The following is a 129,318-nucleotide window of genomic DNA, read 5'->3' as shown; positions in this document are numbered from 1 at the left end:
TAGTACCCACTGGCACACGTGAGACTGGGTCTGGGAATAAGCCTGGTGGGGGAATCAGAGAAACTCCCCAGTGGGACATAACTCCCACTGGTGAGCATGTGATTCATGCCTGGGTGCTGGTCAGGCCAGGCAAGGTAGCTCCATCTTTTGGGCAAGTGTGTGGGTTGGGTCTGGAAGGGGTGGAGATTGGGCAAGGCCTGGCCAACCTTAGACCGCTGGCATGTGGAAGAGACAGACTGGATAGCGAGTCATGCCAGGCTAGGCTATCACACCTACTGGTTTGCATGAGCCAGGGATGGGAGCAGACAGCAGGGCTAGGCTGCAGCACCCACTAGTGACAGTTGGGACTGGGAATTGGTAGGTCAGGCCAGGATACAGCATCCAAAGGCAAAGGCAAGAAGGGGGATAGATTATGCCTAGCTGGATCAGAGCAACCACCGGCACACACAAGATCTATGGTGGGGAAAAGGCCTGGTTGGGGAGCTAAGGAGATGGCTCAGCTAGGTTGTGGTTCCAACTGGTGAGCAAGAGGGCTGGAATGAGAACAGCAATCTGGGCTGGACATGACTGCAATGTCCCTCAGCATGGGTGTGGACTGGGTCTGGGGTGTACCAGACTGGGCTAGGCTCCAGCACTCACTGGTGCTCACAAGTGCCAGAGTCAGGGTAGAACAGGCTGGGCTATGTCTCAGCACATGGGTCTGGGGATGACCCAGCAAGGCTGAGCTCTACCACCCAATAGTAAGAACCAGAATGGGTATGGGTCAGTCAGATAAGACCACTGTACTTGGCAGGACAGGAAGAATATTTCTCTGTCAGAACACAGTTCCTGCAGGTGAGTGCAAAAAACAAGGCTTGGAGCAGCCCAATCCAAGCCAGGTTATGGTACCTGCCAGTACACATATGGTCAGGTGTGGGGGCAGGCCAGGATGAGCCAGTTCATAACACCCACTGGCAGATGTGATAACCAGGATTAGGCATGAGACAGACCAGGTTGGACTACAATGCCAGCCAGTACACATTAGGTCAGAACTAGGGACTGGCTGGGTTGGGTTGGGCTAGGCTGTAGTACCCACCAGCATGAGCTGGAACTGGGAGTAGGCTGGGCTGAGCTAGGCTACCACACCCACCAGCAAATACTGTGATGAGGCAAGCCATGCCAGACTGGAGCATACCACCAGCACACTCTCCACAGGTTGGGGAGTAAGCCCAGCAGAGGAGCTGTAGAGGGCTCCCCTGCTGGACCACTGCTCCCACTGGTGATCATGAGTGCTGGAACTCGGGGCAGACCAGGCCTGACAGGGCTACAACACCCTTTGGCCTGCATTTGAGCTGGTTTCAGAGGAGAGCCTACTTTCCCCAGATACAGAAAGAAAAAAGGAGAGTGGAGGCAGTTTTCTCATCCCTCTCCATCCTAATTGGTGGTCCACATGGGTATACATCCTGCTCAACTATGTAAACATCAAAAATAAAATGAATTATATATTTTAAAAAGATTTACTTATTTATTTTGCTTGAAAGTCAAAATTACAGAGAGAGAGAGACAGAGAGAGAACTTCCATCTGCTGGTTCACTACCAAAATGTCCAGAGCTGGGCTGGCCAGGAGCTTCTTCCAAATCTCTCACATGAGTGCAGGGACGATACTCTGTTGTTTTCCCAGGCTGTTGGCAGGGAGCTGGGAACTGACACTCGTACTGGATGCTGGCACTGCAGGTAGAGGATTAGCATGAAACACCACCACACTGCCCTCAAATAAACATAATCTTAATGAAATTGCTATTGTATATGTGATCTGTCATTGACCAGAATGTCAGTATAAACACATGATTGTGTATCCTATTGTTTCAATTTTGCTGAAGAACCCCGTCAGGCTTTGATACCAGGAGTGAATGGTTCCAGATGAATAGGATTTGAAAGGTAATTTTTCTGATTGATTTTGGGGCTTCTGAGGTTGATTCCATAATCTGACTACATTTAATAATGCTAATGCCTCTATTTCAAGTAGCAAAGAACATACTGTTAGCCTGTGATATGAACTGTTCATAGAAATATACAAACTATGTGGATCAGATACTCCTGGTCAACCAGTTTTAAGAAACAAGGAAAGGGCCTGGCGTATTAGCCTAGTGGCTGAAGTCCTCGCTTACATGCACCGGGATCCCATATGGGCGCCAGTTTATGTCCAGGTGGCCCCACTTTCCATCCAGCTCCCTGCTTGGAGCCTGGGAAAGCAGTAGAAAATGGCCCAAAGCCTTGGGACTTTGTACTCGTGTGGGAGACCCATAAGAAGCTCCTGATTCCTGGATTCAGACCAGCTCAGCTCCAGTCATTGAGGCCACTTGAGGAGTGAACCAGCAGATGGAGGAAAACCTTCCTCTCTCTCTTCTCCTCTCTGTATATCTGACTTTCCAATAAAAAATAAATACATCTTTTTGCTTTCAAGCAAATAAATAAACTTGCCTTCATGCAAATTGTAAGATCAATAACCCTTTCCATACTATTTTTGATTCAACCCATGGATTTTGATATTTTTGTTTTTATTTTCATTTCTTCTAAATAGTTTCTTTTATCAAATTCTGCACTGACTCATAGATCACACAATAGAATCATTTTACCCAAGAGGCTTTTGTGTTTTGTTTTTCATTTCTTCATTAACACATTAGTTATTCAGTAGCATGTTATTTAACTCCATGGTGCTGTGAACTTTTTTTAAAGTTTTGTTTGATTTTATTACAAAGTCAGATATACAGAAATGAGGACAGACAGAGAGGAAGCTCTTCCGTCTGACGATTCACTCTCCAAGTGACCGCATTGGCCAGTGCTGCGCCGGTCCGAAGCCAAGAGCCAGGAACTTCCTGTAGATCTCCCAAGCGGGTGCAGGGTCCCAAGGCTTTAGACCATCCTCAACTGCTTTCCCAGGCCACAAGCAGGGAGCTGGATGGGAAGTAGAGCTGCCGGGACTAGAACCCGGGCCCATATGGGATCCCGGCGCGTTCAAGGCGAGGACTTTAGCCACAGGCCATAGCGCCAGGCCCAAATTTTTTGTTTTAACTTCATTCCTATTGTTGACTTTGTTTCATAGCTTCTCATTTAAGGGAATGTATAGTGACAGCATAATAGAGACTATCATATCTAAATGTGAAGATATAATGCAATAAGCATCTCTACTTCCAAATCAAAGATGGACTCCCAATGAAACTGTTGGATATATCTTGACAATAGAGTGCTGGACTGTCTGGGATTGTCTGTACCTATAATGTCAGGATACATTTAAATAGCAAAATGATGAACCTATGACTGCATATGAAGGACTATACTATCATAATAATATGGGGGAAATAAGTTGAGAAGAGGGAATATAGGGAGGGATAAGGGAAATCCTAGACCTTATGGAATTGCATCGTAAAATTCAAAAGAATTTTTTAAAAAGCAGGGAGAGAAGTAATTGTATATTTTTGGCAAGCTGTGGAGTAAATGATGTTAGTTGGGATCTCCTAATGTTTCTGGACAAAATTCTGAAGGAAATGAATGATCTCAGGAATTCAGATCCCCAGTTCAAGTGTTCCCTAAGGAACAAAATTACTGCTTACAGCTACAAGATGAAAATTGCTGGAAATCAGATGCAAGATCTTTTTTCTGCAGTTCTCCATGTTACAATGTCAGATGAGGGCCCAGCCTCAGAGGGGTGTTAAAGGAAAGCACTAGTGAGAAAGCAATTGGATCCTGTACGTTGAAGTGGGAATGTATATTTAGGGTGATCCTGATGAAACCTGAGACATTAAGCACATCAGTTCTGATGAACCTTTTTTGCCTATGAAAGTGGCCATCCCATTCCAGTGGTATCAGCCTTTCTACCTGTGTTTGAGGGATTAACTCAGCGTGGGCCTTTGGGATTGTGGAGGTCCTGCCATCATCCACAGACACTGTCTTTTTTTTTTTTTCTTTTTTTTTTTTGAGAGACAGCTCATGGCCTGCTACAGGGCCTTGTTTAGAAACTAAATGCTTGACTAAACCACCAGGTTGCCATGTGATCTGAGCTGTCTATCATGAACTGGATTTTAACTGAATCAACAAGCTGCTAAGTTGGCAGTACTCCATCATCAAATGGAACATCAAGCCCAAGCAGGTCCAAACATGTAAGCTACATGAAGAAGTGGCTGAAATACTCCACTTCTGTTGTATTTCTCTCATCTAACCTATACCTGGGGTCTGATGGGAAATTCTCTATAATCAAAAAAGACTGAGGCCTGATATATGAGTGATCCTGCATGATATGCAGGCACAGCTTGAAAGTGCACAGCTACAGCACACTGCTGGGACATCCAAGAACAGTGATAATAAAGTGAACTTCAGGCAGTGCACCTCGATGTGTGGAAAGAAAAGTGGTCAAATGTGCAATGGTATTCCACTTCATAGGTTCTAGTCAATGCTTTGGGTGGATAGTTAGATACTTGGAAGGAATAGATAGGAGTGTTTGGTGATGAAGAAATTTGGGGGGAAAGATATGTGGCTAGACTTCTCTGAAAGATCAAAATATGTGAAGATATCTACATCCCATATGATACTCAACAATGACCTGAGCAGAGGAAGATTCATTTGTTTGAAAGGCAAAGATAACTACCATTTGCTGGCCCAATCCCAGATGCCCACAACACCTGGGATTGGGCCAGACCAAAGCCATTAGCATGGGAACTCATTCTGGGTCTTCCTATGGGTGTCAGGGATCTGTGTTCTTGAGCTATCACCTGGTGTTTCGTAGCGTGTGCATTATCAGGAAGCTCGATTGGAAACAGAGCCAGGACTCAAAACCAGGGACTCTAATATGGGATTTAGATGTTTCTTTTTTTTTTTTTTTTTTTGATTTAGATGTTTCAAGTTGCATCTTAACCACTGTGCCAAGTGCCACATCAGCAGAGGTAGATGTTAATAAGTCCATAGGATCGTTTGATCTTTGTATACCAGCTAACCTCTTTCCCCACTAAACTTATGGTTCTCAGGTCTCCAGACCCAGTTACACCACTAGCTTCCCTGGGTCTCAGCTTTATCTGAACTTAATCATTGTCACAGCATAACTCATAACTGTCTTGGCAAATACATTGTGAAAACATGGGGAGGGAGGGAAACCTGCGAATTTATGAACACAACATTTATTTCTGGAAAATGGAAGGTATTGAGTCAGGATATTCCTTCTTAACCACTGTAAAACAGATGTGGTGATTAGTTTCATGTGTCAACTTGAGTGGATCATAACAAACATACCATCTATTTAGAATGAAATTTTAAAAAGACCGAAGTGGTGAGATAAAGTAGGGTCGATCCCATGGGTTTTATTTTCCATTTTCTTCTTTCCTATTATCAGGGAAGGTCCCCTTCCTGCCACCCCTCTCACCACACTTTCACCTGCTTCTGTGTGGCTTCTTACAAAGGGAAGAGAAAAGCAGCAGAAATGGAAAGTTTTGGGAATAGTAAGCCCAGTTGGTAGTATGCTAAGGTACGAGCACTGGACACCCATCTGGACAAGCACTTCTATTTCCAGAGGACTGTTTCTGTGTCTGTGTAGAGGACATAGATCATGCTGGCTATTGTGTGGACATCTCTATTGTTCGGCAATAGCTTATTCTCTTCCTCCAGATACACAGAATACTATCCTCATCCTTCTTAGTTGACCTTTCAGAAGGACAGAGTCATGTGACTAGTATGACTCATGAAGTGTCAGCAGAGGCAACAAATCATTTGTGGGCTAAGGCTACGAAAAGCTATTCGTGACTCTCAAGTCTTTCTTGTTCTGTACTAGTGTTATTGTGGATGCGGCCTTGTATTGAGATGTAAGAGCTTGGGATCAAAACAGCCCATTGTCTTGGAGGCACCACATGGGAGGGTGGACACCCTGGAGAGCCACTCAGATTCACAATAAAATTTTATGAGGATAAAACGCACCTTTATTGTACTAAGCAACTAAGATTTCTGGACTTAATCATTGTCACAGCATAACTCAGCCTGTCTCGGCAAATACATTGTGATAATGGGCCTGATATTTATGAGCACAGCCTTTATTTCTGGGAAATGGAAGGTATTGAGTCAAGACATTTTAAAAAACCCGTGTGTAGCTTGGTACTAGTAATAAAAATATCCCAGCTCCATGTAAAATGAATAAAGTAGCTGATAACAGAGCCTCTGGGCATTTTTAAACTAAACAATTGGGCTTTGTGTATTGTCCACACTGCTTTTTGGAGAGTATATAAAGTTAGCATAGGAAATAACCATTTCTTTTTTCCTGGAAATCCAAATTGCCTCTTTTCACAGGCAAACGTACGAACTCTCTTAAGCACACAGTCTGGTAGAGCAAGAGAGAGGGGAAAGGAGGAAGGAAGAGTTAATGTTGTCATGTGGTCTTCAGCTTAAATGCCTGCTCCACCATCACCAGTTGTGGTCAGGTAATTAAGTTTCTCAGAAATAAAAATGCCTATTTTGCAAGACTATTTTGGGTACCCTAAAATACTGGATAAATGAAAACTCTGATAGTTTTTGACATGCCGCAGGACATAAATAACCATCTATGATCAATTCCTGTTGATTGATATGTAAAGAAAACAAACACCTAAGGGGGAAAAGCATCACTGTCAAAACATTTTTTTGAATTTCTCTCTCTGAACACTTAAATAAAATGTTGCCTAACTGTACCTGAATTTCAAAAAGTGAAAGAATCACTTATTTTGCAATTGCAAATGAGAATGGCTTTTCAGAAAATTTTTCATAAACATTTCTAAGTCCAGAATCTGGCTTTCACATGGTTGGACTATAAGTTTACTTTTTATGATTCTTATTATGATTTATTAAATTTCCATCACAGCAATTACCTGTGCAGGAGTGGATGTTTGGTCTATCAGTTAAGACACCCTCCTCCCACCCTCTAGCTTATGACTCCAGCTTCCTGTCAATGCAGACCTGGGAAGCAATAACTGAATGTTTTGACGTTTGCTTATTAATCACATGGGAAACCTGGGTTGTGTTACTGGCTTCTTACACTGTTCCCAACAATTGCAGATTTTTGGGAAGCAAACCGGAAGATGGAAGATTTTCCTCCCCTTCCCTTGCCTCCTCTTTCCTTCCCTTTCCTTGAATTCCCTCCCCTCCTCTTCCCTTCCCTTCCTCTCCCCTTTTCTTCCTTTCCTTCTCTCCTTCCCTTCTCTCACTTCCCTTCCTTTCCCTCTTCTCTTCCCTCTCCCTTTTCCTTCCCTTCCCTATCCTCTTCCCTTCCCTTCTTTTCTATCCATCCCCTTTTCCCTCCTATCTTTCTCTCTCTCTCCCCCAACCCCAATAAAGAAAAAAAATTGGAAATCAATTATCAGTTTTAAAAGATGCTAATATGGGCCCGGTGGCGTGGCCTAGCGGCTAAAGTTCTCGCCTTGAAAGCCCCGGGATCCCATATGGGCGCCGGTTCTAATCCCGGCAGCTCCACTTCCCATCCAGCTCCCTGCTTGTGGCCTGGGGAAGCAGTTGAGGATGGCCCAAAGCATTGGGATCCTGCACCCGCGTGGGAGACCCGGAAGAGGTTCCTGGTTCCCGGTTTCGGATCGGCGCGCATCGGCCCGTTGCGGCTCACTTGGGGAGTGAATCATCGGACGGAAGATCTTCCTCTCTGTCTCTCCTCCTCTGTGTATATCTGGCTGTAATAAAAATGAATAAATCTTTAAAAAAACAAGATGCTAATACATCCCTTCAAATATTACAATGTATTTGAATAACTGAATTGGAAATTTTTTTTCCTAGTGATAGATGTCTATGGCTGCATCTCCTAACTTAGTTCCACAATTTCTAATAATCCTTATGGCTACTGACTTGTTATTAAATCCATCAAGGATATTTGGAAAGTGGGCATTTGGTTACAATGGTTTAAGTGTAGCTTTGTTAAAGTACCTGGGTTCAAGTCCCAGCTCTGCTTCCTATACCAGCTTCCTGCTAATGTGTACCGTGAAAGGCAGTACTTAACAACCTAAGTACTTGGGCCCTGGTCACCTTTGGGAGGCACCCAGATTCAGTTCCCGGCTTCTGTCTTTGGCCAGGCCTATCTCTGGCTAAGTAGGCATTTGGGGGAATGAACAGTGGATGGAAAGCTTTCTCTCTTTTTCCCTCATAAAACAATTTAAAAATAATATAAACACAGGAGGCACTCTGTAAGATATAGGCATTGATAAAGACTTCTTAGAAAAGTCACCAAAAGCATAGGCAGTCAAAGCCAGAATAAACAAATGAGATCACATCAAACTAACAAGCTTCTGTACAGCAAAGGAAATGATCAACAGAGCGAATAATGAACCAACAGAATTGGAGAAAATCTTTTGGACACTATACAACAGATAGGGAACTAATATCCAGGATTTACAAAGAGCTTCGGAAACTCAACAACAGCAAAGCAATCAACTCTATGAAGACATGGGTGAAGGATATGAGCAGGCATTTTTCAAAAGAATAAATTCAAATGGCTAATATTTGTATGAAAATAAAATGATCAGTCTCCCTGGGTATTAGGGAAATGATAAAAGACACACACACTGAAGTTTCATTAAGTTCTACTAACAATATCTGCTAGCGTGGATGTGGGGAGAAAGGTACCCTACTCCACTACTGGTAGGAGTAAAGGCTATGAAAGTCAGTATGGAGAGTGATAAGAAAACTAAAAATTGATCTACCATATGACCCAGCTATCTGACTCTTGGAAATATATCCAAAGGATATAGTTCTAATATTGCATATGAGAAAATAACCTGCAACCATATATTTTTAGCAGCACAATTCACAATTGTGAAGACATGGAAACAACCCAGATGCCCATTGAAAGAGGAATGGATAAAAAAAAAAATAACTGTGGTATATCTACTGCATGGAATACCATTCAGTCATTTAAAAGAATGAAATTCTACCATTTGCAACAAAATGGCCCCAACTGGAAACCATTATGCTCAGTGAAATAAGTCAATCCCAAAAGAACAAATATCATATGTTCCTTCTGATTTAAGGCAACTTTCATGCAAAATACACAATAAGTAGAGATGCTGGTAAACATGTATATACATACATTCTCATAGATTAACTGTATGACAGAGACTAGCATACCAGGAGGTGAAGATACATTGCAGCATGCACCTCTACTCCTGAATAAAAGAAGGACTCCCAGTGAAACTGTTAAATATAACTTGACAATAGGATACTAGATTTTTCTGCCATTGCCTTTACCTACAATGCCATGATACACTTAGATAACAAAATGTTGGATTTATGACTGTTGCTAAAGGACTATAGTTTTGTAATAATATTGGGGGGGGGAACAGTGTGTTGGGGGAGAACAGAGAGGGAAGAAGGAGAGGTAGAGGGGAAAGCCCTATACCTGTGAGACTGTGTGATAGAAAAGAAGATGAAAAAGGTTATGTCAAAACTGAAAAAAAAAAAAAGCGGGACTAGGGAGGTTAAATATCCCTTTTCTCTCCTCTTCAGGAAACCTCATATTAGCTAAATACACATTGACACACCTAGTGAACATAAAATAATCACAGTGCTTTTTAATAGTAAATGTACAAAGCTAAACAATTCCATCAGTGATACCACCTCCAATGGAAAGACCTTGGGAAGCTATTAAACTATACAAGAATATCAACACTTTTTGGGGGACTTATATGGTTAACCTCAGTAAATGCCAAATTCATTCTTGTACCCCCGACTTTAATAAATATGTACTTTAGGAATAAATTTGAGGAGCTGATATGGTGGCATAGTGAGCTAATACTCCACCTATGGCACTAGCATCCCATATGGGCACCAGTTCTTGTCCTGGCTGCCCCACTTCCAATCTAGTTCTCTGCTTATGGACTGGGAAAACTGCAGAGGATGGCTGAAGGCTTTGGACCACAGTATCCACATGGGAGACCTGGAGGAAGTTCGTGGCTCCCAGCTTTGGCCCAGCCAAGCTCTGGCTGTTTCAAGGATTTGGGAAGTGAACCAGCGGATGCAAAATCTCTGTCTCTCCCCTTCTTCCTCTCTGTAATTCTTTCAAATAAAATGAATCTTTTCAAAAATAGATTTAATTGCTTTTAATACAGCAAAATATTAGCTAATATCAATTACAGTAAATTAAGTGATTAAGACAACATCTTTAGTAAAAGATGCTTACAACTATAACACCCTATGATTCATAGTCTAACTTGGAAATACTGACACAGCTTTGGGACAAGAGTATATGCTTACTCCAAAATTTAAAGTGTAGGACTCCTTTGAGTACATAAAATATGGGTAGACACAAACATCAGGTGATAGAAAAGTCCCTAAATAATTTTTTTTCCACTCTCTCCAAAATTGGGGGAAAATTATCTCTTCATAGTAGAGGTGATTTTTAAAAGATTAATTGAGAATTGGAGGAATTGTAAGGACTGAATAAAGCAATCCAATTTTGATAGTGTTTGTGGTTTATGAACAGTACTCTAACTGCAAGTGAAGTAAGGATGAAGACGGTGGGTCGTTAGAGCTGTTGAAGGGACCCAAGGAAGAGATGATGGTGCCCTGAACAATTTTGGAGCAATGTGAGCAGAGGATGGAAAGGAAAACAGAATGGGAATCCAGGATCAGGAGGTGTTATTTACCTTGTCTGATCACTGGAAAAATAGGTTCCAGTGGAGGGAAGATGGTTGGAAGTGGCCTTGGGTCAAGCGAGTGCATGTGTGTTTGGGCAGTGCTAAGCGAGGTGGACAGAAGAAACATGTCACAGCTAACTTTGAGGCGATGTGATGTGATCTGTCTGAGCAAACATGCAACATTAATTGGCAACAGAAGACAAAGTGTGAGGGAGAGGTCGGAGGCAGGCAGTGGGGGAGGAGAGAACTGCAGGAGGTGCAGCTGAGCGCGCTGCCGAGTTAAGGGGGCAGGTGCCTGCGAGGAGCTGCAGAAAACAAAGTGCCATGTCTGGGTAGAGAAGTTATTTTATACATTTCAAAAAGTATGACTCATGGTAGGATAAAACAGGAAGACTCCCTGAATTCACTTTAAGGGAAATGGGCAGGGAAGGAGCAAAGTGTTTTCATGGGAGTGCAATTCACTAAGATGCTGAGTTGGAAAGACATTTTTTGGCTAAAGTTGCTTGGAGAATGGGTAAAGAATATGCATTAAGACAGTGAAGTTATGGTTAAGGGGAGTGGATTTTGGGTTTACTAAAATAGGGGTAAGGGAAGTGGTGGTCACAATAGCTCCTCCTAGTTGTCCTGTCCTGGGGAGCTGACATCATGACTGGAGAACTACCCACATCAAGCCTTCCTTAAGAAGTGGCTCTCACTGGCCAGCCAGGATGGAAGAGTTCCAGTAGGCACTTTGGTTAAAAACAAAAATGGTTTGTTTCGAGAAAGCTATGCAATGTAGGCATTATCACTGCCATCTGTGAGATTTGATCTCCCACCTTCTTGCAGTTCCTTTCCTCCAGTTCCGCCAGCAGAACGGAATGAAGGCCCTGATCCTCCCTTCCTCTTTTCCGCCTGGGCTCCTGCAGGTTACATCCCTCAGGAGTCCCGCCCACGACCCGGTCCCGGGCCAAAGGCCCGCCCCTAGACACGCCCCTAGACACGCCCCAGCGTGGGGCCGGCCCGGGAGCCTATCCCGACGTGGAGCGCCGGCCACCCGAGCCCGCCCGGGGCCCGCCGCAACCCGGCCGAGGCGGCCCTGTCGTGGCCACCCGGCAGCCATGGCTGGGGGCCGTGGGGCTCCCGGGCGCGGCCGGGACGAGCTGTCCGAGAGCTACCCACAGCGACAAGACCACGAACTGCAGGCCCTGGAGGCCATCTACGGCGCCGACTTCCAGGACCTGAGGCCGAACGCGTGCAGACCGGTAGGAACGTGGCCAGTCTGGCCTGCGTTGGCTCCCCACCTCCCCGTCCCTGAGCCCGAACCCGAGCCCAAACTCTCCCAGGTTGGGCCAATCCTTTAAGAACCCGCAGTTTTCTCATCCCTCAGGTTCCACCCCGCTGCTCACTTTTGTGTGCTTGCAACCAGCAGCCGGGCTCCAGAAAGCCCCGCACCTGGGCCGATTTCTCTTACAGCCTTCTCCGCAGCCCGCTTCTTTCTGGAGCTTGGCCCTGCTTCTTACCCGCGTTTTTTCTCTCTAGCAGCCCTCCCTGCATCCCACCTTGCCCTTTCCCTGTCCGGGAAAGTCCTGGAGAATGAATGATGCAACCGTGCATTCCTGGGCACCCATTGCTACTTTGTAATGGACAAGTTCTTTGGGCGCTGCGCAGGCCGCAGTCACAACAGTGGAGTCCCGCCCGTGTGAGCACTCGTAATCTCCCGGGGAGTGTAGACTACCTTCATCTCAACTGCAGTGGAGAGCTGGTTGATAGAGTCTAGACCTGTTTGCATGGCGTATAATTTAAAATACGGCATTTTTCCTTGTGTCTGTCCAAGCACACTGTAAACTAGGTGCTGCTATTGACAGCCGCTCCCACTCATCCTTGAAAAGTTGTTGGTACCAAATTAATGTTTCCAAATATCATCGCTTAACAAGTGCGACCTTCCCTCATCTGCCTTTGATTCTTATGTGTCCAGCAATGGTCTTTCCTATCTTTCAGGATTTCCCCAAGAAATTGCATCTCCTGGAGGCCTTGGCAAAATATTCTAACCCCAAATGTTTCCCTCTAGCTTCCTTCCTTCCATTTTTATTGTTTTAGGTGTCAGGAATATAGCCTTAATGAAAATAGATAAAACTCTGTGCCCTCAGGTAGCTTGCTTCTTTCTTGCTTCATTTCAGAAGCTTTTTCACCTGAATTGGCGAACATTTCCCAAATGCAACTCTGTGCTTCTCCATCTTTAACCATTGCAAACCAGGAAGTAGGCCCCACGAGCAGCTGGGTTAGGTGTCAAAAAGCCATTGAAACTCATGGCTGGTTTGTTGCTGTTGTTTTGTTTTGTTTTTACATTATATAAGCTAAGTTATCTGCACCTAAGGCTGCAGAAAATGGAAGGAAACAGCAGCTGCTTTGAGGTAGGGAAGCCCAGAATCCTGAGCATTTACGGCCCTCTTTGTAACAGGATCAATAACTAAATAAAGCAGAACAAAAGCTGTCAAAGACAGGCAGGAGAATTCACATGGCTGTCCATGGCCCGTGGTGCTCAGGACAGATGTCCTCACCACTTTCCTAGCCCCACAGACAAATAATTGATGTTCGTGAGGAGGCATCGAGCTTACTGATCCGACAGGTACTCATTAGCACCTGCCATTTCCCAGCCTTCTGGGCAAGTGGTGCTAGTCCACAGTCCATTATCCAAAACTTGACAGGCCTGATGTTTTCAGATGTTAGAGGTGCTCCTGTGCCCTGCATGTTCCACGCATCATCTGACATCTGTCTCAGCATCGAGCACCATGGGTTGGACAAGCATTTTCAAGTTTGACAAGCAACAGTGTAACAATATACAAGTATAGTTTAAAGACTGTTAGTAACCTCATGTCAGTTCAGGCCATTAACTGCCAATGAATTCGTAGCAGTTGTTTTTAAAACCTCTCAAGGGATGGAGTAGAAGAAGATGTGTTTTAAATTTTTGTTTAGTAGCACTTTTATCTCATTTATAAATAACTAAACATGGTTGGTGTGTGCTTAACATTATTTGAAACTCGTATAGAGTTTATAGACAGTGGTAAGTTGTCAGTAACTTGTCCAGCTTTCCATACCAGGAAAGGATCTGCTCATTTCTGATTTGATAGCTTTTCCAGACTTCCCTGTAAACAGTTTGTTCTTGTCTCTGGACTGTCGATAGTGTATAGCAGTACTTCTTTTCCTGTATCTTCACCAACATTATACCCTGCTGTTAAGAAAATTAACATTTTGGGTCATTAATTTAAAATATCTTTCCTTATCTAACCATGTACATTTTGATGTTTATGTAATGTATGCCACCAAAGTTTTTTTTAAAGATTTGTCTTTTTATTTTTATTGGAAAGTCAAATATACAGAGAGAGAGATCTTCTGTCCATTGATTCACTCCCCAAGCAGCCCCAACGGCTGGAGCAGTGCCGATCTGAAGCCAGGAGCCCAGAGCCTCTTTCAGGTTTCTGACACAGGTACAGGGTCTAAGGCTTTGGGCCATCTTCCAGCGCCCTCCCAGGCCATAGGCAGAGAGCTGAATGGCAAGCGGGGCTGCCACAATATGCACCAGTGCCCATATAGGACCCTGGTGAGTGTAAAGTGAGTACCCACCCCAGCCACTATGCTACCGTGCCTGGGTCACCACCAAAGATTTTTTAGTTGAATCCAAACAGCCTGTTTTTGTTTTGTTTTGTTTTGTTTTATGGTCCCTGTAGTTATTTTTTTTTTCTAGAAAACTTCCCACTCCAATTTACAAAAAAAGTTTGAGGTTTTTCTTTTAGTTCTTTACAATGGCCTTAAAAAAAAAAAAACCTCATCAATGAAATATAGAAATAGATTTTCCCTTTTTTAAGTTTCTTAACTTCATTGCAGACTGATCAGGGCTATCCTCCCTGGCTACATTACTTCCCCAGGTAGCCCTGTACCCAAGCACAGTTGAGTTTTTCTGTCTTATTCACTACTGCTTTTGTTATGAGACTGTTTCTTCAACTTTACTCTAGGTGCTTGCCCCTGCAGAAGTAAAACTGGCATGGTAGCCTAATGGTTAATGTCCTCCTCTTTTATGTGTTGAAATCCCATATGGGCACTGGTTCATATGCCGGCTACTCCATCTCCCAGTCCAGGACAGCCCAAAGCTTTAAGACCCTGCTCCCACATGGAAAACTCAGAGAGGCTCCTGGCTTCAGATCGGCTCAGCTCAGGCCGTTGCAGCCACATAGGGAATGAACCATCGGATTGTCTCTCCTTCTGTGTAAATCTGCCTTTCCAATAAAAATGAAATAAAATCTTAAAAAAAAATTTTAGATAAAAATAATTAAAAAAAGAAGAAGAATTCATAGCTGAGGTATAAACAGTGCATAAGAGTTGTTCATAACTTGAGTACCTGTATGTTCGCTCATTAATATGGATCACCCCACATAGGCCAGTCATGAGTGGGCCAGAGAGTTGTCTATGAGAAGAGAGGAAGGCAGGAGACCAAAAAAGGGCCCCTAAGCATGACCAAGAGCAAAACAAGGGCCCTTTCCAGGTTAGCTCTCTCTTATGAGCCAGGCAATGGTGCCCAAATAGCGTATATAAGTGGGATGGAATGTAGTGTGTGAGGCTTTCCAGGAGTTTTATGGTGCCTACCTGTTTAACTTCCACATAGCCATCATAATGTCTTCTCCTTCCTGGCTGAGTGAGCCACAGGTACATCATGGGGAATTATGGATTGATAGGTGAGGGGGTAGAGTTACAATGCAGCAGCTCACCTGTTCCTGTCTAATTCTGCTCCCTGGTTTCCCCATAACACCTTTACATTATATCCAGTTGTTGACTTTTTACAGATAGGTTTGTTCCCAGGTGTTCAATGCCCAGTAGAAAGCTCTCAAAAATTGCTATTGAGTGAAATAAGTTTCACATGTAGTTGATTGTATTTGTTGACTTCCTATTCTGCTAATCTATGTAAGCACCACTATCATGCCATTTGAATGGCTATAGATTTTCAACAAGCCTTTTGTAGTGTGGTTACCATTTACTTTATGGAATTTTCCCTACTCTTTTGCCTTTGTTTTTCCCCATGACTATTTTTTTGTTAAGATTTATTTTACTTTTATTTGAAAGGCAGAGTTACAAAGAAGAGAAGAGACAGAGAGATCTTCCATCCACTGGTTAACTCCTTAAAGGGCTTCAGTGAGGTGGTGAGGTGATTTGAAGCCAGGAGCCAGGAACCACCTTCAGTCTCCCATGTGGGTGCAGGGACCCAAGGACCCATGCCATCTTCCACTGCCTTCCCAAGTCATAAGCACAGAGCTTGATCCGAAAGTGGAGCAGCCAGTGCTGGAACTGGTGCACATATGGGATGCCAGTGCCACAGGCAGAGGATTAGCTGACAACACCACCAAACCAGGCCTTCTCCATGGCCCTTCAGCATCAGCTTGCCTGGTAATTTAGTCCATTTTCAGCTGCTGTAATCTAATACCACAGCCTGGATAATTTATAAAGAATAAAGATATATTTCCTTGCAGTTTGGGAGGCTGCTAAGTCCAAGAGCAAGGGGCTATACTTGATGAGCACCTTCTTGCTATATTATAGCATCACGTGCAAGGCAGAGCAGGTATGCAAGCGAAGGTCGCTGGTCTCTCCTTATAAAGCCACCAATCCCATCATGGGGCCCTGCTTCCAAATACCACCAATGTAGGAATTTGGCAACTAAATTTCTGACACATGAATCATAGCACCTGGTTCAAAAATTCTGTTGACCAACTTTTATGTTTTGTTTATTTAATGTCTCCAAAAAGAGAAAAGAACTTCTATCCCCTGATTCATTCCCAAATGTTCACAACAGCCAGGGCTGGGTCAGACCAAACCCAGGAGCCAGGAACAACATCTGAACCTCATACAAGGATAGTAGACACCTGAATTCTTGAGTCATCATATGCTGCCACCAAAGATGTACCTTAGCAGAAACCTGGAGCAGGGGGGAAATAGATGGCTATGTTAAGTGAAGTCATGCAATCACATCCAAGGATGGTATGAACAATAGGTTCTTACAATAGACTGGACCCTGAAAGTGATTTGGTTGTATAAAATGCCTCATATAAAACTTGCCCTCTTGGGGTTGGTATTTGACGCAGCAGTTAAGTTGCTGCTTGGGATGCCTGTGTCCCATATTAGAATGCCTGGTTCGAGTCCCAGCTACTCTCCTTGTTATCTACCTTCCTGCTTGTGTGCACTTGAGAGAAAGCAGGTGATGGCCTAAGTACTTAGGTCCCTGTCACCAAAGTGAGTTCCAGGCTATTTCCTGCCTTCAGCCAGCCCAACTTGGCTGTTGTAGGCATTTGGGTTGCAAAGTAATAAATGAAAGATTCTCTCTCTCTCGCTTTCTCGCTCTCTCTGCCTTTCAAATATAAATAATTTTTAAAATTTTGTCATCTTAACCATTTTTAACTGTATAGTTCAATAGTATTAGGTATAATCACACTATTGTGTAACAGAATTGTGAAACATTTCCGTTAGCTTCTGAAATCTCATCCTCACTGTGTTCATCTTGTAAACTCATGAAGTTTAATCATGGAGCTATTATTCACCCTCCTGTTTCAGTCCCTGGATCTTGGAACCAAAGATACACAGCTGTGTGAAATGGTTGATAAAATTCTAAGGTTTTAATAGTCTTATCCCACCTTAGTGCTTTTAGTAGGTGTGCTTAAGGCAGGTTATTTTATTGCCCAAGAGAAGCATATTTGCACCAAACAGCAGGTACTTTTGAGGTACCAGGAAGGGTTCTTCCCTAGGAGTTGTACTGAAAAGAGAGAGAATCGATCTTTCATCCACTGGTTCACTCCCAAAAAGATTGTAATAGCCAGGACTTGGCCAACCGAGACGAGGAGTTTGGCACTCCATCTGAGTCTTATGTGAGTGGCAGGGGCCTAAGTACTTGAGACATCTGTTGCTACTTTCCTAGTTGCATTGGCAGGGAGCTGGATCAAAAGTTGAGCAGCCAGGACTTGCTAGCATCACATGCAGTGGCTTAGTGTGCCTATGCCTTGATGCCAACACTGAGTTCTAATGACCATTTCTCCTTGGAACAAATTAGACTTTGCACTAACCCACTCCTGGAAGCATTCAAGTTGTTGGTTATCTCTAAATAAACTTTGTTCAGCACCAGGAGTCTTTGAAGCTTATACTGGTGTCTGAAACACTTCTTTCACAGGGCCTCATGTTGAGACGCTTCTTGGTGTGCTTGGGAAAAAGCGTGGCAAGTGTTTTGTTCTTATCTCTGGAAGCACTGTTCCCTGAGTTTGGGTACTCTTCTTTCCCTCATGAGTCTATAATGATTAAGTTTTGCCACATATGTCAGAAAAAAACTTATTTTTTGCAGCTGACATCTAAAGTTTGGTACTTCTTACTACTGTTCCAACATCCTTAATGTACCCCTTATGCCCTAAAATGTCAGTTTAGTTCCAGCTGTCAGGTATATATTGCAGCCAGCTGGAAGGAGAAAGACATGACGTTTTATCCCTTTTCTTCAGGTTGCTTGCTGACTATTGCATACATTAGCTCTTCTTTCATTTTATTGGCCAGAAATCAATCCAATGATCACACTTAACTACAAAGAAACCTGGGTTCATTGTATTCCCTGAAGCATTCCCATTAGTAAAGAGTATCCCGAGGCAAGCATTGGGCGGCATCATGGTAAGCCACCAGCCTGCTGCCTAGGACCCTTGCCTCTCATATTGGAGGGCCTGGTTGGAATCCAGGCTACTCTACTTCAAATTTGGCTTCCTACTGATGTGCCTCGGGAGGCTGCCGATGATTGCCTGAGCACTGGAGTCTCTGCCACCAGTGGAGGGCACCTAGCTGGAGTTCCAGGCTCTTGGAACCTACTCCATCTCCCCCCAGGCCCTTCACACTGTTGAGGGCATTTGGGGAGTTAGCCAGCAGTTGGATGATCCATCTCTGTGTGTGTGTGTGTTCCCTCTCTTTGTTACTCTGTCTTTGAAATAAACAGATACATTTTTTTAAAAGAATATCTTCATATGCCAGCCCCTTATAGGCCAGTTTCCCCAAGATTTCCTGTTACAGAGTAGGCATATAGCTATGGCCTCTACATACTGTTTATCAAGGCTGGTTAAGTTCAGGTCTGCTTGACACTTGCCAGGTAAAGACAAAGGTGGTGTCTTACACATACAGACTTGACTTATTTTATCTCTATGTTTCACGCAAGTTCTCTTTGTATTGAGTCCCAGGAAAGGTCTACCCTTTGGCTTGCATTTGTATTTCTACTTGGATAGTTTGTGATGACTGTAACTCTACTTACATCTGCATGTTTTCACCCCTTCTAATCACAGAGGGCTACTGCAGTTTTGTCACTTCAAAAGCAGATCTGCCCTTACTCATAAGTGCAGTACTTGTCTTTTAACATCTCCACCTAACTCTCACATTGGGACTGCCAGGCCTTGAATGTTTTAAGAAGACCCTCCGAATGCCATTTCCCCCTGTCTACCCAGAAGGCAAGTTGAGACACACTGAACTGAACATGAGAATAGAGAAGTGAGTTTGAGCCATGGTGAAGATGGCCGCTTAAGAAACACACATGCTGATCATTCAGGATAGATGTTTCTGAAAGAGGATCCCAATAGGTAACCACAAATTGCTTGGCAGAGTAGCATTTGGTAACAAGAATAACACAAACTGAGTACTGGCTATTGGATATTTCCTGCTATCTGTTGCATGAGAACTAGCAGTAAGTGGGAACGTGTGTTTTTCCTGAGTTATTTGTCTTTCAAATAGAGTCAGCTGACTGGCAAGGATTTACCCAGTATTTTTGAGTCTTAGGTGAGCAAGGTCCCATGTCTTACTTTTCTCCTGGCTATGGATTTTTAATGAACTGCAGTCTCACTGGTTTTGAATTCCTTTCTCACTCATATTACCTTGCCTTGTTATACCTTTGCAGTGATGCCAATCGATATGGATTTAGAGTACTATTGTCATTTGCTCTTGTACAATAAGGTGTTCACTGGGCAGTAACAAATGAAAAATGAAAGAATCCTGTGTCAGTGAATGTAGATTAGTAAAAGTTAAATTGATCCTTAGGATGGGATTGTTCTGTATTCTGAGGTTTGTACTTGTACTTTCAGTATTACAAAGTTTTGTTTGCTAAATTGACATATACAGAAAGCAGTAACAAAAAAAAAGTTATTTTTCTTGACAAAATTTTAAGTTGGTAGTAATAATATCAATACAGAATTTATTTTTTGTTCTTTTGAAATTCAGAAAGAAAAAGCTCCCATTTATTGGTTCACTCCCTTAGTACTCACAACAGTTAGGATAAGGCCAGGCCAAAGTGAGGTGCCTAGAGTTCAGTCCAAGTCTGCCCTTTAGATGGCAGGGTGTTGCTGCTTTGGCCAGGCCACCTGTGGTCTCTGCCCCCAGCAGTGAGTGGTTTCTGCCTTCAAGGAACAGTTGTGATGGAGCCTGTTCCTTCTGGTTGCCTCCTCCACATCCCAGTGTCTGTCAGATTTATCTCAGATCCTTCCCCCTGCCTCTCTCTGTCCTTTTCTCTCTTTCTCCCTCCTCTCTCTTTCTCCCGCATTCCTTCCTTTTATCTCTCTCACCCCTTTGTCCCCACCCCAGCACCAGGCTAAATTATAATAGTCCTTAACTTCTGCTCCTACTCTTATCCATTCATTCTTTACTGAGCAGCCAGAGTGTAATTTTAAAATATGTTTAGTCATATCATTCCTATCCTAAACCACTGTTAAATGTTTCACTGGCCAGCAAGATACCTTGTGATCTAGCTGTTTTCTGTTTTTTAAAGATTTATGTATTTATTTGAAAGGCAGAGTTAGAAAGGGTGATTTTCCATCTACTCTCTCACTTTCCAAATGACTAAAACAGCTGGAACTGGGCTGGTCCAAAGAGCCAAGAGCTGTTTCCAGGTTTCCCTCTTGGGTACAAGACACCAAGCACTATACTTTCCCAGGGGCATTAACAGGGAAGTGGACAGGAAGTGGAACAGCTGAGATTCAAATTGGCACCCACGTGGGATACTGATACTACAGAAAGTGACTTTACCTGCTGCACCACAGCATTGGCCCTGCCATTTCCTATTTGTGTGTTTTACCTGGGCTCTTCTTGGCTTGTGGAATGTAGTCGCTTCTTACTTCTGGATCTGTTTATGTGTTCTTGGCTTTTTTTTAATGTTTATTTTTGTCTGAGATTTATAGGGAGAGTGGGGAGAGAGAGAAGGGGAGTAAAGGAGCTAGAAAACATCCATCTGCTGATTCAATCCCCAAATGATTGCAGTGGTCAGAGCCAAGCTAATCCAAAGCCAGGAGCCAGGAGCTTCCTCCACGTCTTTAACTGACCTGGGATGCCATATGGGATTCTGGCACTGCTAGTGGGGATTAGCCTGATAAGCCACCACAGTGGCCCCTGTACGAAATGCTGGGTCTCTGGTGTCAGCTTAAAAGTTGTATCATCAGATGGATCTTCCTGGCTGACTACGGTTAAGTGTGACCTTTCATACACACCCTGGTCGTTGAGCAGAATGCCATATTATCTTCTCAGCAGCATTTTCTAAACCCATCTCTAAGAGTTTATTCGATAGGCCTGGCGCCGTGACCTAGCGGCTAAAATCCTTGCCTTGAATGCGCCGGGTTCCCATATGGACGCCGGTTCTAGTCCCAGTGTCCCCACTTCCATCCAGCTACCTGCTTGTGGCCTGGGAGGGCAGTTGAGGATGGCCCAAAGCCTTGGGGCCCTGCACCTGTGTGGGAGACCTGGAGGAGGCTCTGGGCTTCAGATTGGTGCAGCACTGGCCGTTGCACTCACTTAGGGAGTGAATCATCGGACAGAGGATTTTCCTCTCTGTCTCTTCACTTCTCTGTATATATCTGGCTTTGCAATAAAAATAATAAATATTTTTTTAAAAAGAGTTTACTACATTTATTTTCCCCCATCTGACTAGAAGTTTCGTGTTGGAAACTGAAATCATGTCTGGTCTGTGTTCTTACCTCATTGTACTGTAGGCACTGTGCCTGGCACCCAGCATAGCTCTTTGTTTCTTTTTAAGATTTATTCTTTGGGCCCGGCGGCATGGCCTAGCGGCTAAAGTCCTTGCCTTGAACGCGCTGGGATCACATACGGGCACCGGTTCTAATCCCGGCAGCTCCACTTCCCATTCAGTTCCCTGCTTGTGGCCTGGGAAAGCAGTCAAGGATGGCCCAAAGCCTTGGGACCCTGCACCTGTGTGGGAGACGTGGAAGAGGTTCCTGGCTCCCGGCTTCGGATCGGCACAGAACCGGCTGTTTCAGTCACCTGGGGAGTGAATCATCAGATGGAAGATCTTCCTCTCTGTCTCTCCTCCTCTCTGTATATCTGACTTTGTAATAAAAATAAATAAATCTTTAAAAGAAAAGATTTATTCTTTATTTGAAATCATTGTTACAGGGAGAGAGAAAATCTTCCATCCAGGAGCTTCATCCAGGTCTCCCATTTGGGTAGCAGGGTCTGAAGCACTTGGGCATCTTCTACTGCTTTGCCCAGGCCATTAGTAGGGAGCTGGATTGAAAATGGAGCAGTGGAGACTGGAACCAACATCGATGTGGGATTCTGGTGACAAAGGCTGGTGTTCTTTAAAAGATTTATTTGTTTATCGGAAAGTCAGAATTATAGAGACTAATTGATGATCAGTCTCACTAACTGGAGAGATTGGACCAACCCCAAATCATAGCTTTTAACAAGGTTATTATCAAGTTACACAAGACCTGACTTACAGATTTTATGCACGTGGTTCATAACAGCATTGTTCATTGAATGATTCTGAATGTTGTATGTAAAGCTCACACTATGCACTTCTGGGAAAATGCAGTTTTGCTAAGCTTGTTGCCCCTAAAAAATTTTTTTTAGCCTTTCTGAAACTTTCCGGTAAGATTTCACATCTAGGGCCAGGCACGGTAGCCTAGCTGCTAAAGTCTTAGCCTTGTACGTGCCAGGATCCCATATAGGTATTGGTTTGCGTCCCGGCAGCCCCACCTCCCATCCAGCTCCCTGCTTAGGCCTGGGAAAGCAGTCGAGGACGGCCCAGAGCCTTGGGACACTGCATCCATGTGGGAGACCCGGAAGAGCCTCTGGGTTCCTGGCTTCAGATCACCTAAGCTCTGGCCATTGAGGCCACTTGCAGAGTGAATCATGAGATGGAAGATCTTTCTCCCAGTCTCTCCTCCTCTCTGTATATCTGACTTTGTAATAAAAATAAATAAATCTTTAAAAAAAAAGATTTCATATGTTTTTACCCTGGGTTCCAGAAGCTTTGGAGAAAAAGGTCAAGGCTCAATCATAGTACCTTGGGATTGATGCTGAAAAGAGCAGTTTCTGAGGGGGGTGCAGACTTTGCAGTTAGAGCAGGCATGGGATTGTGGTCTGCTTTGTGTCATCCCTGCACGCTCAGCCTGTATGACAGAATCAGTGCATTATCCACATTTCATAACAATGGCGTGAAGAGAAGCCGAATGGGACATTTGAGTCACACGTTCGCTATCTGTGAAAAGGAAAAACACATTCATTGGCATTGGTTTTTTTTTTAAGATTTATTTATTTTTATTGGAAGGGCAGATGTACAGAGAGGAGGAGAGACAGAGAGGAAGATCTTCCATCTGATGATTCACTCCCCAAGTGACTGAAACAGCTGGTGCTGCTCTGATCTGAAGCCGGGAGCCAGGAACTTCTTTCTGGGTCTCTCATGCAGGTGCAGGGTCCCAAGGCTTTGGGCCATTCTCTACTGCTTTCTGAGGCCATAAGCAGGGAACTGAATAGGAAGTGGAGCTGCCGGGACTAGAACCGGTGCCCGTATGTGATCCCGGAGCGTTCAAGGCGAGGATCTTAATCGCTATGCTATCGTGCCAGGCCCGGCATTGGTTTTTTTTTTTTTAACTTACTTATTTTTATTGGAAAGGCTTATATAAAGAGAGAAGGAGAGACAGAAAGATCTTCCATCCGATCATCACTGCCCAAATGGCCACAACAGCCAGAGTTGAGCCAATCAGAAGCCAGGAACCTAGAGCCTCTTCTGGGTTTCCCACGTGGGTACATGTTCCCAAGGCTTTTTTTTTTTTTTTTTTTTTTTTTTTTTTTTGTCACTGTGCACTAAGCTTTATTCTCTTTCTGATGATGAAAATAATACATTCTGTAAAAGTTTGAGCATTATAGAAACTTTGAAAACCCCGTCCCCCCAGAATCGCACCCTTGGGCGTGACAACTCGGTAGTTGGCAGTCTCTCAGCCCTGTTTAGTGCACAGCAGCACCTGCACTTCCGCACTGCCCTGCTCTCAGTTCCAGCACACCCTGAAACCACCTGCTTCCTTCCGAGAGCTGCACACATTCATGCAGCAAGAGCACCTGGGCTCTCAGGCTGTACAGAAACCCTTGAGGCTGAGTGCCCTTCAGTATCGTGAACCAAGTATTAGAACTAAAAAAAAAAAAAAAATCCATGAGGGAAAACTAGACACAGCAGAAAGGACAGTTGAGAGAGCGACCGTAATTTCTAAATAAAAATGCCCAAATTCCGATTCCATAAACCAGATTGGAACGTGGACAAGAGTCAGTGCTCCGCCATGGCACACAGTCGCCGAGGGGCCCTGCGCTCTTCCTGCTGAGCTGCGGCCGGCAGGGGCAGAAGGCGCCGGGCAGGCCTGCCTGCAGGGTCGGCCCTTGCTACTGGGGAAGGAGCCAATCCAAAACCAGGAGCCAGGAGCTCTTCCTGGTCTCCCATGGGGTGCAGGGTCCTAAGGCTTTGGGCTGTCCTGGACTGCTTTCCCAGGCCATAAACAGGGAGCTGGATGGGAAATGGAGCGGCCAGGATACAAACTGGCACCCATATGGGATTTCAGCGGATGCAAAGTAAAGATTTAGCCACTAGGCTACTTACTTACCAAACCATGGGAGGCATTTCTTTTAAACTGTACTTTTGGAAAATATACCCTAACACCTATATAAAATATAATTACATATACTTTAAAAGTAGAACTTTCCAGCAAAAATTATCATTATCTTAAAGATTAATGAATGACTCTCTAGAAAAATTTTTTCTTTGTCTCTTGTAGGTCAATGAGCCCCCTGAAATCAACTTAGTACTGTACCCTCAGGGCCTAACTGGTGAAGAAGTGTATGTGAAAGTGGATTTGAGGGTCAAATGCCCACCAACTTATCCAGATGTGTGAGTACCTTTATAAATAACTTAGATGTGATTTCAGTTTTCTGACAACACAGAAACGGGCTGCAGTTATCATAGTTCTTCTCCCTGCCCCCATTCTCTGTAAAATTCCATTTCCTGTCATCAATAACTTGGTGGAAGTACATCAGCCATTGCCATTGTCGTGAAATCGGTCTCATTATACACCTGCCTGAGGATGTAGAATCATCAGTGCAGATGTTAATATTTACCCAGTGACTGCTTATTTGCTTCCGATATGTTTTCTGTTTATTTAATTCCTTGTTAACTCAGAAGAGGACAAATTTAGAAGATAAAGGTAAAGGTGTGGTGGCTGCCTGATGCATTTGTGCACCTAAGTTTAAAGTATGATTGGACTGGAAAGCATGGACCCCAGTAGACATGAGTAGACAGTGGTTAGTTTTCATCATGCAAAATTATACCAGGCAGGAAGATGTTCAGCACCCTGGCTCCTAACCATTAATGTGAGAGTATGCTGCAGTCATTGAAATATCCAAAACAATGCACATGTTTCCAAACTTTCCTGTGATATCGCCTCTGATTGTGAATCACTATGTAGAGCAGAAGCACTAGCCATCAGAGTTGAAGTTGTCTTTTTTCTTTTTAATTTTCTTTTTAATATTGTTTACGTAGTTTAGAGGGATGCACACCTGTGTGGGCCTCCAATTAGGGTGGGATGAGTTGAGGTATGAGGGAAAGTGGGTGGGAAAAAGAGAGAAATGTTCCAATAATTTTTCCAAAAAGAGGCCACTCCTTGCTGTGAAACGGGAACAGTCCTTCGATGATGATGCCTCAGAGTCCCAGAGGTGGGGAAGAGTGTTCCAAGAGCGTTATTTAAGTGGTTTTGATGGTTCTGAGACATTATCAGCTTCATTGTCCCAGGTTGAAAATCTTTCCAATGTCTGTTGACTTGACTTTAGTGCATCTCAGACCCAGGAACATATTGCAAAGCTTGGCCAAGAGAGTGGTCCAGCTTGTTCTGCTTTCCATCCTCTGACGAGGCAGTTGATGTCCCCTGCTGGTATGGATAAGCTGACTGTCATCTCCCCCATGTACATCTGGACATCTTGTCCACTGCACAGGCATCAGCCATTGAGGAAGCACAGGCCGACACATGCAATCCGAGGTCGGATCACATATGTTATGATTTCCCTGTGGGTAGGGTTTGAGTCCTACCATCTGGCTGAGGAATCCATCAAGAAACCTCAACAGCCAGTACAAGTCATCTGCACTAGCCAACACACATTCCAGTAGATGTAGCTGCCTGGTCAGTCCCACCTCCAGCCCCACTTATGCAAACCAACGGGTTTTAAGGCCTAGCCCAGGCAGCCCACCACATGCCTGGTATTCACACACAACAGTAAGTGCCACAGCCTAGTTGGGTGACTCCCAGTAACCCTCACCAGGTCTGTTCTCAGCCACAGTTTTTGTACATGTCAGCCTGTGCTGCAGCCTAGCCTGGTCTATCACACATCCCATCTCTCCTTCATGCACACCCATGGGTGCTGCAGCTTAGCTCAGCCCAATCTTCCACAGAAGATAGTCCACATGTATGCCAGTGAGTGCTGTTGCCCTGTCCAGCCTGACCTGCCCCCAGCCTTGGCTTTCATGCTCACCAGCAGGAGCTGCATTCTAGCAGGGGAGTGCCAACAGTTCCCCTAGCAGGAGTGCTACTAGCCCTGGATCTTGCACCTGCCAGGGGGTACTGCAATCCAGCCTGACATGACTTGTACCCATTCCTGATACTTGCCACTTAGTGCTGGCTCCTAGCTCAGCTGCCCCATACCCATTCTGGTTCTCCTGCATGCCAGCAGGTGTGATATCCTGGCCCAGCCTGACCCTTCCTCAGGTCAGCCTACTCCCCAATCCCAATTCTCACACTCACCAGTGGAAGCAGTGGCCCAGCAAGGGAGCCCCTGAAGTTCCCTTACCAGGCCTGCTCCCATCCCCAGGTCTTAGGTGTGTCAGCAGTTTATGTGGCTCAGTCTGAGATGGCCCACCCCCAGTCTTGGCATTCACCAGCAAGTGCTGCAGCCCGCCTCAGCCTGGTCTACCCACAGATCCAGCTTCCTCCAGCAAGTGTACCAGCCTAGCCCAACCTGGCCTATTCCTAGCCCGCATAGGAACTGGCAGTTATTACAGTCCAACCAGCCTTACCTGCACCCCATCCCGGCACTCACTTGTGGCAGTGTATGCTGTGGGATGGCACTATCCAGCTTACCCTCATACCTGGCTCATACCTTATGTCAACAGGTGCTGTAGTCCCGCCTGGCCTCACCAGCCCTCAGCCCCAGCTCTCATACTCATCAGCAGAAGCTGTAGCCTAGCCTAGGAGTACACCAAATTTCCCTACAAGGCCTGCTCTCAGCCCCAGATCTCAGTTGAACTGCTGTCCAACCTGACATGCCAGTTTCCAGTCCTGGCGCATAATGGTGGGTACCAGCCCAACTGTTGTGCCCTAGTCCAACTGGCCGGCACCCATTCTGGCTCAACAGTAGATGCTACAGCGTACCCCAGCCTGGCCCATGCCCAGACTTGGCTCTCATATGAACCAACAGTTGCTGCACTTATCCCGATTCCACACCCAACTTGGCTCTAACAGACACCAGCAGGTGCTGGAGCTTAGCCCAGTTTAGCCCATTCCCAGACACAGTCCACGTGTATGGCAGTGGGTGCTTCAACCTTGCCCATCCCCATCTGCCCACAGCCCCAGCTCTTACACTCACCAGGAGGAGCTGCAGCCTAGCAGGACAATCCCAAAGTTTCCCTGTTAGGCTTGATTTGAGCCCCAGATGTTTCAACCCAGCCTGGCATGGCCCACCTACCATCTCAGCTCTTGCTGGCAGGTGTTGCAACCTTACCCAGCCAGACATGGCCCATACCCTGCCCTGGCTCTTGTGAATGCCAGTAGGTGCTATGATCTGGCCCAGCCTAGCCTGCCCTCAGATTCGACCTACACAAATTGGTTTGCATTAATGGGAAGTGCTGCAGCCTTGCCTTGCCTGGCCTGTCCCTAGCCCCAGCCTTGTGTTCCTCAGCAGGAGATATGGCCTAGCAGGGGCGTTCCCCAAGTTCCCCTACCAGGCCCACTCCCAGCCTCTGGGTCTCACACATGCTGGTGGGTACCATGGCATGGTGGATGGCAAAGTTATGGAATTTTTAATCCCAAGAAACATTGGAAGGTTAGGAGAAGACAAACAATCAAGAATGACTGTTTTGAAAACAGAAATCTCATTTTTTTCCCGTAAAATTGTGCTGAGGATATGTATATAGTAGGCATATTAAAATTAGTTAATGGGCCAGCATTGTGGTGCGTGGATTAAGCCAGCAACTACAATACCAGCATCTGATACTGAAGCCCTGGTTCGAGTAACAGATGCTTTACTTTCAATCCAGTCCCCTGCCAGTGTGCCTGGAAAAAAAGCAGCAGATGGACCCTGCCATCTACGGAAGAATCAGATGGAGTTCAGACTCCTGGCTTCAGCCTGGCTCCATCCCATCATGGCTGTTTAGGAAGTGAACCAACTGATAAGCGATCTCTGTCTCTCTCAGTCTCTCCCTCCCTGCATTTCAAATAAATAAAATGATAAAATAAAAAATTACTGAAAAATTAATTAAGCTTATGAAAGAAAACCGAAGTCTCTCAAGGCTTTTTGTGGTAACACAAAATGCATGGTGTCTTTTCTGACATCTCCTGAGCATCTAAAACCTCAATTCAGTACTGACACAAACAGATTAAGAGCTCAACCCCACAAGTCTCTGTCTATTTCAGATGCCAGTTACAAACCCAATACTTCTTTGGGGGCTTTGGTTTGTTTATTCTCAATTTTTAAACTTCATTCTAAGAGAGAAAGAACTCTCATCTGCTGGTTCAATCCCCAATGCCTACAGTGGACCTGGAGCTGGGACCACAATCCAGCTCTTCCACATGGGTGAAAGGATGGCACTTGAACCATCACAGCTGCTTTCCAGGGTCTGCACTGGTGGAAAGCTGGAGTCCAGAACAGAGCCCAGCATTGAATTCAAGCATGATGGGTATGGGCTCTTCTCAACCGCTTAGGCCACTCGAGATCTGTTAATTCTGAATACTTATGGGGGTTCCCATACTTCCCTCTTAGATTCAACAGTTTACTAGGACAACTCATAAAACTGAGGCAAATACTTCCCTTGGCATTTATTGGTTTATCATGAAGAATGCCACTCCAGAATAGCCAAATGGAAGATGTGCATAGAGCAAGATGTATGTATAGGGGTAGAGAGGGACATTGCTCTGTGCTCTGGCCAGGCAGGTGTCACCCTCCCAGCACCTCCAGCAGTCTCTGCACTGTGTCATTTAAGGGGGTTATTGTGGTGGCTTCATTACATAAGCAAGATTGCTTAAATGCGTCATTGTCCATTGTTGATTGAACTCAATCTCCAACCCCACTATCCTCCCTGGGGGTCTAGGGCAGGGCTGAAATGTCTCATCCTGTAATCAGGGCTTGGTCTTTCTGGTAAGCATCCCCACTCCTGAAGCTCCCCAGGCGACTTCTTTGAAATATCCTAAGCGGCTCTCTCACTGCTGTCACTCAGGAAATCCCGAGAGAGGGGAACTCTTGCCAGAACCCAAGATGAAAAACTTAAGAACTTGAAATGTTTATTTGAAGACTTATTTATTTGCTTGCTTGCTTACTTACTTATTTATTTATCCTGAGGGAGAATCTTTATCCACTCCCCAAATGGTTGCATTGACCAGGAGTGAGTTAGGCTGATGCCAGGAAACTAGAGCTCCATCCAAGTCTCCCACATGGTTGGCAGAGGCCCAAATATTTGGGCCATCTTCTGTAGCCTTTCCAGGCACTTTGACAGGGACCTGGTTTAGAAGCTGAGCTGACAGGACTCAAACCGGTTACAACCATTTAGGGAATGAGCCAGAAAATGGGAGGTTCATTCTCTTTCTTTGTCTCTCTCTCTCTCCCTCTCTCTTTCTTCTTTTCCTCCTCCCTTTCTCCCTTTCAAATAAATAAATGTTTTTAAAAATCCTTGAAGTGGGCCCAGCGCCGTGGCCTAGCGGCTAAAGTCCTCACCTTGATTGCGCTGGGATCCCATATGGTGCCGGTTCTAATTCCGGCAGCTCCATTTCCCAGCCAGCTCCCTGCTTGTGGCCTGGGAAAGCAGTCGAGGACGGCCCAAAGCCTTGGGACCCTGCACCTGCGTGGGAGACCCGGAAGAGGTTCCTGGTTCCCAGCTTCGGATCGGCACAGCACCGGCCGTTGCGGCTCACTTGGGGAGTGAATCATCGGACGGAAGATCTTCCTCTGTCTCTCCTCCTCTCTGTATATCTGACTTTGTAATAAAATAAATAAATCTTTAAAAAAAATCCTTGAAGTTTAATTAGTTAGTATTCTGGATGGATTTTTTTGCCATTCTGTTATTGTTGTTATATGAATGTAATGATTACATAATTTTTTAAATAATTACATAAGGCTTCGTTTGGGGGAACAGTTCTATCCCTTTGAAAAGGACAGTTTCCCTCTTCTGCAAAATAGTCCTGATATGCTTATGAGAGAGAATCCTGGGCAACATGAACCGTGCATTGATTCAGGCCAGTCTGGCATTTCTGTCTGACTTCCCTCTATCCAAGTATTTGATGATTGTAGTCACTGTCTTGCTGAGAAATTCACACTGAAAGATGCATAGATAGTTGAGTAGTTACGATGTCACTGAGGTGAAGTACTGTGACTTACTCAGAAATGCTGGATAGGAAGTAACGAGTCATCACTCAGTCATAGAGAGCTGTTACTGGATATACACTGGGTAGGAGTGAAAGGACACTCAAGAACTGGCTGTGTAATGACCTGAAGCAGAAAATATGGACCTAGACAAACTCTAAGGGATGAAGAGGGGAAGGGATTAGACATCTGGGAAAGGACTGCATTTGTTTGGTCCATGAGTAGATGTCCACCTGCCCACAGATGGGTGAGCATTTCCACCTTGCCTACGGTCAGCATGGATGATGGAATGCAGCATGCATGGGAATACGCAGTAAGTCACTCTGGTTCTGTCTTGCCTCATTGCTGCTGTTCTAATTTATACAAGAGCACACAAGAGTGCAGAGGCTCCAGCTCATCAGGAGGCTACCTTACTAGGTTGATCAGCTCACAGTGCTTAGCTCAGGTTGAGAATCGCTGGACAATCTCTTCTCGGCCTTTTGGCTAAGATCGAGTGTGATACTAGACAATGGAGTCCATGGTTAAGGGACTGCAGCAGAGTCAAGCACACATACTTAGGGGAAGAACCCTAAAGTTGTGGATCCCAGGAAACATGAAAAACAATAGTAATTGAAGTTGGGAAATTTTAATTAGAGCTATAAGAGGACTTGAGGAGATCCCAGAGCAAACCAGACAAGTCTGTGTCTTCCTGAGAAGGTGGGAACCTGCCAGCCCCAGCCAACCGCAAACTACACTGGTGGCTGCTGCCCCACAGGATGTAGTGAGCACAGTATCACTGAGATTTGCTGGGGTATAGTCTGAGCCTTTGGAGGTGGAGCAAAACCTTGCTGGTAGCATGTAGAGTGTCACATGTGAGTGAGATCTGTATAAAATCTGTGGGTCCTGAGTATGCTTGCAACTTAGCAAATACTAATACAGATATACAATACTTCCTGGAGTAACTTTTCTCTTTTGTTTCCCCAGAGTTCCTGAAATAGAGTTAAAGAATGCCAGAGGTCTTTCCAATGAAAGTGTTAACTTGCTAAAATCCCGCCTGGAAGAACTGGCCAAAAAACATTGTGGGGAGGTAATTTTTTAAATTTAATTATTTTAGGTGATGTTTACATAGCCACGCAGGGTGGGAAGGGCTGATGATTAGGGGAAAGTAAGTGAGACCGTTGTCTCCAAATTTTTGTTTTCTTCCTTCTGTATTTGGGGAAAGGGCAAAGATTAGAAAAGAGGTTGCACCCAGTCTCCCAACTTCCCCTGTACCCAGGGATGGGTAATGGCTCCCCCAGTGTCATCCCAGAGTGCCTGGTGTGGAGCATGCTCTGAGTGTTCTACTCAAATGGTACTCAAATGGTTTCAATAGTTCTGAAATGCTGTCAGCAAATTCTTCCAAGGTCCATCTGTTAACACAGTCCACCCCAGAGTCTCCATTCACCAGATACTTGCTGTCAACGCTTGGCTGGGTAGTTGACCAGTTTGTCCTCTGCAGGCCCCAATGTTCATCTGGGTATGCCATCTACTGCCTTGTCTTAGCCAATGAGGAGGTCCAGTTGTGACAGATGCACTTCGTGGTCAGACCACAGATCCTGTGATTCTTCCCGTGGTTGGAGTTCTGAGTCCAGTGGTTCAGTTGAAGGAATCCCCAAAGAAACCTCATCTGAGGTGATCCCATATCTGATTTTTATGTGTACTTGACAATACAGGCTGAGCTGGACCCACATCAGTCTACACACATTGGTAGGTGCAATTGCTGAGTCAATTCTGCCTCCAGTCCTGTGTCCTACATAAACCAATCAGTGCTGCAACCCAGCCCAACCCTGCCCACCACACACTCAGCCTTCACATACACCAACAGGAACTGCAGCCTAGTCGGAGCAACCCCAAACAACCCCCACTAGGCCCGCCTCCAGTCTTGGTTCCTATGCTTGCTAGTACGTACAGTAGACTCTCCCATATCCCATTCAGCTCTTGTACACATCAGTAGGTGCTGAAATTTAGCTCAACTCAAACAACCCCACTATCCAGCCCATACTCATACTGGTGGGTGCCACTGCCTATTTAGTAAGGCCCTCCATCAGTCCTGGTTCTCATGCCCACCAGTGGAATTTACAGCCCATCAGAGAAATGCCCACAGTTTCCATACTGGGCCCACTCCCAGCCCCGGACCTTGCACTCTAGCTTGACAGACTTGCCCATAGTAGCAGCACTTGCCAACTGGTGCTGCAGCAAAGTCCAACCACCCTGCACTTACTTTGATTTGTACCTACACCAGTAGATACAGTCAGTTAGCCCAGCCTGGCTCTCCACTTAACCCAATTCACATGCAGTTCAGCAGGTGTTGTAGTCCTGCCCAACCTGCTCTGACCGTGGTTCCAGTACTCACTGGAAGAACCCTGGTTCCTGTGTTCACCAGCAGGAGCAGTCATCCAGCAGGAGAGCTGCCTACAGCCTCTCCTACTGGGCTCGCACCACCCACCCCACTCTCATGTGTGCTGATGGGTGCTGCGGCCCAGTCTGGCATGACCCACCTCACCAAGCTTGACATTTTCTGGCAGGTGCTGTATCCTGGACTAGCCTACTCTGCCCCCAGTTCCACCTCATGCTGGTGGGTACTGCCACCCAGCCCAGCCCAGCTAGCCCCCAGTCCCAGTCCTAATGTGGACTGGCTGGTATTGCAGCCTGTCCTGGTTCTTAGATCTGCCAAGCCTAACACTATCTGCCCCTGTCCCAACTCTCACCTGCATTTACTATGATCTAGCCCTGCCAGGTAAGCCCCCAGCCTGAGCTTCAGTGTATACTGGTGAGTGGTGATTGGCAGTGATCCATGATAACTAGCCCAGCTCAGGTCTTCCCCATGGATTGGTGCGTCAGTGTAACCCATAAAGGCCCTTCAGCATCCCCTTGCTTACCTGCAAGTACAGTGGCCTTATGGATGGGAGTCCCTCAGAAGCCATTCCTCACCTGCAAATTACTCCCTCAGCGGTCTTCCCTCCCACACATCTCCTTACCCTCTTCCCTGATGAAACCACGGACCAAGCATGAGGAGAAACCCCCAAGCTCACTCTGCCTAAAGATACAGCCTTCCCAACAATTCAGAACTGTTGAATTATCAAAACTGCTTGAGCAAGACCCTCAGAGCGTGCCTCACATTGGGGACCTGGGATAGGTGGGAGGCTGGGTGCGGCTTTTCCCTTTTCCCTTTGTTTCTCCCCTGACCCCAGATACAGGGAAAAAAAATGATGATATTAGGGTGGAAACAATGGTATTATCCACTTTCCTATAGCCCTTGACCCTTTGTACCCTAAGCAACTAAGTAAGATTATTAAAAAAAAAGATACAGCCTTTCCTTTATGTAAAGAAACTGAACAGTTCTTCATTTGCAATATGTATAACACAGTGACTCATAACCTGTGAAGAACCTTTCAGCTGTAAGATTTTATCCACTTCTGTTACTGTGTACAAGAACTTCAGTGGTTGATAAGGTACAGAAAATTACTGCAGAGCTAAAAAATAAAACACTAGGCCTTGGGAATTCTTCCAAAATTGTTTTGGCTTCGTTTTTATTTGTTTGGGTTTTTGTGTGTGTGTGTATACAAAGGGACTTTAATATTTACATGAAAAATAACAGTTGTATTGAAAATTCAGCTACAGAAAAATTCTGATTTTTCTGGATTCCTGACTTATGATTTTAAGATGTGTTGGTTTATTGAAGATTGAACTTTTTGTTTTAGGATCATTCAAATTTGCATGCAAGCTTTAGAAATAATACAGAAGAATCTATGTACCCATTAGCCAGTTTGCCCAGTAGTAACATTTTGGGCCACAAGATTGTACTCAGGATCCTGAAGTTCATACTGAAGTGGTACTAAGTGCTTCTCCATTTCTATCATTTTGTCACATCAAGAATGTTAGACATGGATGGGGTCATTCAGTATGGAACCTTCTGGGGTCAGGTTTTTTTCAAGCAGTATCCTCTTCTAAAGGTTGGTTCAAATTGCTACCATGCTCATGGCTATTACTGTGTATTGCTAAGGAGAAGTCTATGGTCAGGATGTAACATGGTTGATTGAACTGTTCACGAAGTGAAAGACACTCAGGCGTTTCTAGTTTGAGACCAGAACAGATAAGCTGATTAAAGGTTCATATGCAGGTGTGTTTGCTTTGTAAACATAAGCCTTCATTTCTCCAGAATAAAGATCCAAGAACACAATTATAGGTATATGGTAATTCCATGTATAGATTTTTAAAGAAACTGTCATCTCCCTTCCACTCCCCCCCACAAAAAAAAGAGAGAGAGAAAAGAAATTGTAAAGCTTTTCAAGACTTGGTTAACTATTTGACATTCCCTGTGTATGTGAATGGTACTGTTTCTCCACCATTTGATGCTGACACCATTTTATTTGAGCTGCTCTAAAGGATAGTTAGTCTGCTTAACTTTATATGTCAACTTAGCTAGGCCATGATGCCCAGATATTTGATGAAACATCATAGATGTTTCTGGAAAGGCATATTTTAAATGAGTAGCCATTGAGTTAAGAAGCCATTGTTCTCCCCAGTGTGGGATTTCTTCCAGTCAGCTGGAAGCATGAATAGAACAAGACTGACCTCACTGTGGCAACACAGGCAAAGCCTCCTCCTGGGATACTGACATCCCATGTGCATGCCAGATCTGGTCCAGCTGCTCTACTTCCAGTCCAGCTCCCTGCTAATGTCCCTTGGAAAAAAAAAAGAGAAGATGTTTGTTACCTATATGGGAGACCAGGAAAAAGCTCCTGGCTCCTGACTTCAGCCCAGCTCAATCTTAGTGAACCAGTAGAAGAAAAACACACACTCTCTCTCCCTCTTTCTGTCTCTTTATAGCTCTTTCAAGTAAATAAATCTCTTTAAAAAAAAAAATCCCCTGAAAAGGAAGGGATCCTCCCAAGTGTCGAGCCTACTGTGTTCTGGATTTGCCAATAAATTTCTGTTTCTATTTATTTATGTCCTATTGGTTTCAGGTCTCTGGAAAGCTCTAATACGGAAACGAAAGTTTATTATGGCTTTTATTTTTCCATTTGTTGATGACTAATCATGTTGGACATGTTTTACGTGCTACATGCAATCTTTATGTCCTTTGCGGTGAAATGTGTCCATGTCTCTTGCTCTTTTCTTTTTTATTAAAGACGTATTTATTTTTAATGGAAAGGCAGATTGACAGAGAGAAGGAGAGACAGAGAGAAAAAACTTTCATCTGCTAGTTCATTCCCCAAGAGGCCACAATGGTTGGAGCTGAGATGATTCAAAGCCAGGAGCTAGGAACCTCCTCTGAGTCTCCCACACAGGTGCAGGGTCCTAAGGTTTTGGGCTGTTTTCCCCAGCTTTCCCAGACCACATGCAGGGAGCTGGAAGGGAATTGCAGCTGCATCCATATGTGATCCCGGCACATGGAAGGCAAGGATTTAGCCACTGAGCCAGTATGCTGGGCTACTCTTGCTCATTTTCATGTTGAATCGTTTCCTTTTCTTATTAATGTCAAATTTGGGGATTTCTCTAAATATATTCCAGAGACTAGTCCAACAGGCCCAAAAATTAAAACCAAAACTGGGAACAACTTACCTGAAAAAGAATAATAAAGTGGGAGGAGTTAATCTGTTCATTTCAAGATTTATTATGTAGCAATAGTAAATCAAAACTGTATGGTCTGGCAGAGTGATAGGATAGGCTCAGTAGGTTAGTGAAATGCGTCCGAGAACCCAGAAATAGATCCACACAGACACAGTTTTGAAACCTAAAAAGAGGGATAATCTGTTGTTCTTACCGATATTTTTACTTACTATATTCTCCTTCCTTTCTTCCTTAAATTCCAGGTTTTCTTCCTTCGAACTTCCTTTTGTTTTTCTCTTGAGATAGGTTTACTGAGACCACATTCTCTTTGTTTTCTGTATCTGAGAATATCTTGGTTTTCCCTTTATCCCTGGAAGATATTTTTACTGCATATAGGAATGCATCCTTGCTACTAAAAGTAGTTTGAACAGTTGTTGAAGACATGATAGAAAAATTCATTGTGGCATAATAGATGAAGCCACAGCTGGGAATGCCATATCCCTTATTGGGATGCCTGAGATCTAGACCAGTCCTCCTCCTGCTTCAGTCACACCTTCCTGCTAGTGTACTTACTGGGTAGCAAGTGATGGCTCAAGTCCCTGAGTCCCATGCCACCATGTGGGAGACACAGACGGAGCTCCTGGCTTCAACTTGGCCTAGCCCTAGCTGTTGGTAGACATTTGGGAAATGAACCGACGAAAAAAACATCTGGACATGGATGGTAGTGATGGTTGCATAGCAATATGAATGTACTTATTTTGTGTGACTGGACGTACACTTACTGGTTAAAATGGTAAATATTTCACGATGTTTATTTTGCCATAGTTATCCCCCCAAAACAGATTGATCTGCATGTAATGAGATTTAAAAGGGCAGTAAGTATGATAACACATCATGCAAATCATGCTTCTTTGTCTAAAACTTATTTCCATTAAGTCTAAAGTACTGGGAAGCCTAAAAATGTGCATAAGTCTAAAGGAATTGTTTTATTTGAAGTAGAACAAAATATAATTATGTACTGAAATGTGGCTGGGGGACTCATTGTGGTGTGGAATTTACTGATACCTGACTTTTAAAATAATGAAGCATGTAATTACTTTAATAGGAATAGGTCCTCAAAAACACTTATTCATAAGTACTTCCAATTACCCCTTAATGATTTTTTAATCTATATGGCAGTTTTTATCAGCCATATAAAAGCAAACTTAAGTCCCTATTGTCTATTTTATTTTAATTATCAGATTCATTGATTTTTTTTTTTTCATTAGTTTGCTCAACAAATACTTATTAGTGTCTATTACCTACCAGCCATTGGGCCAGCACTGGGAAACCACAGGCCCTACTGTGATGGGAGCAGACAGAAATGAGCCAAGTAACCTCTGCAGTTTCTATGAAGAAAATCTGAGTGGGGCTCCAGACAGGGGTGGTGGGGTGATGTTTGCATGCCAGGAGTCTGGGAGTAGCAACTATCAGGATGCTTGTGCAGAAGCCTAAGACAAGATAGTGAGCCATGCCACGTGGGGGAGCGTGGTAGGCAAGAGACACTTTAGAATGTGGTTCCTCTTTCTCCCCTGTCTGTAAATGTTGTCACCTTTATTTGTAAGGGAAACACTAACAGACTTAATAGTTCGATAAAAGAAGCCCTCCACTTTGCACCTGCTTTAGTTGTCTTTGACAAGACAGGAGCTGCCCAGTTTCTCTCAGCTCTCCTTGGAAGAGCTTTTGTTGGAAGGCAGAACTTGCCTCTTAGACACTCTGGACTGTTGTTTCTCAACACTAAATTGGAAAATGCCTTCAGGAAATGCCACAGCCTCTGGCGTAATAATAATACTAATAAAAATCAGTACACAAGCTTCACCCAGCAAGAGCTTTGGTTTCTTTGTGTTTACGCCTTGAAAGGTAGAAAATCAAGGGAATGCATATTATTTTCTTATGTGCTGTAACACTCTGTTAAGTTCCTTTAAATTTTACTTTAAAGATTTATTTTTTGGTGGGAAAGTCAGATTTACACAGAGAAGTAGAGACAGAAAGACCTTCTGTCTGCTGGTTCACTCTCCAAGCAGCCACAATGGCTGGAGCTGAGCCAGTCTTACTTAAGTCAGGAGCCAGGAGCTTCTTCCAAGTCTCCCATGCGGGCACAGGGTCCCAAGGTATTGGGCCATCTACTGCTTTCCCAGACCACAAGCAGTGAGCTGGATGGGAAACAGAGAAGTTGGGACACAAACTGCTGCGATTTTGGGATGCCAGTGCTTGGAGAAGGAAGACCAGACAGTTGAGCCATCGCTCTGGCCCCTTGTCAACAGGTTTTGTTTTGTTTTTTTTGAATTTGGGAAGCTATCTCTTGCTTTCATGCAGTCAGAACTATTTTTATCGGACATCATTGTACAAAAAATATTTTATTGGACTTAGGTAGAAAAGGCTAATAAACACAATGACCCTTTTGAAAACCTTTCCCTGCTATGGCTACATACGATTCATATTTCAAGATGCATAGTATTGAAATGAATGATAGCCCTGGAAGCGAGTCTCTGACTACCAGCTTGCTCTGCTGTTCTGAAGCCTCTCGTCCCAGGGTCATGTTTCCTCATTTTCTGACCGCCCATAGTTGATTTTTATTTGCACATCTAGGTGATGATATTTGAACTTGCCTACCATGTACAGTCATTTCTGAGTGAGCACAATAAGCCCCCACCCAAGTCCTTCCATGAAGAAATGCTGGAGAGGCAAGCGCAGGAGGAGCAACAGAGACTGCTAGAGGCAAAGCGGAAAGAGGAAGAAGAGGTGAGATATCCTTGGCTGGGCAACTGGCCGGCCTGTTGGGTTCAAGCTTTTGTGTGTGGGTTTTCTCTCTCTGTCTTTTACTCTCTGCTTACAGACTTATCTACATTTTGTTAAGATATATAGATTCTGGGTCAGGCATTTGGCCTTGAAGTTAAGATAGTCACACCCCATATCAGAGTGCCTGGGATCAAGTCCTATTCCTGGCTCCAGCTTCCTACTAAATACCGACCTTAGGGGGTGCCTTGTCACCTCCATGGGACACCTGCACATAGTGAAGGAGAGACAGAAAGATCTTCCATTGTTGGTTCACTCCCTAAATGACTGTAATAGCTGAAGCTAAGCTGATCTGAAGTCAGGATCCAGGAGCCCCCTCCACATCTCTCATGCCGATGCAGGGTCCTAAGGCTTTGAGCCATCCTCCACTGCTTTCTCAAACCACAAGCAGGGAGCTGGATGGGAAGTGGGGCATCCAGTACATGAACCAGCACCCATATGGGGTGCCGATGCTTACAGTCAGAGGATTAACCAATTGAGCTCTTGCACCAGCCCCATGGATTGACCTCTTTACTCCCAGCTTTGGCCTGGCCCAGCCCCAGCTGTTGCAGGCATTTGAGTAGGGAACAAGTGGATTGGAGCCATGTGTGTGCATGTGTGTTTCTCTCTGCTTCTCAAGTAATTAGAAGAATTTTTTTTGAGAAGCCCTAAGAGATTACGAAGGTTGTTCCTCATAGTGAACATCAATGCTATTTCTTAAGCCCTTAATCCAAGTCTTGAAATAAAAGAAAGAAGGTGGCTTGACCAAACTTGCTGTGTCTTTCTGAGCTTATCGAACTGCAGGAAGAAGCACGAGTTTGGGAGGCTGCTTTCTTCTCTGCACAACAAGTTTCTCACTTCCAAATGAGTAGCGAAAGCCAAGAATTCAACTGGTTTTTTGTTGTTGTTTGTTTGTTTGTTTCTTAAATACTCAGGCTACTCCTACTAAGCGAGCTCCAGGCTCCTTGAAACAGAACCAACAAAAGTGCATAAGCGCTTGTCAGACAGGGATATATCAAAAAGGGGACCAAGACAAGCATGAGGGGAAGTGAGAGACCAATAGGATTGTTCTAATAAAAGTCCTTGCACGTGGAAATCTGTGGAATGGAGAGTCAATATGGGGTTGACATTGTGGTGTAGTGATGTCAATATCCCATATGGCACTGGTCGACTCCAGGCTGCTCTGTTTCTTGTTAAGCTCCTTGCTAATGTGTTTGAAAAAGCTGTAGAGAATGATGCAAACTCTGAGTCCCTGCACTTATGTGGGAGACCTAGAAGCCCCTGACTCCTGGCTTGGCCTAGCCAGCCTTGACCATTGTGGTCATCTAGGGAATGAACTGGAAAATGAAAGATGTTTTCCTTCTCTCTCCCTCTCTCTTTATAGCTCTGCCTTCCAAATAAATAAACTTAAAAAGAGAGAGTAAATAACGTTCACCACATAGCCTTTAAACCTATGTAGATAGAAATACCTATTAGATAAGAACTCTGATTTAAAAAGAAAAAAAGAGCTACATTGATATTCTAAATATGTATCTCTTAGGAAAGGAGGCCTTGAATTATTACAATTCCTAAGATTTTGTTTCCAGAATTTGTATGAATTTCATAGACTGACACTTGTTTGCTTTATTTCAGAAACGTGAAATCCTTCATGAGATTCAGAGAAGGAAAGAAGAGATAAAGGAAGAGAAAAAAAGGAAAGAAATGGCTAAGCAGGTAGTCTTTATCAAATATGCTGTACTAAAATAGTTTTGCATTTTGTTAAACATGTAATGCTTCTATGTCTACTGATGGTATTTCCCCTTCCATGTCACCAACAATATTAAAGCTTTAAAGATAATACTTCATTCATTGTTTTGTATAGAACTCTGGCATTTAACTTGGGAGACATTGTGTGACTGTGTAGTGGGAAGAGGTACTGATGTCCCAGTGAGCAGCACCTGGCTTAAAGCTATTGCTTTTACACAGCCTAATAGTTCTGTGACCTTGACAGGTGCCACCCTCAGACTGTTTTTACTCACGCCTTCAAACTGATTGCTGATGCCTCCCCTTATGTGCCATGTAATTATGTCCTACATGAAAACATGAAGCTGTGTCTAAATGTCAGATAATATCACTGTTTTTCTTTGTCCTGTGTCTGGGGGTTCTGCCCCATAACCACTCTTTGTTCTTTTTGAGTACCCCTTCTCTGTTCCAGCCCCTCTTCCTCTTCTTAGCCTTTCACGCAAGTTCGAAGATCCCAATCATTTTCAATTGTAGAATTCAAGTTCTCTTGAAACTGTAACTCAGATATCCACTCTTCATCTAGTTCATATTTGGGCATCAAATTTTTAAAAATTAAGTTCAAAATCATTACACGTCTAAGCTTTTGGCTTCAATAAGATTTACTTTCTGTACCAAGCAGATAATGATGTACCATTTACAACTTTGATCTAAAGCAGGTTTTACTTTTCTTCCATAGGAACGTTTGGAAATTGTTAGTTTGTCCAGCCAAAATCACACCTCCAGGAAAGACCCAGGAGGCCACAGAACAGCTGCCCTTCTACATGGAGGCTCTCCCGACTTTGTGGGAAATGGTAAACATCGGACCAGCTCCTCAGTGAGATCCAGGTACGTCCCTGAAATCTCTGACTTGGAAGGATGACAGATGCAGCAGGCTTAAACAACTTCTCGTGAGGGTTGGTGGCGTTTTCAGGTAATAGTCCCAGTAACTTTTTCAAAGTCTATATAAATATTTTAGTGACCAATATAAAATGAAATTGTAACACTGTTTGAGCATCCTTCATGAAACCAGTTTGGTAGTTCATTGCCTTCTTTAACAGCCTGTGACACTTCAGGCTGTTCAATAAGTGGTTTAAAAAACTTCTTTCATATGGGTCCTCATCTGAATTCCATTGGGGGTGAGTTTCAGTCTTTATCTGCTTAGTTCTCACCACAGATGTAAAGAATGCTCCAAAGTAGTCACAAGTATTGAGCATGTGCCACTTGAGACTGGGAACCCCAATGTGTTGCTGGGCTCCCCTTCCTGTTGCTACTGAGATGGACTTTTGTTACTGAGGTGGACTATTGATAAAGGATTACATGAAAGCCACTACTTCTTGGTCCACATCCTTTCCCACTAAAAAAATTGAGACTTTCCTGTTTGGTGTGGCCCCCAACAGATCAGAAACGCATTTTGGTACTGAAACCATTTATACTTGGTGAATTATTTCATAAAGTAGGTATTTTTTGGGGAATGACTGAGTAGACATTTTAGCTCCAAAAATTATTTATTTTTATTTGAGAGATAAACAGATTGAAAGACAGTTTCCATCTGCAGGTTCATTCCCCCCGTATGCCCACAGTTACCAGAGCTGAGCTAAACCAAAGCTGGGAGCCAGGAACTCAGTCCAAAGCTACCATGTAGGTAGGAATGTCTCAACTACTTGAGCCATTGCCTACTATCTCCCAGGGTGAGCATTAGCAGGAAGCTGGAACTGGGAATGAAGCCAAGACTTGAACCAAGGCACTCTGATGTGGGTATTTTAATTGGTAAATACCTAGTACTTATTAAATGTTCAAACTCTCTCTTGTGGGACTATGACTAGTCCTTAGAACTAATAAAATGGTGTTTGTGAAAAGAAAGATTTTAGGTACCAGACTAAGGTCTAGATAAACTTGTAGGTTATAGTTTATTACGAAGAACCATTTTTAATTCTTTCTGTGATGTACTTTAAAAAGAAAGCTCAGAAGTCATGTTGATATTAATATATACTTTTATGATGAACTAAAAGTTTTTTAGATACCATTTCTGCATTTTTAAAAATGCTTAAAAAGTATTTTTGAATATATTTTAAGATTATAACTACTTGCCACTTTAGATTATTTTTGCAATTCAACTTCTAATGGAAGACATGATTTGAACTTGTCAGGGTATTTTTCACTAGGAAACATTTGACAAAATCTTTTTGTTAAAATTAGCTGAAATAAATTAATGGATACATGTAAAAAATAAAATATTTTTGGATACATGTGAAACAAAATTTTTGGAATTTAAACAGTGTTACTTTTTGTGGCTAACTGTAAATGGTGGCTTCCAAGGTTAGACAGCAAGTTTTATTCAAGGGAGGATGAGAAATTCCCTCTTGCCTTTCCATGGGTCGAACAGCTTTTCCCATAATGCTGGTAAAATGCCTTGTGTATCTTGGATAGAACAACATTTCAGTATCATCCAAGGAGGAAGGTGGAAAGAAACTGTTGTCATCTGCTTGGAGTGTGGTTGGCCAAATTTGTTTCACAAACCTGCATTGAACTCTGTCCTGGCACTGTATTGGCCACTACATAGGAAAGAATGAATCCTTGAATTTAGTTTACATGCCTGTTTGGTTGAGAAATAAAAAGTCTTTGATACACCAAGTTAGTTCATGGAATATTCTTGATTCTTTTTCCTCTTTGCTGTTATTGTCTTTATGAGTTGGGACATAAAGTAGTGTTCCTTTTGCTCTTCTCTCCCTTTCTACCTCTGTCCCTCTTGCCTCCTTCGCTTCTGTCTTTCCCTTCTGCACTGTGGAATATTCACAGTTATTCCTTCTATCCGACTGCACTGCTGTAGCTGTTGCCCATCCACCTGTCCATTTTCCAGCCTCTAGTAACCAATCCTCTGCTCACTACTTCAATCATGTCAACTTTCTTAGTTTCCACCTGAAAGTGAAAGTATATGGGTCTAGTTAATCTATCATTGTCCCTCAGACTCATTCATGCTGCTAAAAAGGGTAAGATTTTACTTTTTTTGTATAGTTGTTATTTTAATTGTTAGTAAGTAGATTTGGTAGAAATGGCTTTGTCACCAATATTTATAGTGGGCAGTATTTGAAATGACGATAACGAAAAGCAATAAAACCCAAACCTGTGATTTAGTCCTTCATTCCAAGTACTGACTGTGAACCAGGCCCTGTTCTGAGGCTGTGAATTCAGTAAACAAAATCAAGAAGGACTCTGCTTCCCCGAAGCTTATACTCCAATTTGAGGGGACTCTACAAATAACCAAGAAAATCAGCTAGAGATCAATGCTAGGCAGAGAATTTAAAATAAGCCTGAGTAGTCACTAGGGACTGGAGTGCCAAATCGGGTTCAGGGAGGAGGGGGAATGCGAAGCTTAGCTCCAGAGCACTTTACAAGTAGGTTACATGGATGTGGATGGAGAGAAGGAGTCAGGCCCATGAAGATCAGAGGGAGAACATCTCTGCACAGAACAACTGGAACTGTGTGCCTGAGGTTAGCGTGGGTGTGTCATGTGCAAAGTTCAGTAAACAGGACTGTGTTGCTAGAATGAGTGGGCATGGAGAGAGGGAATGGGGGGTACACAGGAGCCTGCCATAGAGGCTTTGTTGACCAAGGCGTGTGTTCCCATATACTAAGCTTTGGAAATGTTTAACAGGAAGATGATGCCATCTGACTTATGTTGCGTCAGTTCTTGCCAGCTTCAGGTGTTTGACACAGTATGCAGGAAGAGAGGGAGTTAAGGAAAGATGGCAGAAAGAGACAAGTACACTCTGGAGCAGGCTGAGGGTCTACAGTGTCTCGAGCCAGGGCAGCTCTGCTTTCTCTATCTGCAGGATACACCAAGGAAAAAAAAAGACTTGTTTCCCAAAATGCTGCCATTGCTTAAAATCAGAAAAACAGAAGAGATGGCCCTAATGTTCTAATGAAAGGAACTCAAAGACCTGACACTGAAGGCTGGCTTCTCGGTCCAGCTTTTCACTAGTGAGTCTTCTCTTTTGTTGTAGAACTTTATTTTTCCTGTCTTTAAAATCATTTCTGCCCCCAACCCACTTGGAAGGATTTACTTTTCTCTGAGAAGTTGAGGTTAAAAAGTCAAATAAGACACACTGACTGGCTTTAATGGGTAAGTCGGTGTCAGGCTGTCTCTTGAAAAGCACAAAGTCCTCCCTCAGCCCTGCTTCCTGGCCAGGCACACTGCACCTGATACACCTGATAAAGACGTTAAAGTCATCTCTGTAAAATAGTGTGTGGTAGAAAATGTCTTTCACATATGCAATCTGGTTGTCATGACAGGTGACTGAGAATAGCCCAGAGTCTAGGACACGTGGCCATCTGCTGCAATCAAACAAGGTCAGCTGCCTCCTGTTTGTTGTCTCCATCCAAAACCAGGCATGGTAAATGCCAACTACTCATCCTGACAGAGATGAAGAAATAACTTGGGGCGTAACACACAAGATTCTCACTATTCTCCTTGGCAATGCTGCGAAAGTGTAAAGTGTTTGAGTCAGGAGAGAAACAAGCCTTGATCCATCTCTCTGGATCTAAGTTTCTCCCTGCCCACTGTTTCTGTGGTTGGTTCCCTGAAGGCATAGGCTGGTTCACCTCAAATTAAACTGCATCAGAAATTTGTATTAACTTTTTGCTACAAAGCTCCCCTGAGTTTCAAATCAAAGAATAAACAGAGAGAGTTGTTCTTTGGTTGCAGCTCATCTTGGTAGACTAGACAGAAAATCAAGACTCTCCCAGGCCATATAGGCCTCAGGTGAGGGCCTCTCTCTGCCCCATCCCAACTGTCCATAGCCATTGATCTGCTGGTGGAGGAGCTTCTGATTCTTGACTTTGGCCTGCCCCATACCTGAATGTTGCAGCTGTTTGGGGAGTAAACAGTGGATAGAAGATCTTTCTGTATGTCTTTCCAATTCTCTGTCACTCTTGACTTTCAAATAAATAAATAAATCTTAATACATACATTGTAAACTACCTTAAAACCAACCATTTACGCACTGCAGATTTAAGAACATTGAGATGGGCCCAGTGTGGTAGCCTAATCGCTAATGTTCTTGCCTTGCAAGCACTAGGATCCTGTACGGACACTGATTTGAGTCCCAGATGCTTCCAGCTCCCTGCCTGGGAAAGCAGCTGAGGATGGCCCAAAGCCTTGGAACCCTGCACCCACATGGGAAACCCGGAGGAAGCTCCTGCCTGGCTTCAGATCGGCTCAGCTCTGGCCATTGTAGCCACTTGGAGAGTGAACTAGCAGTTGGAAGATCTTTCTGTCTTTCCTTCTCTCTGTAAATCTGACTTTCCAATAAAAAATAAATACATCTTAAAAAACAAAAGGCGACTGTTGAGATGAGGGCCAGTGCTGTGGTGCAGTAAGTAAAGAATCCACTTGCGATATGTGTGCTAGTTCGAGGTCCCACTGCTCCACTTCCAGTTCAATTCCTTGTTAATGCACCTGGGAGAGCAGTGGAGGATGACTAAAGTGCTTGGAACCATGTGCCTGCATGGAATACCTGGAAGAAGCTTCTGGCTCCCAGCTCCTAACTTTGCAGCCACTTGGGGAGTAAACCAGCAGATCAATTGCTTTCTCTCTCTCACTTTCTCTCTATATATGTAACTGATTTTCAAATAAACAAATCTTAAAAAAAAAAAAAAAAACTTCAAGATAGCCTAGACTAAAATGATTGTTAACAGTCAGTGGGAATAGAACTGACAATGAGCCTAGCATATCATCTTAAACCATTGCTTCTGTCCTCTTCTCTATAAATCTCAATATGCTCCTGGTTGTAGAAATTGTTTCAGAAGCAGATGTTTATGTAGAACTGTACCGTGTTCATTCATTATTCTGAGTGTTTAGAGCATGTAAATTTTGTATGGTATAAGATAACCTACATAGCTGTTATTTAATTGATGTCAAGATTGAAAGAAATTGGGGAAGGGAATGTTGTATAGCATTGAGACTAGAGAGACCAATTAATAATGAGCATTGCCTGTGTACAGGAGATAAGTGGAGATGACCTGACCAGATCAGGAGATGTGGAGAGAAGAGGACCTTGGCAGTCAGTCAGATGCAGAGGTTCCTGGACCAAGACTCAAGTTCCTGAACAATGAGACAGTGTCAGTGTGCCACCAACCAACATCAGAGAAGCAAGGGGGCAAAGTCGAGAGTGGATGGGAAGATGGCAGTTGTAGAAATTTGAAAATTAGTAGCAAGATCAGGAGAGTGGTGCAGGATAGGAGAGATGCCTAGGCTGAGGAGAAAGAGCCAGTATATGGGGCAGGTTAAACATTCAGAAGAGAGGGACTAACTGAGGGACTGTCTGCTAGACCAAGACCCCAAAGCCATAGGGACTGGAACTTAAGACTAGGTTTGTGTTCCTCCTTAGGATCACCTAAAAAATCAAGTGCACTGCCAGTGTGAAGTTACTTTGTAGGTAGAAGAATCTAGAGTGTGGACTTCAACCTTCATTGCCTTATGTTCTCAGTGAAAGTCAAGGTCAAGATTACACCTAGATGGTGATCCAGAGATTTAGAGATCATCCCATATACTTTGTCAAAGCAAAGTACCTGGTCCTAACCATCAAGAGTGCTTGCTTATTCTCTTTCTCTCTCCCCCCAACCATCTCTCTCTCTCTCTTCTTACCTGACACCCTCTCCCCCAATACATTAATGATTTTTGCATCATAATTAGCTTCTAAGATATTGGTCTCCTCCCCTGCAAAGAAGAAGAAATGTTGAATTTCTGAACGTTTTTCACAAGTAACAGAAGGAAATGACAGGAAGTACCCATCAAAGGCAAATTAGAGAATGAATGAGCATTCAATGATTGGAGGTCCAGTTGGAATCCAGTAAAAGGAGAGACTCCAATCCCCCCTATTTTGCCACCTTCTCCAGAGGTACACTTGTGTAGAAATAAAAAGACATGAGATTGATGTGTGCTCGCTCTACACCAGTGCTGACCAGCGAAATTTTCTGTCCTGGAATAAATGTGCTATATTTGTCCTGTCCAGTATAGAAGTCATTAGTCATGTGTGGCTCTTGAGTACTTCAGTGTGGCTACCACATTAAGCCTGACTTTTTAATTTAATCTTTAATAAAGATAGCCACAAGTGACTCATGGCTACCATATTGGGCAGCGCTGGCCTACAGTTAAGAATTTGTCAGGTACATATGGGAAAGATGACAATGGGAAATGAGGAAACTGAGTAACTTTCCCATTCCTACCAGATACAGATGTTAGACTGTGAGTGGACTAATAAATGAGTAAATAGAGATGCAAGAATTTCCTGTGTGTATTCTTAAGATTAAAGGGGGGGATAAAACCATTGTGCAAATTTATTTTCAAGGCGAGAACGTCAGTATTCTGTATGTAGTAGTGAAGATTCTCCTGGCTCGTGTGAAATCCTGCATTTCTCAGTCGGTGGTCCTGATCAGCTCATGGTGCACAGAGGGAAATGTGTTGGTGAGTAAACCCACTGGATACATCTCAGTTTTTGTAATGTCAAAAGTCAGTCACAAGGAAACTGGGAGAACAAACGCTGTGCTATCTAGACCAGAACTATCCAAGGGAGTCTGCCAGTCAGGTAACCTTCCTCATTCGCATTCCTCATGACTGGAATAAGCAATCAGACTCTCTCTAGTGTGAGGTGACAATAAAACCTGTGCTTTTAGAAATAATAGCACAAAGCTGATTTTGAATTTGTCATGATACTTATCCTAGCTTTTTAAAGCAAAACAAAAAAAGTTGAAATATCATCCATCATTACAATTTTAATGCCATTTGCATCTAATGCTGATAAAATGTAGGTAACAAAATGAGTTCTAGTGCCTGCGATCTTTAATGAATGTTTCTAATCTCAAAACTTGAAGTTGATAGCTGTTGCTTAGCATTCCTGCTTAGTGTATAGTACCTGACCAAGCAAACTACTTAATGTTTCTAGAAATGTGTCTTATTTAACATTTTTGTCTGTAGGTGGCAGTTCAGTCCGTTTGGAGGGAAGCTGGTTCAGCAGTTTGGGATTTGAATTGCTAATGTTAAAATCAAATTTTCATTGTGTGCTTCCTTCATCCTAAAGTGCCTCATCTCTTCTCAACTGTGGATGTAGCCATCATTAATGTAGGGATGGTTTGTAAACAGTGAATTTGGCACTTGACATTAATCTTCAATCCCTTGAATATTCTTACCAGAAGTAATAGGGAGCTAAATTATCTATATCAAATTTGCTTTTTTGGGGGCATCTTTTCCCTTTGTTCTTTAAGGAGGAACAGATAAGCAAGACAGCCAACGGGGGAAGCCATCAGGTGGGAGTAGAAAAACCAAACATCTGAAAAAGCTATGAACCAGACATCTAATCTTGGCCAACTAAAATAATTCTGTGCATACACAGAGATGTCAAACCCAAAGCAACCGTGTGGGCAGGGTCAAGACCTTGGTAGGAGATGGCTGCTGGTGGGCCTGAAACTACCCTTGACTCAGGGGCATCTCAGATTTGTAAACCTGACAGCATAAAACTCACAACTTTTAATAACCTGGGGAAATCAGGAAGGCAAATCAACTTGGTCTCTTATTCTCACTGGTCCTCATTAAACACATTCACCTTGGTTAGTACCTTCGTTAGGAGACACATTTGCAAATGGAGAATTTCTTGTAAAATCACCAAGTGAATTATTTATTTTGTTTTCTCACAATGGGTCTAGTTTTGAAAACATGCCTGAATTTTCTATGAAGTGTTTTTTAATAAATGATCAACTGATTAATTTTTAATTTTAAATGAAAAATTTTAATGTTAAAACCCAATTAATTGATTTAGTTTAAAGTTGTTAGAACTACACAGAATAAAGAATTTACTTACAGATATGGATAAGTACAAAGACCATGAAAATTATTGTTAGTGTAGAGCAATCTCAGCCAGAGTTCTTTTGGCAACATATTTTCCTTTAGCCTTATAGCTAGGTTTTCTTCTGTATATTTCATTATTCTTATCATGAAAAAGTGACAAAAAGAAATGGGCAATAAATGGTAACTTTTAGTATATGTGCTGCCAAAGTAAGCGCAATAAATTATAACTTTTAAAATAACTAGCAATTATGAAATGCATACTTGGTTCCACTGGGGAAATAAATATTGCAAGATGGTAACACAAATTTAATTACACTTTATGTAAATAACATTGTATTCTATCCCATAAACATTTAATGTCTTCTGTTCACATGGAATGCTTAGATTCCACATTTCTCAAATTGCTTCCTTTGGTTGACACATTTCCAAACATCAGGGTTTTCCCTCTTAGGATAAGACCATCAGGAGTTATTAGGACAAGTTTAATAGAAGCTTAATGAATGTATCTAAATTATCAGCTTTTTCATAAAGTAGAAACTGCTCAGATTTTTAAAAAAGTCCTGGTGAGCTAGTTCAGCTATATTTCTCAAATATTTTTGCTAAGGCCATTCTATCTCATATGTAAATGTTACTCCCCTTTTTACATGGAAAAAATAATTATCAAATAATTATCAGTGTATCTTAAAGTTTTTTATTATGAAGACAATGTAGTGTCATAGAAAACCATTGTTTATATATTAGGAGAAAAACAATTCTTGATATTAATAATTTTCAACTGAAGACACTTTTATAGCCTAGGGAACATTTGGTGATGTTTATGGATACATTCTTCGATTTTTTAATCTACCTGAAAAGGACAGAATCAGAGAAAGAGACAGTCAGATAATGATCTCTCATCTACTGATCTACTCCCCACATGTCCACAAAAACTGAGATATGGCTAGGCCAAAGTCTGGTCATGAACTCCATCTGTGTTTCTTGAGTTGTAGGGATCCAGCTACTTGAACCCAGGTGGACATTTTTTAAGATTAGGAATGCAGGCAAGGAGCTCCTGGCATCACATGGGCAGATGCCAGGAGGCTACCACACCCGTTACAACAAAGGTTTATCCTATTCAAATGTCAGTAGTGCCAAGGCAAGGGTGCTCTACGAGCTGTAATTTGGTATGTTAAGGAGAAAGGAATGGGGTACAGGGAACAAACATAAATAAAGCAAAATAGTAATATCTTTCTCTTGTTCCAGTATTTTAATAATTTTGTTGCTAATGAAAATAAAGATTTCTTTTTTTCTTTTTTCCTGGGAAGCAGACAGCGCTCCCATATACCGATTTCACTCCCCAGATGCTCTCAATAGCTATGGCTAAGCAAAAGCCAAAGCCAGTGGCCAGGAACTCAGATCTCTCATGTGGGTGGCAGGAATCCAGCTACTTGGAGCATCACCTGCCAGGGGATGTGCCAACAGGCAGCCAGAACAGGGAGCAGAGCCAGGGCTTGAACTCAGATGCTCTGTTACGGAACGTGGGCAGCCCCAACCAGCATCTCAACCACTAGGCCACAGGCCTGCCTTAAAAATAAAGCTTTTCTGAGAAAATTTTTGATGTTACAGAGATTTACCACTCCTAACTGGAAAACAAATATCTATCACTAAATAAAGTGTTTTTCTTCCTATCTTCAAACTGAAACTATCATTTCTGGTTTTTTCCCTCCAAAATACTGGCTGGTTTGTATTTACTGAACATATTCCAATTTTATATTTGGAAAGTCATTGATATATTGAAATTTCCAGGTCATGGAAGCCTGTTTTTCCCACGCATGCTGATCTCCACTGATAGGGTAAACTTAAAGGAGCATACTCAAGCTCCAGATTCTGTCATCTTAGTTGGTTTTTAGGCCCATGACCAGGTATACCAATGGACACAGTGAGCAAACGTGAATTGGGTGTGAAAGCCACATTTATAATAATGGCTAGAAGGATAAATCTTTGGTCTTCTGGTTGAGTTGAAGTTCTCACTACTTTTGTCCCATTATGGCAATTAATATTTTAGGATTCAAGGTGAATTGTTTAATATTAAAATTGATTACACAGGGCTTGTATTCCTTCCATGAAATTATATTTTGCATAGTTATAACAGGCCATGCATTGTTCAAATAATGAATGTTCCTTCCTTTCCCTCTCTCCCCTCCCTCTAGAAAATATGCCGGGGGGCGGGTTTAATTTCATTTTCTGTTTACTGTGCAGGCGATGATGAACAGCTTGGAAAATTAGTGTACAATGCTTTGGAAACAGCCACCGGCAGCTTTGTCTTGCTGTATGAGTGGATCCTTCAGTGGCAGAAAAAAATGGGTCCATTTCTTACCACTCAAGAAAGAGAGAAGATTGATAACTGCAAAAAGCAGGTGGGCATCTGAGATAACTGACTGAGCCAGGAGCCTTGCCTTGAGCCTAGGAGATGGCAAAACAAAGTAGCTGTGCTTTCAGTTGATTTGCAAAGGCAGTCCAAAATAGAATGAAATTTACTCAGCCAGAGGGAATTGTGAGGGGCCAGTACCTCCCCCACCAGTGTTTCTGGCCCCATGGCTCCCTGTTTCAGAACTTGTACAGCAGGAGCGGCTGCCTCTGACCCTCATCTGGCATTAACAACCAACTGAGCCTAAATACTATTACATAGTATGCGCTTCACAATTACTTACAGTTTTCTTCTTGGACTACTGCTTCAAAACTGAATTGGAGGGGACTAGAAATTTTTAATTTATGATAACTTTATGGAGAATATTCCATGTTACATATGGCAGTGTTGTATAACAAAGAGGTTATAAAACAGAATGGTAGGGGCCAGGCGCTGTGACCTAACGGCTGGGGTCCTCACCTTGGGCGCGCTGGGATCCCATGTGGGTGCAGGTTCTAATCCCGGCAGCTCCACTTCCCAGCCAGCTCCCTGCTTGTGGCCTGGGAAAGCAGTGGAGGATGACCCAAAGCCTTGGGACCCTGCACCCGTGTGGGAGACCTGGAAGAGCTCCTGGTTCCCGGCTTCGGATCAGCGCAGCACCAGCCCGTTGCGGCTCACTTGGAGAGTGAATCCTCGGACAGAAGATCTTTCTCTCTGTCTCTCCTCCTCTCTGTATAGACTTTCTAATTTAAAAAAAGAAAGAAAAAAAGAGACTTAAAAAAAGTTAATGTTTCTTGTTTCTATTGGTCATATCTCAAAAGAAATTGAGGATATTTATCAATTTTGTAGTATTCCTACATTATATTTTGAAATTAATGAAACAGCTGAAATTTTTCCCATCCTTATAAACTATTAGATTGACAGTATAATTTGGGGGCAGGATTCCATTCAGGACGTATTTGTTCTAATCTTATTTGAAGGTATATTTCCATACATTTCATTTCAGAGGCAAAAAGACCACTTAATGATGATTTATGCAGTAATCCCCCCCTGGTTTTTTTTTTCTTTTTCTTTTTTCTGATCAGATTCAAGGGGCAGAAACAGAATTCAGCTCCCTGGTGAAACTGAGCCATCCAAATGTAGTCCGTTACTTTGCCATGAATCACAGAGAGCAAGATGACTCCATTGTGGTGGACATTTTAGTGGAACACGTTAGTGGAGTCTCTCTTGCCACTCACATGAGTCACACAGGCCCCATCCCTGTGCACCAGCTTCGCCGGTACGCAGCTCAGCTCCTGTCTGGCCTGGATTATCTGCACAGCAATTCAGTGGTGCACAAGGTCCTAAGTGCCTCTAATGTCCTGGTGGATGCAGAAGGTACCATCAAGATTACGGACTACAGCATTTCAAAGCGCCTCGCAGACATCTGCAAGGAGGATGTGTTCGAGCAGACCCGAGTTCGTTTCAGTGACAATGCTCTGCCTTATAAAACCGGGAAGAAAGGAGATGTTTGGCGCCTTGGCCTTCTGCTGCTCTCCCTCAGCCAGGGACAGGAATGTGGGGAGTACCCTGTGACCGTCCCCGGTGACTTACCAGCTGACTTTCAAGATTTCCTGAAAAAGTGAGTACCGCTGAGATTCTCACTGAGCACTGCTCCTGTACTTTGTATTGTGCTGGAGTGTGCCCCACATACAGGTGGTGCAGCGGCTGGCAAGTGTGGCCCAGGACCAGGGTCAGTGCTGTGCTCTCCCCACATGTCCCCAACTTCCTGTGCTTAGTTTCTCAGTTATGATCCTCATTTGCTTCACCACCATGGTCTCCTCAGTTCCTCAGGAATAGCCATTGCTGTGTAAGCTGGTTTTCAGGGACTGCTGGGTACATTGTAGCAAGAATCCCCTCATCCCATCTATCCCTCTAGGGACTGTTCCAGTGAGAAATGCCCCAGGAGTTCCAAATGGAAGAGCTTCTCTGTCCACTTTTCCTGCCAGCTCCCAAAGAATCCAAGACAAGGTCTCTTCCATTCAATTCTCTTTAGCTGCTCTTTTTTTTTGTCTTACTCAGCCACATCATTGAATGCCAATGACTTTCTTACTCTAACCAAGAAAGTTTCGATACCCATTATTACAATGCATATTTAACTGCAAAACAGATTTTTCTCCAGTTTGGGAAGATCCTCTTTGGAAAGCCTTTCTCTCAGACCTCAGCTCCATGTTTTCTGTTAACCCTGCCTGTGCATTCTCCCAGTTTCTGTTAGGTGGGAGGTTAAGATCCCCTCATTCTGAACTTTTTTCAGGCACTTACTTTCCAGCCTCCCTTCAGAAGTTGACCTACACTGGTTTCTACGCTTTGAGGCCCTCTGTCTTGTTTCTTACCTTATTTTTCCCATTCATTTAACTTTTTTCACTTTCCTATTTCTGTTCATTTCGCACTTGCCAGCTAACCTGATCCATTTTGTGGTTTTCTACCTTACCCATTACAGATGTGAAAGTATTTCTATTTAACTGAAATCAGGGTTTTTTTTTTTGAAATGCAAGTGAATATGTTATAGCTGGGACTATGTTGTACAAAGAGTGAATATGTTGTACAAAGGGACTAGCTTCGGTTCTTCATGCTGTGTACTTCTCTTAAAACATTATAAAACAATCTTAAAAATCCCAAATAAATCTTTTAAGGTTTTTGTAAATGCAATTGAACTTTTGAACTTAAATTCCCCCTAGAAAGAAATTTGCCTGACATAAGGATAGAATCAAGGAGAGAAAGACTCATCTCAGTCCTCAAAAGGTCATTGGTCAGGGCCTGGCACAATGACTCAGTGGCTAAATCCTCATTTTGCAAGCGCCAGGATCCCATATGGGCACTGGTTTGTGTCCAAACTACTCCACTTCCCATCCAGCTTCCTGCTTATAGCCTGTGAAAGCAGTAGAGCATGACCTAAATCCTTGGGACCCTACACCCATGTGGGAAACCTGGAATAGGCTCCTGGCTTCAGTTTGGCTCAGTTCCAGCCATTGAGGTCACTTGGGGAGTGAACCAACAGATGGAAGATCTTTCTCTTTATCTCTCCTTTTCTCTTTAAATCTTCCTTTCCAATAAAAATAAATTTATTTTTTAAAAATGTCATTGGTCAGCAGCAGTTCAATAAAGGTTAGCACTAGAATTATATGTTGTTTTGTTTTATTTTCTTTTAAGATTTATATATTCTTTATTTGAAAGGCAGAGCCACAGAGAGAGAAGAGATCGTCCATCCACTGGTTCACTTCCCAAATAGCTGCAATGGCCAGAGCTGAACCAACCCAAAACCAGGAGAGAGAAACTTCCTCTGGGTCCAGGGGCCCAAGAACTTGGACGATCTTCTGCTACTTTTTTAGGCACATCAGCGGGGAAGTGGAATAGCCAAGACTCGAGCCAGTACTCTCATAGATGCTGATGTCATGAGATGAGGCTTAACCCACTATGCCATGGTGCCTGCCCCACATTCTGTTCTTTTTGAAAACAGCACTGGGAGGTTTAAGTAGCATGTATTTTTCACATTTAGTGACAAAATGATAGACTTGTAACTAAAACTTTGCTAGTTTTCTTTTTTCTTTTCTTTTTTATGGTTTATTTATTTGGGAGGCAGTTACATGGAGAGAAACAGAGTCAGAAAGAGATCTTCTATCTGCTGGTTCACTTTCCAGATGGACGCAACAGCCAAAGCTGAACAGGGCCAGAGTCAGGAGCCAAGAACTTCATCTGCGTCCCATGTGGGTGCACTTGAGCTTGAGCCATCTTCTACTTCTTCCTCAGAGGCATTGGTAGGTAGCTGGATCAGAAGTGGAATAACTGACACCCAGCTGGAATTCCAGTGTTGCAGTCTGGGACTTAAACTGTTCCACAACACTGGCCCCATGAGTTCTCTTGTTACTGAAAAATAGCTGTACCCTGCCAGTTTTGTGCTTGAAATCAGCAGTGTATCTTCTTATAACATATAAGGCTCCTTAGAATAGTTTATATATTCTCTCCTAAAGGAATGTGATAGACTGCTCTTGGTTACAAGAGGAGCTGCCCCAGTTAACAAAAAGGAGAAAAGAAAAAAAGCATTGACAGAGAATGAAAGGATAACAGCATTCCCATTGTAGTTGTGTTAGTGAACACCGTTTGCAGAAAGGTTTCAATTGGAATCAACCTGTGTGTATGGTGGGTAAGAGCCAGGTGCCACCTCTGTGCTTCCTGGCTGAATGGCAAAACACCCTGCCCCAGGTTTCCTCCTCTGGAAAGGAGGGGTGATAGCACCATCCACCCCCCAACATTCCGCTTTTGCTGTGTTCTGCAGCACTGAGCGACACTTGTGAAGCATTGCCCAGCCCTGGGTGGGGCCCAGCCCTTGACTCACCCTGAGTCCCCTGAAGTTCTCACTGGTAGCCTCAGTACCAAAAGCTGTGGAGAAATGTGGCTGTTTCCTTTCTGCTTCAAAGGAAAACCTCTTGCTACTTCTGACTATTTTGTTGCCACAAGGATTGGTTCAGATAATTTCATCATTTAAGTGAATTTTTGGTGGCTATAAAATCCCTTAAGAATACAGCTCATTGTAGCTAGACTCTAAATTTATTTCTGATCCAAAAATCTTGTCATGTCATCACCTTAATTTCACACTTTGGTTAGAGTCAGCATTGCTCTTCAGAAACTCAACAAGAGGGGAAGGCATTTGGTGCAGTGATTAACAGACCACTGCTTAGGATTCCAGCATCCCGTAACAGAGTGCCTAGATGCGAGTCCTGGCTCCACTCCCAATTCCAGCTTCCTGTGGTTGCACACCCTAAAGAGGCACCAGGTAATGGCTCAAGTACTTGCATCACTACCACCTGTGTGCAAAATCCAGGTGAAATTCCAAGTTCCTGGCTTTGGCTTGACCCGGCCCATCCTAATTCCAACGTTACAGACATTTGGAGAATAAACCATCAAGTGGAAGATGTGTGTGTATGTATATCTCCTTATCTCTCTGCCTTTCAACTAAAATGAAAATGTGAAAAACAAAAGAAAAGAAACTCAATGCTCAATGCACCTTTTTTAAAAAAAGGTTTATTTAATGTATAAATAAATGGTAGATTGACACCTATATAGAGTCAAAGAAATATCTTTAAGTACTGACTTGGAAAGATCTCTAGGACACATGGTTGAATGAAAAAGCAAGTTGAAGAATCGTATGTATAGGATGGTGTGTGTGTGTGTTTTTTAATAAGTCAGTATCCCAAAACAGTACTGTTTTGTTTGTGTTGTGCATTTGTTTTTTTTTTTTTACATTTTATTTTATTTTATTTTATTTTATTTTAAATATTCATTTATTCATTAATTACATTGCATTACATGACACAATTTCATAGGTACTGGGATTCCCCCCCCTTCACCCCAAACCCTTCCCCCATCATGAATTCCTTCACCTTGATGCATAACCACAGCTCAAGTTCCGTTGAGATTCCCTAATTAAAAGTTTACACCATACAGAGTCCAGCATCCCACTTGTCCAGTTCAAGTTCAACCGCCTCTTAGGGAGGCCCTCTCAGGTTTGTAGGCAGAGCCAGCAGAGCGTCACCTCGATCAATTAGAAGCACCAACATATCATCAGCAACAGTCCAGGTATGATGAGGCTGGTGCAGAGTCCACTGATTGACATAGTCCGTCTTAGGGTTTCCCCTTGTCCAGTTTTCCGCTGCAAGCATAAAGCTGAGGTGGTTGATTCATCTACTCCATTTTCCATCTTTTTTTGATTAATGCTTTGATTCCTCCATTTTGTTCAGGGGAATCCCCCTAAAAAAAACTTTGAGGCATTCCCAGTCCAGGCTCCTACATGTACTACTAGTAAGCACAGTGCCCGCCACCGTCCATCACTCCGATCAGCTGATGGTTTTAACCCCTGGGTTGGTTCTCTTCTGAGCCCCGACCTCTATTGGAACCAATGAGTATCGCATCTCTCCCCGGCTCTGCCCGTCACACTCTTGTCCCTCACCTAAACCAGTGGGAGGAGTGCTGGTCGGGTGTTGCATTCCCTGCTAGCACAGGCCATTTCACCTTGGCATTTTGTGTTTTGTACTGTTTTTTTTTTTTTTTTTTTTTTTTTTTTATCGCAACCAAACACGGCCAGGCCCCCACACAGTTTCAGCACTTGGGCTTGCCAGTGGATGACGTGAACCGACTCAGCCTGGTCTGCCCCAACCCGAGCCAAGTGTATTCCAGTGGGTCACATTCCAAAGCCTCTTCTGGGTTATTTACCTCCATGCTTCTTGCGTTTATTTGTAGAGTCAGTGTCCTGTCAGAGGATCTGTTCAGGTTCCTCCCTCCGACTCCTTCATGGTGTCGGGCTTCACGCATTCCAGCAGGTCCTTCGGCCAGCACCGCTCTTCAATCCATTCTGGTTCCTGCTGTTGAGAGTTTCAGCCCAGCCACGGCTCGTCCATACCCACGCATATCTCATATATGGCTCAGATGGGGTTGAGGCCTAGCCGAGCCCGTCCAACGTCTATCCTGGTCCTCCAGAGCACCAAACTGTGCTGTGGTCTAATCCGGCATGGTGCGTCAAAGCCGAATTGATATTTGTGCCAAGGGATTACAACTGTGACCGGACCAGAACTCAGCCTCCCTCCAGTTCCTGTGCCCCTTAGTGGTAGGCTCCACGCAGCCAAGGCCTCCACCACGCTCTCCAACCAGGCCTGTTGCCAGCCAGTGTTAACTATGCCAGAGGTTGCTCTGGTCAGCCCAGAGCGTCCTATAGACTGTCATGCCTCCTGCATAGACTCCACCGGCCCTTCTAAACCGTCCAATGGGGTCAGAGTGTCAGGGCATTGGTCCACGTATGCCTTACACATTCTAGCCCCGAGTATGGTTCTTGAATGCCAGTCAGTGTCATAGTAATGCCTTCTGTGACCCCTCTGCTGATGTGCATTTGTATAAATAAAAACATAGGAAAAATTATCTGTAATGATGTACACTAGAGGAGTGGAGAATTCAGGGGGTTGTCTCAAAGACTTTTTCTGTATTAATATTTGCAAGGAGAGGCATTTGTATTTTACTGATATAATAAGAATTGAGTTTAAGGTAAAGCAGCATATCTTATCACAATGTTTTATTGGACTCTTCTCTTGCCCGTGAAGGTGTGGACTTAAGAGTACTTGTTTTTAGTACTGGAGCAGTTCTTAAAATCTGTTATTCTTTGTGATCATTACTGTCACCACTTTGTATACATGGTTTTAAGTCCAAAACTCCCAGTGATGGTTGAGTCTTTAAATATATTGTTTATACTTAAGGTCAGGTGCTACCATGTGGTGCCACTTGAGGCATGCATATGAAAGTTAAACAGTTTAGATGAATTACAGCAGTGGTTTTCAGAATCTAGTTTGCATTCAAATCACTGGCAAAGCCATGGTAACACGGATTGTTGTCCAGATCTGTGCTGCTAGTTTACCAGGTCTGAGATGGAATATAATTTGTGCTTCCAGTAGATTCCTAGATAATACAGTTTTACTGAGCAAGGGCCCCACTTGAGATCCTCGTAGTTAAAAGTATGGCTTAGTTTTACTCATCAGAAAACAAAAGCAGTACTTATTAGAACACTAAACTGTTAATTAATAGGCAGAAGGAATGAGGATTAAAAGAAAGCATGTGGAACCTTTAAAAACTTTCTGTTCACTATTGTCAACTTACTTTATATTGTGGTGGACAGTTTGTCTCCTTGGGCCCCAGACCTGTCTTAGCTCTCTGATAGGCTTCTTGTTTGGAAGCGTTCTTTATGACTAGTTCTCAGAAAGGCTTACTTGAGCATGACAGGTCATTACAGTATTCATGAGAGTCAGAATTCATAGCCTACTCGTGCTATTTTTATACTTCTGATAAAAAATCATTTCGTGGAGATAAGCCTTCTGGTGTGCAAGGACTATGTTGGCTTTTAAAAATATATATATGTATATGTACTTATTTATTTGAAAGGCAGAGACAGCATTGCTATTCACTGGTTCAGTCCTCAAATGCCCCCAACAGAAAGTTGAGGCCAAGATTTAAACTAAGACTGGGAACTCAATCCAGGTCTCTTGCATGAAAACAGAACTCAAGCACTCAAGCCTTGCAGGGTCTTGCCCTAGCGGGAAGCTGGAGTCTTAAGATGCAACTTGGATGTGCAATACAGATGTCTTTTTTTTTTTTTAAGATTTATTTATTTTTATTACAAAGTCGGATATACAGAGAGGAGGAGAGACAGAAAGGAAGATCTTCCATCCGATGATTCACTGCCTAAGTGACTGCATTGGCTGGTGCTGCGCCAATCCGAAGCCTGGAACCGGGAACCTCTTCCAGGTCTCCCACGCGGGTGCAGGGTCCCAAAGCATTGGGCCGTCCTCGACTGCTTTCCCAGGCCACAAGCAGGTAGCTGGATGGGAAGTGGAGCTGCCGGGATTAGAACCGGTGCCTGTATGGGATCCCAGCGCATTCAAGAAGAGGACTTTGGCCGCTAGGCCACAGCACCGGGCCCAATACAGATGTCTTAACCACTAGGCTAAGCACCAAACCTGGTTTCATTTTTTATTTTGGTTTTGTGTTTTGGTTGTTTTTTGTTGTTTGTTGTTCATTTTGGATTTTTTTATTCCCCATTTTCCCCCAGCCTGGTGCTTAGTTTATAAATCCTGCAGGATGTTTATTCATGTAAGTTCACTTTATATGAGTACCTTTTAGTGCCTAAGAAAAATGGGTTCTTTAATGTGTGCCTTTAAAAAACTAAATCCTTGTGGAATGCCTTGGATTAAGGAGTTTAGCGTTATTTTGGTTATCGCTGAGATTCTTCCTCCTCCTCCTCAGATGTGTTTGCTTGGATGACAAGGAGAGGTGGACCACTCCGCAGCTGTTGAAACACAGCTTTCTCAATCCTCAGCCAAAGGCACCTCTAATGGAACAGAGTCCTGAAGGTGAGTCTATAACCACTCTTGATAATCTGCTTGACATGAAATTATTTTGAAAGTACATGTCAATTTAATGTGGGAAAGGACTGCACAGATTATTCATGCTGAGCTGAGCTACACATGACCTCCTTCAGCAAGGAGCAGCCCCCTGGGGGCACCCTGACTCTTCCAGTCTTAACTGGAGTTGGCTCTCTACAGGCTAGCTCATTCTTCCTCTCCTGTTGCTGCAAGTTCCTATTGCTGCGTAAGTAGTAGGTTAACGGGCCTCAGCAAAGACTGGGTCTGGGATTTGGCTTCATCTTAGTTCCTACACCTGTACACTAAGGCAAATTCTGAATCTGCCTCCCTACTGGAGGGCATAGGGAGGCATCTGCCCGAGAGTTGCTCAGGTAGAAGCATTTTCCCAAGACTGGCTGGAGCCCCTCCTTGGAGTGTCCCCAGTGGGATGTGGGAGGGCTTCCTGTATTTCTCACGTCTTAGTTGCCTCTTACCTTTTGTTTTATCACAGATTCCGGGGGCCAGGATTATGTTGAGACTGTCATTCCCAGCAACCAGCTCCCCAGCGCAGCATTCTTCACGGAGACCCAGAGGCAGTTTTCCCGGTATTTCAATGAGTTTGAGGAGTTGCAGCTTCTTGGCAAAGGGGCTTTTGGAGCTGTCATCAAGGTACAGACTCGTCTCCAGGTCCTGCTCCTTCTGCACTGCATTTCCAGCAGGGCTTGGAAAGCATGACTTGTTTGAGGAACAGGGAGGGAAGTAAAGACCAGTATGATCAAATTCACCTTTGTAGATGGGAGGGGTCTCTCTCAGGTTCCACTGGGCACATTAAGAACTCAGGTTGCCTGTCCTTGCTTGGTATTGATCATTACTGTGAAAAACATGTAGGGGTAACAGCACTTCGAGTGGAGTCAGAGCCTCTAACTAAAGAACATTTTTACGTGCTTTGGCACAGAAAGTTGCTCTCTCTTCTCCCATTTACTGTTAGAGTTGCTATGGAGAAAAGGATTCCAAGATTAGAGCTGAGATGGGACTCAAACTGGAAAATGGCCCCAGATGGTCTTCATGGCTATGATGTTCCTGTTCTTGTTAGTCAGAGTGGAAGGTTACCGATGCGTTGAAAGTCATTGTTAGGTCTTGCTTTCTTCATTCCAGTCCAACAAGAAGATTTTTATTAATACCTGTCCCTTGCTGAAAGATGACAGAGTTGTTTTTGTATGATTTAAGTATTTCTTTTTCTAAATTAATGCCATATTATTAAGTGCATAAAAGATTGCATCTGAAGGTGACCCACCATCAGTGTGGTATATGTCTACTTAGGGTTCTGAAAATATTGTTGGGAAGTGTTATCCTCACTGTGGAAGGCACTTTAACCCAGACACTGTGGCATGTAACCACCACATCAGACACCTGCTCCAACAATTGTCACTAATTACTCATCACTTTCTCTCTGAGGCTTTAATACATTGCTTTTGCCCTGTTTATCTCATTTAGTACTCACAGTCACTATTTGTAGTCTTGGAAATCCTATAAATCTCATTTATAGATAAGAAAAATTGAATTTTAAGGAAATCAAGTAATTTACCCAAGTTCTCGCAGCTTTAGAAATCAGGGAGTTAACATTTGCATTAGTTCTATTCAAATATTTGGAGTTTAGTTTTTCTTTACTGAATTTAAGTATTTAAAAAAAAAAATCAAAAGGGGCTAGCGCTATGGTGTAGTAACGTGTTAGGTCTCCACCTGTGCTGCTGGCATCACATATGAGCACCAATTGGAGTCCTGGCTGCTCCACTTCTGGTCCAACGTCCTACCTGTGGTGTAGAAAAGCAGTGAAGGATGGCTCAGGACCTTGGGCCCCTGTGCGCACATGGGAGACCCAGCTGAAGCTCCGGGCTCCTGACTTCAAACTGGCCCAGCTCCAACCATTTCAGCCGTTTAATAAGTGAACCAGTGAATGGAACATCTCTTTTTCTCTCTGTCTCTTCTTCTCTCTCTCTGTAAATCAATCTTTCAAATACAAATTAGTCTTTTTTAAAAAATCAGAAATTAGATCACTCTTTGAAACATTACACTTAAAAAAAAATAACCGAAGTTATTTAGAAGTTTGGACAGCAGATTGTAATATGAGAAATGCATCTAAAAGTGATATCAGTAAAAATAACAGTGAAAATGTTTTCCCTCAGAGTCTTCTAGCAAGCTAAATACACCTAGATGGGGGCTGAGCTGTCTTCTGGGTCTGGGAGTACCAGGACTTTCTGCAGTTTGACCGTATCACGCCTGTGGTTCTGGTTGGATCTCATAGAACTGCAACTTTCCTGAGGAACCGTGGGCAACACGGGATAAATGACATCCCCTTCCCCTGGCCACTTGACAGGTACAGAACAAGCTGGATGGCTGCTGCTACGCGGTGAAGCGCATCCCCATCAACCCCGCCAGCAAGCACTTCCGCCGGATCAAGGGTGAAGTGACACTGCTGTCACGCCTGCACCATGAGAATATTGTACGCTACTACAACGCCTGGATTGAGCGGCATGAGCGGCCGACTGGCCCAGGAACGCCACCTGGAGACTCGGGGCCCCTGGCCCGGGACACACGAGCAGCACATGGGCAGGCACCAGGCGACACGGACAGCCCGGACAGCGTGGAGGCCAACGCTCCACCACCCATCCTCACCAGCTCCGTGGAGTGGAGCACGTCGGTTGAGCGCTCAGCCAGTTCTCGCTTCCCAGCCACCGGCCCTGGCTCCAGCAGCGACGAAGAGGACGACGAGGATGAGGAGGACGAACACGACGGGGTCTTCTCCCAGTCCTTCCTGTAAGGAGCGCGGCGCCTGTCACAGCCCTCAGTGCGAGGGACACGCGCGGGACCCCTTCTTTAATCCCCACCAAACCTGTGCTAAGCAGAGCAGGTTCATGTAGAAATCCAATGGGACCTGGCAAAACAAACACCATGGGATCCAAAGGACTTCTTCCCCACTGCATTCCGCTCTCCAAAATCCAAGCCCAGTAGAAAGGAACGATAACAGTGACCCCTCATCTTGGTATATTGAAGAAGCTTTCTGTTAGGTCATTATTTTAGATAAGGGCTGCAGCTCTGTGGAACATTCCAGTTAACTCAGAGTCCTGATCCAGTGCCAGTTGCACTCCCCAGAGTGCCAAATTTATGAGCCTAAACTTGAGGCATCTCAGAATCTACCCTGGCCATGTACTTTCATGATTTTTTTTTTTTTATTTTATCCAATTGAATATACTTTATCATGACTATTATCTCTTTTTTTTCCCCAAGGAAAAATCTAGTTAAATTTTTTCTTCGGAATAGTGTGTTTTATAGCAAAGTCCAAGTGAACATGCTATTGTCAACAGGTTTATGCCTGTGGGACCCTGGTCCAGTTCTCTAGCCTCCTTTGCTTTCTAGTAATGAACAACTATTGATATTTTTTTTTTAGAATTACAGCCATGATTTTGATTTTAGTATTTCTCTATTTCTCTCTTTAAGGCCTGCTTCAGATTCTGAAAGTGATATCATCTTTGATAATGAGGATGAGAACAGCAAAAATCAGAATCAGGTAAATATATAGACAGCAGTTACAACATTTTATTCAACATGGAATGGGTGTGTAAGAAAACTAACATCTGTTGCTGTAAAGCTTGAGTAAAATAGTAAGGCCTTAATAGGATACGCAGATGTAGAAATGGCCTGTTTTAAATCATGGTCATTCATTTAAAATATACTCATATTTATTTATAGGCTTTTATCCTTCTGCTTGTAGAAGCAAGAAACAAAATGAGGCTTCATTTTGTGTGTGCAAAGAAAGCGGTTTCCTAAATAATGCTAGATTTTAAGTGGTTGGAGATGAGAATGGAATGAAAATTAACCGAGTGACTAAACAGTCTCATCATGAAGTTACCACAGAAAATCGATCTCACATCAGCTCAGCTCTGTTCCTTGTTTTCATAGACCATCCCTTTGAACAGTGATTTACCATGATGTGTCATGAGCTTACCAGTGGTTTATGAAGTCAGTTTTGAGGGCCACAGCTTTATCTGTAATGCTGAACATCTGAATGCAGCATACTTAGAATAATGGTGAGCTTACCTGATGGAACTTGTCTCTCATGAGAATGTGTACTGAGCATAATGAAAAAATTGTGGTTAAAAAAAAAAGATGGAAAACCAGTCACTGCTCCGGGCTCCCTCCCCACTTGGCTCTGCACCTCTCCCCATGTAGTTTGCAGAGCTCCTCTGTGCTGGCACCCAGAGCCCAGAGTGAGGCTTTCAGGCTGCCAGAGCTGTCGAAGCTTGCTGCAGAGAAGCGTTCTGCATCTGGGGGTTGAATGTGGTGACTTTGTTACCAGCAGTTATAGGGGTACATTCATAACAGATCTAGAAAAGTCTGCATGTAGGTTCTGCTAGTATAAGCAGTGAAACTGCTTCAAAGAAGGTTTGAATGCATTTACTGATATGGGGTTTTTTGGTATTTGCCTTATCAATTACAATCATCTCATCTCCTTTCAGCTGAAATGTATTAATTATAAATTTAATCAAAAATAATATAAAGAATATACTGCAAAGGCAAAATATATGTTTGGTTTTAGTGTTAACTAGCATTTTATTATGGGAAATTGGCTTTGCTCAGTTAAGGGCAGCATCCTATGAGAAATCTGATTGATGGCTAGGTGTCTCTAGGAGATGAGCAATTTTTGTAAATCATCTCCATAGAATACCAATGGCTCAAGAGTAGAGCCTATTTATTTCCAAAAGAGGGCTTTTTTTTCCCCCTTTGGTAAAGGAAAAATGTTGGAAGATCCTTATTCAAAACACTCGATCAGAAATAGATGCTACTGGTGCTTTTCCTGTACTTAAGGAAAAAAGTAGTAAATACACATATCAGTTGAAATAATTGTTTTAAATAAATGACAAAAGACACCACATATAGGACAGAAAGCCAGCTGTCGGAGACAAACATCAGCTGTATGGAACAGCAATACAGACGATCGGACTCCTAAGCAGCTGCTGAGTGCTTCCTCTTCATCCCAGAGGTCACTGTGCTATGTGGTCACACTTAAACAGCCTCAGCTAAAGATGGTTTCTAGTCGTCTGCCTACAGGAAAAGCCAACGCCAAGGCTCTGCATTGCTGTGAAACTGAAGGCCTATGGGATTAGCCTGGATACATGCTACTGTTCTGAGTAGGGAAGGCTGTTGGTGCTAAGAAATCATGAACCCAGCAGGGAGCTTTCCTATGCATGGCACATCTCTGATACCTGCCTGCTCCTTGGCCATCATGGCTGTAGGTAGCTGCAGAGCTGTGAAATTCATAGAGGACTCTGGGAACAGCAAAATAGCCTTGAAGTACTGCTCAGCGACCTCTCACTAGGGAGAGCTGATGGCCATGTCTGTGGGGAGTGGATACTTACTTGAGGGTGGTGAAATTTCACCTTTATTGGAACTTCTATGTGTTCCTGTTGGGTTAGGATGAAGACTGCAAGGAGAAGAATGGTGGCCGTGAAAGTGAGCTATCAGTAACAACTGAGGCTGTGCACTATTTGTATATCCAGGTAAGGCCCTGTTGTGTGATTGGTTTGATACATGTAACAGCTCCTCTTCAAGGTGCTGTAACAAGACCGCACAAAAGAGGGAGTGCTGGCTGTATTAGCTTTTTGTTACTTTAAAATTCCCAAAAGGAGCCTAAAATGTTGAAGTTCATAGTTCAAAATCAAATGATACCCACCATTACATGGCATCTGGTAGAAGCTGCCAATAGTAGAGGTATAAAGGGATGATCATAAGCCAGCCAAGGAACACAGAGATGCCAGTCTGAATTCAGCTTAAATAACCAACTCTCCTGGGAGAACTGGCTTTTGCAGGCAGACCCCAGTGCCCTAAAAACCTCCCCAGGGCTCCCCGCCTAGCCACCATGATTTCGTCAAGTCTTCACTCTTGTCCATCAACCTATAATTGTAATCCAAGAACTGTTAACACGAGACCTTGGGCTTTAAATGTCTGCATGCTTTTGGGTGGCCAAGACCTGTTTCATGCGTAATACTGGCATTTTCCAAAGGGGAATGGCCAGGGAGAATTACAGCAAGGAAATCCCTTTCCCCAGCCTTGAACTCCTACTCCTCACCCGCTCCCTGCCAACCTTTCAAGAAGTGCTATAGGGTTGCTCCAGACCCTAGCTGTGTAAATTCACATGCTGGATCCACCTGTCCCAGCTCTGTGAGCTGCAAGTTCCTCAGCATTCTGCACCTCCATTTCCCCATTTGTAAATTAACTAGTAGTGGCTGTCTCTAGACTTCTGAAAGTAAATGAGGTCACGTGTGAAGTACATAGAACCACATTGGAGTTCTGTAAGTGCTTCACCATGTATGCAGAAACTTAATAAGCAGAATCAGGCTGTACATAGGAGGTATGATGTGCATACTTGCCTACATGTGCAAAAGAAAAACCAACGTGGCTGTAGGCTCTTCCAGGAACCTGTCGGAGACAGGAGCTGCAGGCACCCCAGTTCTAGTAAGCTATCACCTTGGCTTTAGCCTGCCCAGGTGGTTCATGCTATACAGTGGTGTATTCTGTCAACAGAGAGACAACTAGAGACTAAAATAAAGGGCCTTCCTCAAAGAGGCCATATGAGGCCCCCAGCCAAGACCTGGAGAATGAGTCAGAATTTGCTGGCATATTCTGAGCATGATAGAATGCATGGTGCTGCTTCATTTGAAACAGTACATCATTCTTCTTAAGCAGTCTCAACTGTGGCACTGGTAGAAAAGTGAACTAGCTGCACAAGTCAAGTTCTGTGCAGTAGTGTAAGATGTAAATGATGTGTCAATGTTTTCTGATTCATTGGTGCACTCACAAAGAGGTGAGACAGAACCCATTCTGGAATGCGCTAATATTTACAACGTAATCATTAGAATAATTAGCCCTTCCTGAAAATTTTGGTTTGGAACCAATCTTACAAAACAATAGATAAAATTTTACTGCAGTCTCAGTTTTTTCTCTTTAAAAATTTTTTTTCCATTTTTAAAAAATGTTTCTGACAGTCTCAGTTTTTTATGTTATTTGTGGTAAGGGGTTTAAATAAATCCGTTATTTAATTTTGTGTATTTGAAAAGCAGAATTACAGAGAGAGGGAGTGAGAGAGATCTTCCATCTGCTGGTTCACTCCCCAAATGATCAGGCCAAAGGCAGGAGATAGCAGCTTCATCCAAGTCTCCCATGTGGGTGGCAGAGGCCCAAGAACTTGCACCATCCACTGCTTTTTTCAGGCCAGTTATAGAGAGCTAGATCAGAAAAATGTAGCAGCTGGGACACAAACTGGTGCCCATATGATATGCCAGCATCACAGATAGCAGCTTTACTCTCTATGTTGTAAAACCAGCCCCAATAAATTATTTTTTTTCATGAGCAATAATATAAAAAAAAATAGTTATGCTGGGTTACTAAAGTTATGTACATTTATCCCTAATGTATTTTTAATATTGTATATTAGCATTATTATTAACAAATGTGTATTTGCCCTAAACATATATTTCAATACTGTTGGTTCCTTTTTTTAGTATACGAAATTCTTTCCCAGAACTATTTAAAACTTGTGCTACAACTTTTTAAATGGATGATAATATTAATTGTAATTACCTTGTTTGGTGTAAGCTTTCTTCATAACCAGTTCCTACCTGATTTGGTCTCGTCCATAGATGGAGTACTGCGAAAAGAGCACTCTACGTGACACCATCGACCAGGGACTGTTCCAAGACACCACCAGGCTCTGGAGGCTTTTCCGGGAGATCCTGGATGGGTTGGCTTATATTCATGAGAAAGTAAGCTCTGCGACAGTCCTATCTGAAAATTTGTATTCATGTAATTAATGACTGGAGAAGAAAGTCAGATGTAAGAGTGGAGAGTAACTGAACTAGAAAACTCTGGATCAGTTGAGAGAGTTTATTTTTGAAGAAAATAGAACAAAATGTCCAATGACAACAAACCAGGACAGCATATCAAGGTTCAGCAACAGCCGTGAGGGTTAGGACTAGATCCACAAACTGTGGCCTGCAGATCAAATTCAAACACTACCTGATTTTTCATGGCCTGCCAGCTGAGAATGACTTTTTTTTTTTCTTTTTGAGAATGGCTTTTACATTTTTTATGTGGTTATTAAAAGTCAAAAGAAAAAGATAGTGTGATTCATGAAATTGGTATTTCAGTGTCCATCAGTAAAGTTTTATTGGATCATAGCTGTGCTCATTTGTTGAGGTGTTGCTGTATAGACTGTACGGCCCATCAAACCTAAGATGCTTACCATGTGGCCCTTAACTAACCCCCAGGTGAGGAGAAAATATCTGGGCATGTGTGGAATGTGAGGGTCATTCCTTGGGTAGTTTAGAATCAAGTGAGAGTTGTTGATTCTAAATTAGTGTTATCCTTTCTAAGAACTTGGAGAGGAACTGGCACAATGGCTCAATTGGCTAATCCTCCACCTGCCAGGATCCCATATGGGTGCAGGTTCATGTCCAAACTGCTCCGCTTCCCATCCAGCTCCCTGCTTGTGGCCTGGGAAAGCAGTCAAGGATGGCCCAAAGCCTTGGGACCCTGTACCTACTTGAGAGTCCCAGAAGAACTTCCTGGCTCCTGGCTTCGGATCGCCTCAGCTCTAGTCATTATGGCCATTTGTGGGGCAAACCAGTGGGTGGAAGATCTTTCTCTGTCTCTCCTTCTTGCTGTAACTCTATCTTTCCAATAAAAATAAATAAATCTTTAAAAAATGTCATCCAGCAAGGAAGAAAAATGAGACTTTCTGAATAACAGCCTGCTATATGTATAAAATGTCATGTTAAAGCTAAAAATGGAGGTAGCCTTGTCAATACTAATGGGGCTAGTTTCAAGATAAAATGGGATTATCTAATGCATTCACCAATATAAATAGCTTTTTTCCTTTGCCTCAATTTTCTTTAACCTGAAAATGTTTATATGGTACTGTATTTATTCTGAAAAACCAGAGCTGTAATTTATACATGTCTACTCCATAAATGATTTGGTGAGAACAAAATTTACAAGGTTGAAAATAAAAACGAGTTCTGGTGAAGGCCATTGGAACTCTGGCTGTAATATCACAGTGGAGTCTAGATCCATGCTCCCTGCTGTCCCCATCTCCCTCTCATTTGCTCAGCTCTTGCTAACCAGTTGCTGGACATCTAATACTGTGCTGCCCTTAGAACTACAGAGCTCTGAGTATGGAGCAAACCTCATTCTAGATAGAGACTTCTTGCTTTTGAAAGGAATGAGAATTTTTTTTCATGTGGTGATGAAAAAGGTCATATGATAAAGTGCTTTTTATTATATCTCATTGTTTCCTATATTATAATACATTGAACAATATACAGTTGGAGGAGCCAACACTGTGGCACAGCAAGTTAGGCCACAGCCTCCTGTGAGTGCCTGTTTGAGTTCCACTTCTGATTGCACTCCCTGCTAATGTTCCTGAGAAGCAGCAAAAGATGGAGCTGGGAGACTGTTGGGGAGAAGCCATAGAAAAGCTGGAGGTTATTGAAGAGGCTAGTAGAAGCCCTAATCCAATTTTCATTTTTAAAAAGTTGGCCTTTCGGGCCCAGCACAGTGGCCTGGTGGCTAGGGTCCTCGCCTTGAATGTGCCGGGGTCCTATATGGACGCCGGTTCTGGTCCCGGCAGCTCCACTTCCCATCCGGCTCCCTGCTTGTGGCCTGGGAAAGCAGTCGAGGACGGCCCAAGGCCTTGGGACCCTGTGCCCGCGTGGGAGACCTGGAGGGGGTTCCTGGTTCCCGGCTTCAGATCGGCGCAGCACTGGCTGTTTCACTCCCTTGAGTAGTGAATCATCGGATGGAAGATCTTCCTCTCTGTACATCTGACTTTGTAATAAAAATAAATAAATCTTTAAAAAAAAAAGTTGGCCTTTCAGATTCAGAAACAGGTGCATAGCTATATACTAGGTGTGGGAAACAATTGTTTCTTCACTCTCCCCACAGGGAATGATTCACCGGGATTTGAAGCCTGTCAACATATTTTTGGATTCTGATGACCATGTGAAAATAGGTGATTTTGGTTTGGCAACAGACCATCTAGCTTTTGCTGTGAGTATTTGGAAACTGGATGGTCCCTGAAAATGAGCCCAGGTGCTCTGGTAATTTTAACAGTGTTTGAACACCGGACAGTGAGCTTACTGAGCATTGCTGTGTGAGCCTCAGGAGATTAAGCAAGTCAGGGTATACTGTAAATGATCCCAGGCTTTAAAATGGTAATTGTGTTTTGGTGCATGAATTCCACTTGAGGGACATTAAGTTAATGTTTTATGAACAGCAGGTCAATGACATGCAATATTTTAAGAAATAATTCAGTATTTCAGTCTATATGCTGAACTGTGTACTCACCTCTTGAAGGGCTTTTAGTTAGCTATTGCAAAATGAGGCCCCAGATGTAAAACACCCAGTGAACCAGTTCTAGACAACATAGAATTCAGAAGAAGTCTGTTCTCCACATCGTGGAGTAGCTGCTTTGGTAACATACAAAGCTGATGAAGGTGAGGTGAAAGAAATTGTGGCTGAAGAGAAGACAGGAAAACACTTGCATACAGTTGTGAGGATCAAGAAAGGCTGTGAGTGAAGACGAAGGTGTTTCAGCTAGGCCTTGAAGGATGAGGAAAGAGTCCAGCAAGCCAAGGTTGAGAACCGGGCAGGAGATTCCAGAGAGGAAGAGCAGCATAAGCAAATGCCCTAGGGTGTGCGGACATGCTTATTTGAAAGCCAGCATGTTACATGGTTTCCTAAAACTGGGAAGTGTGGGAGCATAAGAGAGGAGGCTGGACACCTGCGTCAGAATCTCAGAAGCGAGAGTTCATTCGACACCAAGGTCAGTGGGAAATGCAGATAATTCCAAGGTCAGACAGAAAGGAACCAGGACTTGGATTAGTGGCTAGAACAGTAGGGACTGGAATAGAAAATGGGTTTGAAAGAGTGAAGAGAGAGGAATTTGGAAAGTGGAAACAGTAAGGGCATGGTCCCAGTCACATCAAGGGCAGGGTGTATCAAAGAATGCTGGGACCAAGCCAGGGCCAAGCATCAGGTGAGGACCCTGATGTCCAGGTGAAATAATCTGATTGCTGGAAGGCTGTGTGTGGTATCTTGAGGCAAGTAAGAAAACAGGACCGGGAGCCCTGCTGCTGCCACAGCTTCAAGATGTAAGCTTGTGTAAGTTAGTTAATGGCTCAGCACCACCTCTGTAGAAAGTGCCCAGGGCCTACCTCACAGAGTTGTCCTCGAAATAAACAGGGGAAGCTGAGGAACGTGGCTGGCATGGTGAATGTTGAGAGCGGTCATTGATGGTATTGCACATTAGGAAACCTAGGGAGGGAGGTCATGCCAGGAGGACTTAGGGTGACACATGGGACAGTGCTGTCAGCGGATATGGTAAACAAGGTGTGACCCGCTACATACAGCAGCGGGTGATGTTACGGCCCTGGGGCCAGCCTCCTGGACAGAGTAAAAGCTGACACAGAGCAGCAATACCAGGAGTGCTACTGGGAAGAAGAATTTGCTGTGGTTTTTAATATCCTCTGCCCTTTCCTAGTGGGTGGACTCTGTTTGCCCTTTACAGTATGAAAATGAACATGTCTCTGGAAGCTTTTGGGTATTCCTGTTCTAAAGCAAGACTTGCCTAATGAATTGCGCTTTTCCCCCTTGATTTTACTGGGCTTGCTATGAGCCTTGTACCAGTGAGGGAGCTGAACCAAAAAAATAATGTAGAGTTCATAAATTTTTAGAATTATTCTGTTTCCCATGTTTATTTTTTCAGTCTTTCTTTAGAAATTAACAACTTATTCCTAGGGAATAATAAACTTTAGCTCGGTGTTGGACTTGTACTTTTAGGCTGACGGCAAGCAAGATGATCATTCTGACCATTTGATTAAATCCGACCCTTCGGGTAAGTGTGCTATAAAATCTCTTACCCTGAAGCTTGTTTTTCACTTGTAAAGATCTTATTCCAAAGCAAATTTTAATTATTCATTACATTAACATTATGAAAATGCTTTTCATCCTTTTTGCTTTCTACCATATAAATTGTTCAAAACCCAAAGTCAGAACTTCAGCTGGAGGAGTAATTAGTTCCCAGGGGCAGTCAGTTCTACTTGGTCTGACCCTGAGTAGGAATAGGAAGTTACCCTGTGACCTGGTCCATCTGGCACCGCCCTCCTCTGCAGCAGCTGAGACATCTGTGGTGTGGACCCGAGTGTCAGCTAGACATGACTTACAGTTACCTGCTTGGTGCGGTGTGCGCGCACTGCTTCTTCCTGGAAAGGGTGCAGGCAGCTGACAGATCATGCCTCATCCTTAAGAATCCCTTCTGTTAGTTCCACCTTATCTTGGAAAGCTTTTCTCTGTTCTCCTCCACACAGGTCACCTGACGGGCATGGTTGGCACTGCTCTGTATGTAAGCCCAGAAGTGCAGGGGAGCACCAAGTCTGCATACAACCAGGTATATGACTTCCTGGGGGGAAACAGGAGGCTCCACGGGTGAAGTAGGAGGATACCAAACCACAGCTCTGGGACCAACAATGTGGTACAGCATGTTATACCTCCACCTGCAATGTTAGCATCCCATATCAGAGCCATGCCAGAGTCAAGTTCTAGTAGCTCAGCTTCTGGTCCAGCTCCCTGCTAATGTGTCTGGGAAAACAGCAGAAGATGGCTCATGGGCTTGGGCCTCTACCGCCTACATGGAAGACTTGGATAGAATTCCTGGCCTCAAGTTTCTGCCTGGACCACCCTTAACAGGTGTGGCCATTTGGAAAGCCAACTGAGGGGTGGACCATCTCTCTCTCTCTCTCTAACGCTGCCTTTTCAAATCAATAAAACAAATTTAAAAATCACAGCACTTGGGCTTAGTTATGAGCTGAAATACAGCCTAGAGCACTCATTTCTGCTCCAGGCAAAACAACTTGTCCCCAAGGACAGTGACTGAAGCTGGCCCTGTCACTGCCTGGAGTTTACAGTGCACCCAGGCATCCATCCAGAGAATATGTGCACAAGATCTGTCCAGGGCAAGGTCCCAGAAAGACAGGGAACAAGGCAGTCAAGTGAAGGAGACAGATGTGGCCCCCGTGCCTGCAGAGCTTCTCCAGTGATGGTGAAACAGCAAACAAACAAGCAAACAAGGAAGAAGTCAGAATGTGTGGTGTGCTGTCCGAAGAAGTGAAACGGAACAGTGACGAGCACAGGAAGGGCGTCTCTTGTACACTGGTTGACCTTAGAAGGCCTTCCTGAGGGGGTAGCACTTAGGACAAAAGCCACACTAGGTCGGTGGGGTGGGGTGAAGCAGGATGGCAGTGAGCACTCGGCCCACGTGAGGCCTCTGAAAGGCAGGAAGTCTGCACTGGCCTGGAGAGGCATGCTCTGAGGCCGGAGGGGAGGCCAGGCGACCATGCAGCACCAGGCCACTGGGACAGAGGCTGGGTTTTTGTTTGAGGGGTGCAGGGAGCTCCTGGTGTCTCTTGAGCAATAGAGTTTTCACTGCTATTGAGCACAGAGGCTGAACAGCTGGCAGCACACAGAGGAGAGGTAGCAAGAGATTGTCCCACTACCATAGGGAATGGAAATTCAGGGCAAGTAACTGAGGTGAGGAAAGCTGGGGAAGATACACATGGAGGAGATGGCGGTAGATGCAGTGCTCCGAGGCATGCTGGAAATGCCAAAGAGGTCTGGGATGTTGTCAGAGACCCCCAGAGGAGTTCCTGGGAAAGGCTGGATTCAGAGGTAGACCCCTGAGAGTCGGCAGCATGCACATGGGGTTTTAAATGATGAGAATGTCTGAAATCGCTTAGGGCAAGAGCATAGACTCAATTTTAAAAACACATCAGGCAAGCAGTGTGTGCAGAAGCAGATCCTCGGGCATGCAGTAAAAACTGTTTTGTTCTGCCTGGAAGTACCAGGCAGACACATAATTGATGTAGACCCCTCAGTACTTGGAGGGGACAGGAGATGGGAGGGTGCCTTAGCCATCAGTCTGGAAGAATATAAAAAATGCTTAAAGATGGCCTACCCTTTGACCTGGCTCTTCCCACATTAGAAATTTATCCAAGAGAGCAGCATTGTGGTACAGCAGATAAACCACTACCTGTGATGGCAGTATCCCTTCTCAGCACTGATTCAAGTCCCAGCTACTCCACTTCTAATACAGATCCCTGTTAATGCACCTGGGAAAGCAGCCAAGGATGGGCTCCTTCACCCATGTGGGAGATCTCGAAGAAGCTCCAGACTCCTGGCTGCGATCTGGCTCAGACTTGGCCTTTGCAGCCATTTATGGAGTGAACCAGCAGATGAATGTCTGTCTGTCTCTGACTCTCTGTCTCCCTCCCTCCCTCTCTCTCTCTCCCTTTCCCTATCTATCTCTCTCAGGTGCCTTTTAAGTAAATAAATAAGTCTTAAAAAAAAAAAAAACTAATCTGAACGAAACAGCCAGGTACATCTGTATAGATTGCTGTAAAAGGAATTCATCACAGCATTTTGAGTAATACTGAAAAACAAATTTCTAAAAATTGGGGACCTAGTTGAAGAAATCAGAGGGTTTCCAAGTCATTAAATACTGTCATTAGCATTATGTTTTGGAACACTGTTCTAGAAAAATGATAATAGTACTAAAAAAAAAAACATTCTCACCATGTTAAGTGAATAACAGAGCCAGTAACAGGTCTAGTGTGTAGGAGTGTTTTTGTTTCTTCAGACACAAAAATGGGCCCATCAGACTGGGGAGGGCTGGCCATCATCTCTCTGATGCGTAGTGACCTCAGGCTCTTGAAAACTTCAGAGGTCACCGGGGGTTGTTTGTGAGGGTGGCCTGCTGTTCTGCAAGCCCACGTGTCCTTCAGAGCAGGTGCTGAGGAAAGCGTGTGTGTCCTGGAGAGCACATTCCATGCCATCTGGCAGCTGGCAGTAAGCAGGGCCCCCGTCACCCAGGGTTACACCAGCACCTCCACAGCTGCCTACACAGACCCCACCCCACACGGACCTGCCCTGTGCTTCCTTCTTATTACAGTCCACATTTACATGCTTGTGTGTATACGCTGATGAGTTAATCATTGTTTTGATTACTTGTGTCCTTTTATGTTGTTTGCTCTTTTCTTTCTTTGACTCATTCATTTTGCTTCCCAGATGTGCTGAGGTATACTTGACAAATATGAATTGTGCATTTTTAAGGTATAAAACGCAATTATTTGATCTGTGTAGACCTGGTGAAGTGATTATTGCCATCAAGCTTACTAGGAGAGCTGCACCTCATAGTTGCTGTGCCTTTGGTATGTGGTGAGAACACATGAGAGCTGCTCTCCCAGCAAAATCAAGAAGGCAATGGGATCAGCAAGCTGCAATTAGATCTGCAGAATTCCTATGCTTCATAACCTGAAGTCTGCATCACTGACCGACATGACCTTCCCCCTGATCCCCAGCCCCTAGGAAGCACCTTCGTGGCTATTGGTGTGTTAGATTCCACGTTACCCAAGGGGTCCCACAGTGTTTGCCCTTCCTTCCGTGCTAAGCTTATTGCCTTAGTATGCCAGTCTTCAGAGTCATCACATGGTGATGAATGACAGGATTAAGTCCCTCCTCTTAAGGTTAAGTACTATTTTGTTGTATACACACTGCCTGTACTTTATTCATTTTTCTGTTGATAGACACTGAAGCTGATACCATGTCTTGGCTAGTAAGAAAAATGCTGCCATGACCATGGGCATGCAGATATCTCTTTGAGATATCTTTCTTTCCTTTGGTTACACAGAAGATTGCTGGACTGTGAGTGTGTCTGTTCACTTTTTTGAGGCCTTGCCATACTTTTCCGTAGCGGCTATGCAAGTTTACATTCTTACCATCAGGGCGCCAGGGTTCTCTTTATTACATTCTCATCACAATTTGTCATCTAAAACAGTCGTTGTTATAGTGTGACAAGACAGCTCATAGTGGTTTGGAGTGTATTTCTCTGATTAATTAATTATGTAGTACATCTTTTTATTAGCTGTTGTCCATTTGAATATCTTCAGGAAAATAACCATCACGGGCTCAGCGTGGTAACCTAGTGGCTAAACGCCTCGCCTTGCATGTGCCAGGGTCCCATATGGTGCTGGTTCATATTCCATTTCCCATCCAGCTCCCTGCTTGTAGCCTGGAAAAGCAGTCGAGGACGGCCCAAGGCCTTGGGACCCTGTACCCATGTGGGAGACCTGGAAGAAGCTCCTGGTTCTTAGCTTTAGATCAGCTCATCTGTGCCCGTTGTGGCCACTTGGGGAGTGAACCAGCAGATGGAAGATCTTTCTCTCTGTCTCTCCTTTCTGTAATTCTGGCTTTCCAATTTAAAAAAAATTATTTAAAAAAAGAAAAGAAAAATATCCATTCAGGTCCTTTGCCCAGTTTTGATTCGATTAGTAGTATTTTTGCTGTTGGGTTGTGTGAGCTCTTAATGCATTTTGGATATTAAGAGTTTGTCATACATGATTTTCAGCTAGGTTGCCATTGAATTGTAAATGCACTTTCAAGCTTTGCTAGGATTATCCTTGCTCCTCCCCAGCATGCCGTTCTTTCATCTTCACTGTAGAGCTTTGCCATCGGTAGCTGGCCTTACTAGAAGCTGCAGGTTTGAGTCTGTGTTTCACTTTCAGAATGATTCCTAACAGTGCAAAACAGAGCTAAGTCTTGTGACAGCTTTCAGTTGTCCTTGCATTTTTAGCCATTGTTTTTTCAGCCAGCGCTTATCTGTACCTGCGTATATAGCTAAACTAGTTACAGTATTTGAGAGGAATATTGAGAGAAATCATGTCAAATATTCCGTCATCTTCTAAACCTAAGCTATTTCTTCTAGTTTTCATGCCATGATGTTTTTAAACAGAATGTGTGTAATGTGTCTTGTTTTGAACTTATATGAACTTTAGTCTAACAGTGATGATGTTATATAATTTTTTGATGTTATACTTTCATATCAAATATAATTATGATTCTCCCTAAATTTTTATTCTCAGAAAGTGGATCTCTTCAGCCTGGGAATTATCTTCTTTGAGATGTCCTATCATCCCATGGTCACAGCCTCCGAAAGGATCTTTGTCCTCAGCCAACTTAGAGATGTATGTATCAGAGATTTCTGGCCACTCGTCTAACTCTTACACCAATATCAGGACATTTTTCTAAGAACTAAAAGATAAATTTATGGGACTGGTGTTGTAGCATACTAGATTAAGTCACCAATTGCAGTGCTAGCAAGCTAGCAATTTTTGTTTGTTTTGTTTTTTTGTTTTTAATTTATGTATTTTTGGGCCCAGCATGATAGCCTACTTGTTAAATCCTCGCCTTGCAAGTGTTGGGATCCCCATATGGGCACCAGTTTGTATGCTAGGTGCTCCACTTCGCAGCCAGCTACCTGCTTGTGGCCTGGGAAAGCAGTGGAGGATGGCCCAAAGACTTGGGACCTTGTATCCATGTGGGAGACCCGAAAGAAGCTCCTGGTTTTGGGTCTGCTCAGCTCTGGCCGTTGTGGTCACTTGGGGAATAAACCATCAGATAGAAGATCCTTCTCTGTCTCTTTCATAAATTTGATCTGCCTTTCCAATAAAAAATAAAATAATTTTTTAAACTGGAAAGGCAGATATACTGAGAGAAGGAGAGACAGAGAGAAAGAACTTTCATTCACTGGTTCACTCCCCAAGTGGCCACAACAGCCAGAGTTAAGCAGATCCAAAACCAGGATCCAGGAGCTTCTTCCGGGTCTCTCACATGGGTGCAGGATCCCAAGGCCTTGGGCCATCCTCCACTGCTTTCTCAGGCCACAAGCAGGGAGCTGGATGGGAAGTTGAGCACCCAAGACACAAACCAGTGCCCAGCACTTGCATGGTGAGAATTTAGCTACTGAGCCATCATGCCAGGCCCATGTTGACAATTTTTATCAGAGTCTTGGCTCCTCTGCTTCTGGTCCAGATCTCTACTAATGTATTTGGAAAGCAAGAGTCAAAGCAAGTCCTTGGGTCCCTCCCACTGTGTGAGGGACCAGGATGAAATTCCTGGCTCCTGACTTTGGTGTGACCCAGCCCTGGCAATTACAACGATTTGGGGAATGATCCTGTTAGAAGATTTCTCTGTCTCTCTTCTCCTTCTCTGTCATTCCGCCTTCCAAACAAATAATAAAATAAAACTTTTTTAAGAATACAAGTTTATTTTATAAAAAAAATTTTTTGTGTAGTGCCTATGAGAGGATCTTCAGGAAGTTCATGGAAAAGTTGTATTATGAAAAAACTATATGTGGATTTCAAATTTTTTACATGTAATAAACTTATTTTTTAATTTCATTTTTCCATGAAATTTCCAAACTACCCTCATATGGAAGAGGCTATAGCTTCAGTAATTCATTTGCTGAGCCTTTCCAGAGTAACCAGTATTCCTATTTGCTGAGAAATATTTTTTGTAAAAAGGAATGGACCTGGGCCCAGTGCGGTGGCATAGCGGCTAAAGTCCTCGCCCTGAACGCCCCGGGATCCCATATGGGCGCCGGTTCTAATCCCGGCAGCTCCACTTCCCATCCAGCTCCCTGCTTGTGGCCTGGGAAAGCAGTCGAGGACGGCCCAATGCATTGGGATCCTGCACCCGCGTGGGAGACCTGGAAGAGGTTCCTGGTTCCCAGCTTTGGATCGGCGCACCGGCCCATTGTGGTCACTTGGGGAGTGAATCATCGGATGGAAGATCTTGCTCTCTGTCTCTCCTACTCTATGTATATCCGCCTTTCCAATAAAAAAAAAAAAAACAAATAAATCGTTAAAAAAAAAAAAAAAAAAGGAGTGGACCTGATGCAGTAATCCCTAGGGAAAAGTTTAGATGAGGTCTGAAAAAAAATTATCAGCCACTTGAATTTTTTCCTCCAGTGACATTTCCATTTGCTTTTTGGAATTAAGCCTTGGCTTCATTATTATCTTAGCTAAAAGGCACTAATCTTAAAATGGGCAAGGTCAAAAGTGTCCATTAAAAATGGCATTAAATGCATGCTAGGTGGCCAAGTGCTTGGGCCCTTGCCACCGAATCAGAAGATCCCGGGAAAGATTCCTAGTTTCTGGTTTTGACCTGGCCTGGCTCTGGCTGCTGTAGGTGTTCAAGGAATAAACCAAGGAGTATAAGATTGTGTGTGTGTGTGTGTGTGTGTGTGTGTGTGTGTATGTGTGTGTGTGTTGCTCTCCCTTTCAAGCTGATGCAAATGAATATAAACATTTTTTAAAGTGGCATCAAAGTGTAAGGTTTGCATGAGAGTGATTTAAATAAGCATGAGGTCTGGTGTGCTGCTTGTTCCCTACTGAGCAGAGCAGGAGTACTGATGATGTTAATCATAGACACTGTAGCTGAGAATAATCCTCTAGAGACCTTGGAAGACTGTTGAGTTTATTTCCTGCCGTGCCAACACAGTAGCGACAGCTGTGTGCCTAAGTGAAGTAGTAGGATGATGGCCAACGCCTTGCCATGATTGGAAGGCTCTCAGATAATTATGTCCTTGATGAAGTGCTAAAATTCATTTTGTCCCCTCAAGTCAATAATATCTACATAGCCAAGTTGATGTTGTTTTCAAGATCCTATTTATCAGAAAAGAGGTTTTAGTGTTAAACATCTTCCTTTTACTCTAGTGGGGGGAGAGGGGATTCATTGGTATTTTTTTTAACCTCTTTTCATCTATGTGTTTAATGAAACTACTTTGTCCTTCTTGGAAACCATTAGATTCTTTTAAATCTTTGTCCTGAGATAAGGTGCTTCTATGACTTAGGTTGTCATTTGAGTGACATTTTAGTAAAATTGTATATCTAGGGATGTGACACAGCAGCTTTAACTCCACTTGGAATACCTGTGCCTGATATTGGAGTAACTGGGGTCAAGTCCTGCCACATTCCCAATCCAGCTTGCTGCTAATGCATGCTGGAAGAGCCAGCAGATGGTGTGCAAAGCACTTGGATTGCTGCCAGGCAGGCATGTGAAGGACCTGGGCTGAGCTCTTGGTTCCTGGCCTGGATCTGTCTCAGACCCAGCTGTTGTGGGCAATTGGAAAGTGAGCCAGCAAATGGAAAATGTCTCTTCTCATCTCTTTTCTCTCTTCCCTCTCTTCCAAATAAATAGAAAAAAAAAGCTTTAAAAAATGTACTTCTGTATTTGTTAAAATGAGCATGCAGCTTTAAAAAAAACAGCCACATTTTTCCTTGCTAGCTGTTTTCCATTTCCGTGTTTGATTTTCTTATGGGTGGTGAATTAATACTTTCACTGGGGCAGTCTGCCAAGCACTCGCTGATTTGGATGCAATACTCTTTCAGCCCACTTCGCCTAAATTTCCGGAAGACTTTGATGATGGAGAGCATGCAAAGCAGGTAATGTTCTGATGCTTTAATTACTGGGTTTTCAGTCTTGGGTTTTAATTACTGTTTTTCTTCTTTTTTCAATTAGCAGTTTTCTGCCACTTATTTCTCTTGTGTCCTGGAAACAAAAGCCCTTAATATCAGTAGGCTTGAAATACACCATACAAATGCCAATGGCTGATAGAGAAAATTAACAAACTTTGGGGTTCTTTTGTGTAACGTACTGTGCTTTGTGAATTATTGGAAATCTTGTCTAAGCTGGTGCACAAGGAAAAAAAAGAATGATGTTTACAGGTCATTATTTTAGATGAGGCTTGGGACTTATAGGAAAAACACATGATTTACAAGTATAATTTTGTTCACCTTTCTGTTGAAGTAGCTGTGGCTGTGGGAGAAGTTGTGCCTCTTTCAGACAATGTAGTCTCTACTGTACTCCATAAATATCTCATCTGTGAGCTTGTGTATGTAACACATGTCTCAGGTTGCCTTTGGCATCCAGCTGATGGCCTTTCTCCTTGGTTCTGCCAGTTTGTCTTGGTGAAGCCTGCAAAAATTAATACTCCTGTCATAAGGAATTGTGTTCCTTAAACTCACTTTTACTGCAGTGATAATAAAGGCGAAAACCCCTCATTTAAGTTGTTAACATTGAGAACAGAAACATAGATTGGATGTTGTATTAATGTGTTACTTCTTGCTTATTGGGTATTTCTCTGCATAAACACTTAACCTTCCTAAGCTTCAATTTTCTTCACCACTAACATTAAGAGAATTAAGTACCCTTTGTTTACATCCACACTAACGTTCTGTGATTTGGTGTTGAACATGACGTTTCTATGTGGTTGTGTGGACTAATGCTGCCCTATCTAGGGGATTAGTGAACCCTGAGAAGATACTTAAGTCATGTTTTGGCATCTTTTGTTAGCTGTCATTGTCTATTTGGACTGAGTCATTTTCTTTGTTTCTGGGTGCCATAATGAAATGTTCATTTATAGCTTGAGTCTCACTTAGTGTCTCCCCATGTGGATAGCCGCAGTGGCCCTAGAACTTGATGAAACTGCAAGCTCAAGTGAGAACCGACCTCCTACCATCAGATAACTGCCAAGTGCCCTTGAACATCTAAGTGTGGGTTAAATAAAATTGTAACCAAAACAACAGCAATGAAACTGCAACCACTGCCTCCTCCTCACTTCATGATCAGTACTTTTTTTTTTCTAGAAAGGGAGCAACACAGAAAATGTTGATACACTGAGTATAACACAATTTTTGCTACATAAAGAGGTTTAACAGTATAATAGGGTCTTTTCTCCTCAACAGGGCATTTTTGGTTTTGCTACTTTAATATAATTTTCCTAAAATTTGTCTCATGTCAGTTCCCCTCCCACTTTTTTGAAATATAAAATCCTACATTATATAAACTGTAATTACCTGTGTTTCAATTCCAGCCTAAAACAGAAGGGAGAAGTTGGATAGGGGACAGGAGGTGATAATTTTAAAGACATGTAATTGGTGCTTTTCTGATCCAAAGTATTCCTCTAACTCCTTATAAATCTTTATTATAAACAAGGTGATTAAGAATAGTTAAGGAACCTTTCAGAGGTTTAGAATACCCTTCAACGGTTCCCTGCCTAAATGAGATCATGGCTGTAAAGATGAAACAAATGAGTTGCATACATCAGAATTCCTGGGAATCTAATCGTGCAATGGTAAAAATAATTAGAAGAAAAGTAAAGACATGTTTTAATTGCCTTAAGGATTCCAGCACTGTCACTTCCAGTAAAGGTTGTTTGAAATATTTGCATAGGCCTCCAAAGCTATTTGCATATTTTCTGTACAGTGTTTTGTGAGTGAGTTCTATGCAATTATTGAGATATACAGTTATTGTGACAATGAAACATAAAAAGAGCTATTTCCCCTTTTAAGAAGTATTCATATCACATTGCTGTGCAACTCTGGCCAAAACAAAATATAGGGGTGGGGAGTGGGGGAGGAAATAATGACATACTCAGAGATTTCAAAAATCCCCATTGAAATGCCCCCTCTGAGGGCAGGAACTGTGATGCCCCGTCTTGGACCTGATCTCCCCACCTTCTTTGTTGGAATTCCTGTGCATCCTCTGGCTCATTGACAGCGTGCCTGGCTTTCATTACAGAAATCTGTCATCTCCTGGCTGTTGAACCATGATCCAGCCAAGCGGCCCACAGCCATGGAGCTGCTCAAGAGCGAGCTGCTGCCCCCACCCCAGATGGAAGAGTCAGAGCTGCACGAAGTGCTGCATCACACGCTGGCCAACGTGGACGGGAAGGCCTACCGCACCATGATGGCCCAGATCTTCTCCCAGCGCATCTCCCCCGCCATCGACTATACCTACGACAGTGACATCCTCAAGGTGGGCTCAGGCCACACTTCCCAGAGAGAGCTGAACCCAGGCCACCGGGGAGTTAAGTCAGCTCCTTATTTCTCAGGAATTCTCTTAGTGGCTCCATTGCAAATCCCTGATCTGAGATCTGGGAAGCCCCTAAAAGCACACATGAGATACGTACCAGCAGCCGTATCCTGGGCAGGAGTGCCACACTTTTAATCACTCCTTGCAGTTCTTGGTCCATCCCATTCTGTACCCACCAGCAATGTGCTTAGAGCCAAGTCCCTGGCTCAGCTACCCAGAACAACCAACATCCAGCTAGCTCGGATCCAGCAGTGGAATAGTCCCCAGTGCCAACTGCACACTAGATCCTCTGGCAGCTCTCTTACATGCACATGCCAGGGCCCTGCATCTAGTGGCTCAGAATCTCCAGAGAGGAAGCACTTCCAAAATCTCCTCAAGTTTCTGAGGTACAGCCAGGCTGTCAGTTTGGGGAGCCATGTTCATTCTTATTTAAAAAAAAGAGAGAGAGAGGAGAGAAGAGGGGGAAATAAGAGAAAAAGTCTGAATCAAAACAACAAAATCTTAAAATTTGAGGAAGTTGGGTAGTTTTTGCTCTATTGCCTGTGTGTTTCCATATGCTTAGACTGTGAGTCTAAAAAATAGTAGAGAAAATAGTGGCAAAAGCTGTGAAAGACCAGTAGAAATGTTAAGGACCAAACTAATATTGCTGGCTGGCAATATTAGAAAAATGTTTGGAAGTGCATAGGTAACTTTCATATTTGTTCTCTGCTGTTTTTAAATGTTCTATGACGACATGATACTACTCTTAAAATAAAGCAAGTGAGAAAGGAAACCCCTTGACAAAGTGTTTACATGCCACCTGACTGCCAGCAGGCTGTCAGTGACTTGCCTGAGCTATAAGAGGGACGCTGATGCCTCTCTCTGTCCCTGCAAGTCTCTGAAGGGGAAGGGAGATGCCATATATTTGTTAACTCTTGAAAAGGAACATGCAAGTGCCGTTAAGAGCCAGGACTTTGCAGCCAGGTGGCCTCCCTTTGCTGGAAAGGTTAGCTCCTGCACCCTGCAGCAGGACATACCACAGGGCATGCAGACTGCCCTGAATACGTTCAAAGGGAGAATTTCTTACAGAGTCACCATTGTGCTGAACCATGAAAATGAGCAAGCAGGTGCCAACTACAAGCCACAGGTAAATGTGTTAGGGGCTGTCTCTCATTAGCCCTTGATGATAACATGTCGATTGGTCTTATTTTAGGGCAACTTCTCCATCCGCACAGCCAAGATCCAGCAACATGTATGTGAGACCGTCATCCGCATCTTTAAAAGACACGGTATGTCCTTTTTTAGAAATCAGGTCTCTTCCCTTTGAGGTGTTTTCTTTTCATCTTTAGGAAAGCACTGTTAGTGGACTTGAGTACAGCCCTACTTTATCATGCATCCCGTAGCGTGACGACGGCTCGGAGCCACACTGTACTGCGTGGGTCTGACTCCCTCACAGTGGCTCCTGACTGTGACAGCTCCGCACGGGAGGCCTGGAAAAAGACCCTACTGTCTGGTGTGGTTGGGAACTCACGCGTTCTGCCTCTCACCTACATGAGAGAATCTGTTCCTTGGACAGGTAGGGACAGAGCTTACCCTATGTTGCAACAGCGTATGTACCCAAAGACCTACTTATGGGATGGAAGCTCACCTGCAGCCAATGCAACTGGGAAAGCTCAAACTTCGTTTGACTTAAATAAATTACAGTATATTAAAAAAAAAAAAAAAAAAAAAAAAAAACATGCATCCCAGGCAGTTGACATGTGAAATTTCAACTTATTTTGATGGCTTATCTTGTTGAAAAGAAACGATATGGATAATTACAGCTTTGCCACTAACACTGACAAAGTCCTTGAAGAGCTATCCATTTGTAAATTTAGAGCCTTAGAGCAAAACTGCTCCTGATTTTAACCTTCCCCATAGAGGATGGCTTATCTCGTTTTGCGTTGCCGCCTAGGAAGATGCGCTTAGTTATTTTTTCTGGTTTGGTGCAGGAGCTGTCCAGTTGTGCACCCCACTGCTGCTCCCCCGAAACAGGCAAATATATGAGCACAATGAAGCTGCCTTATTCATGGACCACAGCGGGATGCTGGTGATGCTGCCCTACGATCTGCGGGTGAGCTGGGGACACTCTACTACCAGTCTAAAGGCTTTAGGCTTCTGATCTCTCACCTTCTGGAAATGTATCATTAAAGGAATTACCAAGGTAGAAGCATTATTGGGATTTAGTAAGTGCATCAATCCTCCTTGATAGTACTACAAATGTTTTTGGCTCAAGAAATAAGAACCCTGCTTTACAGGTGCCAAATGTGCACCTCATGTTGAGTTCCACCAGGTGACCAAAGCAAGTTAACCTGGACAACTCAAACAAATCAATTTAATAGAGTTTGCAGATTGATTTGTTCTTTATTTCCTGGCTAGATCTAATACATTAACCTCTAGAACAAGTAAATTTATTTATTTATATGGCACAGTTATAGAGAGAGAGATCTATCTGGTGGTTTACTCCCCAGGTGGCCACAGTGGCCAGTGAGCCACTGAGCCAGGCTGAAGCCGGAAGATGGGAGCTTGTGTGTAATTCTGACATTCAAGTAAAATAAATAAATCTTCAGTTGATCTTAGCCAAAAGGCCGAGAAGCGATAAATAAATAAATCTTAAAAAAAAAAAAAAGATGAGGGGTAAATTTGTGGTATGACATATTTCAATAAAGCTATTAAAAGAGAGGAGTGTGGTAGTTGGCACTTCTTGACATTTACCTTTAAAATTTTATTTTTTTAGGTCCCTTTTGCAAGATATGTGGCAAGAAATAACATACTGAATTTAAAACGGTAAGAATCAGCAGAGAGCTTCATTTGCTGGTAGACATGAGAAAGGAACCAAGGAAGGATGTTCATCTCCCATGATCCTTACACATTGAAGGATTCTGGGTTCAAAATACTGAGTTTAGAGTGTGGTCCAAAAGCCTAGCCACAGTACCCTCTTTGTAAAGTGGATGGGGTCTGCTGGCCTTATCAGCCAGGAGATGGCTATGATGTTCTTGAAGTCTCTTCTGTACCTTCCACATGTCCAAAGGTGGCATCACAAATTATTGTCCCAAAGGATTGCTTAAAAAAAAAAAATCTAGCTGTTCTTGCTCTTAAAATTGAACAGGAAGGACAGACAGCCAAAGGTCTGTTTGTGAAAACTGCCCACACAGGTAACAGAGCAGAAGCTGCTTGTGGGGTGGGGGGAAAGAAAGAAACCCAGCAGGACTGCTGACCGCAGAGGAGCTCCAGGCGCTTGGCACTGGCTGAAGAATTTCTATGATTCCAATGCCACAAGGGTCAGCCACTGTGATCCTCATACATGGGCACAGTACGGCTGTCAGGGAGGCCCCCACTTTAAAGCTACTTTCTTCAAATAAAATCCAGGTTGTTTACATGCTGTGGCTGTGGCTGTAAGCGAACCATTAACAGTCATTGTCTAAGCTGTGGATATCCCTGTATATAAAAAAAAATCACCTAAGGTAAAATTATTTGTTGAGTATAATTTCGCCTCTTCTCCTATTTCAGACATTAAAAAACAAAACAAAAACCTGTGTCCCATAGTTTAATAGCGGCACACTTGGGAGTTGGATCACAGGACAAGATCAGTCCAGGGCAAATCTGTCTCTAAGCCCTCTTGATCGTACCATGGATTGATCTTTTTATATTCATTTCTTTTATCTTAACAGTTCCTCATACAAAATGATTTCCAGTAACCTTAGAAATCTGCATTTCTCTCTGCAGATACTGCATAGAACGTGTATTCAGACCTCGCAAGTTAGATCGATTTCATCCCAAAGAACTTTTAGAATGTGCATTTGACATCGTCACTTCTACCACCAACAGCTCCCTGCCCACTGCTGAAATCATCTACACCATCTATGAAATCATCCAGGAGTTCCCAGCCCTTCAGGTTCCTTTCCCTGCTGGGGTCCCTCTCCAAGTGTGGCAGGCAGGATCATGCCTATGACCTGCTCCTTAGGTCATGCTGGCCACAAGTCAGGTTCTTACTCCCTTAACTGGAAAGCATTTGACCCTGTGGCTTGGAGGCTCACTGTTGGCTTCTACTTCTATCTTCATGAACAGACTTTGTTTGGAGGGACAATGTGTTGTTTCTGTTTCAGTGTTTCCCAAATTTGCAGGAAATCAGGCTAGCATTCCTAGGATGCTGTGGCGTGTTCATACATTGTGCAAAACCCTTGGGGTTCACCATCCCCTGTATGCAATCTCTTCAACTGCCCACCTTCCCTGTTCTCCAGGCTTGCTTGCTCCCTTGGCAGTGCTCCCCAAGCCTTGCCCTAACCTATGTGGGCCTCCTGCCACCATCGGTCATAACTCATCAGTGAAGCCTGGCTATTCCCGCCTTGATCAGCCAACTGCCTTTTCTCCCTGCCTCTCTCAGCTCTTGATCTGAGATAGCCACATAGCAACTGTGGTTGTGCCAGTTGTTCTCTCCAGACACACAGTGTGCCCCTTCAGTGCAAAGCCCAGAACCCACCTGTCCCTGTTCCCCACTGTAGCCAGCTCAGCCCCAGCTCACTGCTCCGCAGGTGCTGGTTAGCTGACAGAGGCAGACAGAGGAAACAATGACTATTCCACCAGCCTGTGCTTATAAATCAGTAACTTCCGAACGAGGTCCTTCCCAACTTGAATGGTCTGTGAGCATGCTCAGGCTTGTTAACACAGTTGAAGATTAGCCTGAGGATTTGAAATACAAATAATAAAGCAGTAAATTATATTATACTCCTTAGCTGCAACCCTATATGAAGCATAGGTATGGTAAATTGTTAAGAGCCTAGATTTCATCATGTACTTATATTAATTTTTAAGGAAAACAAAAACTTTTTTTGTCTATACCCTAGGAAAGAAACTACAATATTTACTTGAATCATACCATGCTGCTGAAAGCAATACTGTTACACTGTGGAATCCCAGAAGATAAACTCAGTCAAGTCTATGTTATTCTGTATGATGCTGTGGTAAGCACCTAAGTACTTTGACTTGATAAGAGTTTCTGATTATTTCCTCATTGTTGCAACCATAAACTGAACTGGGAATTCTGTCTCCTTCTTTGCTTGCTGTAAGGTAAAAAAAACCAATTGGCTGTAATCATATCAGTAGTTAAGGAGTCTTGGTTGAGCCTACCTTCTTCATTAACCCCAACCCCCCCATACTACTTATCACCTCCAGGGTGTCTTAAAGATTACTTCTGATTTTTTTTTTTGTAAGATGTGTTTGTTTTTATTTGAAACGCAAATTTTTACAGAGAGGGGTCTTCCCATCTGCTGGTTCACTTTCCAGATGGCCACAATGGCCAGAGCTGAACCAATCCAAAGCCAGGAGCAAGGGGCCAAGAGCTTCCTCCAGATCTCCCATGTGGGTGTGCAGGAGCCCAAGGCTTTGGAGCATCCTCTACTGCTTTTTAAAGCCACAAACAGGGAGCTGGATGGGAAGTGGAACAGTCAGGACGTGAACCAGCACCTACATGGGATGCCAGCACTTGCAGGGAAATTTACAGAGATAATGGGAGAGAGAGAGAGAGAGAGACAGACACTGATTTTCCATCTTCTGATTCACTCACCAAATGGCTGCAAGGCCAGAGCTAAGCTGATATGAAGCCAGGAGCCAGGAGCTTCTTTTGGGTCTCCACCTGGCTGCAGGAGCCCAAGGACTTGAGCCATCCTTTGCTGCTTTCCCAGGCCATAAGCTGGGCTGGGAGATGAAGGAGGAGCTGGCTGAGAAATGGAGGAACTGTGACTTAAACTGGAGCCCAGATGGGATACTGGTACTGCAGGCAGAGGATTAGCTTGCTATACCACCATACTGGCCCCAACTTCTGATTTTAAAATATCAAATCACCGGCCAATGCAATAGTTCAGTTGCTAACTCCTTGCCTTACAAGTGCCAGGATCTCATTTGGGTGCCAGTTCGTGTCCCAGCTGTTCCACCTCCCTTCCAGCTCCCTGCTTGTGGCCTGGGAAACCAGTAGAGGACAGCCCAAGGCCTTGGGATTCTGCACCCATGAGGGAGAACCAGAAGAAGAATTTCTTGGCGCCTGGCTTTAGATTGGCTCAGCTCCAGTCATTGCAGCCACTTAGGGAGTTAACCAACAGACAGAAGATCTTTTTCTCTATATTTCTTTCTTGCTATAAATCTTCCTTTCCAATAAAAACAAATCAATCTATAAAAATAAAAAAGCAAATATCAAATTACCTTGTTTAATGTCAAATATTAAAGTTCTTTCACTACTCTGTTTCTTGAGGCAAGAAATCACTAAGCAAACGGTCCTGATGGCTGTGCTTGGCACCTATCCACGTGCCTTGCCTTGTAAGTTCTTTATGCGGTTGACTCACTTCGTCCTCACACCAGCATCCCCACTTTACAGAAGTGGATTAGAGTGTGTTAATTTTGAGAATAAAAGATTATGCACTGTACTGAATTCTTACCACCTGCCTATGCTTACCAGTAAAGTCGTTGATAAATGTGTACTGATTTATTCGGGGGAAGAGCAGCTCAACCTTGTGGTGGGGCCTTACCACCTCTTTTCTGTGGGACAGGGCTGGGATGTCTCCAGTTGGTTTAACCAGGCCACAGTACAACTATTATTTTCTAAGTGTATTTAGACACAGAGCCTGTTGTGGAAGCACTGAGAAAATAGATTAATGCTATATTGTGGAGCTAGGTGGAGCCAAACACTAATCTTTTCTAATTTCTTTTCCCCTTGAATTTTATTGTCATGATAACTAAGAGGCACCTTAGTAACCCACCAATGCTCAGGGACAGAGTGAGCAGTAGAAGTTCATTATGCCTTGTTCTTTATGCCCTGAAAGGCTTAACAAGTGTTGCTTTCACCTGGTGGCTACACATCAAGAGCACAGACTTTACTGTTTGTTTCTCAGTGGTTCTCTCCTTCCCCAAGAGAGCTGCCACTGTGTGGCAGTGACATCATGTCAGCCAGCCAGCCTCTGGCAGGAGCCCCAGGGATGGTACAGGGGGCTCTTTGCTGCTCATGTCCCCTGGCCGCAGCCCATCTGCCATCGTGGGAGGAGCTGCTCAGGGGCTGGCTTTTATGTTACTAGCAGGACATAGATCAAACCGACTCCACAGCCACCCAACAGAGATGCCCACAGTAAGTCTCTTCTGATCCGAGCCTCCTCACCATTCAGCAAGGACAACTTTCCTCTTTGTAATTCTCTGATGTCAGAGTTTCCCTAACTTACAGATAGTATTGATGATGATTTTATGTGAATGGGAAGTGGGGGACGGGCTTTTAAGTCACAGATTTCAATCTCTGCCTTCCAATTAGGAGCAGGTGGTCTAAAAGAAAGGCTGCCAAGGGCGAGATCAGCCAACGCAGTGACTTTCACTGCTGCCTTTTCCTTCTGCCCTAGACGGAGAAGCTGACGAGGAGAGAAGTGGAAGCTAAATTTTGTAATCTGTCTTTGTCCTCGAACAGTGTAAGTACTGCCTGATGGTACAACCACAGCCATTGCTGCAATTCTGTGATATCAGAAAATGTCACCACATCCAACTGCAGGAAAGTGGCACGCTGCCACCACCCCGCAGGCATGGTGTTCTCCACCGACCCTTCAGAGTTGGTACCATGGCAGCCCCTGGGATCAGGAAAGAGAAAAACCGACACAGAAATCAAAGGGGGTCTCTTGTGCTTCTGGAGGCTCCACAGCCCACAGATCCCTCCCGACTACCCGATACTTGCCTAGCCTTCTCACTCTCATGAAGCCAGGGCTTGCCAGGGTCTCCTACAGAGCAGATGCAGTGCTACAAGGGGACCCTGAACTCTGTGGATGCCCCCCCGCCCGACCCTCACCCTTGGATCTTCCAGCTCCTCTTACTTGTCTGGGACAGTCCTGCCCCTAACGCTCTGTTGATCCCATCGGCAATTAAGAAAGTCCCTGGTGGACGGATGGGTCACGTCCGCTTCACAGGCACCAGCATGCTCCCAGCTCTCTGGCATAGTAACCCAACATAACAAAGCAGAGGACAGCAGGAAGTTCCTACATTTTCCTGACTATTTATGTGAGAAGAGAGGCTTTGGATTTGCCAGAATCCTTCCTGGACCCCATCCACTGACCCTTGATTACATGATCTTGTGGTGATCAGCCAACACCCATGTATGGTCACACACAGACCTGGTGGACTCTTGGTCTTTTGGACACTCACATAATGGCACGCATAGTACACAGGCTGTAAGAAGGAGTAAATTGGGGAGTCCACAGATAACATGAGCTCTTTATTGGTCTTACAATAAAAAAATTATAAAGAAAAAAAATCCTTACACAGGGCTCTGCACACAGGTATATACTTATACCTGCCCTCAGCTCATTAAAACAACTTTCGCTGGGGACGTGTCCACCACAGCTTTAAAAGGTTACCCACCTGCAGATAAAGTAAGCCAGATACATAACTAGGATTTTCCAAAACTGAGCCAGGTTAAATCTTACATACTTAGGACTATGCATGATATCCGATCTAAAGAGTGATATTTACCAATACTGTGTGCAGAAATAGTGCCACGTGGAACTAGTGTAAAGAATCCCTTGTGACAGTGTCTGATTCAGCAGGTTCAAGCCCAAAAGGTTCTTTGAACTAAAATCACACATTTCAGAAAGTCCCACAGGCATCCCACACTTGTACATGGTCGCTGCACTGACTGCTAAAATATCAGCCTCTTTTTTGTGGAGCTTTTCCCTCCTGCCCACTTTACCATGCTAAGGATGAGTGAGAAGTTATACATGTGGTTGGTTTAAAATGGAAAAATAATACCTAATAAAGGCATTGGTATTAAGATTTATTTATTTGAAAGGCAGTTATGAGAGAAAGGGAGAGACAGAGAAAGATCTTCCATCTACTGGTTCACTCCCCAAGTGGCCGCAAGGACCAGGGTTGGGCCAGGTATGAAATATATTAGCAGAGAGGTGAATTGGAAGTGGAGCAGCTGGCACCCGAACCTGTTCTCCTAAGGGACGCCAGTGTCACAGGCAATGACTTAATCCACTGTGCCACAATGCAGCCCCAGATTTTTATTCTTAACATGGTAAATAGATTATAGAAGATGTTAATACTATTGGATTTTTTGTTAAATAAAAATAATTTAAAGATAAATATTGTGTTAAGCTAAATTAAGCTGAGTTTTCAATCAACCCTTAATTTTAGTGTGCCAATTTATAGATGAACCAAGTTCTGCTTGCGTACCATCTTGTAATAGCTATTGTTGGGGGCCCAGCACCATGGCAAAGCAGGCTATGCCTCAGCCTGCAATGTCAGCATCCCACATGGATGCCGGTTCGAGTTCTAGCCACTCCACTTCTGTTCCTATTCTCTGCTAATGGCCTGGGAAAGCAGCAGAAGATGGCCAAAGTCCTTGGGCCCCTGCACCCACTTGGAAGACCCAGGAGCTCCTGGCTTCTGGCTTTGGACTGGCCCAGGTCTATGTTTGGCAGTCACTGGGGAATGAATCAGTGAGTAGAAGCTCTCTCTTGCTCTCTCTATGAATCTGTCTTTCCAATTAAAAAAAAATAAGTAAACAAATCTTTCTTAGTATTATTTTGCCTAGTAATTTTCACTGTAACTCCTGAATTTTCTTCCTGACTGTATGATCTAGCTCTGCTCTGACTCCTGCTCTTTACCAGGGACCACATCTGACCGCAGCGGGTCACTTCTAGCCACTGCCCTCTGCAGGACACCCAGTGAGCCCGGCAGGGGAGACCTGGACCAGAACTCTGGGTCTGCAGCCAGAGAGCTGCCTGCAGTAGGCAGCATCCCAAGGCTGGTAGGAGAGAGAGTGATAAAGAGGAACGCTACAGGCCTACAGGACCAGCGCTGAGGCTGCTGTAACTCACAGTATCTGTGCTGGATGTCTCCACAGCACTTCTGCAAGGTGCTTTAGAGCTATGTGCAGGACAGGGCTAATCCCTCAGATGTGGCAAAGGCTCAACTCACCTTTGACCATGCAATCCTGCTTCTGGAAGGGTCCATGTTGTGTTCTGTGCCCCTCTGTGTGTAAAGAACACAAGGGCCGAAAGCCTGCCTTCTGTGCAGGGGAGCAACCGCTAACCACCCACCGTACCTTGTGTTTTCCAGCTGTGTCGACTCTACAAGTTTATCGAGCAGAAGGGAGACTTGCAAGACCTAACGCCCACAGTAAACTCCCTAATCAAACAGAAGACAGGAGTGTCCCAGTTGGTAAAATACAGCTTGAAAGATCTGGAAGAGGTCGTCGGGCTGCTGAAGAAGCTCGGTGTGAAATTACAGGTTTGACAGCTCTTGGACCCTGGCTGGAGTGGCAGCACCAGAGGGAGATGGGTTTTATTTCCTGGAGGTTAGGAAGTGTTTGGTTTTCCAGAAACAGCCCTTTCTCCATGTGGGGCATTTGACTATGTAGTAGTAACCAGGTCTGGAATGAGGACTGGTCTGCAAGCACAGCCACTCCTAGTGCAGCAGTTCTTGTGGGGTCAGCCTGGGAGAGGGTGTCACCGTGGAGGGCAGCAGAGCACACTCGCTCAGTCGCTCACTCGGCAGGCTGCAGCTGAGCCAATTGATGTTTCTGCTGATGCTGCAACGTTGTGGCCCACATTCCAGACCCCAAGCGCTCAACATGCTGTGTCGCTGCTAGCTGAGCCGGCATAGTAGGCACGGCGAATATCCGAGCGAAAAGCACCGACACATGGAGACCATGACGGTGTTAGAAGTGCTGGGAGCCGTCTGCTCCTCAGCCTCTTTATTACCATATTATATCCTCTTTCCCCCAAGCCCATTAACAGGACAATAGGACGCCAATGAGTCTGCAAAGGCTAGGTGCTACTGCTGTAGGCCTGATTCCTGAGTGCTCAGCTAAAGGAATGTAAACCAGCTCCTCAGCCCACAACAATGCTGCTGTGGCATTTTCCTCCTCAGGTCCTGATCAACCTGGGCCTGGTCTACAAGGTGCAGCAGCACAACGGAATCATCTTCCAGTTCGTGGCATTCATCAGACGAAGGCAGAGGGCTGTCCCTGAAATCCTCGCTGCTGGCGGCAGATACGACCTACTGGTGAGGGCCCACCCTGCGGCCAGTGGGTCTGGTTTGATTTTGTGTCCTCCACAGTTTATTTTGAAATTTCTCTAACCCGTACACACACACACTGAGCCAGTAGTATAGCTGACCACCTCTGTATATTTTCAGCTAGAAACAGAAGTATAATGTGAACCACATTTGTCATTTTTTAAAACATAAATAATCAGGGGTAGGTACTGTGGCATTTAGGATATGCCCAGATGACCTGTCACAGTGCTGGTTCAAGTCGTGGCCCTCCCACTTCTGATCCAGCTTCCTCCTGATGCACCTGGGAAGGCAGCAGATAACAGCCCAATTCCTTAGCTTCCTGCCACCCACATGGGAGAGCCAGACAGAATTCCTGCTTGCTGGCTTTGGCCTGCCCTGACTGTTAAAGACCATTTGGGGAGTAACTCAGTGGGTGAAGATCTCCCTCACTCTGTTTCTGTCTCTCTCTGGCATTCTGCTTTTAAATAAATGTACATTTTTTAAGAGAGGAAAAAAATGATAAGTTTCAGGAAATACCAAAGGTAGTACAAAAATCTCTACCGTTCCCAGTTTCTTAAGGTAATGTTAGGAACATATCAAAAGTGGGAGAGTAACATTGATACAGTGTATGTGTATACTTCTGTGTCATCCTAGCACACACGTGGTTTCCCATAACCACGGCCACGAGATCAGGACGGTGCCCAGAGCTGTGCTGGGACCCACAGCGGGCCAGTTCTGATGACGCAGACCCTACTGCACCCTTGGGTCCCTTCACCCCCAACCCCATTATAACAGACTTGTTATCAATCATCCCACTCCAAAGAGTGGTAAACTTTGTGTTGACTGTCAAAAACAATCTGGAGAATTCAAGATGAGCAGTCCTTTGTGTTTACCCAAAAGTTCTGGTTTCTCATGGGAAATACAGTTATTGGAAATCCTTCTCCTCTGTGCAAAGGTGTTTCTCATTTGATGCTTTTGAGAATTTCCTTGTTTTTTCCTTTGAAATTAAATTATAGTGTGTCTTGGCCTCAGTCTCTTTGCATTTGTGCTGTTTGGGGTTTGCTTCCTTCCTCTCTTTAATTATAGGTTTCTGTCATTCGCCAGTCTTGGGAATTTTTCAGGCGTTATTTCACACTTACCTTGTTCCTATCCCACTGCGACGTCCCTGAGCTTCTGAGCCTGTTTGCTCCACAGTCTGACTTCTGTGTCATTCACATCATGTCGTTCCCATGCCATGTCTTCAGTTTCCCTCATTGTTTACTCTCTTCTGCCGTGATACCCATCCCGTGAGTGATTTCTTCAATCTGCTATTCCTTTGTGAAGAACGTTCTATTTTTTTTTTAACTTACCCCAACCCTGGATGTACCGCCTGTTGAGGTTGCTGCAAAACCCTCATCAGCTTGCTCTGTGTGAGCCCGCTGTGTAGGGCTCTGTTGGATCTCTTTCTCATTCAGGTGGAGATCTGCTAGGTTCTTGGCACAACGCACGGTTTTCAGTTGTATCCTGGACACTTGTGTTGTTGTGTTTTGAGATGTGAACCCTGTTTACTTCTGCTTTAGCAGGCTCCCTCTGGTCCCACACCCCTGTGGGCAGGGGCAGGAGGGGTGCAGCCTTGTTGCTGTCAGATGAAGGTGAAGGTCCAGGTTCCTCACTCTGCCTGCCATGGAGCCCTCAGGGTGAAAGGACTGCCTGTTTACCCCTTTCACCTCTTTCTTCCACTTTCCCCTCTCCATTTCATAACCAGAGTGTTTGTCTCTCCACAGATTCCCCAGTTTAGAGGACCGCAAGCTCTGGGGCCAGTTCCCACTGCCATCGGTGTCAGCATAGCCATTGACAAGATATGCGCTGCTGTCCTCAATGTGGAGGAGCCTGTAAGTTCCAGCTGTGCCTGCCGGTGGGCTTTGAGACACGTATGGCTTGTCTTTTGTGGTCATTTACAGGGAGCCCCAGAAGTAGCAGCACAGACTTAGGGTTTGGGAAACAATCACCCATGTGATCAGCGAGCCCCTGGCTTACACTTCAATCCTGGACTCCGTGCTCTGTAGCTGCACTATCCTGGATTGTTCGCCCTTTCCCAGCCTGGCTGTTGGCCTCTGTGGTGGCCTGCAGTGTACTGTGCACTTGTAAGACGTTTTCATTGTTGGCAGATTCTCATGCTGGCTGCTTGCTCGGAAAGCTTGCTATGATCTACGGAACTAAAAACCCATGCTTTTCCTCTGGTGTTTCAGGCACGAATAGCTTTTCCAGAGGAAAATATCTTCCTGCTAGTTCAGAGAAGTTGGAATAATTTTCACCTCAAAAGACCAGAGGAGCTTTTTGACTGTGCCTTTCTTTTTTCAAAATGTCATTTTGAAACAAAGCCTTCTTGCATGTTGTGTTGCCATGATTGCCTGTCTGCCCATGAACACTGCTGCCCTACCGACCCACAGCCACACCCTCCACCTCCCTCCTCTCAGGGTACTCACTCTGTTTGTGACGCAGGCTACAACAAGCTCTTGCGACCTCCTGGTTGTCAGTGTTGGCCAGATGTCCATGTCAAGGGCCATCAACCTGACCCAGAAACTCTGGGCAGCAGGAATCGCAGCAGAGATCATGTACGACTGGTCACAGGTAAGGGGACAGAGTGTGCTGTGAGTGAAGTGAGAATGGTGGGGACCTCCAGGTGAAATCCTCCCGTGTGCCTCTGCATTGTCACACTCCCTTTATCTCTGTCATTGGAGTTGCTTTCAGTATGAGTTGCTGATTGCTGCAATAACAAATAGCACACACTTAGTAACTTCAAACAACACATATGGTAGTAGCCCTTTGTATCCAAGTGGGGATTGGTTTCAGGACCACACCAAGTATCAAAATCCATGGATGCTCAAGTTTCTTTTATAAAATGGCAAGTGTTTGCAATTTATCCCGCACATCCTCCCGCACACTTTAAATCATCCCTCCTTCCTGCGCTGCACATGTCACCTGCCAAGAGGTTTCTGTCGCTGCTGCTACCCAGCGTGCGTGTAATTCATCAGAACCAAATCCAAATCGCTGAGCATCCATTTTTATTCCTCTGGTAGAGCCGTGACGCTCCTGCCTGTTCAGTTAGAGAGGCACACTGTCCTGCCCTCTGCTACTGACCGGGCAGGCCCAGAAAGTGCTGCCAATCTGGTGCTCGGCTACTGACCTCTGTCTATCTTCCACCAGTTTGTTCCCCTTGCCTTCCACCAATACTGTGTGTGTGTGTGTGTGTGTGTGTGTGTGTGTGTGTGTGTGTGTGTGTGTGAGAGAGAGAGAGATAATTTTTGGCAACTTCACTAAGACATGCAGTTTTTGAGATCCTCTTGCTACATTCCTCACCGCTTTTGTCCTCAGCCCTTAGAACCATCATGAAAATAAAGAAAGGAAAACAGACACTGCTTCCCCCTTTGAACACTGTGCTCCTGGCTAACAGTCATACCCCAGGAAGACAGCACATTTAAGTTCTGTTAAAATCCAGATCTTCGTTACCCATAGTTACCTGAAGCTGCCCCAGGTGCTGTCTGTTCATTGTATGCACTGCTCATTGATTTCAGTCCCAAGAGGAACTACAGGAGTACTGCAGACATCACAAAATCACCTACGTGGCACTTGTCTCTGATAAAGAAGGCAGTCATGTCAAGGTAAGGCTCTGGCACGCTTCTCACAGCCCGATAGGTTGCCCACAGGTGGGCATGGAAGGCCGTCAGTGCAGCTGCAGACTTCCTCCCAGTCATTGTGAAGGCAGGAAAGCGGACTCGGCCAGAGCAGCTCCTCTAGACCCTTTAAAGCACCAGCGTTGGCCATCTGCTTTGTTCTCTTTCCATCTAAGAAAACAAGGGCACAAGCCTGTTCTGGCTGCTTCCTCACAAGTTTTACCAGACAGCATTTGTGACCTCTTAACTTTATTTCTAATCATTTATAAAGAAAGGTCATCAGCATTGTTTTTCAGCATTTTTTCTGGTCTTTTTCTTATTGTGCCTTTGCCTGGTTTTGATATTAGGTAATGTTGGCCTCCTAAAATGACATGGGAGTGTCATCTCCCCTTCTGTTTCCATATGATTTTGAGTACAATTACTACCACATTCTATCTTACAGTACTTAGTAGTGTTAAACCCGAGTGGGCAGGGGCCAGGGGCCCCTCACCCCCGGACGAACGGAGCCCTCCGGCAGACACGAGACAGGAGACCAAGAGATGCAATCATGCATGAGGCAAGGTTTATTTCACACGGGCTCGTGGACGCTCCCGGGCGTTTTAGCAGGGAGTCGCGCCGAGCTGCACAAGCTGGGACTTTTTATAGGATATGGGAAGCAGGAAGCGGGGTTACAGAAGCAGATGCATAGTTACAGGGATCTCATTGGCACCTTTAAGTTACACAAGGCTATGATTGGTACAGGAGCTGCCCTTGCTCAAAGTAGTCTTCAAGAATGACTCAATGTCTGAGAAATGGAAACTTATCTTTCTTTTGTAAAAATGGAAACTTGGGAAACTGAAGCTTACTGTTCCTAGCTCTTGGAAAGCACCCAACGGCTCCTAGCTCTCTATCTTGTAAGGTCTTCTGCCGCTCCTTATCTCACAAGGTCTTCTGCCTGCAGGCATCCTATTGACCCTTTTTCTGCTGGAGCTAAATTTGGGCTCTACAGTAGAATTCACTGGAAAAGCCACATGAGCCCAGACAGAGAAACGCTGGGTTTGCCTCTTCAAATATGAGGATTAGTAGTTTGTATCTTTCCTGAAGTTTTTTCTCTAGTTTCTTCAAGTAGAACTCTAGGGTGAGGGCTGACAAACTACAGCCTGAACCATATCTAGCCCACAGCCTCTTTTGTACGCTCTGTGAGTTCAGGAAGAGCTCACAAATTGGAGGATGGGGGAGACTCTGGTTAGGACCCCTGCAATCCCAGTCGGAGTGCCTGGGTTCCAGGCCAGGCGTTGCTTCTGACCCAGGAGGCAGCAAGTGGTGGCTGAAGTATTTGGATCCCTGGCACCCACAGTGAAGACGGAATTGAATTCCCATCTCCTGGCTTCAGGCTGGTCCGCTCACACCTGTTGTGGGCATTTGGAGGTGAACTAATGGAGACCTGGACAGGTGCTTCTCTCTCTCTCTCTCTGTCTCTCTCTCTCTCTGTCTCTCTCCCTTCCCTCCGTTCTTCCCTCCCTCCTCCCACTTCCTGCCCCCCCACCACCACTTCCTTCCTCCTTTTTCTTCCTGAACTCCTTGCTTCTCGAACACAAAGAAGACTGTGTGGTAGAGATTCTTCAGCCCACAAAGGCTAACATATTTACTCTATTGCCCTTTACAAAAACACAAGGTGCTGACACGTGGCTAAGAGCACTGATGTTTGGTCTTCTAAGTGTAAGGATTCAGTGCTATCAATTTCAATCCAAGTATTACATGAGTTGTGTCCCATACATTTACATGCAGTACTTTCATTTGCAGTCCATTCAGAACATTTTCTCTGTTTCCTTCTGACTTTCACTTTCAGGTATCAGGGTATTGCCTAGATATTATACTTTATTCATTTCTTTTTTTGTTGTTGTTCCTAAGATTTATTTTTATTTGAAAGGCAGAGTTACAGACAGAGAGAGAGAAATATCTTCCATCCATTGGCTTATTCCCCTAAATGGCCTCAACAGCGAGAGCTGAGCCGATCCAAAAGCCAGGAGCCAGGAGCCAGGAGCCTCCCCTGGGGGTCCCCCATGTGGATACAGGCGCCCAAGGATTTGAGCCATCCTTTGCTGCTTTCCCAGGCTCTAAGCAGGAAGTTAGATTGGAAGTGAAACAGCTGGAATAAAAACCAGCACCCATATGGGATGCTGGTGCCACAGGCGGATTAGCATGCTACACCATGGTGCCAGTTCCCATATTCATTTTATTTCAAGGTGCGAGCGAGATCACACCAGACATGTCTGAAGTTTATTAAGGAGTCTTTATTAATCAAGCTTGGTGACAATAGAGCACAATAGCAAATCACAAGTCCATACGGCAATCCAACCAATCATAATCCCAAAAGGAACAAATGGTCATTATCCTTAAGTCCATCCATTAAGCTGAAGACTTATGTCCAAAATATGGTATGTTACTGTGAATGTTTTGTGTACACTTGAAAATTAAATATATTCTGCATTGTTAGGGAGGAATATTCAGTAACTCTCAGGGCATGTTAGGTAACAGCATCGGTTGTGGCTTTTTTTTTTTTTAATCACACACACATACAAGCATGTTCACAGTCAGAAAGGGGTCCAGTACACTAGTTCACTCCCTAAATGGCTGAAGCTGGGGCAGTTCTGAAAGTGGGAGCTAGAAACTCAGTTCAAGTCTCCCACATGGATAGCAAGAACCTGGATACTTGAGCCATCACCTGCTGCTTCCCAGGGTCTGCAGGAAGTGAAAACTGGATTGGATCCAGAGCCTAAACCCAGGAACTCAGATTTGGGATGCCTCCTGGGTGTACATTAGAAAGAAGCAGAGTTGGCAACTCAATCCCATGCATTCCAAAGTTGAAGCAAGGAGCTGTCACTGATGGTATATGGGTTAAATTGTCTGCAATGCTAGTAATCCATATGGGTTCTGGTTCTAGCCATCTAATCCAGCTCCCTGCTAATGTCTTGGGAAAACAGTGGAAGATGACCCAAGTGTTTGGGCTCATGTACCCTATTGGAGACCCAGATGGGATTCCTGGTTCCTGACTTCAGCCTGGCCCAGCTCTCACTGTTGCAGCCATTGGGGAAGAAATCAGAAGATGGAAGATTCTCTCAATTTCCTCCTTTCTCTCTCTGTAATTCTGCCTTTCAAATAAATAAATCTTTTAAAAACAAATAGGATTGCAAGCATCACCAGAAATAGCTTAACCTGCTTTCACCTTTTTTTATGCAGATAAAAATATGTATAATAAATATATTTATTTGAAAGGCAGAGAGGCATACTCTTCTTTTTTTTTTTTAAGATTTATTTTATTTTTATTACAAAGTCAGATATACTGAGAGGAGGAGAGGAAGTGGAGCTGCCAGGATTAGAACCAGCAGCCATATGGGATCAAGGCGAGGACCTTAGCCACTAGGCCATGCTGCCGAGCCCCTGGCATACTCTTCTATCTGCTGATTAACTCCACGTGACTGTAATTGCCAGGCCTGGACCAGGCTAAAGCCAGAGCCAAAAATTCTTTTTTTTATTATTTAATTCATTTGTATTGAAAGGCTGATTTCACAGAGAGAAAGACATACAGAGAGAAATATCTTCCATCCGCTGATTCACTCCCCAGGTCACAACAGCTGGAACTGAGCCAATGCAACTTGAAGACAGGAGCCAGGATCTTCTTCCGGATCTCTCATGCGGGTGCAGGGTCCCAAGGCTTTGGGCCATCTTTTACTACCTTCCCAGGCCATAAGCAGGGAGCTGGATGGGAAGTGGAGCAGCCAGGACATGAGCCAGCACCCATATGGGATTCCAGTGCATGCAAGGTGAGGAGTTAGCCAATAGGTCATTGCCAGACTGAGAACCAGGAATTCAGTTCAGGTCTGTCACATGGATGCAGGGGTCCAAAAACGTGGACCATCTTCAGCTGCATTCCATGGCACATTAGCAGGATGTTGGATTGGAAGGAGAATAGCTGGTTCTCAAACCTGCACTCAGATGGGCTGCCAGCACCATTGAAGGTGGCTTAACGCTGTGTACCAGCCCTATACCTTCATTTTTCATTTTTGAGTATTTTTGCTAGATTTATAGTGAAGATTGATACTCTTCTCTTTTCACATTTGAAAATGTCTTGCATTATCTTCTACTTGGTTTCTATCAAAAAGTCTGCCTTGATCCTGTGTCTATAACTTTTACTATTTTCTGGATGCTCCTAAGATTTTTCTCACACTGGTTTTCGGCAGTCTATGGTCTGTTTTGCCATGATATTCTTTTTGTATCTGATGCTTGGTATTCAAAAGGCTTCTTTAAACTCTAGGTTTACAGTTTTCATTGAACCCAACCATTTTCAGACATTATTTTTTCAAATATTCTACTTGTCCTTCTGGGGCTGTGATCATAGTGGGTCTGTCCCTTGATAAGCTTCCCCTACTCGCCTCATCCAGGTTATTTCCTCTGCACCCTTTGAAGGATATGTGTGGGGCAAGTCCAGGGCAGCCTTTAGGCCAGGGCTCAGGCAGTCCCCCTTGGGAGAATTCAGCCTGCAGCTGTGGGTATGTGGAGCCTCTCCACCTTCTGGTAAGACTGAACCTGCTGTCATTTCTGTTTCCTGAGCCTTCAATGGTGTCCTCTCAACCAAGCACAGGTTAGTCCTTGGCCAAGGTTCTAAGTGGACTCCTGGGCAGAAGCCTTCCTCTTTGAGCACCCAGCTCTCTCTCCCCTTATTTTCATGGTCCCTAGCCATTGTGTGACAAAGCAGCCCAGAACCAGGTTTCTCAGCAACAGTGCCAAGTGGCTTACCCACCACAGCCAGCACCCTCCCCTTGACAGCAAAATCTCTGAAGTTCGGAATGAGAAAATTTGTTGTGGGGCTTTCCCATGCATTGTTTTGCAGAACCCCTGAACTCCATACACAGGATAGGATGCCAGTAGCACCCCCAATGTTGTGGCATCCAAAAATGTCCCCAGACATGCTCCAGTGTACCCTGGAGAACATGACACCCAATGGAGACCCAGTGGCCACTGCTGATTGAGCCATCTCACTGTGGTGCTCTGAGTCAACCTCATGGCTTCAGAAACCTCCCAATAATGGACCTGTCTTGTTTCTAAGGTCAAGTCTTTTGAGAAGGAAAGGCAAACAGAGAAGCGTGTGCTGGAGTCTGATCTTGTGGACCATGTTGTGCAGAAGCTGAGGACTAAAATCAGCGATGAGAGGAGTATCAGGTAACTTAGCAAGCAAAAACCCAGAAACTTACCTGCAGTGACCTATGCAGAAACTGTTCAAAGTGATTGTAAAAGTCAGGGTTACTTCTGCTGAAGCATTCTGTTTGTTGCTTCTGGCTCATTCAGTCAACAGTTTCATTATATGACCCTCATATAGGATTCATTGTATCTTGTTTTCAACATCTGTTCTTTATAACTGTGTTAGTCTGCTTTGTGTTGCTGCGATGAAATACCTGAGGACAAGTGTCTTAGAAAGAAAAGACATTTACATAGCTCACAGCTTGGGAGGCTGTAAGTCCCAGATTGGCCAGCCTCCAGCATTCAGCCTTTGTTGAGAGTCCCTTTGGTGTGTCACAACACAGTGGAGAACAGAAAGGGAAGCAGCCAAGTGTGGGGAGTCACCTCAGCCTGTCACAACCCCCTCTCTCACAGGAACCAACTCACCAGACCACTATTAATACCTCCCAAGTCGGTGCCCCTCGGCCTAATCCCCTTCCATGAGGCCCCCTCTCTTGAAGATTCTACCACCTCTCAGCTGTCACATGGGACACCAAGCTGCCAGCACTTGGAACCTTCGGGTTCCACACACTCAAGCCATGGCAATGTCATTTCCCAGGATATTTGATCCTCTGGAAGTCCTGAGGAGCCCAGTTCTTTCTGTTGTTGTCCCGCTCGGTCCGCTAATCAGTGAAGTTCAATCAGTGTTGGCCATGTAATTTGAATAATCTTGGAAGACATTTCATATACTCATGCTAGGAACATGAATTGACTCAAACCTCTGGATAGGAACTTAGCAAGGCATTAACACTAAAAATCTAAAACTACTAACCCACCAATTCCACTTTCAGATATTAATAGTAAAAATTATTAACAGCTATTCTCAAACTTTGGACTCAGAACCTCTTTCTGGCGTTTAACACTAATTGAGGATTGCAAAGAACTATTGTTTATGTGAGCTATAGCTATCAATATTTTCTGTGTCAAAAATTAAAACGTAAGCACTTTTAAAATAATTATTTCCTTTCAAATAAAAATAAATCCATTAATTACCTGCTAATCTGAGTAACATCTGTAATAGAAAATAACTGTATTTTGGAAAACAAAGATTTCTAAAAGTGGAACTGGTTTTCATACTTGCAAATTGCTTCCCTGCATTGTTTTATAGTTTTGTAATCTCTTTAATACCTTAACAGAAGAAACGATTCTTTTCTGTAGCTTCTGCATTCAGTCAGTTGTGACATCACATGTCACATAGTCTCTGGGAAGCTTGGTAGTATATTTGTGGAGGAAGAGGGTGAATAGGACAGTTAACATTTTAGGATCATTAAGCTGATGGTTTCACGCTGTAGGCCCTTTGAAAGGATCTTTGGGACCTGCAAAGTCCCCAACCACACTTTGAGAATCTCTCAGTTACAGTTATCAAAATATGCACTGGTGGGCCACTGTTTGAATTATGTCAAATACAGTGAAACATTGTGCCTTTTAAAAACAATGATTCTGAAAAAGCTGAGTTTATTGACATGGAAAGATATCCAGAGGTTGGCTAATGTCCCGTTTCACTTGTAACCAAAATATACAACCTAGACCTTGAGAAATATCTGGAAGGCTTACTAAATGTTTAATTGTAATTATTTCTGGTTACTAGGATATAGAGATTTTAGATTTCCTCACTAAGCTTCTGTATATATTTGCAGCTCTAGCACACATATAATCAGAAAACGGCATACTCTTTTGGCTTCTATCAGTGATCCTCACCCAGCAGTGATTCTGCCCCCCCGAAACATCTGGCAACATGTGGAGACATACTTGGCTGCAACAGCTGAGGGCAGCAGCTAGTGTTCTGTTGAGGCCAAGGATGCTGCTGAAACATCGCCCAGTGCACAGGGCTGTCCCTTCCCCCTGTCATTCCCAACCTTTCCCTCACCCCCATTCTGCCAACAAAGGATTATGTGGCTCAAAATATCAGTAGTGCCAAGACTGAGATCCTGGCTTCCACACAAAAGACCCTGCTTTTTGCTTCAAGGCTGTTTGCACCTAGCTTTAATTAACTCACCAGCAGGCTTTCCTTAGGGGAATGTCATGTTCCTGAGGTCACCAGCCATTAGACTTAGATCCAGAGCAAACCGGTTTAGAAAAGAAAAAAATGGCAACAAAGAATAGTGTGTGGAGGTGAACACCAAGACACCTTAAGGGCTACATGGGATTTTAATCTTAACAGTGCAGTTTCATGAAAATCTTTTTTGTCTATGCAAATAATCATTTCCCTGTTTTGCCAAGACAGTATGCTATTGTGTCTCTCAGAGGCAATCAATTAATTCACAGCATTTCAAAGAACATTCATAAAGCTTTTGAAAGAATATTCTTCACCCAGTGCTCTGCCAGGCCACTGCCTTAATGAAGGAGGGGTAAATGCTGTTGTTAATGTCTCCTTGTATTGAGAGGTGCAGAAAAAAACACCCATTATATTTTATTGAAATGAACTTCTTGCATTGAGCCAGGACTTCAAACCCAGCTGAATAGCTCAATGTTTTCCTTAGGCATTTGTTAATTCAAAATGGCATCCTGTGTGTGACTTTTTATTTGCTCTTGACCAAAAGCATAACTAAGTGTCAATTTATGTTGTTGGTTTGTGGTTTTCCTCCTACTAATAACCAACAGGTGGAAATTTTTATGTTTAATTTAAAATGTGGCTCACTATACATGTAACTCGCTGTAAATTTTCTGTGTTGCTTTTGCCTTATTGACTTTTCTAATTGTTTTTGTTTGCTTGTTTTTAGAGAAGTTTCTGATAATCTTGCAGTGCAAAATCTGAAGGGGTCCTTTTCTAACGCCTCAGGTATAATGACTAATTATAATCTGAATATGCTTCTGTGTTTGCTCTAAACACTTAAGACATGACTAACACTTTGTGACACTGGAAATATATTTTTGAAATGACACTGTACAACAAATTGTGCCACCTGTAATTCAGCCCTATACTTTGATGCTCACATGCTGGAAAATGATATAATGGGGACTTAGGTGTCTTAGGATGTAGCATCTCGCAATACCCAACTTCTGCAAGTCATCTTATCTTCCGCTGACTTGGTCAATTGTATAGGTAAAATATGTGTAATTTTCTGAGTAATGTTTCCCACACAAGGGATTGAAGAAAAGTCCTTGAAGTCCCTTGGAAAAAAAAACTCGGGCCTTTGTATCCATGGGCTCGGCATCTGTATATTCAACCCACCTAGGATGAAAACCTTTGTGGAAAAAATTTTGCATGTGCACTAAGCATGAAGAAACGTCTTTCTTGACCATAAACATTTACCTAGCATTTACCATCTATCAGGGATTATGAGTAACCTAGCAGTGATTTTAAACAGACAAGAATATGAGTAGGTTATGTGCAAATATGGCACTATCGTGTAGGAAGACTTGCAGTTAGCAGGTTTGCTTTCTGGGGGGCTCCGGACGCGCAGCCCTGCCCTGAGGAGTAGGTGCCTACCTTATTTCCATGAAAGCCCAGAGGAACAGTGCTGACAGAGGTCTCATCACCTCTGCTGTCCTTACTGATGTGTTGCAATTAAGACTATGAGAGAAAAAAAAAAAAAAAAGACTATGAGAGGACGTTTGTCTTTCAACAGAACTGGGTCTTTCCCATTCATTTCTGTTAGGTTTAACTTTGTGCCATGAGATTTCGAATACTTGGAGGAATTTAGAGAAGTATCAGAGTTTGGGAAACGCCTAACTTGGTTTGAAACTCAGGAGGCCTTGGAGCCTCCTGCTGCCTGCCCTTCATTTTCATCACCCAACACTCACCTGAGAGGAGCATCAGCACTGCTGTGTGTCGGGGTCCTGGGCCCCTCCCAGTTTAGGGCAGGAGACTGAACAGTTAGGAAGCAAAGCCCAGACTTAAGTCAGCACTTAGAATCACAACAGGGTACCTAGTAAACTAGCTGTTTCTTAAACAGTGTGCTGTAGAAGTGAGACCAGATAAAACCACCAATCCTGTAACTCTCTGACTTAGGTTTGTTTGAAATCCACGGAGCAACAGTTGTTCCCATCGTGAGTGTGATCGCCCCAGAGAAGCTGTCGGCTAGCACCAGGAGGCGGTATGAAACCCAGGTATGCCGAGCTGGCTTCCTCCGGCTTTCCCAGTGAGCCTGAGGAGGACACACACAAGAATAAGAACCCTAGGATTACTAGGAAATATTTGTCTCCCACTTCCTCCATTGTGGTACCCTCTTACCTTCTGAAACTCTTCAATACAAAGCCACTCTGCTGCCAGCATTCAACCCCACTTTTCCTGGAGTGTGAGGCAAACAGGCAAAGAGAAGCAGTTGTCAGAACGATTGCTCCTAAATAAAACGTCCTCATTTGCTCCTAATGGCAGTGGGGGTCTGTCTTTGTTCTAAGTAACAAAGCAGAAGAGGTTGACTGCAAGATTTGAGGCAGGTTCCTGAGCCCAGACATGCCCTGGTATACCTGCTATATGCCTGATGCCATGCTGAGATGTATGTAAAATATCAATGAGCTTATAACCTCAGAAGTATATGCATGATACAAGCATTGTTAGCAACAGAGGGAAGCAATAAGAATGTAAGTGAAATATAGTGACCATAAATGTCGGAAAGGGAGCATTAAAAGGGTAGACATTGTTTTCATTACAAATACAGTTAGGGGCCCGGCGGCGTGGCATAGCGGCTAAAGTCCTCGCCTTGAAAGCCCCGGGATCCCATATGGGCGCCGGTTCTAATCCCAGCAGCTCCACTTCCCATCCAGCTCCCTGCTTGTGGCCTGGGAAAGCAGTTGAGGACGGCCCAATACATTGGGACCCTGCACCCACGTGGGAGACCCGGAAGAGGTTCCAGGTTCCCGGCTTCGGATTTGCGCGCATCGGCCCGTTGTGGCTCACTTGGGGAGTGAAGATCTTCCTCTCTGTCTCTCCTCCTCTGTGTATATCTGGCTGTAATAAAATGAGTAAATCTTTAAAAAAAAAAAATACATCTTAAAGAAAAAATGACATCTACCCACTAGTTCACATCCCAGATGCCCACCACAGCCAGGGCTGAGCTAGGCTGAAGTTGGGGCCAACGCTCCTGTGTGCAACTTCCCTGTTTCCACCCAGGCTGAACAGTGGCAGGAAGCTGGGTCAGAAGCCTAGCAGCTGTGACGAGGGATGCAGGTGTCCCGAGCAGACTGGTCCCTGAGCCAGGGCTGGCACTGTGCCGTAACTCCAGAATACCATATGGGTAATGGTTTGGGTCCTGGCTGCTCAGCTTCTGCTCCAGCTCCCTGTTAATGCACCTGGGAAAACAGCAGGTGGTAACCCAAGGATTTCAGTACCTGTTCCCACCCCCAGATGTAGTTCTGAGTTTTTGTTTTCAGCCTGCCCAGCCCTAGTCAATGCAGCCATTTGGAAATAAACCAGAGCACAAAGATTTCTCTCCCTGTCTCTATTACTCTGCCTTTCAAGTAAACAAAAAAAAAAAAAAAAAAAAAAGAAAGAAAGAAAGAAAAGAAAAGGGCCCTGTGCAGTAGCCTAGTGGCTAAAAGTCCTCACTTTGCACGCCTGGAATCCCATATCCCATATGGGTACCGGTTTGTGTCCTAGCTACTGCACTTCCCTTCCAGCTCCCTGCTTGTGGCCTGGGAAAGCAGCAGATGATGCCCAAAGCCTTGGGATGTGAACCCACATGGGAGAGCTGGAAGAAGCACCTGGCTCCTGGCTTCAGATAGGCTCAGCTCTGGCCGATGCAGCCATGTGGGGAATGAATCATTTGTTTCCAATGAAAACAAATAAATCCTTAAAAACAAATAAATAAAATTCACTGAGCCAAATGCCTACCCTAAAATTCAGTGATACTAAAATCTCTCTCTGCTTCCACTTATACCATTGCTCTGTGCCTTTACCGGGAATTATTTCAAATATCTCAAGAAGTGAACAATAAAGGTTATTATACAAATGATCACAACAGGTTCTTACAATTTCCTTGAGTCCAATGGCTGAAAGCTCCTTTTTGAGGTAGATTAAGCACTATCTGGAGTCTTCTCTAGGCATTGCTTTGTTACTCTGTAATGTTTTCTGGGACATGGCAAATGACATGGCAGAAAAGATGGTTCGGTTTAACATGTTCTGAATTCCATTTTCTTGTCAGGTGCAAACCCGACTTCAAACCTCCCTTGCTAACTTACATCAGAAGAGCAGCGAGATTGAGATTCTGGCTGTAAGTCACTTTCTTTACCATTCTGAGGCTGCCTTCTGTCCGTCCTGTCAGAGCAGCTGCTACGCGTTCAGAGCGTGTCTGAGTGTCAGCAGTGTTTGGATACAGGACTTGTCACTGATGTGAACCATGTTTGACCTAAACCTGCAAAGACAGATTTAGACAACTAAAGGGGTTTTGTTTCTCCCTTTCCTTTCTTTGGAAGCTGGGGGTAGGCAGAATAAAAACCAAAATCCTTACTTCCTACACATCTCGGGCCTCTGCTGTACCAAGCCTGCGCATTAGGTGCACTGTGTGGGATGGGGAGGGTTCCCCTGCTCCCACGTTCACAGCAGTTGGCTGACAGTGCACGGGTCAGTGCAGCTCAAGCTGGGTTAGAGCACAGTAGCATGGCAGAGACTCTGCCGGCCATATTCACTGTGCAGTCTCCAAAGCCACACGTTAGTCGCCTGATAGATGATGTACGTTTCTGTGTTAATAGGTGGATCTACCCAAAGAAACCATCTTACAGTTTCTATCATTAGAGGTAAGCAACAGGAATTCTAGACTGTGCTGTTTGCTGTGCATTTGCCAGATCGGATTAAAAATGATGTTAGAGTTCCTCAATGATAGTATTCTCCTGTTTTCTTAGCCACTATACAGTGCTTTCAAGTAAACCATCATCCTGGCTAGGGAGGCTCATTCGTAGGTTAGAACTACACAGAAGATCTTTGGTACAAACTAAAGTTAATTCAGGTCCTTTCTAAATTTCTTTATTTCTTTAAAGGTATATTCAAGGGAACTTGAAAAGGTCCATGGAAAAAAAATTAATAAAATAAAATTATACTGAGAGGGCCTGAAAGCAATGATATCCAACAGCAAGGAGCTCCCAGATCAGCTCCCAAGGGTCATTCATCATTGAACTAACTCTCATTGGCTGACTCAAAGGCTGGGCTTGGGATTTACGAGATGAATGAGGAACATCTTTGTAAAGTAAAGAGGAGCTCAAAAATATCTGTGTCTCCCTCTTTCTGTAACTTTAACAAATAAGTATTTTTAAAATTTAAAAAGTACAAAAACTTGTAAGTTCATACATTTTCTCATAAAATGCATTTTCTATGAAACTTTTAAGAATGTTCATTATGTCATTACACTAGTCCTTTACTGATTTATAATCCACTCACATGAAAGCATCTGACACAAACAGGAGGTAGAGATAAGTGGTCTAAAATCACTCTAGCGCAGCTGGGCTCCAGCCTTGTTAACCAGGCCATAACCGGGCGCCTGCAGTCTTGCTGTGAGGAAAGTTTAGGCTTCAAAGGCAAACCCTGGCTGCCACCGGCAGCGCTTTCTCCCAGTAGCTGATTCGTGGCTATTTGAGGAGAAATGGCACTGATGTTTCCTTAATAAGTCAGAAAAACCTGGTTAAATAACCCAAGTGCCCTGTTGTTTTGTCTTGCTAGTGGGACGCTGATGAACAAGCATTTAACACAACTGTGAAGCAGCTGCTGTCACGCCTACCAAAGCAAAGATACCTCAAACTGGTCTGTGATGAAATTTATAACATCAAAGTAGAAAAAAAGTAAGTGATCACTTAAAGCGTAACAGGTTTCACAGGCTGAAACTCAAGGAGGGGGGCTCAGAGTGACACACTTTAGTGTCTTTTGAGGTATAGTGGCCATCAACCTATTGTCAGAACTACAACAGGCAAACCAGGAAACCTTGCTGGCGGTGGTCATATCAGGATCCTGGGGTAATACACTGGGTCCTAGGAGTAGCTATCCCAATTTGATTCACCCACATCATTCTAGAAATGTTAATGTGAAAGGAAATAATTATGACTACCTTGTTTTGTGGCTTCATATAAAAATGCTAGTCAGTTGTGTTTTCACCCACACAGAAAGCTGCATGGAAGCCTGCAGTGACCACTTCTCCACACACAGAACTTGTGCAGACCCAAGCCAGTCACAGCCCATATAAACCCGACCATTTCTAAGGGACGAGCTTCCCACCTGCTGTGAATTAAGTTCCCACAGTCAAGTCTCCTTATAACACGCCCCCCTTTTCCTTCTTTTGCAGAGTGTCTGTGCTATTCCTGTATAGCTACAGAGATGATTACTACAGAATCTTATTTTAACCTGGAAGAAGTGTCATTACACTGTTCAAAGTCAGGAGCTTAACACTGGAATAATGGAATGTTGTACATTCATTGTAGTTTTATGTTTGAATTCTTAGAAGCTGTCCCACAAAGTTGAGTTTTGTCAGCTTTTCATGTGTAATATATTATAAATTTATCTTTTTGAATATAATAAAAGCTTTCATACATCTGCTGGTTTTTAATTACAAATCAGTGAATACTAAGTTGATGATGCTAGGACACACACACAGCCTTGTTTTTCCCTTGGGCCTAATGACTAAGCACCTACAAATGTTTAGCCTGACAGGCAGAAAAACCAAAAATCAGTATTACCACGGCAACTTTATTCTTGATTTATGACGCAACATTTTCTAGAAAATTGTCAGGCTTCAACTCCAGTAATCAAGAAGATAAGTGAAAGCCTATCATTTATGGCCTTCTAGGATTGGTAGTTAGTGCCACAACTGTGAAAAACGGGTGGGAAAAGAAGTGAGAGGCAGTCCATGCTGACAGACAGGTTTAATGATCCATTGTGCTTCACAGAGATGTCTGAGAAACTTTTAAGCTATACCCCAGGAAAACACAACCATGCAGCACAGACCAACCGGCCAGATCTGACATAAACTGGCTTCTTACCACAACTACCCTGTAAACACTCAACCCCTCTCTCTAAGATGACCCGCATTGCACAGGGAAACAGCAGCTACTGGGAGCCAGACACTTAGCCTTGTGGCCCAAAAGAAAAACCAAAGGAAGCCTAGCCACTGAGTGGGAGCTGGGGAAAGCAGGCCGTCAGCGTCTCACTGTGCTGGTTTGCTCTTCTTACTCTTGCTCTTTTTGTCCCGCTTCTTGAGCCCATCCATGTTTGCTCTCAGCAGATTGGAGTAGGCCTGAAAGACACAGAGCAGAACCCGAGTAAAAGGGGTACAGACACAGGGCAGGTCAGCTGCCCTGGGACAGTAATTCAGACAGACAGAATCAAAACGCCTCCTGGATAGGAATATAGACAACAATGCCATAATGAGCACTTGTAATGGAAAATGGTAAAACATGCAACATGCACTGTCACAGCTTTTGCAACACTGGCCTACACTGAGATTTTTTTTTTTTTTGCTTGTTTGTTTTTTAATTTGGCAAAAGAAAAACTGAAGACAACTTCTTGTTCAATGACATTTTAAGTGGAGTATATGTAAAAACTGATAAGACAAAAATCTAGCTTAGAACTACAAAGGCAGGCTGGATCAGTACTGAAATCCACAGCCTGGAGTTTTCACTTAAAAAGTATTAGTAAAAACTTACTACAGGAGAGCAGGGAACCCAAACATCAACCTTTCTGTTGCTATTATTTTCCATTATTCAGTTTTGCACATATAAGGATTCCCCCTTCCACCTCCCCTTTCTCCCTCCCTATTCTGCCCATCCCCCACTTGCCCCCATATTATTACAATAGTACCGTCCTTCAGCAGCAATCACAAGTCCAACATTCTGCTATTTAAGTGTACCATGGCACTGTAGGTATAGGCAATGGTAGAAAACCTAATGTCATACTGTCAAGGTATATTTAACAGTTGAGAGTCCTCCTTTTATTTGGGAATAAAGGTGTATTCTGCAATGTATCTTCACCTCCCAGCACCAAGCTTCACTCTTAACACAGCTTTCTCAGTCATGCTGATGCCCTAAGAGGGGGGACACATGAAGTACCCGACACTTACCATCTGAAACTTGTTCACTTCTTTGGAGCTCACCTGGAAAAGATGGTAAAGAGGTCACTCTGCCCATCCTCGCTCCACCCCAGATAATTTCCTAAAATCCTGATGAAGTAAACATACTTCTCTCTAAAATATTTTTTCCCAACTTGAGGGGTCATAACATACTGAAGGCCAGTTTTCTACTCCACTTTCCTGAGAGACAGGCTAGATCACTTCTTGCCCCCGTGGGCATGACGCCAGGCTGCAGAAGGCAGAGCTGCAACTCGCACAGCAGTTACATTCCTCACCTCTGGTGAAGGAGATCTCTAACCTGGTTGGCACCGAGTCTGCTGCCTGGCTTTGACAAAGATCTCAGACTTCTCAGTGTTGATTTTTTGCCAGATGCATCAGTACTGCTTTCCATCAAGCCAGTTCTAGTTAGCGCACTGCAAGCTTCCACTAGAGAAACTACTTCTTCAGAGGATTCCTCAGGCTTCTGTATTTCGTGCCATCCACCTTTCCTCTTGGAAACCAGTTAAGCTTGCCTTACTGTACGTCTTCTCAAGATGACTTACAAAGGGAAACCTCAGTGAGTTCCAGTTTACACTCTCCTGAATTGCCTATCCCATGTGACTAGGGAACACAGGAGTTCTGCTCTGTAATAAAGGGATAGTCACTCAATCCAGAAGTCTCACTTTGCCATATTTAACCTTCATGATAAAAAGAATGACAGGATCTCTTGATTAAATGTGCCAGTATCTCGTTCAAGCCAAGCCTAGAAAATAGCCATGTGCTTGCTATGCAAACCACAATCATGGAATAATCTTAAAAATAAAAGCACAGAGGCCAGCGCAAGGCTCAACTGGCTAATCCTCCCTCTTCAACTGCGGGGATCCCATTTGGGCGCTGGTTTATGTCCTGGCTGTTCCACTTCCCATCCAGCTCCCCTGCTTATTGCCTGGTAAAGCAGTATAGTACGGCCCCAAGTACTTGGGACCCTACCCCACGTGGGAAACCCAGAAATCCCTGGCTCCTGGCTTTGGATTGGCTCAGCTCCGGCCGTTGCAGCCACTTGAGGATGGAAGATCTCTATCTCCTCTCTGTAAATCTGCCTTTCCAATGAAAATAACTAAATCTTTAAAAATAAAAACATCACCTGGTACCAAAAAACTAATGAAGGTGTAGAGAAGAATTACACTAACTGCTCTGCACGGCAGGATAAGCAGTAAGGATGAACAGGTTAGTTTCTGTGTCACCAAAATTTTAGAAAATATTTGACCTCAGCTTTGTTCATTTCAACCTTATTGCTGCAGTTTCTAAAAACGAAAGGAGTCAAGGAAGGTCCTGATCCCCTAACAGCCTGGGAGCTATACACTAGCCTTGATTTAATACAGAAGTCAATTAATAACAGATAAATCCCGATGTGGGAATGGCCACCCTCAGGTAAGTCGGAGTCGGGAAGCCAGCTCACCACGGTGCTGATCTTCCTCTTCCCGTCAGTGGCTCTCAACAGACATTTGTTGTCTGCCGGCTCGAAGCCCTCCACGGAACCCTTCCGGGGAATGGGTTTGGTGCGACCGTCATCTGCATGAAAAACACATCCTGGTGAGCACAGCTACAGGCGTTGCTGACAGGTGGATAGAAAGTGAATACCGCCCTGGCCCACACCCTGCTCCGCGCTGTGAACCTCAGCACCCAAGCCTTGGCCAAACCGCTGCTATTCCCACCATGGAAAGGCAGGGACACAGATGCACAGGAAATCCCACTCAAGGGTTGTGGGGAGCCCTGGCGTGCCTGGGACCGAGCTGGGCGGCTGCGGCCCGTGCCACCAGCCCTTACCCCCGCAGAGGTCGGTGCCCCGAACCGGCCACTTGGCCTGCAGCACGCCCTCGCCCGGCCCCCGCCCGGCCCTGCCGCGACGCCGGCCGCTTACACTTCTTCAAGGTGATGAACACGCTGCCCGACAGCCGGCACTTCTGGAACAGCCTGGTCAGCTCCGTCAGGAACTGGAACACAAGCGCAGCCCCGTTAGCAGTGCTGAAGCCTCCCTCTTCCCCAGCCCGCACCCCTCCCGGAAAAGGACCCGGGGGTCCCGGGCTCAGCCCAGATTCACAGCCGCCGCCGCCCCGGCCGTACCTGCTCGCTCTCCAGGAGCACCATGGCAGGGTTGCCCCCCTCCGCTCCGTTAGCAGACAGCCCCAACGGGGCAGCCGGAAGTCCCGCCCAAGCTGCGCGGGACTTCCGCTGCCAGGCTTCACCAATCGCCGCCCGCGCCTTCTTCTCGCCCCGCCCCCTGGCCGGCCCCGGGGTGGCCCTCGGTCCTGCCTGAGGGGGACGATGCTGGGAGAGGGCTCGCCTACCAAGTCCCCACACAGGAGAAAGATCTGCTGGAAAGTAGAGTTGTGTGTGTTCAGCTGTATGTTGAACGGGTGACCTAGTGGTCCAGTGCCTCAGCTGCCCAATTCCAAAGAGCACAATGGGTCACCTACCTCTCCATGGTTTGGGGACGAGTATTAAACACGCGGGACAGTGTCGAGCCATGCAGAATGCGCTATGCTAGTGGCCATTATTTTCACTATCCTTCATAGTGAGTTCTCATGACTGATGGCAAGGAGGACTGGAGCGCAGTGTTGGTTTCTCTGCACTAAGTCAGGAGCCTCGGGTCCCAGACCTTGCTCTGGTAATAGGCAGACTTTGAAAAGACGCAGTGTTTAGCTGCACAATGGGTGTTGGCCAGGTGCCGCTTGCCTGTGCACCCTTGCAAGGAGCTGGAGCTACAGCAGTTTAGAAGATGAACTGAGGGAGGCTGACGGTGAATGACTCCTGGCTGCGCCACTTCCCATCCAGCTCCCTGTCTGTGGCCTGTGAAGGCAGTAATGGACCGCCTAAGCCTGGGTACTCTGCATCCACGTGGGAGACCTGCAAGAAGCTCCTGGCTCCTGGCTTCTGATTGGCTCAGCTCCGGCCATTGCAGCCACTTGGGGAGTGAACCAACAGATGGATCTTTCTCTGTCTCTTCTCTCCATAAATCTGTCTTTCTGATGAAAATAAGTTGATCTTATTTTTAAAAGGGGGGGGGGGCAAGAGAGGAGGGGAGGAAGAGAAGAAGGCAGCCCAACCTCAAGTTGGAGTCAGCAAAGTTCTCTCAGTAGAGATCTTTAATGTTGAAAGCTAAAAGGAGAGCTACATGAAGATCTGCAGACAGACAATTTTAGATAGGAGGAAAGACTAGAGCAAAGACCAACAGAAAAGCACATGGCGCTGGGTGTCACCAAGGCTGAGGGTGAGGGTGACTTAGAGAAGCCTGTGAAAACCAGGGGCAAAGGAGCATGAGGAGCAGCCAGCTGCGGGTTACATGGGGCCCTTTGCCATGATAAACTTGCTCCAGATACAGATAGAAGATTCATGTAAATTTTGGTTGATTGGAAGCAGCTGTCTCATCCACTTTCCCCCGTTCCTGGACCATTTCCACCCTAATTGATGGTTCACATTGGGCATGCATCCTTCTCAACTATGTAATCATCAAAAACAAAGTACATCGGGCCTGGCACAGTAGCCTAGCGGCTAAAGTCCTCACCTTGCACACACTGGGAATCCCATATGGGTGCTGGTTCTAAACTTGGTGGCCTGTCTTCCCATCCAACTCCCTACCTGTGGCCTGGGAAAGCAGTCAAGAATGGCCCAAAGCCTTGGGACCCTGCACCCACGTGGGAGACCCGGAAGAGGCTCCTGGCTTCAGCTCAGCTCAGCTCCGGCCAGTGAAGCCATTTGGGGAGTGAATCATAGGATGAAAGATCTTCCTCTCTGTATATCTGGCTTTCCAATAAAAGATATGTTATTTTAAAATAAAATAAAATACATCTATTATGAGTGGGGGAAAGCTTTATTCACAATGATAAACTGATTTGTGCTTTTCAAATAGCTTCATCTTGGATACAGAGACAAACCAGGAAATGGGAGCCTACTTAAGGAACTGGTAGCCTCCCTGTACTGCTATAACCAATCACCGCAAGCCTGGTAGCTTGAAACAACATAGCTTTATTCTTTTAAAGGTCTAGAGCTCAAAAGTCTAAAACTAATGAACCAGGGCAGATATGTGGTTAAGTCACCGCTTGAGATGCCTGCATGCCACACCGGGGTTCCTGAGTGGAGTCCTAGCTCCTCTGCTTCCAACACAGCTCCTACTAACGTGCACCCTGGGAGGCAGCAAATGATGCCTCAACTGGTTGGGCCCCTGCCACCCACATGGGGACCTATAGCAACTCCTAGCTTTTTACTTCAGGTTGGCCCAGCCCTGACTTTTGTTGCCTTTTGAGTAGTTGAACCAGTGATTGGAAGATGTCTATTTCTCTCTCTCTCTCTCTCTCTCTCTCTCTCTCTCTCTCTCTCTGTAATTCTGCCTTTCAAATAAATAAATATTTTATTTATATATATTAAATTTTTATTTGAAAGACACACAGAAGAGGAGGAGAGACAGAGAGGAAGATCCTCTGTCTGTTGATTCACTCCCCAAGTGGCTGTAACGGCCAGGGCTGTGCCAATCCGAAGCCAGGAGCCAGGAACCTCCTTCAGGTCTCCCACGCGGGTGCAGGGTCCCAAGGCTTTGGGCCGTCCTCCACTGCTTTCCCAGGCCACAAGCAGGGAGCTGGATGGGAAGCAAGGCTGTCGGGATTAGAACCAGCACCCATATTGGATCCCGGTGAGTACAAAGTGAGGACTTCAACCACTAGGCTACCACACCAGGCCAAAATAATTAAATATTTTAAAAAGAAAGAAAGGTTGTGGTAAAGACAGGTGTTATGGGACATCAGATTAAGATTGCAACAGGTTGAGATGCGTTGGGGATACCTTCATCGCTTCATCAGAGTGCCTAGGGTGGAATCCCGCCTCCACTTCTGATTCAGCTTCCTGCTTAGAGGCACATTAGGAAGCAGCAAATGATGGCTCAGCTTGGGTCACATCATCCATGTGGAAGAAATGGGCCAGCACTGGCTGCTGAGGGCATTTAGGGAGTGAGCCAGCAGATGGAAGATCTCACTCTCTCTTTTTTGTCGCTTTGCCTTTCAAATAAATAAAGCTTTAAACAAACAAAAGGTTTGTGCTAAAATAGAATTAAAAGATACAGCTTTTGATACAAAGAATTGTAAATCATGCATTGTTTTCTCATAATACACATCCCCATGAACTTTTGGTTGACCTTGCCATAGGCATGAATTTAAACATATGTAGCATCACTAGTGCTGGTGTGATGGCTCAATTGTCTATAAGCACCAGCATCACATATGGACACCATATGGGCACCAATTCTTGTCCTGGCTGCTCCATTCTGAACTAGCTCCCTACTGCAACCCTGGAAGGCAGGAGAGGACAGCCCAAAGTCTTATGATCCTATGTCCACGTGGAAGACCTGGAAGAAGCTCCTGGCTCCTGATTTCGGATCAGCTCAGCTCTGGCCACTGTGGCCACTTGAGAAGTGAACTAGCAGATGGATAAATTTTCTGTCTCTCCTCTGTAAGAGCTACCTTTCCAATAAAATAAATAAATCTTTATAAAAATTTTTTTGCATCAAAATAGATATATCTTTGAATTCCACTTTTCACAAACTATTGAAGTATCTTCTTGGAATAAATTCCTTGAGACAAATGATACTGTGTATGAAAGCCATGAATAAATAAAGGCAGCTCAGGGTACAATGAGTCCACCAGATATGGTTACATTTTGATGAATAAAAATTTTAACTTGCAATTAAGAGTAATTGAGGTAAAATACTTAAGTAGGTAGCACAGTTGAACGCCTGTGGCCATTCCGAATTTCTTCCTCTCCCTGGGAGAATTGTGAAGTGCAATGGCTTCTAAATCCCCTTCCACACTCACGCAGCTTTCAACAAGGTCCTAGGCAGCACCAAGAATAAAATGGAGCCCCTTAGCCAAACAACGACGTCTGCATGTGTCCACTTTGACTGTTGTGGGGAGCGGCTGACCCCACGTGTATGTGAGGGGCCGCAAGATGGCGGCTGGCTGAGTGCCAGGAGGCGGGATTTGTCCCGCCAGTAGGCAGGCAGGAAGTCACGAGGATAGGCTAATCTTCCCCCGCTGCGATTGCTGGCCTGTTAGATAGGACCCCGTGATTGGTGGAGAACAGTATATAAGCAGCCTGCTTTCGGCAATAAAGCCTTTTGGTTTGCCCTCTCCTTTTGGTTCGTCTCTCTCCCTTTTGGTTCGTGACATTCTGTTGGCCCGTACGGGGAGAATACAGAAACGGGAAGAAATGTGGGAAGAAGGGTGGTGAAAAACGGGAGGAAGGGTGGCGGAAGAAGTGGATAGGAAAGCTTAGACCAATGGGTACAGGAGCAGCGGAGAGAAGGTTTTAAATGCAGCCACTTTTGCCAGTTTTTCCCGGACCTCCAAGAGTATGACTCGGCGTTTTTAGTGTCGCCGCTGCTGGACGGCGGCGACAGACTGTCCCACATCCAGGGCCAGCACAAGAAGTGCTGCCGGGATTAGAACCGGCACCCACATGGGATTCCAGCGCGCCCAAGGCAAGGACTTTTTAGCTGCTAGGCCACAGCGCCGGGCCCCTATATACATACTTTTAATATTTTTTTTTTTGAAAGATGAAGACAGCAGGACAGAGAGCACCCACTTACTAGTTTACTCCCCAAATACCTTTAACAGGACAAAGCCTGGAGCCTGGAACTCACATGTGTGGCTGACAGCCAATCACTGGAGCCATCACCACCACCTGCCAGGTGTGCCTTCCTGCATCCGCAGGAAACTGAACTCAGGAGTCAGTGCCGGGAACTGACCCTGGACCACAGGTGTGCCAACTGTTCTTTTCATCACCAAGTTGAACACTGGCCCTGCTTTCCTTTTTTGTTTCTTATCTTTTGATTTCTGCCCATCTTTTTTACTTACTCAAATTTACTGAAATCCCTCTGTGTTCCAATCCCTCACCCATAAAATGACGGATGTCACAAAAGTGTATGTCTCCCTGTCATGGGGAGGCCTCCCGGAGCCGAGGCAGGCATTGTTACATCCCAGTCACTGGCACCACAGTGGTCAGCCCTGCTCCTGGTGTGAGTTTGTTCAACAGAAGGGAGTGTCCAGCATGGGTTGGTACCCAGCTTGTGGGTCACCACACACGGTGGGAGTTGGGGGCTGCCCTCTAGGAAGGTTCCACTGTTTCCACTCCCGTCTGAGGGGAGTCAAATCTTGGGGGTGTGACTCCAGGATCCAAAGGAGGGGACTGTGACAGTGCTTCTCTCCCCACAGGCCCTCCCGAAGGCCTAGAAAGGGTTCCAGAGCCCACGAGAGTCTGTGACCTAGGCCCTGGGCTCGAGGCCCTGGCCGCGCGCTGGTGGTGCCTCCGGCCCTGCCTGCAGCGCTCCTCGGCGCCGGCAGGGGACGCCCTGACCTCGCCGCTCGAGCGTCCCCTCCGCCGACTCTGGGACCAACCCCGAGGATCCCAGCCCGCGGCCGCCGCCTTTGTCAGATGGCCTCTGCCGAGGCCGGTGCTCTCCGGTGCCCCGGCCAGACCGTCGCTCACTCACAGAGCGAGGACGAAGGCGCGCCCACCCGTGCTCGCCGAACCCCATGAGTCCCCTACGGACAGAATCCGGAACACAAAAGCGACTCTTCTTCCCTCTGTGTTTCCGTCTCTTCAGCTAGTAGTTCCCTTGGGTTTCTTGAAAAGTTGATAGGGTTCATGTCCTCCCTGCCTGACGGGAAATCTCTCTTGAGCCCTCCTAATAGACCGGGAAGGTGGGGAGGGTTGTTTTGTCTCCAATTAACATCTGATATTACTGAGGCAGCAGGAGGCGCCATGACGAGGGGTCGCCCAGTTGCCCAGGAAAGGGGCAGAGAAGATTTGAACCCGAGTCCCAGGCCTCACGGCCCGTTGCCTTCTGGGAGAAAGGTGCCAGAGGGCGCTCGGGGAGGGCAAGGAGATGGTTGTCAGCGTGTCAGCCTTGAGGGCGGGAGTGAGGAAGCCCGCAAGGAGGCCCCTCCGCGCAGCAGGGAAAACTGAGGCGCCCTCCCCGCGGCTCCCCGCGGCTCCCCGGCCTTGCTCCCTCTGGGTCCGGAGCCCCAGGCTCACTCCACCCCCAGGTCAACACCTGCCTCCTTCTGTCCTGGATCCTGAGTCTTGCATTCCAGGACTAACTGGGCACTTTTTGTGTCTCTGAAACGTAGTGACTGTGATCTCTGTGAGCTGCCATTTTCTCCACTATGAGACAGGATTATCTTCCTTGTCCTGCCAAGAAGTTAAATAACATCATACAGATTTTTTAAAAAGATTTTATTTTTATTGAAAAGTAAGATATACAGAGAGGAGGAGAGACAGAGAGGAACATCTTCTGTCTGATGATTCACTCCCCAAATGGCTTCATTGGCGGGAGCTGTGTTGATCTGAAGCCAGGAGCCTCTTTCGGTTCTCCCATGCAGGTGCAGGCTTCCAAGGCTTTAGGCCATCCTTGACTGCTTTCCCTGCCACAAGCAGGGAGCTGGATGGGAATAGGGGTCACCAAGATTAGAGCCGGCACCCATATGGGATCCCGGTATGTGCAAGGCTAGGACTTTAGCCACTAGGCTACTGTGCTGGGCCCAATCATAGATTTTTAAAATTATTTTTTAGATTTTTATTATTTTATTTTTATCACAAAGTCAGATATACCGAGAGGAGGAGGGACAGAGAGGAAGTGGAGCTGCCGGGACCAGAACCAGCGGCCACATGGGATCAAGGCGAGGACCTTAGCCACTAGGCCACGCTGCCGAGCCCCATAGATTTTTTTAAAAGCCACTTCAGGGCCTGGTGAGATGGCTCAACTGGCTAATTCTCCACCTTCAATCGCCGGGATGCCATATGGGCTCTGGTTTGTATCCTAGCTGCTCCACTTCCCATCCAGCTCCCTGCTTGTGGCTTGAGAAAGCAGTCAAGAATGGCCCAAAGCCTTGGGACCCTGCACCTGTGTGGGAGACCCAGAAGAGGCTCCTGGCTCCTGGCTTAAGATTGGCCCAGCTTTGGCCTTTGTGGCCACTTGGGAAGTGATCCAGGGTCCAAACTCCAAAATCTTTCCACCTCTCCTTCTCTCTGTAAATCTGCCTTTCTAATTACAATAACAACAACTACAATAATAATAAACCACTTTAGAAATGGAGAAACTGGCCAGAAAACCCAGGTTTTGTTCTTTTTCCTTCTTACTCAGCTTCAGTATGATGGATCCCAGACCCAAATACTTGGGCCATCCTCCATTGCCTACCCGAGGGTATTAGTAGGGAGTTGGATTAGAAGGATGCCAAAGCCCCTTCCTTCCCCAGCTTTCCTGGACTTGGTCAGTGAATGGGAAAAGGGTCCCCTTTATGCATGGTCATTAGGGGTTCCAAGTGTAAGCTTTCTGCTTGGATGTTAGAGATAGGAAATCACGTAGCCAGAGTTTCTGCCAGAATCCTCCAGAGTCCCAACTCCAAACAACAGATGCAATTGGTCGCTTGGCCTGTGTGTCATTACTCACGCCTGACGGGGTGCTCCCGCCGCCTCCCCGGCAGCCTCTCTGAGGCACACTGACAGGGAAGTCCAGGCCGACACCAGGAGCAGCTAAGTCCTGGCCAGAACAGACATGACTCACAACCTGCAATGAGTCATGGTGCGGTGCTGGGAGAGGCCACTGCCATCTTGCTTGTTCAACCCTTCACCTGCTGTTGCGACAAGAAAGCAACCTCAGAGAGGGCCAGTGAGGGAAAGTGACCTGAGCCACACACAAGCCCATGGCCCAGGTGCTTCGCATCCCTCTGCATGCTCCTAGCTGCTGGGACAGTGAGCTGATGGAGGGCAGAGGCCCCTGTGGATCAGCTCCGGTGGAATGGAGCCCCAGGTGAGCCCCTCGCTGATGGGGCTGGTGGGCACCACGTGTCAGTCTCCAGCCTCCCTGGGGAGGGGAAGCGCCTGGGGCTGTCCTCACACCCCAGGTGCCAGGCCACAGCTTGGAGGCTAGAGGAGCTGGCTTCCTGCCTGGCCCTCATCCAAGGCCATTTCACAATGAGGGGAAGAGTGCTAGGCTGAGTCCTGGGCTTCAGCTTGCTCCAGCCCCTTGCAAAGCCCCTGGGGAGACTGGGCTTGGGGCAGAGAGACTCAGAGGAAGGGAGCCAGGGGCCAGACAGCCCTCACTGGAGGTGTTGCATGAGCTTTGTGCTAGGGCTGGAGGTTGGAGGGAGGCCTTGCTGCAGCTGCAGCCCCACTCCCCACACGTGCACACACACACACACATACACTCAGTCCCTTTGCTTAGCTACTTTTATGGGGGGGGGGTGCCAGCGTCCTTTCTAGGACAGCAGGTGGTCTCTTCAGGTCAGACCTTCCCTCCCTCACTGGTAGTCACAGGGCACCTCTCCAGAAGCCGTGGGAAGCGGTAAGCTTGGATTTTGGGACCTGGCCCTGGTCAGCTTCCTGTAATGAGGCCACGGGACTACCAGGCAGAAAATTCTGGGAGGGGAAGCCTCAGTCCTCCTTCTCTGTCTGCTTCCAGCATGCCGCAGCATGCAAGATGAACAGTGGCTCAGCTGGCAGAAATTCAGCCAGGAAGCAAGAGAGAGATGAGTGTGTTCAGGGAAGATCCAGCATTTCCCCAGGCTAAGCCCTGGAAGGGGGCTGGCTCCAGTAGGAGGCAGTGGTTAGAGACCCACATTCTGCTGCTGAAGTCTTGAAGAGGAGACAAAACAAGCCGAGGTGAAATGTCAAATCACAAGACAAGGCGGGGTGAGGTTCAGGCACCCATTCTGGTGCCGGATGGTCCAGCACAGCCAGTGGGCTGCGGGGGTGGGCAGTGGGCAGTGCCCATGGGCAAAGCTTCTGGGAAGAAGTGATACTGAGAGGGCACAGAGACTGGGGGAGAAGTTAGCTTTGCAGGGAGGCCAGGGAAGGAACACACACACACACACACACACACACGCAAGGACAGGTCATGGGGAGCCGTGAAACTGGAAATGAGTGTCTGGCCACCAGGCACTTCCTCCCTCTGAGTGCTCTCCCCTTGGGACCTGCTGGCCCACTGAGGCACCCTACCACGTGGGGAGACAGGTGGGGGCCCAAGCTGCCACCACTGCCACCAAGCACTCCCTGACAACAGGAAGCAGCTGCAACAGGCTCCTGGGCTGGTTGGGTGTCTGTCACTCCTGACTGTGGGCTGTTCCCCCCCAACCCCCGGAGGTACAAACTGTTCTTCCAGAAGCCCTGGGGACAGAGGGCCCACAGGGGCTCCCAGGTGGCTTTGGACAAGCCTTCATCAACCCTGGGTGGAGCCTTGCACTGTGGCTCAGCAGCCTTCCCCACTCATCACCTCCTCCCACCCTAGACCCTGTTGCGGGTTTTCAGGTCAGTGAGGCATACAGCAAGGGCTTTGGGGAAAGGGGAACTGACTGATCCTGAACTACATCCTGGGGCCAACCAAGCTACAGCTCGTGAGTATAAGCCGCGTGGGATGCTCTCTGGTGGCTCACCAGCCAGAAAGGACCCTGGACCAGAAGTTATACAGTGATCTTCACAATCACCCTGTTAGCTATGTGAGCTTGGGCAAGTCACTTCCCTTCACTATGGCACTGAGGTCCCCTCAGTTTCGAGACTCTGGGGCTACCATGGTGAGAGAGCTCAGAACTAGAGTGGCTGGGAGGGCATGGGTGACAACCAGGGGATGTCTGGATACAGTGGACCCCAGCATTGTGCCTGGGAAGATGTGGGGTTTTGTTTCTCCACAGATCTTCCTGCAGAGAAGAAATTTGGACCTGTTGAGGAGCACTTTTTGCAGAAAATACCCCAACCCTTGCTGAGGAAGACTTGGACACGTGCTGGCTTCCTCACCCTCATCCTGCATCACAGCCCCACCCCCTCCCACGGTGGGCCAGTGTGAGCACAGAGTGGGGAATGGTGACATCAACAAGGACAGGCCACAGGCCTCCCAACTCTGCTTCCCACCAAAGCTGCTCCTAAAAATTCTTCTGCCTGGAACCTAACTTGTCATTGTTGGGGAGGGCAGAGGCACCTTGCCTCTGTCCTCTGAGGTCTCAAACGGACAGGCGACAAAGGCCCTCTAGACTTGGTGTCAGCCTCCTCTTCTTGCTTGTGATAATTGCTGAGCGCTGACTGATGGGCTTGCGGGACAGCAGGTGCAGGTCAATGGCCTTCTTTTGGAGCCTGTCTTTGGGCGCAGAGCCTCCCAGGAGGTTTTGAGCAAGTCCCTGCCTGTGTCTGCTGTCCTCCAAGCAGCCTCAGTGGGCAGTCACGGGCCCACACCAGGACGGCTTCTTTGGGGTGATCTCTCCTGAAGGCCCTTGCCAATTATGTGTAAAGTTCAATGCAGTTCAGTGCAGTTCAAATTCTGGCATGGCTCATGTGGCTGCCCTTCCAGGAGTCAGGGCTTGTTGTAGGAGGGCCTAGGGTCTGACTGACAGCAGGGGAGAAGGTGGCTTCCTGTGGTCATTGTTGCTGAAGCCAGGCCTGGGCCTTGTGGCACACAGCAGCCCTGTGTGGGGTGTGGTTCACTTCTGAAACCCTCTACATTTGCCTTCCAGACCTCAGCAGCTCCTGGGAAGAACCCGCTTTAGTGCCCCACCCCTGCCTTCCCACTCCCATACCTACTGCCTGCTTCACTTCCAGTGTGTTGGGGGTGTGGGATAGCACTGCCCTCTGGCCTCCCACCCTTTAAAGCCTGCGGCTGTTGCCATACAGACCCATCTGAGCTGTTCCCTTGGAGGCAGCTGCGGGGCAGGGTAAAGTATGCAAGGTGGAAGAGCCGAGGAGGGTGTGGGAGAAGGGAACATGTTGTTCTCCATCAGCCTTCAGTCTACAGGCCTGCACCCTGCCAAGCCCAGTGTTGGCAGAAAGCAAAGGGGAGGAGCAGGCCAGAGTAGATCCATGTGCGGTGATTCTCCACTACAGCCCCAAAGGCTGCAGCCCTGAGACTGGGTCTACTCCTGCCCGTGCATGCATGTATGTGTGTATGTGTGTATGTGTGTACGTGGAGTGTCTGTTGGCTTGAGTGACCTACTGGCACTCAACATCAAGAAGGTGCCAAAACTCTGCATTCACTGTCAGGACCAATGATGTTGGAAGTTGCAGAGCCAGGATCCCATGACCTCCTTCCCTGCCCTACCCCCGCCACTGCCCAGAGGAAGGAGGGAGTTGGAGAAGCTGAAAGCAGAGGCTTCATTTCCAAGGCCTGCTCAGCCAGGCCAGCAGCCTTGCTCTCCAGTACCCTTCTGCTTCCACTTGCCCAGGAGCATTCGATGGGCACCGCCTTTGTCAGGACACCAGTCAAGTTCCTGGGCCCCTCTCCTCAATCACAGGTGCTACCTAGGTGGTGGCACAGGTGTATCCCTACAAGGAGGAGCTTTAGGGCCACCCCACAAGTACCAAGTAATAAAGGAGTGGGGGTTCAGAGGAAGAAAGGTTTTGGAAAAGCTGAGACTTTCAGACCAGTGAAGGTGAGAGGTGACCAGGTCAGGCATGTGTGTGCTCTATAAGGAGGTTTGCCAGGAAACCACCTTGGTTGTACCTGACACCCGACACAAGTGAAAGGGTGAAGTCTCCAAGAAGACCACCCTTGCTCCAGGCACCACATGCAAGAGGGCTCCTGCGTGTGCCTCTGTTGACTTGGCTGCAATCTCAGGAGTGCTTAGGGTTTGATCATTTACTAAAATGACTCACAGAATGCCCTGGAAGCACCATACATAATTATAGTCTTGCTATAAAACATGACTCAGGAAGAGTGAAGGGGAAGACAAGAGGCAAGGTCTGGGGGGAGGGGAGCAGAGCTCCCAGGCCCTCCCTCTTCGCCTAGCACATCAAGGCACTCCCCAACCAGGAAGCAACTCCTGGTTTCAGCACTCAGAGTTTTTATGTGCGGTTTCTCTCCATAGGCATGATGGACTGACCAACTGGCCAATGATGGACTTGATCAAACAGTCCCCATCCCCACCCACCGACTCCGCAGAAATTGGGAGTACAATGGGCGGGGGTGCAGTTTGTACTCCCTGATACTCTGATCACATGTTGGTCTTTATGGCCTGGCTAGTCCCTCCCTTCAAGCTAAGGGCTGCATGCTGAGTCACCTCATTAGCATAAAATCAGGTGTATGCAAATAGCTCCTTATAAATAACAGAGAACAGCCCTTTCACTCAGGAGATGCCAAGGGGGTTTAAAACTCTGTGCCTGGGCCCAGCGGCGTGGCCTAGAGGCTAAAGTCCTTGCCTTGAAAGCCCCGGGATCCCATATGGGCACCGGTTCTAATCCCGGCAGCTCCACTTCCCATCCAGCTCCCTGCTTGTGGCCTGGGAAAGCAGTTGAGGACGGCCCAAAGCTTTGGGATCCTGCACCCGCGTGGGAGACCCGGAAGAGGTTCCTGGTTCCTGGCATCGGATCGGCACACCGGCCCGTTGCGGCTCACTTGGGGAGTGAATCATCGGACGGAAGATCTTCCTCTCTGTCTCTCCTCCTCTGTGTATGTCTGACTGTAATAAAATGAATAAATCTTTAAAAAAAAAGAAAAAAAAAACTCTGTGCCAAGAACGGAGCATAGAGACCAAGTGATCACACATACACGGTAATGGACAATCCCTGCAGGAGAGGAAGGACAAGTTGAGGACAGAGAGCTCCCAAACTGGTGGTGATGGGGTTCAGAAGGGGATGTTCTAATGTGTGCTGCATGGGTGTGCTAACCTTGGGAAGCTGGCCCAGCATGGGTGTGCTAATCTTGGGAAGCTGGCCCAGCATGGGCGTGCTAATCTTGGGAAAAGTGCCCCTCCCACTGAAGTACACACAGGAGCCTTCTTGGCCACTGAAGGACCAGAAAGGAATGCAGCTGCCTTCCATCCCCTCCCCGAGCTTCACCAAACAAGCAAGGTAAAACTCCTACCTTGGGGAAACAGAAAATCAAACTGCACACCAGGGCCTGGCATGATAGTGTAGCCGTTAAAGTCCTCGCCTTGAACATACCGGGATCCCATACGGGCGCCGGTTCTAATCCTGGCTGCTCCACTTCCCATCCAGCTCCCTGCTTGTGGCCTGGGAAAGCAGTGGAGGACAGCGCAAAGTTTTGGGACCCTGCACCCATGGGAGACCCGCAAGAGGCTCCTGGCTTCAAATTGGCTCAGTTCCAGCCATTGAGGCCGTTTGGGGGTTGAACCATTGGAAGGAAGATCTTCCTCTCTGTCTCTCCTCCTCTCTGTATATCTGCCTTTACAGTAAAAATAAATAAATCTTAAAACAAATAAACCAGAAAACCTGCACACCAAAGCCTGGACAACTTCTTCCCAGGCCACTATCTGCTCTTTGGGCTCCACTATCCCCCCTAAAAATCATTGTTGCTTCCCTAAATGGCCTATGCCCCCCACATCCCTCTCCCCCATGAAGAGGGTATTAAAGGTCAGCCATCAGTTCCACTTTGAGTTTCCTAGATCCTTGAGTTCAAAAACTTGTATGCTATTTCCTCTGTTAATCTGTTCATTGTTAGTTTATCCCAGCAGATTCCAAACCAGTTTATTCCAGGAGATTTCCTTACCAAACCCTCAGGGACAAAGGCTAGACTTCCCTACAATGGTTAAGGAAAGGAGAAGCCATTCTTCCCACATGTCCCTCTAGTGTCTTGGCAGCATCTTTGGCTTTGCTAGAAGTTTCATTTCCACAGGTTTTCTTCCACAAGAGGAGGGCACCCCTTCAAGTCTCTATCACCCAGGTCAGGTCCCCATGACTCGGTCAGCCTTCTCTCCAATGCCGCCTCTCCCAAGTACTCCAGT

At 45.0% G+C, this 129,318-nt stretch overlaps 2 protein-coding genes and 1 long non-coding RNA gene across 5 annotated transcripts; 1 reads left to right on the top strand and 2 right to left on the bottom strand.

Annotated features, from left to right (window-relative positions):
- The first annotated feature begins 11,620 nt into the window (after positions 1-11,620).
- Positions 11,621-112,039, top strand: EIF2AK4 (eukaryotic translation initiation factor 2 alpha kinase 4). Of its 3 annotated transcripts, XM_058666084.1 has the most exons (39): positions 11,622-11,863; positions 24,695-24,807; positions 31,497-31,599; positions 38,733-38,885; positions 40,551-40,631; positions 41,377-41,525; positions 48,026-48,141; positions 51,757-51,914; positions 52,990-53,525; positions 60,722-60,828; positions 61,331-61,488; positions 63,194-63,633; positions 64,315-64,384; positions 66,291-66,374; positions 68,514-68,636; positions 70,816-70,920; positions 72,712-72,766; positions 73,239-73,318; positions 77,844-77,945; positions 81,153-81,206; positions 83,344-83,580; positions 84,830-84,905; positions 85,608-85,729; positions 86,393-86,442; positions 87,382-87,550; positions 88,500-88,616; positions 91,029-91,094; positions 93,739-93,909; positions 94,552-94,686; positions 96,441-96,548; positions 97,159-97,287; positions 98,232-98,318; positions 103,417-103,529; positions 106,307-106,365; positions 107,539-107,636; positions 109,670-109,738; positions 110,217-110,261; positions 111,178-111,296; positions 111,794-112,039. In XM_058666084.1, exons 1-39 carry the CDS (start codon positions 11,720-11,722, stop codon positions 111,849-111,851), a joined length of 4,959 nt encoding a protein of 1,652 aa, XP_058522067.1. In that variant the 5' UTR covers positions 11,622-11,719; the 3' UTR covers positions 111,852-112,039. The 3 variants fall into 3 exon arrangements, 2 of the variants coding, with proteins under 2 accessions (XP_058522068.1, XP_058522067.1); XR_009245619.1 differs by lacking the exons at positions 106,307-106,365; positions 110,217-110,261; positions 111,178-111,296; positions 111,794-112,039 and having other exon boundaries at positions 11,621-11,863; positions 109,670-109,720; XM_058666085.1 differs by lacking the exons at positions 93,739-93,909; positions 94,552-94,686; positions 96,441-96,548; ... (7 more) ...; positions 111,178-111,296; positions 111,794-112,039 and having other exon boundaries at positions 11,621-11,863; positions 90,944-91,053.
- LOC131480550 (uncharacterized) lies at positions 97,301-102,873 on the bottom strand. Its single transcript, XR_009245621.1, has 3 exons — positions 101,940-102,873; positions 98,177-98,326; positions 97,301-97,423 (listed from the first exon to the last, which is right to left on the bottom strand). It is a non-coding gene; the product is annotated as an uncharacterized LOC131480550 (long non-coding RNA).
- Positions 112,040-112,351: 312 nt separating the features above from the next.
- On the bottom strand, positions 112,352-115,734 carry SRP14 (signal recognition particle 14). Its single transcript, XM_004578180.3, has 5 exons — positions 115,676-115,734; positions 115,473-115,545; positions 115,011-115,123; positions 113,564-113,596; positions 112,352-112,741 (listed from the first exon to the last, which is right to left on the bottom strand). The coding sequence occupies exons 1-5, from the start codon at positions 115,697-115,699 to the stop codon at positions 112,652-112,654; spliced, it is 333 nt and encodes a 110-aa protein (XP_004578237.1). The 5' UTR covers positions 115,700-115,734; the 3' UTR covers positions 112,352-112,651.
- Between the last annotated feature and the right edge of the window lie 13,584 nt (positions 115,735-129,318).

This window comes from Ochotona princeps, chromosome 6 (assembly GCF_030435755.1).
Source record: "Ochotona princeps isolate mOchPri1 chromosome 6, mOchPri1.hap1, whole genome shotgun sequence".
In the NCBI taxonomy this organism is placed as follows: domain Eukaryota; kingdom Metazoa; phylum Chordata; class Mammalia; order Lagomorpha; family Ochotonidae; genus Ochotona; species Ochotona princeps.
The sequence above is the reverse complement of the archived record's forward strand: the minus strand, read 5'-3'. Positions and strand labels throughout refer to the sequence as shown.

What these genes read in the sequence shown, in the direction of transcription:
- SRP14 (XM_004578180.3), bottom strand. Translation starts at nt 115,699, where the DNA reads ATGGTGCTCCTGGAGAGCGAGCAG. An exon ending in TGCTCCTGGAGAGCGAGCAG is followed by an intron (nt 115,546 to 115,675) that starts GTACGGCCGGGG and finishes CTTGTGTTCCAG; the next exon opens with TTCCTGACGGAGCTGACCAG. An exon ending in AAGTGAACAAGTTTCAGATG is followed by an intron (nt 112,742 to 113,563) that starts GTAAGTGTCGGG and finishes TGTGTCTTTCAG; the next exon opens with GCCTACTCCAATCTGCTGAG.
- EIF2AK4 (XM_058666084.1), top strand. Translation starts at nt 11,720, where the DNA reads ATGGCTGGGGGCCGTGGGGCTCCCGGGCGCGGCCGGGACGAGCTGTCC. An exon ending in AATGGAACAGAGTCCTGAAG is followed by an intron (nt 60,829 to 61,330) that starts GTGAGTCTATAA and finishes GTTTTATCACAG; the next exon opens with ATTCCGGGGGCCAGGATTAT. An exon ending in GTCCTTTTCTAACGCCTCAG is followed by an intron (nt 106,366 to 107,538) that starts GTATAATGACTA and finishes TCTCTGACTTAG; the next exon opens with GTTTGTTTGAAATCCACGGA.